At 42.2% G+C, this 136,338-nt stretch overlaps 7 protein-coding genes, 3 long non-coding RNA genes and 1 other non-coding gene across 14 annotated transcripts; 7 read left to right on the top strand and 4 right to left on the bottom strand.

The window, feature by feature from the left end:
• Nucleotides 1-3,104: 3,104 nt before the first annotated feature.
• Nucleotides 3,105-15,573, bottom strand: fndc5a (fibronectin type III domain containing 5a). 2 transcript variants are annotated; one of them, XM_061301502.1, is made up of 6 exons: nt 15,457-15,573; nt 7,777-7,892; nt 7,496-7,694; nt 6,115-6,204; nt 5,718-5,851; nt 3,105-4,855 (listed from the first exon to the last, which is right to left on the bottom strand). In XM_061301502.1, the coding sequence occupies exons 3-6, from the start codon at nt 7,677-7,679 to the stop codon at nt 4,805-4,807; spliced, it is 459 nt and encodes a 152-aa protein (XP_061157486.1). In that variant the 5' UTR covers nt 7,680-7,694; nt 7,777-7,892; nt 15,457-15,573; the 3' UTR covers nt 3,105-4,804. The 2 variants fall into 2 exon arrangements, with proteins under 2 accessions (XP_061157486.1, XP_061157484.1); XM_061301500.1 differs by lacking the exon at nt 15,457-15,573 and adding an exon at nt 14,724-15,126.
• Nucleotides 15,574-39,020: 23,447 nt separating this feature from the next.
• olig4 (oligodendrocyte transcription factor 4) lies at nt 39,021-39,764 on the top strand. Its single transcript, XM_061302131.1, has one exon. It carries the CDS (start codon nt 39,021-39,023, stop codon nt 39,762-39,764), a length of 744 nt encoding a protein of 247 aa, XP_061158115.1.
• A 3,032-nt stretch (nt 39,765-42,796) lies between these two features.
• On the top strand, nt 42,797-46,004 carry bsdc1 (BSD domain containing 1). 3 transcript variants are annotated; one of them, XM_061301778.1, is made up of 11 exons: nt 42,797-42,885; nt 43,420-43,474; nt 43,549-43,665; nt 43,765-43,932; nt 44,036-44,090; nt 44,156-44,271; nt 44,360-44,428; nt 44,582-44,666; nt 44,750-45,127; nt 45,330-45,433; nt 45,513-46,004. In XM_061301778.1, the coding sequence occupies exons 1-11, from the start codon at nt 42,875-42,877 to the stop codon at nt 45,540-45,542; spliced, it is 1,188 nt and encodes a 395-aa protein (XP_061157762.1). In that variant the 5' UTR covers nt 42,797-42,874; the 3' UTR covers nt 45,543-46,004. The 3 variants fall into 3 exon arrangements, with proteins under 3 accessions (XP_061157762.1, XP_061157761.1, XP_061157760.1); XM_061301777.1 differs by having other exon boundaries at nt 44,750-45,160; XM_061301776.1 differs by having other exon boundaries at nt 44,750-45,175.
• Nucleotides 46,005-73,104: 27,100 nt separating this feature from the next.
• LOC133169458 (uncharacterized) lies at nt 73,105-97,951 on the bottom strand. The gene is made up of 4 exons (XR_009718415.1): nt 97,850-97,951; nt 94,593-94,719; nt 91,551-91,636; nt 73,105-73,171 (listed from the first exon to the last, which is right to left on the bottom strand). It is a non-coding gene; the product is annotated as an uncharacterized LOC133169458 (long non-coding RNA).
• On the top strand, nt 97,868-100,290 carry marcksl1a (MARCKS-like 1a). The gene is made up of 2 exons (XM_061301688.1): nt 97,868-98,183; nt 98,937-100,290. The coding sequence occupies exons 1-2, from the start codon at nt 98,100-98,102 to the stop codon at nt 99,468-99,470; spliced, it is 618 nt and encodes a 205-aa protein (XP_061157672.1). The 5' UTR covers nt 97,868-98,099; the 3' UTR covers nt 99,471-100,290.
• A 1,239-nt stretch (nt 100,291-101,529) lies between these two features.
• trnas-gcu (transfer RNA serine (anticodon GCU)) lies at nt 101,530-101,611 on the top strand. The gene has a single exon. It is a non-coding gene; the product is annotated as a tRNA-Ser (tRNA).
• A 171-nt stretch (nt 101,612-101,782) lies between these two features.
• Nucleotides 101,783-103,387, top strand: adi1 (acireductone dioxygenase 1). Its single transcript, XM_061301050.1, has 4 exons — nt 101,783-101,991; nt 102,329-102,448; nt 102,514-102,693; nt 102,867-103,387. The coding sequence occupies exons 1-4, from the start codon at nt 101,869-101,871 to the stop codon at nt 102,981-102,983; spliced, it is 540 nt and encodes a 179-aa protein (XP_061157034.1). The 5' UTR covers nt 101,783-101,868; the 3' UTR covers nt 102,984-103,387.
• Nucleotides 101,814-102,280, bottom strand: LOC133169128 (uncharacterized). The gene is made up of 2 exons (XR_009718373.1): nt 102,150-102,280; nt 101,814-102,080 (listed from the first exon to the last, which is right to left on the bottom strand). It is a non-coding gene; the product is annotated as an uncharacterized LOC133169128 (long non-coding RNA).
• Nucleotides 103,161-114,804, bottom strand: trappc12 (trafficking protein particle complex subunit 12). Its single transcript, XM_061301049.1, has 12 exons — nt 114,732-114,804; nt 113,074-114,322; nt 112,797-112,913; nt 109,367-109,480; nt 109,164-109,302; nt 107,752-107,864; nt 107,476-107,548; nt 106,300-106,373; nt 105,138-105,236; nt 104,960-105,063; nt 104,275-104,362; nt 103,161-104,199 (listed from the first exon to the last, which is right to left on the bottom strand). The coding sequence occupies exons 2-12, from the start codon at nt 114,304-114,306 to the stop codon at nt 103,957-103,959; spliced, it is 2,397 nt and encodes a 798-aa protein (XP_061157033.1). The 5' UTR covers nt 114,307-114,322; nt 114,732-114,804; the 3' UTR covers nt 103,161-103,956.
• A 114-nt stretch (nt 114,805-114,918) lies between these two features.
• eipr1 (EARP complex and GARP complex interacting protein 1) lies at nt 114,919-130,257 on the top strand. Its single transcript, XM_061301052.1, has 9 exons — nt 114,919-115,079; nt 115,246-115,329; nt 118,649-118,781; nt 118,918-119,074; nt 119,776-119,875; nt 121,126-121,262; nt 126,137-126,304; nt 127,830-127,997; nt 128,745-130,257. Exons 1-9 carry the CDS (start codon nt 115,038-115,040, stop codon nt 128,917-128,919), a joined length of 1,164 nt encoding a protein of 387 aa, XP_061157036.1. The 5' UTR covers nt 114,919-115,037; the 3' UTR covers nt 128,920-130,257.
• A 2,190-nt stretch (nt 130,258-132,447) lies between these two features.
• Nucleotides 132,448-135,739, top strand: LOC133169546 (uncharacterized). The gene is made up of 3 exons (XR_009718426.1): nt 132,448-134,368; nt 135,097-135,375; nt 135,461-135,739. It is a non-coding gene; the product is annotated as an uncharacterized LOC133169546 (long non-coding RNA).
• Nucleotides 135,740-136,338: the final 599 nt, after the last annotated feature.

The raw sequence follows: 136,338 nt of genomic DNA, 5'->3' as shown, positions 1-136,338 counted from the left end.
GCGACAGTGGAAGTGATTCGTTCTGGTTTCAGTTCATATGACTTCAACCAGTAGGTGTCGGTAATGCGAATTGGAGCTGATGCCACCTCGCTGTAAAACAAAACGAAGAAGAAAATGACGTCACTTCCCGTTTACGAACGAGCCGTGAAATGCATTTCATGTGTGTTATGTTAAAACTTGTCTGGTGTTTTATTCCTTGTTTTTATATTCGCCCATTAAAACATAAAAATCAGACATTATGTTAACTGCTTGATATGACAATATGTGTAGGTACACCTCATGGACACTTCAATAGGCACACTACCCGAGGTTAAAAAATAAATAAAAATAAATAAAGGGTTAATTGCACAATAAAAGCACTTACAGGTACATTTCCACACCCGGGATCGAACCAAGTTCTTACCGAGTAAGAGGCGATCTCGTCAACCAGTCGGCTAGTTAGACCTTATGACACTGGTTTCTGTCAAGTGCCATGTTACGGCTCTTCTTGTGTAAGTTTTATGGTTTATTTTTTTGTAAGTTTAACTTTGGGTACTTTGAAAGTGTCATTTTAAATTGTACTTTGCTAGGTGTTCGTGTACACATCTGCTGTGGAGTCTTCACTGATCTTTTGCTTGTGAGCTGCTCCATAAAATCATACATGTTCCATGGGGCATGAGTGGTTAATGAATGTGGCCCGCGGGCCGTAGTTTGCCCATGTCTGCCCTAAGCCTAACATAGATGGTTTCATGGGGGAGCACACATGCAACTGTGTTGAAAATCTTTACATAATAAAATGTGTTGGGTCCTACTGGGAAATGAACACTGTGGTGAAAGTCCAGAGCATTAACCACTACACTATGGAAACCTCAGTTATATGGGTCCAAAATATTTTCATCATAAAATTACGAGTCACTACACTATGAAACCCTCGCCTGTATTGCATGGAACATATATGGTTTTATGGAGCAGTTCACAAGTGAATTTATTTTTAATTTAATTTTAACCCTAACTCTAACCCTAGCTCTAACCCTAACCCCAGCTTTAAACCTAGCACTAACCCTAAGTGGCATGTGATTAGGTACACCTCATGGACACTTCAATAGGTACATTAGAGGGGGTTAAAAACTTCCAGTTCTTAAGTGAACTGAATCTTTCGAATCGGTTCAAAATTCGTTCTTTTGAACGAATTGTTCACTCACGAGCCAACACTACTCCTTATCAAAGTTCTTATGCGCACCTCTAGCAATTGTATGTGTTGCGGCTCCAAGTCACGAATCACGACGAGGGGCAAGTTTTGGCTTTCAAGGGTATTTTTATTCCTCTTCAACTTCTCTCACACTTTTCCACATTCACGTACGTTCCTTTACTCTTTCCGAACACACTTACTGATCGCGGTGGTGCCTTTACGGCCAGTCGGAGAAATCAACGTTTACAAAACAAATACATACAACCTAGTTAAGAAATCACCAGAAAGATCACCATGACAATTGTGAACACACAGAAAGATAATAAATGGAACAAATGTTGGTGATCCCGTTGAGAGTCTCATATGGTAAGAAAAATAATATATAAAGCAAGTACGTAGATGGAGAATGGATCGTCATCCGGTGTTCTGGGGCCCTCTAGTGGTCAAAAACAAGAAATGAAAATAGTCAGACCAGAACTTGTGGAGCATTTTTTATTATTTATCAGACTGCTGCTCTGAGAAGTCTGACAGTTCTGGTGAAATATGTTTCAAATGTATTATTCAAGGAATCTTCTCGGCTTCATGCACCTTTTCTCTGCACGCCTCATGAAAAGGAAGATTGACATAAGACAATATATCTGAGTCAATTTGACTTTCCAGTAAACATTGTTACTTATTAAAGAGTTGATACGGTCATTTGGAGAAAATATTTAATATTTTATTTGACGCAAACACAAGTGCGCAGACTTCATCATTGAAGTTGTGTAACCTTGTGTATATTAGTTCATGAAACCGTGCTAGCCCTCGTTAAGCAATAACTGCTGTACAATGGATGGAATATGTTCGGATTAATAAAGCATTATTTTGTTTCTTTCTTTGTTCACAAGTAAAACAGGCTGATTTGTCTCAATGGTGACACAAATTCATCCAAAAGAAACATGAAGCATGTTGGCTGGCTGAATCCAAAGCAAGGTGCAAGAAGACGGGGCTTTATAGAGATTATTGAGTCAACACCATCATTGATTTAGGAAAATATTTACATTGATCTGTGGTCAATGGGTATGCAAATTGTTCAAGGCAATTCATCAATGTTAGCTTTACGCTCTTGTTCTTATTAGATTAAAAACAAATGTTTTTATTAACATTTCTCAACACAATGTCATCATTTATATGCTACAATATTTCGAACTAGATGGTACTTACTAACCCAACAAATAGATGTTGATTTCAACTCAACATTTTGCCATGTTAGGAGCAGTCAGTTCTTACAAAAAAAAAAACCACTACATGTTTTAACGTTGAAAGTTTTAACCTTCCAAATCTGCCTTGAGGATTAAGTCTCAACTAAATCAATACTACTGAGTTCACAATGTAAACTATTAACTTTTGGTGTTACTGTAAGAATATTTAATAGGTAGGAGAGGAAATAAAACAAACGTAACAGTAATCACTTTTGATCTACTAAATGGCCGCTATTATTTGGAATACATTGATTCAGCCAATACAGAGAAAGAGCCGAGTTTAATATAGCATGGACTTTATAGTTTAGTTCAGTGACTATGTTAGTGCAAAAACCCTGCAACTACTCTACTAGTGTTATTATTCTTTCCAACGTGAAAAAACAAGGGTATATGCTTAAAAATAAAAGAATCCCCAAACCATACGTGCAGTTGCTTTTGTCCGTAAACACAATGTAGCTCTATAAAATTAAGATTCAAGCTCCTGAACAACTTCTTCCACTCTTGATAAACACTAACAAATGACAAAATGTATCATATCAACACATACAGTAGATAAGTGCATTTATGAAACCATTATTATTAGTCAGACATGAACAGTAAACCACACAAAAAAAAAAATTATCTCACCAATAGTACCAGTAATTGAACAGAACTTTGCAAAAGTCTTGCCCCCCCCCCCCCCCCCCCCCCTCTTGACAATTTAGCATTTGTAAGTAGTAGTCGGACAGATTTGATGAATTGCATATAAAGGGAGCTGCGGGTGATCTGGTGCCATTAAATATAAAAGATTTTTTTTCAATCCATATTGTTTGCTCTGTTAATAATGACCTGAATTGATGCTTTATATAATTTGCTCATATAATTGTGGCTTTCAAGACTTTTGCACAGAACTCATAACTCATTCCAGGCTCCACTAATATGAAATGTATTTATTTACACATTAAATATTTAAGCATTACTCCATCCCATCTTGCAACTGTATTTTTCTATTTACTGTACGCACACACATATTTGACAAAAGAGTATAATAACAGAAATATGCTATTTATGTAAGATAGTGGACAAGCCATTTAATTAATAAATGAATGTTATTCTCAATAATGAAATGATTTTGAAAACTATGACTTGACTGTTTGAGTGTAACTGTCTATCGTTGAACAGGACCTTTGCCAAACTCAGAAGTTGGCTTAAAAAAAATACACATTTTAGACAACCAATGCGGAAAAACGGAAATGAAAGAAGCACAATGAGACACATCTTAATACAGCAATTATACTTTCCATCCAGTTAATCATCCAACTTATTTGTACATATGGATAAAGAGCCATTTTGATTTGAATATACTCATGAGAAGCCCTTATGACTTTTTCCAATGCCATTACAAGAAAACAAACCTCATTGTACTTAGGAGTATTTATCACAATGTGCATTTGTCTCAACATTGCATGCCCAGAGGTTACATTTGTGTCTTGTTGTTTTCTTCTCCTCCAGAATGTGACCTCATGAAGTCCTTGCCCGTCATGTGTCGGGGCTTGAAGTTGTTATTGCTTAAGGAATCTCCTCTTGTGTCTCTACAAAGGCCACTTCCCTGTGTAGACTCTTTTAAAATTCATTTTTCAGATGAGGCACACTGGGTCAAGTCTTTTTTTTTTTTTTTTTACCCAGAATGCAGGTATCCACCACCCTTGGAGATAAATAAAGACAGCTCATTCCGGATGTGGAATGTAAAGAATCACAATCTATTAAAAGCACGAAGAGGATGCCGAAAAGGAAGCGTGACTTCAGCGGTGAGCCATCCTGCTACGGCGTCGTCGCAGCTCGCTTTTGAGAAACTCCTCCAAACTCAAGACAGGTGCTGTCTGGATTCCCTGAGGGGGGGGAACAAGCTCGCCAGACGTTTATTCCCCGCAGTTCTTCTCCTTCCTCCGTGAGATGTACCGGTACTGGCAGTACATTATGTAACAAAACTACACTTACTCATAAAAAAAATTACATAATGTTAGGACAAAACAACATCGAGAGGATGGCATTAAATCACACCACAAAGGAATATAGAGACACAATGGCAAGTCTGTATGGCGACCCATTTCCAGACAGAGAAGAAAAGCTCTTGGTCCTTGGGGTTCCTTTATCAGCATTCTGTCTGTCCGCCACCAGGACCATTTGGCCCTAATCTCCGGCTCTCCCACCATACAGTGCTTGTTAAGCACGGCGGATCGGCTCAACTCTCCCTGCAGTCCGGGTTCTCATCTCAGCCTGGCCGAGTCGTTCCTAAATCCTCGGAGTCCAGCAAGCTTTGCTTCGTCGGCAGGCCCGAGGCGAGGGAAACGTAAGCGATGCATTCTGACGAGCAGATTTGCGAGAACACACAGTCTGTAGTATGCGCAGAAGACACTCACACTTCAATGATGTTGACAGATGGCATCCGATTGTTGTTCTTGGAGAACTGTGGGAGGAGAGAAGATAGATGATTGAAGATCCTGGGGGGGTTCTCAGGAATAAAACAATGAGCATGAGGATGCCTCTGTGCTGCGTTTCTATGAAGGGCTTGAGTCAGGCTTGACCTTTGCGTGGATTACAAGAGCCTGAGTGTGCTTGCGATTTGATGCAGACATGCACAAATGGAGCCATATTGAAGTCATATTTCAATTTAGCCTGAAGCTGATGTTCAGATGACACTGTGGGTGTTTATCAATGTCAAGTATACTATTCTATTCCATCGGTCCTTCAGAAGATACTTGATTTCCTCTCTTCTAGAATATATTATTGAAATCTCAATGAACACCAGTTTCATGCCTTGAGCAGAAGAACTTGCAGGAACTGTCTGATCCAAAATTGTCTTCTGGCATAGAACTTGAACGGGTTACAAAAGTACCTCGAAAGGTCCACACGGTGGGACAGATTGTCAATAAATGGAGAACATTGTTACTCCTGTCCCTCGCACGGAGCTCTTGTGGAGATGATGACTGCAAGAGCACAATTTGTCTGCCGATTGAAGCTTAACAGAAGAGCGACGGGATAAACGACAGAAGTAAATCGACAAAGGAATGACTCGAACAGCATGAGACACAGATCTTTTTTTTTTTTCTGTGATGTTCCCTTCATTAAGCGCCATTGACGGTTATGGATGTCAAAGACTTTTGTCGGAAACCTAAACATTGTTTGACGTTGAGAAACACCGTATGAGTGCATATGAATGTCGAGTGGAAAAGATCTTCGTAGCGGGCGGCACCATTCACCTGCCCGTCGCTGTTGAAGGGGGAAGGGGGAGGCACCTCGGGGGAGGAAGGGGGGTGGGTGGGTTATACCTTACTGCGCAACAGACCCCCTGTCGGGTGTTCAGGAGTGCTGCACTCTGACGAGTTTTTGGCTTTGTCCTTGTTGTTGTTGGGCTCATTGTCTTTGATGATGTCATACTGGCGACAGAAGAGAGCGATCACGCCTGCCAAGAGGAACATCAAAATCGAGCAATTTGTGTGCAAGCCAAACTTGATACATTCATATTTCAGGTCCTTTCCAGAGAACATGTGCAGCTTGGGTTGCAGAATATTTATAAAAAAAAATATTGCAATGTCACAAAGACGTGAAATTAGTTTCAGAAAGATCGGGTTTTAAATAGATACGCTATTTCTTCACCTTTCGACATTCACACGTAATTGCTGAGGGAATGTAAAAAAATTCTTTCATTCTATACGCAATCCTCACCTGCCCACATGATAAGCACCACCACAATGATGATGAGCTCCCCCGCCCTCAACTGGTTGGTCTGGCCCACTTCCTCCATTGTCACTTCGTCTGTGAGAAGTTAGAAGGCAAAATACTTGTCACATGCCATTCTACTTCATGCCAAGGACTCTGTTGTTATTATTATTTTCTGAATCCTGACAAGTGCCACGTTTCCCCTTGAGCACAAAACACCTTTTCTACCATTACCGAACAAAGTCACAGGCTTGATATAAAGTTCACCGCGCTCCCCTCGTGTCCTTTATTAAATGCACCAGGTGACATTTTGACACCCCATCGTGGCAAGCGGGCAGGCAGCCCATGCTCCAGTGGCTTTCAGAAACAAGCAATTGTGAGGATCGATTGGCCTCCGTTGCCTGCCATTAACTAATCAAAGCGAAAATGCCCAAGGGGTGCCGAGCCGAGGCTTTGGTCAAACTGGTCAGATGTAACCCATTTTTAAAAACACCACAACCAAAGGCCAAAAATGGATGGCTAGTTATCATACACAGGAGAAAGAAATGAAAATAAAGATTGACTTCCAAGGATACTATTAATGCGACAATAAATTAGCACATCAATCCAAAGCTTCTTTCTCATAATAAATATTTAAGAGAGTTTGTGATCTTATTTTAAAGGTACATTGTTATAGTCTGGATACTATATTTAGCATTAGTGTCGAGGTATCACAAAAGTCTTGTTTATTTGCTGGGGCAAAGTCATTAATGTCTAATAAATGAGTGTAAGGCAGTACAATAAATGAAGCTTGGTAGAGGGGGGAAAAAAAAAAAAACCTGTCCAGCTATTGATTTTTAAAAATGTGTTTCCCTTGCAGCAACAAGCCCTAAACAACACTTCCAGAGTTAATGCCTCAAGAGTGGAATGTTCAATGATGCCCCTCCATTTGTATTCCACCCTATCTGTGAAACAAGTTCAAATTCTTTCTGGTTCCAATTTCAGGGAGGAGTCCTGCACACGAGATGAGGATGAGGAAGAATTCTATAGATAAGACTTCAGCCAAGAGCGCATTGATTTACCGTCCCTCGCAGCTTTGCTCCGCAACTGATAAATGTTGCCCCTCCCTCCTCCCATTTTGGTTTACTGTGGAGTGGTGCTGGCTGGGTGCAAGCAAGGTGGCCTGCAGAAGCACACAATTCATGCATTCCCCTTTGGCTGTTTTGAAATTTCATTTCACGCTTTGTGTGCATATTGATTTTTATCGGCGTTCAGACAAAATCATTCGAGATATTATCAAGAGGCCGACTTTTGCCTGCATCTTACTGGCTCAAGAACAAACACACGCCAATAAAAAAATAGCGGCGTAAGCGTTTTGTATTGATTCATGTTATCAATGGCGCTTCACCTTTATTCTTAGAAGCCTGAGTGTCGGCCTCCTTGGGTGTTCGGAAGCGTAAAGGTTCGCTTTGCGGGCTCGTCCCGAACATGCTGATGGACTGGACGTGCACAATGTAGTCCGTCTCTTCCTCTAAGTCCCATAATGCGCAGGAGCGTGTGGTGGTGTTGACTTCCTGGATGAATCGGAGCATACGCACGTCTTTCTTCTGTCGGCAGACAGAATACGCAAAAGAACACAAAATGAGATCAAATCAGACATACGCTGCATTTGTACTGGCCGTCAATCACCTGCTGTGTGATGGCAAAGCCAATGACAGGGTCTCCTTCGGGGATGTCCCATGTCACCAGAGCAGAGTTAGCTTTCACTGCTTTGATGGTAACATTGACAGGGGGGGACAAGGTATCTGCAAAAAAAAGTGTTTCTTTAATACTTCTCAAGGGTAAGAAGGAAAAAAAATAAATATTAAAGGTTATTTCTTTCATTCTACAGATGCATGTGATATAAACTGTCTGGCATCTGTGACAACAAAATTCATGGTCTGTTTGTTCCATGTCGTCATGGCATGATTTAATAACACAAGCGTGTTCCCATTAACCTTGGCTGTACTTTGCAATTTAGGAATTCACGCTTGAAGCACCCAAACATCAATTGTAACACACCTTTGCTATGATATGATGTTTGACATTGTAAAAAGTACAGCGTGTTGATTTGAGTCAAGCTTTTAATGCAGATGCTAATGTGATGTGACATTTTCGAAGCAACCATCCATTTGAACCAAATGACCGCCTCCAAATAACCACATTGCAATCATCACATTGCAGCACGCTTATAAATGACGGTGGCCTTCAGGATTGATCGATATTTGGACTCAAGCTTTGAGTAAGATGAACAGGAACAAGGAGAAGTGGTCACTTGCAATAATGCCACTCAGCCGTCTTTATTAGCTTATAAACATCAGCAGCCGGCTCAATGCAGAGATGAAATATGGTGGAGTCCAGGTTCACAAATGACACAGTCGCTAATTAATGGGCGGGTTGTGGAGCTCGTGAACCAACTGACACTTGCCTGCCGGCAACTACTTGATTCAATGCTACCTGTGATAAAAGAAGATGTCAAGACTCTCATGTTTAAAGATACTTTTGCTTACTCAATCCTGGCCCCTGAAATCCCAGAGATGGGGGGGGGACTTACAAAGTGCTAAATCAAAGTCATTATTCAGCTCTTTCATTCTGTCCACATTGTGCTCTCATCTCAAAACACACACACAGCGAGTTAACCTTTGGTTTCTCTCAGGGACTGCGACTCCAACAGGGACCTTATGTAATATTAAAGGCCAACTCTGTAGATTTCGTATTGCTGCCGGCTGATTCTTTTTTTGATTCTCTACCCGCTGGTCCCTCATCCCAACTCCCAAGGAATATTGTCGCTAGAAGCTTTAATAACAATGCTGTTTGTTGCAATGTCTCAACTCAAAGTTTTGAAATGAGGTAAAGACAAAAAAAAAATCTCATACGAGCAATTTTGCTGTGACACGTAACGCAATTCCATTAACATCATTGCCATTTTTGCCGAGAGGGCATTTCAGAAAGCTTCACTTGTTGTTATTGAATGGAATTATTGAACGCAAATTGTCAGCAATGATCACTCGCTATGGATACTTGAATCATTTCCCTTCTAAATGTTTCATGTAACACATAATGTTTGCTTATAAAACAAACACACAGTCGATCATAAAGTTGGAATAGAATTTCTGGACCCTCATTTATAGCGCCAAGCAAATGTTCTGCATGAATTCACTTCACCTGGCTAATTTGGAGTTTGAAACGCAAAGTGTTATAATGAGGCTGCTTCTTCTTATCGATGAAAATGTGCACGTTGTATTTCTCCCAGATTTATTGCTACAGCTGTTCTTGTCGTAGAGGCAGAAATGTAAAGTGGATTTTCTTTCTCAACCATTCCAGTCCTCCAGGCTTTGTTCATATTTTCCGTCCCCGTGGTAACCGGCGTGAAGGATTTCTTAAAGCCCTGCCAATATCTGTGGATGCGTTCAAACGTAGTGTTTTGACATTGTCTGAACCCAACCATCGATTCCACTATTTCTTTCTCCCCATTTTCTCTCTCCCAATGTAATTTTGCTGAGCGACTTCAATATTGACATGGAAAATATAACGATCTGCCCCTAAGCCCCTGAATATATCTTTTGTCAGCATTTTCTTTTCAAATAATTGGAGGTACTTCATACTATAGACAAATCCATTGTCCATTATATACCAAGTCGTTCGGTAGCTTAAAATAAAAAACACACCCTCGCTATCCTCACATCTTAACGCTTCCACTTAATGCTTTCATCTTTTTATCCATATCAATACGTTATGTTAGGAGACAGTGAGTGTCGCCAGTGAGCATGAGCTTTAAATATCCACATGACAGTCAGCTCTAATAAAACACTAGACAGGATCTTCATAAAGTCTCCCTGGCTGGCTGCATGGCCGTGAGATATGGGATATGGGAGATATGAGCCACCACGTTGGATATCCTGGTGAGTATGTTTGTTGATGTTGGCAGCGAGCTGTCTAGTTCACGCTGAGCGGCGTCAAGGGTGACAATTCTTCCATATCCTCGTTCATTAGAGAAGTGATGGCAATAGACAGCAAAGAAGAAAGGGGGCGGGCTTTCCAAACACACCTTGGGAACATCAATACAGCTTATGATTATTTAATGAAAATCCTCCATCTCTATGCTGACCCCACGAGGGGCAGATTTATGCCTTCAAGTCGAGTCTTTGCCAGGCTTTGTTTGGGTTTAATGATTTGTTTTGGCTTTCACTTTGACAATGAATGGTTTACGTCCAAACATTGTTGCATTTTAAATACAAAATAATGAGGCAGATGAATAGCAGAATAGGATTTTCTCATTTGGAGAAATAATAAGTGCTTCGCTGCCACGAATTGTTCCGTGTTTGGATTGATGAAGCGTCTTTAACTAGGTTATTTTCAAAAGGCTGCTTCTTCTACCCTTTCCATTCCGGTTCTGCTTCAATGCCTTCCTGTACCTCACTTGGATGGTTAAACATTAATTACACACGACGAGTCTCACATCAGCCATCGTTTTGATGCATTTCTCACGTTAACTTTCATTACACTGAGCTCATATACCAAATGTCGCGGCCAGCATTATTGATTTGATGTCTGCCAATGTAAATATTCCAATGGATATTAATAATGCGTGTGAAGATTAAATGAAATTTCAAACATAATTGTGGCCTTTCCATGATGTTTGTTAATGTCTCAAACAAGAAATAATCACTGAGGTCTTTTCCTGAAAGCCATTCTTGACTACGTGCTGTGCATAGGGATCTTTTGGACTCCTTGTTTTATCCATCAGCAAAGACAGAAATTGATCAAGCAAGTGTTATTAATGTAAACAAATTGTGCTGGTGCCCCCCACTGATTACACTTCAGAGTTGACTTGATGGTCCTCAGGGGTAGAAAGTTGATTTTGTTTTAATAGCCACTCAGCGGTTGAGAGAGCGAGGGCCTCGTAAATGCTTGCGGGGCGGTTCCTCGGCTTCTATCAACCCCCCAAGAGAAGCTATTGCTGATTGTTACAGCTCCACTACCCTTGGAAAAACATTACTCAAAGTCATGGTGTGGTGTGTTGCTCCCCAGGATGCTAATGAGTAAGCCTGCGAGGAAAAGTGCCTCATAGCTGCACGTTGTTCCAAGTATCTTTAGAGGCGGACGAAAGCTTCTTGTGTTTACATTTCCCGATGGTTACTTTGTGCATCGGTGCACGCCTAACTCCTAAAAGTCAATTTCAACTCAGCATTACAGTCCACTACATGAGTTCACATCAAAATGTGCCTACGCATACATGTGGAGTTAAGCACATTGCGATCTGCTTGGTTGACAAAGAGCAGCAGATCCACGTGGCCCGGGGAGTCCAGAGAACTCTAGGAACTGTGACTCCAAACGATACCAAATTGCCATTGTCACATGGTTGACGACTGTGTTGTAATTCCCAGTTGTTAAAATAACTACCAAGTTACACGTGTCATGATGGGCCGATACCAGCATGAGAGTAAAATAATAATAATAAAAAAGAATAAATTAATAATATTATATATATTAAAAAATAAATAAAAAGGATGCTTAAATGATTAAAATAACACACATGGACTGCAGAAAAAATGGGCCTACAAGAACTGGCGTGAATGTGCACAGCTCCTTGGAAGATAGAAAATGGATCCACACAACACTATCAAGGAAACATTGAAGTCTCCTGATAATGTCTCATCATCATCCCCCCCCCCCCCCCCCCCCCCCCCCCCACTTATCCTCAATGGGGTCATTGGCAAGCTTGGAACCGGAATGTGGAATGTGAGAGGAAGCCGGAGAAAATCCCACAAGGGGAGAACATGAAAACGCCACAGAGGAAATGGAAGCCGAAATCTCTGAATTGTTAGGCAAAGCGTTCCTCCACCGCCCTGCCATCGAAATGGAGAACAGCTTCATGTGTCTTCTTCCTTTAGAGATTCATGGTTCTAAAAAAAAAAAATACTTCCAACAATTAAAATTGGAACGTTTACATTTAACTCACAGTTTCCTATTCCAAACTGTACAGTGAACAGAAGATTTAATAACCAGCAAGTGTAAATATGAAAACAGGACAAAAGCATTGTTGGGGGGGGGGGGGGGGGGGGGGGGAAGAAAAAATAAATAAAATCAACTCTATGTTATAAAAGCCTTCGGGAAATTACAAGCAATAAATTGATGACTGCAAATGTTGTCCTATGGCTGCTTTCTTCTCCCCCCTGCTAACATGTTATTGAGTGCTTGTGGGCTCTTGAGGGTTAACACACCTTCAGTGCAGAAGGCTCACCTCATCTATATTTAATGTGCCATGATAGAGCCATCAGGTTTTTATGGCCGGGCGTTCGTCTTTTCCAGACCTTGGCACATGGACTCGTCCTTGTGAGTGCATGCATGTGCACATGTACGCACATACCTGCGTGTACGTATGTGTAGGTCTTATACATATACAGACACACAAGTATGCAACCAAAAACATAACTGTGTGCTCACACAAAAGTCTCATAATGCACTGTAAAGTCATTTATAGATGGTTAAGCATCAGGTAAATCATTGGGTAAACACATTTAGATATAATTGAATAAAATATATAATTTAATATATACAAATGTAAAAAATTGAATTCAATAAATAATTGAGATATGTTTTGTAATGCAAACTGTCAAACATTTTTTTTGATATCCAATATCTCTTAATTTTTTTCTATTACTACAATCTCACCCATCCCTTTTGCTTTTCCTCTCATCTGGATTTCTGACATTTTTTTTTTTTTTTTCTTCTCACCAGGTCATTCTGCTAACAATGCGAGTCACATGCCGACAGGTTTATGAAGTGGGCGGTTGCACAGATTATAGAACGGAACAAGTGGCCACATTAACATGGTCATCAATCAATATTAACCAAATGAAGGCTCTGACTGGACTCTGTCATATAAACCGACGCTTGCCAACAGGAAGACTTTGACTTGAGTTATGAAAGGGAAAATATTTGATTGATTGTCTGGCTTAGGAATACATTTCGTTTTAAAATCAGACCTTCTCTAGCTACGAATGCAAGTTAAGACGACCATGCAGGAAAACTGACGATGAGGCCCCCAAATGTTTCTACCCAGACTGCACTCTAATTAAAAGCATTACAAAAACAAAGAGCCTTGAGTTGTTTTGTCTTTAGCAACAATTTGTTGAATGACTAATTGATTTTTTTTTCCTTTTTCTTTGGAGCAGCCCAGGGAAAATCGCTCACGAGGATTTATGGACCCAGAGAGATGAATGTGTTAGGCAGTCGATTTACATTTTAAATTCAAACATTAGCGCTCCTTTTCCTCAGGTTCAACCAGCTGTTTACGAGTCACTATAAACACAGATGCAGTAAAGACGTCAAGACGGAGTAAATATTACAGTCTCACTCTCGCCAGGCTCAGACTTGACATTGCATCAATGTGTCTGGAAGTTGACTTCTTTCCCAGCTATTTAAGGAATTCACAATAAAGCCGCATCATTTCAACTATGATTCCGATCGGATGACTGGACAATGAATGAAGTACCAGCAAATTCAAATGTTTTGAAAAGAGGTCAATAGAAATTTCAGAGGATAAGTATTCAAATGTAAGTCAATTCAATTTGATGTGCCAGAACTGTGTTGTGGTACTACATGGCTTAGTTTAGAGGCAACACAGGAGAAATCAGTTCATTGATCTCTACCAAGCAGCAAACAAAAGGATGTGATTCATCAATGTCAAGAGCCACTTCTCCAGTTCACTTAGTAGGTAGGAGATGTGATGTCATTGGTCCTTTGAGAAACTCACATAATTGGGATTATTTTCAGTACCTAAAGATTTGTGAGTTTTTTTTTCTTTTTTCTTGAATGACCCCAAGAATATGACCACTTGCACATTCTGAGGAGATTCAATATTAGAGCTGTTTCAAATCAAAGTATTGGAAACCACTCCCAGCAGATGGGCGCTTTTGAATACTGCAAAAGAGATTTTTATTTTATTTATTATATTTACATTATACATTATATTATATATTTACAATCTAGTGATGAATTGGATGCCTTTACCAAGTGGTTGTATGGCATTTAGAGGCAAATCCTTTTTGGACTATGAGGCAGCGGTGTGCAAAAGCCATAATTGATAAATGCTACATGGACTTTTTTGGGGGGGGTGGGGGTCGTTCTCAGAATGAAGTACAGTACGCTCTCTATCTTTGCAATGTAGGGAGTGCAATGGGATGAAAGTGAAAATGCATGTTCCATTTAGAACCGGTTCAGAACAAGTTCAGCAATGTACAATATTGCAGAATTTGCACCTCATGAACAAATGAAATATTTGATATCTTTTAAAAATGACGGCTCTCCGACACAAACGCGCACACGCACGCGGAATTGTGACGGGCAATACAGCAGATAGTAATTGCGATGGAGGGAAATACACGCGTGTTGTTGTCCCAAAATGTCACCCAAACGCTCTCCACAGGTTCCAAAGGCAATGCACAGCGTGCCCAGGGTGCACAGTGGATGTTCACATTCGCGCAACCGCTGATTCACCCATGCACACGCATGCCACAAACCCTGCCTGCAGTCAAAGGGCACTCGGGCACAAAAACAATCGTTTTTACAATTGCACATTTCTTCCGACTTACCCGCCGAGCCCCGCGAAACGCCCAAACAGCTGAGAACCAGCAGAAAAAAACGCTCCATCTTTCTGCCTCGGACGACGCGCGGTCCCGTTTACTCCTCCAGCCAGGGAGGCTGCATTACCCGCCCGGCTGGCATGTTCCACCGAGTGACAAGCTCGTCTGGACGGGAAAGCCGCTTCTTCATTCAAAACGCTCGATTGTGCCCGGACACTACAAGCATTACTTTCGAATGTCTTCTTCCTCGACCTGCACCTGATAATGACGGTGCGTGCTGATGCTGATGCTGGAGCTGGTGGCTGCTGCTGCAGAATGAAACGTGGTGGTGTTGTATATGAGAGCCAGTGTCTCCCTATACACCAGCTAGATACTCAAACGGCCAAGTTAGAGCATTTCCGGACAAAGCCAAGCTTTTAAACGACTCATATGAGCATGTTTTCTTTGCATGCAGCACTAACACAGTAAGCAAAACTCGATTTTATAGATAGGGACTTCCTCCAGAAGCATTTAGACTGATGCTCTCAAGCGATTTTTCTCCCTCTCTAGAATCTCTAAAACATCACTGCCCACTCACATATTAAATATGCATACAGTAGCCCACGCAGCCAGTCTCTGCAGCCCGCCTCACTCTTCCTTTTTTTACTACTTTTGCCTCCTCCAAAACACTCATGCATACAATTGCACCTGCTCCCATACTTTCAGTGGTCTCTGCTTTGTTGGAAAAGTTGACATACTGTACCTGAACTCCAGATTGATCCCTTGCAGCCAGAAAAGTGTGTGTCTATGTGTGTACGTGTGTGCGAGGAAGTGGAGGGGGAAGTCGATAGTCTGTGCCTAAGCTGTTTTTCACATGCTGCCTTGCACCTCCATCTATCGACTGCTCCCTGTGACGTGCTACAGGGGAAGACAGTTATAGTGCTGGTCTTGCTCTCCCTCAGACTGGCTGCAAACATACATGTGTGTGTGTGTCACAGAGATTTACTTCTGGCCGAGGGTCAGCTGACAGAAAGACTCCACCTTCCCATGACCCTGCACGGGCTAAGTGCTCCACTAGATGGATACAATAATTCATGCTTTAAAAATTTAATGTTTTAAATTAAAACATTAAAAATGGTTATGGTGCCCCCTATATATATATATATATATATATATAAAAAACCCTCAGCCAATTTAAATGACTTGACAACGTGATGAAATGACAACTTAATGTCAGAAAAAAACACAAAATGTGCGTAAACGTTGTCAATCCAGTTTACTTCTCCTAAAATGTCCTGTTGAGAATATTTCTTGTATTTGGTGGTTGAAATTGAAGCACCAGTTCCATTTCTGCCTCGAGATTAGGTAATGAGAGCCACGGAGTGAAGGTGAGGCCAAACATTATGCCTGTGTGTCCTTCTGTTCTCCAAAGACAATTAGCTCCATTACATTTGCACTTAATTAGAGACAATGTTTCCGCATCCAGTCATTCGTTTGTTTGACGCAGTGACAAAGTCATTCAGCGGCTCCGTCAACACCTGCTGTACATTTCGCATGGCCATTTGAAGTTCCGCTTTGTTATTCATAGCGCTTTAGCTCACAAAAGCAACCATGTGTTTTTATTCGACTTCAAGTAAAGCACCATGAAATGTTAGTTACAGAGAAACTATTTTTACGATTCACTTATTATATCTATACTTTTGTGCACTACATCAAATCAATAAATCATTTGTGATTGGCCATAAACTCATGTTTGCTTGACAAATGGAATGTGTCATTTTGCACATCTTGACACCTCACAAGGTTAAGTCAAACATTGGCCTTTATTGATTTCCCCCTCACTTGGCTGCAGAAGAAAGTTTCTGGGAGGACATATTGAGGTGAGCACCCTATCCAAGAGTGTTTATTTCCATGGAGGTTGCTTTGGAGTGGAAGTGGTGATAGCGAGTCGATGATGAAGAGGGCAGTCATCTATGTTCCTCTTTTAGTTTGATAGGAGCTAAGGCGCTGGAGATAAATCCTCACAGAGTTGTGATGGCCGCCGAAAGGCATATAAATATAAAAAAAATACAAACATTAATATAATATAAATATATAATACATATATGATATACTAGGGGTGTGCACACTTTTAATAACCACTGTGTAGTGTTTAAATCTAGGTCGTAATCGCTGCAGTCAGTATCAACTTCACACGCCTTCTAATTTGTTAAAAAAAAAAAAAAGGAAGAACAGCAGGAGGAGCAACTGTGAGGCTTACATTGCGTGGGAATTGAGCCCATGCCAACTGCAGCAAAGTCAATGGAGCAATACATTACCAATGACTCTCTCCACCTGTCCCTGGATAGTACTGTAGATATCACTTAACCTTATCACAGTAATGTGAAACATGACCAGCCAGATATGGAGGCCAGAAGTCAGTAAATCATCAGTGGCAGCGCACTTGACCTGAGCAAGGAGACCTTATCCAGGTTCCCCTGGGTCAAGGAAACAACCGTCGTCATCTTTCCCGTCCCTGCTGGTGTTTTAAATTCCGCCCCTCAAGTTCCTCTACCCGTTTGCCTAAGCTGAGGAGTTCCAGTTTGATTGATTAGTTTCCATCCTGTCCAGTCACTAAACATGGCGCCATTTTTTCTCAATTTCATTTTCCATATCTTTCTGTGTTGCTTTCTTCCCTTCCTTATCACTTTCCCTGTTTCCTTTCCCCCTCAGCCAGGATGTCTTGCAATCTTTAAAAAAAAGTGGCTGTGTGATGCGATCTTATAGTCCTGAAGCTCTTGCCTTCATGAGACAATGAGATTTAGAGCAGGTTTTCAGGTCATGGCTGCTCATCCTGTTCTTCGTAGGCAGGCAGGCGGGCAGGCGGGCAGTCCGGCCGAATAATGAGCGTCATGAATCAATGCGTGAATGAGACAGGCACTGGATTCAGCACCACGGTCAGCACTTCTGTCTTTAACTAACCTTGCTGGTGTGAGTCTCCCGGCCGGCCGGTCGGCTAAGAGGGCGATAAAAGTACGGCGTGGGCTGCTTGTGTTGAAATGAGTGCCACGGGCGCCTCGCTCTCATGTTAGCCACAGTCAAATGATTGGATTTGGTGAAATAGTTACACTTGGGCTTAGTGCAGGAGTCGATTTAATTGGCTGTGTTTTGCATCAGAGAGCACGATAGCCTCATTTTTTTTTTCTTTTTGGGGCCTTTTCTTTACTTTCTAACAATTGCTTTTTAAATAAGATCTGCCTTTCCGTAATGGGGAGAGTTAATGCTCACTTATTTGTGACCTACTTGGGTACAAGCAAATAAAAGTGTATATACACCGGCTCAGTGGCATAGTGGTAGAGTGTCCGCCCTGAGACCGGAAGGTTGTGGGTTCAAACCCTGGCCGGGTCATACCAAAGACTATAAAAATGGGACCCATTGCCTCCCTGCTTGGCACTCAGCATTAAGGGTTGGAATTGGGGGGTTAGATCACCAACTGATTCCCGAGCGCGGCACCGCTGCTGCTCACTGCTCCCCTCTCCCCCAGGGGATGGATTAAAATCACACGGGGATGGGTTAAATGCAGAGGACAAATTTCACCACACCCAGGTGTGTGTGTGACGATCATTGGGACTTTAATCTTTAATCTTTAATCTTTAATAATCCCAGGTGAGGTCCAGCATTAGTTTTAAATGCTATGTGAAATTCTTTTGGGATTAGTGAGACATCCCTTAATGGCTCATTAGGAGAGCAGAGAAGAAGCTGAGATCTGAAATGCTAAACTCATCAACAATTTGAGGTAAAACAAAAAAAAGCAATTGTCTATGCAACTCAGCTGTTTCCTGTTTTCACAATGTGGACGACATCATGTTCCACCTTCCCGGGAAATCTCTCGAACCATTCAAGACCACCGAGGCTATCGAAAAAGATATGACGCTACTGAAGTGATGAATATTCAAAGCCAAAAAGAGTGGTAAGGCTGTCAGACATAAGGAGGAGGGACAAAATGGGCGGACAAGTCTGTCGGGCAAGATGTCGAGGAACACACTGAGGAGCACCACTTGTGGGCGGGTGTCTTTTGAGGAACAAGCAAAAAAAAAAAAAAACATACTATAAAAAAAAAAAAAAAAATGCATTACTCGACATGGGCTAATATATTATTTTTATGACTTCATTAATATGTGCATTCTTTCTCATTAAATAGGATATAGAAGAAAGCCTGCCCATACCAATAGACTATCAAGTCTCAATGCTGAGGAATCCACAGATAGCAAGACTAGGAGAATCACAGGGATGGAGGCCTGAGGTGGTTACCGGGCAAAAGACAAAGCGGTAAGGTCAGAGGCAGGCATCGGGGTCACCCGATGGTAGATTGAAAATCTTGCATGAGCACGTGGAGAACAATCTGAGCATGGAAGTCAGAAATCGTGGCTTCATTGCTGATCCGGAGCAGGGCTTTGTGCTCATGTGAGCAGAGGGACTAATAAGATGGCAGCTGCCGACTTGCAGCGTCAAGTCGTGTTGTGGAAAAACACTAGGAGTGCACAAAGGTGAGCAATGGAGCACAACTATCACATGAATCATAGAAAGGGAGCAAACATAAACGTGTTACATTTGTTGACTATAAAATTTTATTGTCATCCCAAAGGGGCAACAAGACGACCTGCGCTGTCACCTATTTGTTTGACAAGCCCGAGTCAGGCAATTATATTTATAAATATTATATCATTTATCTTGATATTTTAACTCTGGACGGAGTCCCGAAAAGTTTCTTTTTACCCCCAAAAGAGGGTTAGCAGTACATTCCCAGACAAAGCCACAGATAGTGATGGATTCCCTCAGACAATGGGCGACAGTGAAAAATGAGAGGATGGAAATTGTTCCATAGGTGACATATACAGATGACTTCAGCTGCAGAAAATGGATGAAAGGAAATAAAGCGTTGCGGAGCAAGACAAAGAAAAAGTTGATGAAGCGAGGACATGTACCGTAATTTTCGGACTATAAGTCGCACCGGAGTATAAGTCGCACCGGCCATAAAATGGCCAAAAAAGTGAAAAAAAACCACATATATGTATAAGTCGCTCCTGAGTATAAGTCGCCCCCCCCACCCAAACTATGAAAAAAAACGCGACTTATAGTCCGGAAATTACGGTACATCTTAAAATGAATCCCGTAAATTGTATTTTCTTTGGAAAGCCCAAAATCATGCAAGTTTGTGTAAGCTCAAAATGTGAGACAGCAGGTAACTCACAAAAAATGTGTTGGGATTGTTCTTAAGAGAGTAAATGCCTCAGCTTCTCCACGCCCTTTTTCTTTTCTTTTTCATTAAATAACGAGTAAGCTGCTTGGATGAGACTGATAGAGAGCGGCCGAAACATTTAGCCCCCAGCTTAATAAAAAACTCATTAGCAATAAAAGAAAAACAAATAGTGCTTTCAACCATCTGCCTTTCATTTCCCTCCCGTCCAAGTCACGAGGCATTCCTAGTCGAAATATGATGTACAACTGGCAGCCAATCAATCTTTGGTGAATTTCAACCTACTCTTGGGGCCTAAAAGGCAGAGTGCTGAAATAGTGTGCCAGTCTGTCAACACTATTGTTGAAATATACTGCTCTGCATGCTGACTTTTGGATGAATGATGTGGAATGGAATGGAAAATGGAATTTGTCACTTTCCTGCCTCGAGTCCTTTTACTTTCCTGACTCTGGAGCTTAAACAGGCTGCTGTTAGCATGGCAGAGTGGCGTCGCTGCAAGAAAAACAAATCGGCGCTCGCAAAAAAAGTCCGATTAACCCATAGCAAGGGATTTAAATTTTCAAGGGTATCATCCTTGAATATCTTTCCCAAGCTTTGGCCGTAACTTGACTGAAATGAATGGAAACAATGTCAAATAAAAAGGTGAATGGCAAGTCTCAGCTCTTGCCGATCCCAGTAGGCCATCAACCCCATGTTACGATCTGGCGAGTGCGGATCAGTCGTTTCATGAACACGTAGAACCTAATGAGATGAGCGCAAGGAAAGAAGCACTAATGAAGAGACACTTTGGAATCAAAGTGCTGTTGTTGTTCAACATCTTTGCAATCATGGAATGACAACTCCAGCCATGTGCTTAAATCTCCAGCAAAACATGATTTCTCTCTTTTCTTGTCTTTGCATACCGAAATGTGTCATCCAAAAAGGATTTCGTAAACTTGATGACATCAGACTTTGTAGAATAATGAATCATTTTTTTTATTCCACTCAGATTAACCCTAATAGCGTTGTTAAATTAATAGAATTAACTGAGTTGATTCTTCAGTCTGCCAAGTGGACCTAAGGAGCATTACTTAGAGTACATTTTCAATGTTATGGTGGAGCATATTAATCATTCACGTAACCCCCCCCCCCCCCATCCATCGCCCACACATCCTGCCTCGGCTCACCTCACGCCAGATTGTAGCTCTAAATATAACCCTCCTGTTCTTTCTCTCTCCTTCATCCAACACATACACTTTGACCGTTTTGTCTCGCCGAGTTCCGATAAGTCACTCGGTTACCAAATAGCTGATACTTGGGTATGACGCTTGCTTTTAATCATCTTGATTTACAGTACTCAGCATAATTGACCATACTGGGAGGAGAAAATAAATAAATAGAAGAAATTATTGATGATGCTGGAGTTAATCCTGCACGGATGACAAGATGTGACTCCGCTGTGTGGAACAAGAGGATGAACGTGGTGAATATTAATAGCGGTACTTCCATTTCACAGATTTGGATTTTTGCTTTGCTCCAGTTCCGATTAGACTTGCTAAACGTTCTCAAACGTAACAGGCAGCTGGAATCAAAAAGACAACACACATTCTAAGCGGGCCAATGGAAGTGCCTGCCATTTTCAAGAACCCATCTGGTCTGTCAGGCTGGAAAAAAAAAAGAATGCCAAAATAACAGTCATTAAGTTGACAAATGTTTGCAATTCTTTGTATATTCTGGCAACAATTATAACAAATGCTTATCCTGAAAAGTACTTTTTTGGAATTGCTTTCCTCTTGCAGCATCTGCCAATGTCTTCTGGCAGTTCTGTACTCATTAGCAAGCAGGCTGGTGTTAAGAGTTACTCCATCTGCTATTCCAAAACGTCAACAAACTGCACTCAACAGAGCATAATTCATACAAAAGACCCTATTGTACAAACATCCACACAAACTATGCACATTCCACCAACTAACCAATAACTAACCGACATATGTCGGTGCAAATCGTTCTTTCCCCGCTGTTTATATCACTGACGCTAAATTAAAAAAATAGCAGTTTTATATTTACAAACATGACAGCAGCACTGGTTTTCTCATCACACTCCCAGCAGGAAAGAACAATTGTTTGAAGAGGACTGTTTATCTTTCTGCAAAACACCTTGCAGGGAGTCTTAAATGTTTTTACAAACTTTTGATTTTTTTCCTCTTACAAAGTGTTGATAAAATGCATGTACTATAAATATAATCATACAATAATACAAGCAATATGGCAATTGTATGTATGGAATGAAGCGGCTTAGGTCCGGTGTGCATGAAACCAAAATAAACTTGACACGAATTGGATCATGTGTCCAATCCTGCAGAACATGTATGCAGTCTTCAAGAAGATAATCACGTTAGTCCTATCATCACATAATCACATTATGTCTAATGTGAGATAGATTGGTAAGATGATCTATACATGTACTGACCCACATGATTGTTCCTTTTGCTTCCATTTATTATCATCACAACACGATAAGAAAATATGGTTGGATTTCATAAGCAGAACTAAAATGCAAGTGAAAAGAAAAACGCAGGGTGGAAAGGGTGTGCCAGAGTGGAGATATGGCTACGCTCTTCAAGCATCAGCACAATAGCAGGATTACCATCCTTATGATGGATTTCAGGGAGAGGGCGGTGCAATCTGTCTGTGGTAAAAAGGAGCCTACAACAACTAAAAGGATTTGCGTGAGTGGAACATTTATAGCACTGAAAAGATAGTAGGTGAGAGGAGCATGGTACTGCTCGAACGTTCAGACTACAAATCTGTGCTGCACTTGTTTTTGGTATACTGTAACCCGGCCGGCCGTTTTGATTGGCAGCGTCAAAGCAATCAATGTCTATACTGTCATTGTCAGCAGATGCACTTGATGTTGTATTCAGTTCAACAAAGTGTTCATTAACGTTGCTTCCTGCCCGCCCTGCATCCAATGACTGTTAATTGTAATCATAATAAAAGTTAATTACTTCCTGGTGAATTCAATGCAGCATAAAGGAGACAAATATCTTCTTATGCTTGGCTGCTTGGCACTAAAACACTGTCAGACTTAAATCAAGTCCGCGTGACATCGATCCCGACTGTCTCCATCCAAATTGCTGTAATTTCCTTATTGACCAGAACTAGTGTAATTAATGAGCTTTACTACTGCACACAAGACCTTTTTATTTTTATTTTTATTTTATATGAGATGTTTGAGTTGTCGATGCACATGTGATTATTCAAGGTCAACAAGCGAATGTCGGTGACATTTGCATTGCCAGCCTTCTAACTATTGGTGATGAACTTAAGGCTATTCTAACTGGAGGCCTGAGCATGACCTCGCATTAACATATACATAAACTAGATGGGAACAGCCAATTTGCAGTTTGGGCATGGAAACACTTCAATGCAATAATAGAGGCATCAGTTACTTTTTGACTGGTACTAATACAAGCATCAAACATTTCATGAAGTAAATAAACCCGCTCAGTAAAAGGGAATTGCCGTCTTATTTTCTTTCCAACCAACTCACATATTTGCATTTTTGTGTATATTATTGGCAGTTCTTCTTGAATTATATATTTTGGGGGATTTTTCCCCGCTGTAAAAAAGTAAATAAAATAATAATAATAATAATAAATAAAATATAAAAAAAGGTAATAATAATCATTATGTGTTGAACATGCCTCAAATGATCATCTCTCACTGAGAACTTTAATGCTCGACACCACATCGGGCTCCAAGTATGGTAACTATGGCACCAATTTCATGAACCAGTGAACTGGTGGACATTTCGATGAAATGAAGCACCCCCTGTTGCTAGACTGTATGTAGACATCGTCTGTCCTTTTCAACACGTCACTAATTCATGGCTCAACAAAGATGAGGTCACCTTTGAGAAAGAAACTTCTCGAGGAACATGAAAAAACATGCATGTTTCTGTTCCGAAGCTCTGAAACAATTGAAAACATTATTTTTTTTTTTTTTTATGTCTGAAGGGATGAGAGTGCCGTGCGGTTATACAGTATCAACTGCAAGATCTCCCTTGAGAATGCCGTTGACAGCCAAGTATGTCATGTGGACAATTGAAGACCACCTTGGATATTCTGGCTTCCCTCACATTCTAATAATGCATCTGCCTTTTAAGCTGCTCATCAGGCTTTCACAATGGAAAGCCTGATTACCCTTGAAGATTGTCAGTATTTTCACCAAACTGCCTCCGGTCTTTCTGCATTCCAGCAGATCGTAAAAACGTCACCTTCATCACGACGGAGTTGGGAGAAGAGCCAAATGTACGTGATCAAATGGAGCTGGCCCGTTTCCCGAACCTTCTGTCAGCTAATGTTTATGTTGCCTGAACATTGGCTGCACTTCAGCACCCCATTACCTCGCTGAGGCTTCTCCTCATTCATTTTCACCCAACTTGTAATCATTGGCAGCATCAGCTCAGAAGGTCCAACCAGAGCTGACAATCTGACAACAATATCACATTGAGGAACCGAGAAATCATCCGTTACAGAGTAGTCATCATATTTGTTTTACTAACTAGACACTAGTGTGAAAAAGAGGATATTGAAATTGGAACGAGGAAATGAATCCTCTCTGTGTTTCATTTCATTTCTCCCTCGAGTCGGAGTTATTAATGTCTGAGCTTTAATTGCGTTGTGAAACGTGCTGATTCAATGCGCTTATCCCGCAAAGGATTCATTTTTCGTTTTATTTATTTTGACAAGAAGCCTGTTGAAATGATGTTGATCATAATGAATGGACAGGAATAAAACCCATGAATAGCGGAGCAGCACATCCTTTTTGCACAGGCTGCTTCCATTTTCATATGCGCTTGATGGACTCCTAGTACATTTCATTTTTATGAATTCTGTTAGATTTAATCATTTAATATATATATTTAAAAAATATATAACTGTCAACACTTGATCTCATACACAGTATAGACAACACAAGAAACTTTTGAAATCAGAGACTAGTAAAACATTTGATCCTGAAAGGGGGATCCTTCCATCTGTGGTCCCTTCTCAAGGTTTCTCATTTTCCCCCTGCTAGGGGTTTTTAAGTTTTTCCTTGCCCTTTTGGGAGCTTAAGATCAGGGGATGCTTTGAGAATAATTGTCAATTTCTGTCTATGTGAAGCCCTTTGAGACTGCTTGTGATTTAGGGCTATACAAATAAACTTGACTTGACTTGACTTGATATTTTAAAATGGTTTGTTCAGCATCTGCATAAAATCTTCCTCTGGTTTGTATTCATCCTGTTTCCCTGTGAGTAGATCTTTGTTCCCATTCTGAGCTTGTGTGCATCAAAGATGGTGTGAAGATTGAAGTGAAGATTTGTGGTTGTCACTGGGACTTTTGTTCATCATAAAAACGGGGAAAATAATGCAAAGTGCCATGAATTATTTTCACATTGTGTACAGTTTATCATCGGAATGAGCCATGATACACCATTTCAAATTCTTACCGCAACATAAAAAAAAAAACCATGAATACCTGAAAGGGGAAATGAAAACTGTCTTTGGAAAAGCATCATTTTTGTCACACCGGAATAAATGAACTGTGCAGGTGCACACCTCAATGTGATTTAGAGCGCGTTATTTTTTTTTTATGGCAGCGAGTTGCACATAAATTGCTGGGTGTTGATTTTTGGGGGGAAAATCCACTTTGCATGTATCACGACTCAATCTCCATTTGACCTAATTGCAACATGCACGTGTGGAATAGCTGTCCACAGTGTACACTTCACGGCTGTCATTAGGTTATCCATTTGCTCGGGATATGTTACCCTGTGATATCTAGCACCTCACAGCAGCGTGCAGTGTGTGGGTGTCATGTGGTATTGGAATTTTTTTTATTTTCAACTGAGAGGGTCAGAGAGTCTCCACAGGGCTGCTGCTTCTGCTACAGATGGCTCATTAGACAAGTGTTTGAAAGAATCCTGTCTATAATTCTCGTTCCACTGCCATCTCACCATCCTCCTGTCACAACACTGCACCACCTGCTCGCAAGAGCCACATAAGAAATACCTTGGGTGAAAAGAGAAAAAGCAAAATTCAGGGTGTTACCCAAATGTTGACATCCTTCGAAATATGAACCGAAGTTTCTAAATGTCCCGGAAAATACCGTAATTTTCGGACTATAAGTCGCAGTTTTTTTCATAGTTTGGGTGGGGGGGGGGGGCGACTTATACTCAGGAGCGACTTAAAAACATATATATGTTCACTTTTTTTGGCATTTTATGGCTGGTGCGACTTATACTCCGGTGCGACTTATAGTCGGAAAATTACGGTATTTATTTAGTTATTTTAAATTATTTTTTATTTATTCTGACCAAATTGTAACAACATTTTTAAACCAGTATAGATTGTATCACCAATCTCACAAGGCTTCGCAAATGTTCAATTGACCTCCATACGCTGACCCTCTTTCCTTTAAAGAATAACAAATAATAATAAATAACAAACCATTAAGCCTTTTAACATATTGTCCAAGGGTTAGGGACACTAAAATACTTCATGATTGAATCCTGCCATAAATAGTTCATTAATTCAATTGAAAAGTACCGCAGATGTTTTCTGGCCAAACTATTAAATTTGGAAGTTCTGGGTTCTCCTAAATAAGAGATTCTTTGATGATCCAACTGGCTGGGGTACTTTGGAACTTTTTAATGGGTTGGCGCAATCCATTCCAGAATGGAGACAAGAACGCTTAATGACGAGGACAACGAGGTCGTTCTCTTTACCTTAAGTAGTGGCGCTGCAGCAATTTATTGATTTACTGTCATTTTATGACTTCAACGCTATATTTGTCTTTTATCTTTCCCTGTGCAATTACGGAAATGGAGGCAGTTAAAGGTGTGGGCACAGAGGTGACCTACCTGCTGCATTCATAAATCAATCGACATGACGCCTTCGTTTAACAACACTTTCCTCATTACAGTGTGTGTGACTGTGACGTTTTCTTTTTTTGGTCAGACACTCCATGCGTACCTGCTATGACTTACATACATGTGTCCGCTGTCTTGGGTCTATAAACCGGTCATGAAGTTCCCGTGGTGCTGATTTAATTACTCTGATTGAAACGGGTCCCCTGAGATGGACTTGAGGCAGCAGGGCCACGCTGCCTCATTGCTTCCATAACAATCAGCATCTTTGAAACACACTTAGATGCATCCCTGGCTGCCTCTGAGGTGGACCACTATCCGTCCACTCACCAATATTAATAATAATAATAATAATAATAATAATAATAATAATAATAATAATAATAATAATAATAATAATAATAATAATAATAATAATAATAATAATAATAATAATAATAATAATAATAATAATGCAGTGGCTGCTTGGACAAAAATTGAACTATAACATTATTGAAAAATAACCTCCAGGTTCCCGAGGGATTATGGCGGTGGCTCCATCATATCACTAATGAACCCTGACTTCAGTGACCTCTGGGCTCCACAGAGAGTTGGCGGTCGCGACACAGTGCGGCTAATTATTCTAGACCTACCATGGAGACCACACCAAAGATTAGAGGGGAGCAGTAGCATAGTAACTGATGAGTAAGATGCTATTGTGGTGAGTTGGCGGGTTCAAGGGCGAAAATAGAAATCAAAATGCAGCTAGTTATGCAGTCCAACTTGTTTCCAATATGATGTGTTATGCACTGACAGTTTGCACTACTGCTGTAAAAATAGATTAGTTTGAACAAACAGTATGAAAGGAACAACTGCAGTGAATTCAACAGAATTTGCATTTTAGAAAATGTTGACAATCATGAGACACTGTTTGGTTCTCCACCTGTGGGTTTTCAAATCTCTGGGTGGAGACTCCTTCTCCTCCTCCACAAGCTTCTCTGGGGGGGCCATCACACCCACAGTTACCTCAGCTCACTCGCTCTCTCGCTCGCTCATCAGCGTAGAAAGCCATCAAAGAGTTCCCAGCAGGCATTGATCGCTAACACGATTCAGCCATTAACACGCTATTATCACCTCCTGTAATGGAGTCATTTAGCTTCTTCACATTTCTTTGAATGCTAATTAGCTTCTGCACTGATGAAGTTGAATAACCAACATGTTCAGGACTAAAGCTCTTCATCTGAAGAGGATCTTTTACAGCAAGAAAAACAGTTCCTCAATTTTATTTGATGATAGACTTAAAAAAAAAATACAATGCAGAAATGAATCTTTGTGATTTTTCTGTTATCTTAAACTAACCTGATCTTACAGCAACTTTGGGAACAAAGTGAAGGATCTGGGTCACATTATTAGCAATTTGGAGAAGACATCCTTTGAGGGACACCATAGAGCTCCTTATGGGAGATCTCGTCTAGCCTGCTGCAAATTAGTCTCAGTAAGCCAAAAAGGCCACGTCACGTGGAATTCTATATTTATCATAATATTCTTCTTCTAATTTCTCAACAAAGATCTAAAAAAAACGATAAATATACGGATTTCTGTCAACCTTGCCAAGCTTTTGAAATGATCGCTTCAGGAACATTTCTTGGAAATCACAATGTCCCATCACTGCTGAGCACCTTTGTACCTTCAAACAAGGGACTATCAAGACTGTATGAGAAATTCCTCAGATTCAAGCCATTCCACTAATGTATCCATGGTGTAAACAATTTGTATTTTATAGCAGAATTGATCATCTATGAGGAGATCAACAGCACCCTCTATCCAGCATCTGAAGGACCTACCACAAGTGGGCCACCTAATTGTACTTGGGTTTTATGACACCTTTGCAGCACTCTATATGTTAATTAGAGATGAATTCATGCCAACATGGCAGTAAAAACATACTGGATGAAATTACTCACGGGAAGTTAATCTTCGTTCACCTCAATCTCCCAACTCACATATCTCCCTGGAGGTCAGTAAAACAGTTTGGCTGTAAAAATAGAAAGTTGTGATGTGGGGAAAGGGTTAACAAAGCTTTTATCCCCCCTCGCCCAAATGAATGAGGGAAATATGAATTTGGCTACATCCTTTTTGTTGATTAGTTATCTAGATCGTCTACGTGAAAGTTGACGTTCATATAACTGGAGTCAAATTGCAAGGAGGCATCCCGAGAGAAATCAAGTTGCCTCTCGGGTGTTCTTTATGTAATCCGAAATGCAAGAGAGAAGACCAACGGAAAATCTACTGTGTGCTTGTTAGAGTGAAGACAGGAAGTGCCTTCCTTTAGGGCCTTATCAGCATTTTTGCACGTTGTATGCCAGTGCTCATCCCTTTGTAGTGCTGATGATTCATATTTTTTCTTTCGGGCCATGCAATAATACATGTTCGATCTGCATGAATGTTTTGGCTGATAACGGCATGTGGAAGGAAAACATTTGCTGCAAAGTTTCTCTTACGAATTCCAATGCAAATGAAGAATATTAAAATGGGCATTTCCCCGAGTAGCGCTAAAGCGTTTATCGTCCGAGTGACCTGTGGTTCAACCCTGTTAATAACATCTAACCCTAGGGTATATTTTAAGCACCAGAATCATTTTCCAATAGGCGCGCTTTAAAGGGCTCCATCATTCTCATGCATGAGCATCCCCAAGGTGATGAACTTCAAAGGCTGGTCAAACATCATCAGCCGCAGTGCTGGAGTGTAACTCAATGTGTCAGCCTTTCATCGTGACAAGCAAATGTGCCTCATCATCTGTCTTCACTGCATTATTCATCGGAGGAGTTGAAATGAGAGACTCAGACATAGTCCATCTCTGTTCAGTGAGAGCCCGTGCAGCCTTTAGCAGAGAGTACAGGGTACAAAAAGGGATTAAAAAGGTGATTTAAAAAAAAAAAAAAAACGGTATACGTGCACGATGCTGATTTTTAAAAATATATGTGTCCATGAAAATATGTCCTCAGTGAACCCACTCACAAATCAACCTTGAAGATGTGCATATTGACTCATCCATCCATCTACCTGTCCTCATTTGGGTCGTAGCTGGAGCTCTTCCCAGCTGACTCTGGGCAAGCGGCCATCGACACACACTAGACTGATGGCCGCTCAATAAAAGGTCCACATTCACACCTATGGACAATTTCGATCGTTTTTGAATAGTGGGAGTAGGCTGGAAGACCTGGCGACAATCCATATGCAAACCTCACCCAGAGCTGAGAACCTCAGAACCATCAGGCAGATGTGCTAACCACTTTTCACTATACTGCTCACATGGGCTGCTGATACCATCAATTCATCAAGTAACAAATAAACTTTTTTTTAACAAATGATGACTCAATATACGATATATTGTATTTTGTATATATATATATATATATATATATATATATATATATACAAATAATAACTCAATATATGCTATAAGATAGAATGTGTATAGTTCTGTGGCTTGAACTGATCACCTCAAAACCAGACTGTCCACAAGAGGGCACTTATTCCTACCAATGTACCCAGAAAGGCACCTAATTATGAAAATACATAAGATATGGATATGGTGGTGGTGTTTTTTTTTTTTTTTTTGGCAAATCACTTTTGCAGTTTTAAATATTTTTAGCTCGATGTCACTGTCTGCATTTTGTAATCTATCTTCCAAACTCTCCAAGCGGATACACTGTAAGGATGTTCATCTCCCTCGGAATATTAATGACTCAGTCGCAGGCCAACAATAAAATGGTTAGTTGACCATTTTATTGGGTGTGTAAGAGTCTCCATAATAATCTGCTGTTACACTACAGCTGTAAATTGCACCTAAATACAAACTACAACGAGCGAGAACATTTATATGTTCCCCTGCATGCCGTTAGAAGTGATTAGGATCTGAATTTTATTAGCAATCAAAAACCTGAATAAATACTGCAGCAATGACTAGGGTGATTTTCTAAAGCATTATAAAACACAAATCGCAGTTATGCAAATGAGGGTGTTATGGATGTCCTGTGGCTCACATGCTGGATTTGTATGGAGCCATATGCTTCAATGCAAACCATAACTGTGCAGTGTGTGCAAGCACAGTGACTTCCCGAACCAATGGCTTCCATCACGTCACACCCCATTTAACCCCATTTTCCGTGTGCTGAATCTTTATGAGTGATTTGGGGAGAATTTTCAAGGTTTAAATATTATTATTTTTCCCAGTGCATTTAGCAGGTGTCAATTTTTTTGTAAATTCTGCCTTTTATTGGACCGAGTCACATGTGATCACCCTGGAAAATTTTAAATAAAAATCCAACTTGTTGAGACAGATTGGCCCATCCTCTGATCGGATCGGCGATGCTTTTCATATTTTGATATTCTGATAAATTGCCGTCAGCAACCCATTTCGATTGTCATTCAGCTTGCTTTATTCCTTCTGAGATGAACTTCAACTTGTCCAACCTATTCAAGTTCGACTTATGCGCCAGCTGCTTCAACAGTTACTGAGAAAGTGAGATGATGCGTCTCTCTTAATCCTCGCTCCCCATGCTCCTCTCATGTAACCTTTCCCCTGGCCCCGCCCAAATCCACGTACATTTTCTTTGGGGACAAAAGGCCCGTCCATGAATCCTGCTGACTGCGTGGCAGTGGTCCGGTCGCAGGGTTGCGCCACACTGAGCTCCCTTGGGGCCCACGTCCCGAAGGCTTCAGTATCAAAGAGCTGCTGGGTCAAGGGGCCGAGCAGAACCTGATTTAACCCTCCCGTAGCCTTTGCATCACAATGTGTGGCTATGTTCCCGCTCTTTAGCCCTGATGATATGCAGATGCCCCCACCACTCCCTAACAACCTCATTTGTCCCTCCCACTGCCGCCTGACATACAAGTCACATTCCAAATTCGGCCGTGCTTCAAAATGTGACCTTGACAGATAAAAGGTCATACGGCAATTGGATGTTTAAAACGAAATACAAACTTCAGCAAGCAAAGACGATCTGTAGAATAAAATCACGGAACTAGATGCTAATGTGAGCAGATGACGCCTCGGAATACTTTGAGTGGTGTAATACATTTAAATAGAAGTTAAAAGCTTGTTCATCCTTACCGTATATGTGTTTGTGTTACTATTATTTGTTAAAATGCGTGTCACATTTCTTTTACATCCATCATTTCTTATTTTATTATTTTTATATTTATTATATATATATATATATATATATATATTTATTTATATTTTTATTTATTTTATATTTATTATTTCTATGATTATTTATTATTTCCTTTTTTTTTATTTTACTTCAGGTTGTGTGTAAAAAGTTCAACTCTAACAAAATAGTATTCTATTTTTATATTGATCGTTTTTGCTAGACGGGAGAGCACGGTATGATGCATGCACTTCAACACCGCCGCAAACTTTTACTCGGAGGCTTTTTCTCGAGCCCGAGCATCGTTTGAAGTGCCGAATTTATAATACGGCTCTCAAACGGAATCTTGTAAAGAACACTAGACAGCCTTCAACATTGTTCAGGCCCAAGCGTTTTCACGAGTTCCGCTCGCCGTGGAAGAGCAGAAGGCAATTGTCTCAAGAGGAGGTTGGACTTGGCAAACTCAAATGGGAGGTGGGGGGGACGCAGAGGTCAAAGGGCACAATCTTACATGAGTTTCCTCTTTCACTGATTCCCAATAAAGTTGTGAAAGGAAAAGAAAATGAATGGCAGGGATGGGGTCACTGGGAGAGACACAATTGAGCCTGAGAAGGGAGGAAATCTAATCAGTTTGGAGATGCTAATTTTATGGAACACCAATTAAGGAGAGCTTTTATGACACATTTCGGGGAGAAAGCCAAACACGCCAGTCGTCCCCCTGTTGCTTGCCCATCTATTGTCAACGCTGCCCCCCCCCCTCCTCTTCTTCCACACACTTATCCTCAAGCTCAGCAGCATTGAGCCCAGCCTCTAATGGGATGGCACCTCCTTTCTGCCTGTCCTCACCCACATTGGGGAAATGAGGCTGTGTCTGTTTGTTGTTCGGCATGGCTGTGTGCACCGTTTATCACTGTCACGGCACAGAAAGAGGAGGGGGGGGGGGGGGGGGGGTGCTGTCCAATCTGGCCTGCTTGGGGGCTTTATGACCACAGGCCTCACGTACCCTAGACCCATACATCTCCATCGCTGCCTTTCGGGCACGACGACCTTTTGTACGGGCTCGCTCCGGCTGCCAAGATATGTGTCTGCGCCACTAATGAGGAGCAGTGTAGCCCTACTAACTAGACAATGACAGGAGATGGCCAATGTTTAACCAGCGAGCGGCCCACTCATGCCCTCGCCCGGCCCGGCCGGCCCCCCCCCTGTGCTTTTGCAGGCTCAGGGTTAATCTTTTAAAGGCCGGAGCTTGGAACGTTTCCCCTCCTACCTACTGCAGCTAAAATATACTACCACACAGTCAGTAGAGTTGTACTTTTATTGCACCTTCTGTTTAAGTGCCGTGTACAGCCCAAAGCGCTGATGACTCGACCAACCCTAAATCCCCTTTAGGAATTGGTGAACAGAAATTAGCGAGTGTCTGATGGCCTGTATTTCTGATTCCTTGACATGGATGTTGCTTATCTGTTTGCTCTCGCCTTCCATCTGTGCCTCACTTTGATGCACGCGAGAGAAATGCGAAGCTGGAATCTTTCTTTCATTGCTTCTCGTCCGCATCAAGTATTTACGGGCCCCGTAAACATGTATTGATATTTAATGCTGCACTCAGCAGGACGGGGTGTGTGTTTCTCCAAAAGTCACACAAAGAATAGCAATGACAAAGGTGCGAGAAGAAACTAAATGGCCCAGAGAGGCCACACAGCTGTATGCTTTTTGGCCCAGTGTTGCATCTGTAGAACAAACTGTGAGCTTTGACTCCATCCGACCTGGAGACGAGACATCAATTTGCCAGATCCTAGGTTAAATTGACCATCTAATCGAATGCGGTCAAATACGAGAACTGTATCGTAATTACAACTTAATCACTGTCTGAACTATTTTGCAAGTAGTTTATTTGTTGTACTGGGTTTCGTCAATCCATTTCATCATATTGATTTATTTGATTTGATTTCAAGGATGGCCATGCATGACATTGAATCAATGCAAAAACAAAATGACAATACAATCTCAAAATATTTATGTATAAAATATAAAATATATAATAAAAGAGCATAGCAAGTGGTAATCCAGATTTTTACGGGCATTTGACGACCATCTTGATTTTCTATCGTGTGCTGCAACTGGGTGATACCGTGTCGCGCTTTTTCTCATCAGCATTCAGATCCACCCATATGCGATTTAAGATTTAACGTATGCCAGTAATGAGCCACCCGAGTCCACATTTTACTTGTGGAGTAAATGTAAATGCATTAAAAAGAGGCAAAACCATAAAAACACTTTCAGACGCGATTGGTTTAAAATCATCTCAAATGTGACGCTGCAAATTAAAGTCTATTGTTCAAGGCAACGCAGCCGAATAAAAGTTTCGGAATGTTCTTAAGGACAAGCCATATTCCAAATTAAGTTATTTCTTTGAGTCGTGAAGAACTACAAGACATGTTTTGTGTGTCTCTAACTACCCTCATGCATCCTCAAAGAAAACATACACTTGATTCAGTGGGCTGTGCAGAACCCAAACGCGGGGCGCCCACACGCACACCAACGGACCATTGATCGCCTCGTCAATCAAGAGCCAATGAGGATGGCCAGTGGCCACCAACACTCAGGTTATTGTGTGCGTTGACCCCGGGGTCAGCAGTAAGTAGCTGAAGACTAAGGAACACACAAAAGGACAGCATCATGTACTTTCCACATACAGTTGCGTTGCCGCCGGCACCGTTCTGAATGGACACATGGCAGGCCTATCCACAGATGGGGCAGAGACACGGAGGGCTGGGTGGGGGGGGGGGGCCACCTGCGTTTCTTGTGTGTTCGTTGCCATGGTGAGGCCGCGCAAGCGGAGGTAACAGACTGAAACAATGGTGCTGATGAAAGCAACAGTCGTGCCTGGGCTTCGGGGATGAAGATTATTGGGTGTGCAAGTCGCCGATTCTATCAGACGGGATAACACAGAGAGAAGGAGGGGTGCACGGAGGGGACATGGGCGGGGTGGCAGAAGTTTGCAGACTGCCGACACAATGCCACTCACATGCCTCAGTGAGTGGCCAACTGTTCAAAAGTGTGACATGCACGCTGCCAAAGCGACACAATGTGGCTGTGTGCGTGCGTGCATGCGTGCGTGTCTGCTGGTTTGTTTGTTTTGCATTGATCAAGATTAGGGACATGCTAATGAGGGGGGGGGGGGGGGGGGGATCTATCCTTGCATGCATTCATACTCTTTAATTAGATGATCAGACAATTTAGCATCGCTGACCTTTGAAATAATCTAAAACCAGAATTATGGGAGAGATAATCCAGAGCATCAACTCTACACACAATATATATTTGCATATTTTATATAATAGATAACATTATTTACACATCAGGGTTTTATTTGCAATTTATTTGATTTTTAAAAAGCAATAAAAAAAAATCATTGGTCAATGAATTCTTTTTACATATATATCATTTTTTACAGGCGTATTTGTCAGCTAAGGGGACGCTTATGGTTTGCATTTGGGACTTTTAAGAGGCTAAACAAATGTGCGGTGACAGTCTCAGGAAGAAAGCATCATTAGCATCTGTACAAACTGAAGGGCAACATCTGGATCAGGGCCCTACACCTCCTGACGAGGATCTGCACAGCAACCCGTTCCGCACTTTCACAATGTCGCCCTCAGGCTAGTCTTTTCCACCCTGGGGTAATTTATGAAGTTCTATCAGCATGGCCTAGCCAATGTATGGGGCAGCCTGCTGACTGAGCCCATTCAAGGCAAGAAGACAAGGCACGGATTCCTTTTATCCGGCTGATAATCGGCACTTCTCCGTATCCTTCTCGTGGTTCCCCTCGCCCTGCAGCCCTTCCTCAGCATGTGATCTTGCTTTAAGATGAAGGGGAAAGTTATTGGGCTCTTAAGTCACCCATAAACATCCGAGAGGATTGTCATCGCATTGTGTTTTTTTTTGTCATCGCTGAAATGATGGCGTTGTCGCTGGCAGTGTAAACGAATAAATCACGGGACAGAAATAACAAAGAGCAGCAGCACTTCGCATCCCGTTTGGACACGATACTATTTTTCGATACATCCCGGTCAACGTGGGAGATATTAAAATTTAAATCCAATCCTGCTCAGGGGGCCTTAAGATATGAAAGGAGAAACTTGACTATCTTAGATATTCAAGTGCTGGACAAAAAAAAATGGAGCTAAACAAAAGCAGCTGGATTCTCCAAGGGGGGAACGCTCTCAACCAACATGCCCAGATTAAAGCCCATGTGTGCGTGCGTGTACAGAAGATGTAGCCCACTGATCCAGTTGAACAATAGCCAGCAGAGAGTGAAGGAAGCCTTTGGGTCCACACCCCAGGTTTGTCTTTCAGCTTAACACTTCATTGAGCCATGATAGGCCTTAATCTAGCCTGATCCTCAATCGCTACAAGCATATGCCCTCATTTTCTGGTCACCTGAGCACTTTCATTGGCGTGCACACCAAGGGGGTCTCTAAACCTTAAGAACGTCTGTCCGTCCCCCCCCAATTGGATGTAAGGTCCCGAAAGGTGGCGAACAGAGAAGAAAGTCAAACAGCCAAACGCAGGGTTAAAAATTGGAGGATTATGTGGAAACATGGAGGGTGGCTACGCATTCATTTGGAAAAACCCAAAAGCTCAAAGACGCTTGTGTCTCTCTGTGTGGCCCGTTGCCTCTGCAAACACATGAATAAAAATACCAGCCATTTCTTTAACTCATGCATACATCTGTGGTCCAAGCGAGAGATTAAGATGAGGTTTCCTTTATTCCGCTTGAGCCCCTAAATCATCTCCAGATACGTGGATGGCAACTGTTCATTTACAAACACACAGTTGCTCCGTCTTACATCTCAATGTATGAATGAGTAGCATGCTCCAAAATCTGATCTCACTTCGACTGAATTGGACCTTTAAACAGGCGTTGACTTTACACGCAGCCATTAAAATGTCTGAAAAGGCCGCAGAAGAATGAAATCGGGTGCCATTGAGTCCGGCATCGTTAATTAGGATCTGACCCAATTAGCCAAGGGGAATCCAGAAGCCATGTTGGCGCCGAGCCTAACGATGGGAAAATCCATATGCTCCAAATAAACGGCCCATGTTGCCGCTCGAGGTTCTCCAATTATAATATCACTACACGCTGGCAGGGCCAAAGCAGCCCGTGGGGCCCCCTGATGCCGCTCTAGCGGGGGGTCCTCGGGGCCCCCTTCATTCCCATTCGGTGTTTGAGAAGCACACACTGGAAAGTCTATCTTACACTCCATCAGTGGAGACTATACACTGTGCATGTAAATAAAGGCACACCATGATTGACTGAACGTTTGTCGTCAGTCGGAACCAGCAGAATGTGTTGTGTCAGGTCAAGAAAAAAGATGACGAGATGAAAAAAGGCGTGAATTCTGAAGCTTTTCTAAATTTGGAATAGAAGCTAATAATATTTGGCACATCCAAAGTCCTCAACAATATTTGACTTGGTAACATAAGACAAGTGTGATAATATATTTGGATTAATGCAATATGAAATAAAAAATGTGACCTATTTATATAATAATGAAATCTATATGACCTGCTAAAGAATGGGCTTGTTCCAGCATCTAAAAAAAATGATCTAAAGCTCGATATAGCTATCGGAAATATAAATTTTAGGTGGGAAATATGCTATCGGCTGATTTCCACTTAAAATGGAAGCAGCATCGTGTCCACGGGAGAGTGCAAGTGTCTTTATGGTTGAATTAGGGGAAGACAATGCAGCGCCCACTCTTTAGTATCTTTTTAACTACCTCCTCCCCGCTCGCAGGGCCCCCTTCCAGTGATAGTGATGCAATTTCGCAGACTGTTTAGAGAGCCAAGTCAAATTTATCTGACCTCTTTTGTTTTGGCCTCTGCTTGAATTGTATCTAGTGTGCCATTAACACTCCTCTTTACATGTTCAAGCAGCTCATACGGTGCTTCATGCCTCTCCTATAGCGTCGCATAGATACCGTATGTAAATAAGGCCTCGGAGGCATCGTATATCCGCTGCTATGGCGCAGGGCCTCGGGGAGAGAGCATGCTCTGCCACACTCTCACTTTTACTTCACTTTCATTCAATGTGACAAACGTGCAAAAATAATCATATAAAACAACGATGGTAAATGCGGGCTGTAAGAAATCATCTCTGTAAAGTAGCAACCCTATTATTAAACTAAAATTCAGAAAATGATCCCAATATATAAATATAATTATAAAACAATTCACATTTTCTAGACCATCTTTGTGTAAAGTATAATATGAGCACAATGGCACGTGTTATTAATACATCATCATTATTATTTGAATATTTGATTTGATTTAAAATATGACTTTCCAGTTAAAGGATTCGCTTGATGAACCACAGCCATTTAGTAAGGTGTAATGACAATAAAATTAATCATTAAATATAATGAAAGAATGATTTAATTGTGATGCTTCCATATTCCAAATGCAATTACAATGATTAAAATATTTGAAAAGGTTACAAAACAACAGATTTTCTTCCATATTTTCTCTATGGATTTACTTCTGAAAGTGTTCCATGTATGTAGAGCACTGTGTGATAAGTTCAATAAAAATGCAATTTCATAATCACAACAATCTTATCTGGAATGAAGTTTTAACTCTCTTAGTTAACTAACTCTTTATGCTACTTAACACCGGGTTAACGTGTTGTGGTTCATCGGGGATGTTGGGGGAGATGCTTGCTCGCTGGGTGAAGAGGGGATAAATGTGTGTGTGTGTGTAGGAAGGTGCAATGGGACCGCAGGACAACACGTTTGTGTGTGTGTGCGCGCCAGTTGAGGCTGAACATGTGGCCCTTCTGCAATTGGCTGTAGCTCTAAGTGTCTCATTATGCGCCTTATTGTTCCTTTGTTATGGTGGCTGTATAAATAGACCCCAATGGGGCCAGAGAATGACAGTTTAAGCAGACTGGTCATCAGACTCAAAAAGCAAAGCCAGACCACGAGGAACACGCACACATTGAGAAAAACTGCAAAACATCTGATTTTTTTTTTTTCCTTTTGGTGCCAGTCTTGCTTCAACCAAGATGGATTCTGACGCAGGTTCCACCTACAGCCGCTCCTCATCCCCCGACCTGGTTGTGGATGACTCAGCTGGGAGCTTCTTCTCGAACAAGATGTTTCAGACCTACTGCCACGAAAACCGCTCCGACAGAGAGGCCGACCAGAGCGGCGGCGGTAAAGCCAAAACCAGATCGCAGCTCAGCAAGGATGAGGTGCAAGACCTGAGACTGAAAGTCAACAGTCGGGAGAGGAAGCGGATGCACGATTTGAATCAGGCCATGGATGGCTTGAGAGAGGTCATGCCCTACGCTCACGGCCCGTCGGTCCGCAAGCTTTCAAAAATCTCCACCTTGCTCCTTGCCCGAAACTACATCCTCATGCTGTCCAGCTCATTGGAGGAGATGAAGAAGCTGGTGGGGGACGTCTACGGAGCCAACCAGAGTCGCGCCGGCCACCCGTCCATCAACCCTGCTGCATCTGCACCTGCCCATCTCCCCCTGCATCCTCTGGCCCAGACTCTCCACTCTCTGGTGGGCAGCGCCCAGCACCATTCATCCACCCCGGGCACAACAGCAGTTCCATCTCCACACTCGCCTCCGTCGAGCAGCTTCCTTAGCTTCCACGCTCCGGTCCAGAGCCTTCTGAAGGACCCGCTCCACCTGACCGGCTCCTACAGGCATTTCCCCGGGATGCCCTGCCCATGCTCACTGTGCCAAACTTTGCCCACACCGACCTCTTCGTTGCACAGCTTGGCAATGAACAAGTGACAGCTGGCGTTTCCATCAAGACGTGAAGACCAACAAAGTGCGGACTTGATGACCGGCGCTGCAATTTGTACATAATGTCGATACATTTTCCGCCATGCAAACTGCTGCTATTTTTTACGACCGGTCTCTTCTGTATTGCTTTAAGAGGAATATTCAAAATGGGATTTTATCAAGAATAGCAAATATTGTAATTTATCTGATGAAGAAACATTGTCAAAACGTTGATTTGGTATGTCTTTTTGTAGAGGGTTTTTATTTTCATAAATTAAATTTCTTATGATCATAACCTTCTGTGTGCTGACATTATTATATTTCCACTCAAGACCTTTTAAAGTGATATACCATCTACCAAGTATTTTACAAGTTATGTTTTTCAGTCGAGTTATAAGGACAAGGACAAAAGCAGTGCAAAAAAAAGGAGATTTAGGCTATCATTAGTTGCTAACCAGCTTTGGAGGCACCCATCGACCTCTCAAAGAGCAAAAGAGGGACAGAAGGCCGACACAAAGCGACACCGCACAAGCTGAATGTGGTGTTTTCGGAGCTGGGGGACCATCCATCTTTACCTCAACAGGGTGTAGGAGATGAAAGGACAACACAGGCGCCAGGAAGCCTCGTCACTTTTGTCCTGCGCAGGCGAGGGACGTAGCTATGTCCTTAAGATCTGGGACATCTATTTGTCACTGTCTCATCATGACTTGCTCATCTGCACACAAAGGGCAACTATGTGGCCAGTCTATTTGAAGCCTTTTTTTGATAACATAATTCATTTACTCTTGGTGTGAAATGTATTTGCACGTAGACTTGATAAAAAGATGAATGGGCTAAAGTGCAAACACACTGATTACCATGAAGATGATTTAGGCAAACAACACCACAATGACTTGCCTTCACTTAGCAACAAATCAAGCGTGTAAAATACATGCTTATCCTCCCACGGCTGACAGATGATCTGCAGATCAGGGGAGAAATGAAGAGATGTAACTCATTCTCAACCACCTTCCTCTTTGGGCCTCCTGCCTCTCCCGAGAGCCCTGAATGGGCTGGAACAATAGCCGTGCGTGGGACACAAAGGCCGGGGGTGTCCGAGCTCTCGTGCCTGAGACACCCCCCCTCCATTCAATCTACATTTCATCATGGTAACAAGCGCTGTCAGGCCAAAAAGCCTGACACCCTCACTCAGCACAAAGGCGGTTAGCTCTAATATATGAGGCTATTGACAGTGTAAGGAGCCCCTGTCAGTGCTGGGGAATTGTCAGCTGTGGGATGTCTCAGTGGGGGGAGGCAGCTGCCAGGCAAAGCAAGCGCTGAAGCTTCTGGCGTGCATGGGGACCGACCGCCGTGGCTGCATCACCTGGTGCCTGTCCCCTGACACACAGACCAGAGGTCCTCCCTCCTTTTATCAGGGCACAGGTGGGAATGGGAAGCAGAACACATTGCGGAGATTAGTGGAAAGCGGCCTCCCTTTGGTCAAGGTAGATAATTAGAGACATTGACTTGTGCAAAGCTGGTGTTTCCTGATGGGCACCAGATGGCGTTAACCCACGGTGCGGCATCGGCAGTCTGGTGCGAACGTGTCTGTCTGTGGGTGTGAGTGCGCTGTGTCATGGATACCCTTCTTAAATCATACAATATGGACAGGTCCTCTGTGGACCATTATGGGCTGTCATCAAGGCAATGTTAAGCAGCCTCAGCAGCTTTTGGTTGCAATGATGGATGAGGAGCAATGTTGCAGAAAAAGAATTCAATATGTGTTAGATGTTTTTAAGATTGTTATTGAGTTGCTAACTTTATCTCATTTAGTATACTAATATTTTTGCACTACACTATAGTATTTCTATGTTAAACTGGTATTTTCCAATGTCAATGGAGTATAGTTCACTGTAAATTGTGTAACCTGGTAGAACCAATTAATGACTTGATATTGTTGACAGATGGATATGGATTCAGATTGGGATCAATAGAGAAGCAGTCGTCTGTCTTGGCTCATTCAATGTGCATTGACAGAGTTAATTGGCAGACTGAAAAAGCCAATTAAGGCAAAAGAGACACTGGACAGAGGATACATATTGCAGGACATATGCACACATGGTGGAGCGTCTGGATGAAGGCTATCGTCAATTAAGTGACAACACACTTACAGAGCTTTGTTGTCTGTTTTTTTTTTTTTCCATTTGAGTTTAGTAAAGCCAACAGACGACCCCCCCTAGCCCCCAAACACGGAATACATACTAATGAGTAGAAAGCACAGCTGCTGAGGGGTCAGGACACACATGCGACGCACAAACGCACGCACACACACACAGCCTGTCTAGAAGTCGTTCATCACGGCAGGGGTTGAACAACTAATAATTTTGGGGAGTTAATATTGTATAACATCATATTATGTGTTCAGTGTTGCACACTCAGCATCCATTGGAGCCTGGTCATCCAGAAAGGATGATTCCTCCATCTGTGGTCCCTTCTCCAGTGTTCTTTTTCCCCCTAATGGGGTTTTGGGTTTTTCCTTGCTTGGTTTGAAGGGGATCGGGGGGGATCATTAATATTTGTCAAATGTGGCCTGGTGTAGCCAATATGACATATAATTACATTTTTGCATGTAATATTTTGCAGCTCAATGGTACAATGAGGATTTAAAAAATGGTCAATTGTAAGATTAAAATATGTTGCTGTGCATTGACAGACATTTGGCATAATTTTATGGTAAATGCCTGTGCCATTTTATTCCAGTTCTGGATAGATCCAGCAACATTATTGGAGTTATGTAAACAATTGATTTGCAACTGCAAGATATTTACACCTTATAATATTGTATGGCAAATGCTGAGCTGAAATATAAAAACACAAAAACAACTAAAACGCGTAGTCTTTTAGAATTGGTCTTCTTAGACCTCCGTAGATAGTATAACGTGACGACAACAAAATAAACACGACATATAAAGTAAAAACTAAAGGTGATCAAAGAATATTATTAGAGTGATATGTTTTTACGTATATGTCAATAAATGATGATGAAGAGGCAGGTATAAACAGTTTTCGTCACGTGTGTATCACTTTGACGTCACTGGGGTTAGAGTTCAGAATCCTGGTGATGATGTCATCTCTAAAAGATGGCTGAAGGGTGAGTGTGAAGTCGCGCATATTAGTTTTACTTTTAAAAGTTGCTTTTGTTGTCCGTAAATGAATTTGCAACTCATAACCTTGCGTTGTTATAATCTTTTTTTTTTAAACTACAGCGCACGAACTGCAATTTCTTTTCTTTTTTTAATGCTCAGGATCGTTAGGGGAAGTGCGTTTGTTTACAAAACATAGCATGGCTACCGTTAGCTTAGCTTGAATGTAATTGCTCTCGACGACGTTATCGCCACTTATCGAACGATGAAATCGAATAGTGCAATATATCCACGCTTGACGCGTATATTTAACTTGTCAAAAATGATTTACTAAGCATCGATAGAGAACAGCGAAGCGTTTATTTTGCCAGACCGTTAGCCTCCAACTGTCACAACCGTTAGCCAATTCGTTGCAAATTGGATCAGAGTCATTGAACGTTATACGCAATCTACGATGACTTTACAGCAATAAAGTGATTCTACGTGCATGCACATTTTTCAAGTTGATGTGTATCTAGCTAATATGAATCTTACGATGACAGAGAAAGCTGGTGGGGAGGCTGGCTTCATCAAAGCTACCAGGCCGTCAAAGACAAGGTAGTCATTTCTTTCCACATCCTATTTTGGCCCGAGTGTTTGCTCCAATTGTAATATCATTATTTTCCTTGCAGTCATCAGAGGCCTTAGAGTTTATTAAGCGAGACTTGACAGAGTTCTCCACGGTAGTGCAGCATGACACAGCCTGTTCAATTGTGGCCACAGCCACTGCGGTCAAAAATAAGCTAGCGGTAAGTTGTTGCTGTCTATTTTGTCATTGCATTTCTGGCTCTTATATAACAAACAATGTTATGTTTTGTCATATATTTGAATTTGCCCATTCTCTCTAGGTTGAAGGCTCATCAGAGGCCACAGAGAAGGTGAAGAAGAGTCTCTCTAGTTTTTTGGGAGTCATAACAGACACACTCGCACCACCCCCTGATAAAACCATCGACTGTGATGTTATCACTTTGGTGGCAACACCGGCCGGAACAACAGAAGTCTACGACAGCTCAAAGGTGGACTTTTATGGCAGTTTAATCCAAATGTTACATTGTTTTAAGACTTTTCTGTCAATATGCAAAAGTAACATTTGTACAAACTAAACCAATGACTCTACAGGCACGTCTCTACAGTCTGCAGGCTGATCCTGCCACATACTGCAATGAGCCTGATGGTAAGACATTCACTCAGTTATCTGAAGAACTTTTAATTATTATATAATTGTGGTATTTTTTTCAGGCCCCCCAGAGCAATTCGACAACTGGCTATCCAACTTCAGTATGGAGGATAAGAAAAGCGAGATCTCTGAGCTGTTGGTTGGCAGTCCCTCAATACGAGCGCTTTACACAAAAATGGTACGTGTACTTCAGTCATGCTACCGTGAGTTGCTTTGAACAAAAACAGAAAATGTTCATTTTTTGGGGGGGGATGTTTTAATCAAAGGTTCCGGCAGCAGTTGCCCATTCGGAATTCTGGCAAAGGTACTTCTACAAAGTATTCCAGCTGGACCAGGTAAGTGCATCCTTCAGTACATGGTGCATATATTCTTAAAATGAAGCGTATGAAACTCGTTTCATAGGCTTTGACGCCCCCTGCTGCCTCGTTCAAATATGAGAAATGTGAATGATAACTTCTCGAAAACGTTTATGATTTCTGCATTGTTAGGAGGAGGCACGGCGCCTGGTGCTGAAGCAGAGGGCAGAACAGACTTCCCAAACAGAGACCCTTGGCTGGGAGGAAGAGGAGGAGGGTATGCATGCAAGCAACTTACCGACTCCCACTTTTCAACCTGACTCACTCACACTACCTCGATGGGCTTTCTGTTTCTGTTAGACGACTTTCTTGGTACCGTGTCCTCATCACAGCTCAACTTTACACCCCCATTGGACATGAGGTCAACGCAAGCGCCTACCCCTTCGATGACAACCACGCAGCTGTCTCCCGCTGACGAACGCGACGCCACCCTCTCAGTTAGCAGCGACAGCGTCAGTCTGCCAACGCAGCTGGAGGTGGTCAACACCCAGTTGGCAAACAAGCTGACCGAGGTCACTGTGGACGACAAGATGCCAAAAGTGCAGAAGCCTGAGCAGACCCAAACGGAAACTGGAAGCCAGCAAGATGTAGCGACATCACGCATGACAGCAAAAGTAGAGGCCGGAAAGGAAGAAGGACCACATGACCTTAGAGTGTTTGAGCTGAACTCTGACAGTGGCAAGTCTTCGCCGTCTAACAATGGCAAAAAGGGTACATTCATCCGAGGTTACTTTTTGTTCTTTTTATTTGATTGTAGTCAGACATTTACTGCTCAGCATCAGGTCAACAATAATGCATGTCCAACTAAAATCTGTTTGAAATGATATTGCAGCCAAGTCGACAGAGAATTGAAGGCTGTTAATTCGCTTACGTCCACCAGGTTCTAGTACCGACGTGAGTGAGGACTGGGAGAAAGACTTTGATCTGGACATGACAGAAGAAGAAGTGCAAATGGCGCTCTCTAAAATTGAAGCGTCTGGAGAGGTTTGTGTTGGACGTCATTTTTGGTCGCTCATGAATCGGTGGCATACTTATGAGTGCTTTTGTTCTTGCTTCAAACTAGCTGGAAGAAGACTGGGAGAACTGGGAATGAGAGCCTCCGCTGCATCAACCATGTCCCTGCCATCCAAGCTAGTTCTCTGCAGATGAACCATGCGTTGTTAAATCTTTGTCCACACTGTCACCTTGTCATAATTGTCAGTTGGAGATCTTCCAGACGGGGTTTGGACCAGTTTTGGTAAACCTGTCGTAAAGGGGAGACAAGATTTAGGTCGGCCTCTAAGCCAGACAACGTGACGTGACGGGCCCTGACTATTTCTTGGAGCTACCCCGGAATGCAGAGCAAATGACACCAGTAAATAGATGGAGTTTGTAATCAAGAAGATGTGTTCCCACAACGATGGAGGAACTCTGTTTTTTTTTTTTCTTCATGTACGTTTTGCTGGCTTAACTGTAGGTTAAAATGGCATAAGTGCTGCTTGTTACCATTGGGAGATAATAAATACTACAGCAGTCATTTTTGATTATTATTATTAAAGAGCAATGATTAAGCCTACCCTTGCCTGCCTTTTTTTTTTTTTTTGCTTTTTATGCCAATATTTACAGTCTTAGCAGAAGTATTAACACCCTTAGATTTCCATTTTTACATGACAAGCTCCAAATGATTTATTTGAAGTTTTAATTCAAACCTGCCAAGTTTGACAGTCACTCGCAAACCAATATTTTTTGTTTTCCTCGATTCATGGCTATCTCTCAAAGTCATTTCACAAAAAGTGCTGCTGTCTGCACTTTAATACGATGCAAATCATTGGAGTTATCTGATTGCGCAATGTCTTGCATGTCTGTTATTGAGTGTCTGTGAGACTTAGACTCAAAAGTTCTTAAAACCTGTGACATCAATTTCCCATTGAGTTGCTTTCAGTATGAATTCTCGATTGTTCGTGCTATTAAAGGTATTATGAGATATTACTAAGTTTCATTTTTCTTGCACCATGAAATTATATTGATGCTGTTACACTTTTATTTGTATTTTTTTTTTAATACAAATATATACTGTCCTTGCAATTAACAGGAGGTTCATTTGCATATCATTTTTATTTTACATTATGAGTACCCTGAAATCATAATGATTCCAGAACAAATGAATGTAAAATATGACAGCTGCCACAGAAATGAGCCGGTCTGTATAAAACCGGTTGTAAGATCCCAAATGAAACACACGGAGTCAGTGTTGTTCCGTTCTTTTCAAACTCTGCCACTCCTTTCTTTTCTCATGGCAGCCGTCACACACACAGACGTGGATTAACCACATTACCATTGTTGACCATCTGCGCCTTTATTGATGCAAATTGTTTTCACACCCAATCCCTAAAGTGGGATGAATTCAAGCAGATTTTCTATGCATCTTTTCTAATTGCACTATTGTAGTTAATATGGGTCATTGCATAAAGGACTCAATCTCTGCTTTTCCCCCATTTTTATTTAGATTAGTGGAGCGTGATTGTTGGCTGGATTATTGAATCATAAATGGGTTGATCACTTAGTACAAATGCAGCAGTTTTTTTTTTTTGGTCACATCACCATTAACACTGATTGGATGTTTCAGAATCTTGATTTGTAATCTCCTGCATGTAAACATTCCCGCATCTCATAATAACAATTAAACATTCGGCAAATTCCCCCCAGCAGTCTTGCGAAATACTAATTGCTCATTTTGATGGAATTATTTGATGGCTCCTTCACAACCGAGCGGTAATGGATTGTGCATATGTTGCCCTAACCGGACCCCAAATTACACAGACACCATATACGTTACATTCTTTCTTCCTCCCTCACTTCTCACTTACTCAGCAGAAAGGCTATAAAGGAATTTCCTGTTGAAGGCCACCACCCAAGCTTCTCTTTACGCATGTGTGTTTACACTCCACCACTAACGCTCCACTAGCAATTGCCAATATCATGCTTGGATCATTTGACCAAACAAAAACAGTGGAGAGAGGTCTACGCTCCTCCAGAGGAGCATTCCTCATCATCCATTGTTGACACAACACCTCCCGTATCCCATCTAGCATGCATGCCATCAACAAGTAGCTACATCTGTCCCACATGCTAAGCACAAAAGATGAGCTCATTGTCTTCTTATTCTCCAGACCCTGAAGGGAGCAACCCTGTAACGGTCTCTCCCGCCCCCCCTTTTGCCTTTCAATAAGCACAAAAGACTTGCTCTGAGGGACAAGGCAGACACCATTGGAATGTGTTGCCAGGGTTTCTATAACTAGCGGCCTCTGAATTCACACTCATTTCATCAGCGCCTCTTTTATGGATCCCAAACACGCTTCACATATTCACTTTAAAATGTGTGAGTGAAGATCAAATTCGAGTTTCCGCTTTGTCGGAAGTTAGAATAGAACATTTATGTTTAATGCATAGGAAGTGTCAAATAAAATGAACCCAAGGACTCTTAAGACGGTCCTTTTTTTTTTTTTCCCGTGACAAGGATTTTTTCTAATGGTGGGAACTGGCCACTTTGTTTGGATGAAGCCGTGTCTGGGAGGAATGTGGGCTTTAGTTGAGGAGGGGATGCAGGGGGGGGGGGGGGGGGGGGAGGAAGTATGATAACTCCCACCCTATTCAGATTTACGGTCAAAAGCAGAGGCTCCTCTGGGTGCACGTTCGGGGACGAACAGACTACTCTGCAGCGGCCAAAGCAAATGTTTAGTCACTCAACCTTTCGCCATTCTTTACGTCTGCTTTTCTCCTCAGCGAGCCCTTCTGGCTGTCTTTATGCTCGACATCTTCTCGTTCTTTGACCGGTGCGTGAAGAGCAGCTGTACAATGAAGAAGGAGATTTCTTCTTGAAACTTCTTCTCAATGGCCAGTTCATAAAACGGAAAAGTCTGCACAGGTCACATGGTAGCCCGTGTCCGGTTTTCTCCTCTCTTTTATGCATTGACTATTTGAATTATATGCATGACACCACACACAGATCCACAACAAAAGATACACAGTGCATCTTTTCAATAACAAATCAAACCTCAGTAGCTTCCTTCCTTCCTTCCGTTCCTTTCCATCCTCTTTTCATTACTGTCCCTCCCATGCAGTCATTCATTAAGTCTCCGTCTGCTCCGGGATACCATTCAACTGTCCCTCAGCACTGTCTGCCTTTCCCTCATCCATTAAGAAGACCACACACATTCCCTCACATCATCTGGTAATTGGAGATAACAACGTATTGAGTGTTTGGGGGGGGGGCAACTGGAGTGTGACTGCAAATTCAAATGTCCAAATATTGCAGTGATCTCCTGTGAATTTAGAAATGAAAGGTAGACTGATGAAAAAAAACTAATCTTCCTTGCGTAAAGGGAACTTGAAGAAAAGTCCCGAGAGATGAGCTAAAAGGTCTGATGAGGACGAGTGTTGAGCTCAAGTGTGATTGTTTTAAAATAGAGCGCCTGTCAACACACTCGCTGCCAGTGTGTGATGTAAGACTTCTGCCTGCTTTCACATCTTTTATTCATTCCAATCTGCTGCTTGCTTTCCTCACTTTGAAATATTCAAGTAACTATTCAATGTACTGCTTAGGAAACGTTGACATATTGTTTTGTGTATACCTCATTTGACCTTTTCCTGAATTTGGGGGAAAAAATGAATAACTAGTTTGGAAATCAGAGACTAGTAAGAAGACCAATGGGAATATAAATTGCTAGAAACAGCTTTATTTTTAAAAGTAAAGAATTTGCAATATTAGTATTGACACACAATCCATGCAGAACTGGTCTTCGTGGGCCACAGTTTAACAATCTTTTTAACCCAAGTTCTCATTTTCAAGCAGCCAACCTCAATATTTCGAGACCTGGAAAATAAAAAATGCTAGCATGACCTTCTTCCTCAACTCTGCTGATGCCGCATCTCACCAGCCAAACCTGCTGATCCTGGCACAGCGGCCCTCGGAGGACACCATCCCAATCCAGGGGATCCGATTGACTCTGTGACGGGGCCATCTGCCCCTCGACAAGATTACACACACAGCACTGGGCCAAGATATCCTCAGGCGGAGCAGATTAAATATGAAATATAGGGCAGGAATAGTTGTGTCACTGCATGTCGAGATTTAGTGCTGCCATATCGGCCTGCTTGTCACTCGGGCCTTTTTCCAGGGGGTGCATCTGGATTTGGAATGTTTTCTTTTCCTCTATGTCTATCTTTCCTTCCCTCTCTCCTCTTTAAATGTGTTCAAATGTTTCTTTCCTTTGGGCTGCTTGTTTTCTAAACTTGTCGGAGGTTTATTTGGACCCAAAATAGCAAACGGTGAGTGAGACAACAAAGAAGGAATAATGGTCGCTATGGAAACTGTGTCCTTTTTTTCTCCGAGGTCCAATTGGATGGGATTTTTTTTTTGGAGTAGCTCTAAATGAGTCATTTCCACTCCAGAGTCTCGCGCTATAACCATCAAGTGATATCTTTTTTAAAATAGCATTTGGAATATTATTTGGAGGCTCTGGCATAAAAAACTCTCATGATGCCCAAATTGTGCATTTGAATGGAATTCCATGAACCATTACGTCCTTCTTCTCAATCTTGTATGAATGAAACTTCTCATCAGACTCTTGAATGTGCGTGTAGGAGGATTTTTCATGGGGTGGGGGTGGTCTCATCTCTTTTCATCCTGAAGCAATCCAGATCGCCACACATCGAATCCTCAGTTGCATCGTGTGTCTATTGTGGTTGGATCTTCGGCGCTAAAGCGTTACGCACGTGAAAACAATGCCAAATCTGCCAGACTTGTTTTGCGCTTTCCACTTCCTGGCTGCACTCTTCTTGACTCATCTGGTTTTTCACTTCTTTCTAAACCCTTGTTCACATTCTTTTCCCATCCAGCTAACTGCGCATCAATCTTTCAGCTCATCCTCCCGGGTCCACCATTGGGGTCTCTTTCTGTGCCGGACTCGCCTCCGCTGGCTCATTAGGCCCGGATTCCAAGCTGTTTGCACCGAGCGCCCATTTGTGGATTACTCACCGAGAAATCACGTTGCACAATTGAGTTACTAGCGGTTACAGAGGCCTCACTTAGTGCTGAGGCATGTGGAAAATGCTCCTTTTTAAAACGCCATTCCCAGCCAAAATGTCCGTGAGCCTAGCATACAAAGAGAGCCTTCACTTGCCCTTGTTCCCCCTCAGGCGCAAGTGCTAATGCTGCCTTTTGTCCGCTGATGTGCTTCCCAGACAAGAGACACATAGGAAAACACTTCTACTCGGATCCCGCATAAATACCTTCAGATTATCTTTCTTTTTATTCACTTTCAGGATGCAATACTGCCTATTTAAATTTTTCTGAATTGGTCACGCTATCTAGGCTGATTATTTCTTTTATTATTGTAATAACTGACTTCCATACATGGCATTTAAGGAATTTAATTTCATCCAACTTCTTTGTAACTCACAAATACAAATTGGTATTCATAGCGCTGCTCTTAAAATAAATAGCAAGTTATTTAAAGGTTAATTAAAAACTTGGTTTTATCTTCCTGCCGTCGCCAACACTGGCTGCCATGGCAACGCGCCCATCATTGATTGATGCTGGAGATAATTAAGAGCAGCAATGAGTGTCTGTGTCTGAGCTCACAGGTGTGAACCCAGACACACACACCTGCACATTTGCACCTTCTCACAGCCACAAAAACTCAAGCAGTTGTGCAAGCCCAGTAGATGTCCTTCATTCCGACTGACAACTTAAGCGCTTAGTGCGGAACAATTGTCGCTCATTAACACACACGCACATACATCTGTTGCCTGCCAAGCATCGCTTCCCGCCTCCTCTTTTTGTCAGCCGGAAAGGCGGGACCGCTCCGTTTTTCTTCCTCTTCATCACCAGGCTATCTGAAGCCCTTTCCAGCTCGCTAATCCCGATTGGACGCTCCTTTCACCTCCAGGGTCCCAGTGAGAGTGTGAAACTAATCCAAGCAAAATGCTTTCACCCATGGGAATGGAAAGGTAACTATACCTCTGTCTTCTTTCAGCCCTTTCTTCCTGCAGTGTTTGGAATGGTTTCAGGTTCCCAATGAGCAAGGGTGGGGTCTCGGTTTAATAAGTGCCTCTTTTTTTTTTTTAACAATAGCCCAAATGCTTTCAGCGCGTGCGTGTGCACACAAACAGCTTTGGAGGCACGGCACGGCACGGCACGGCGGTACGGCTGAAGATGCATCAACCTTCCACTTGACAAGCATATCAAGGCTCCTCAGTTCCCAAAGGCTTTTCTGCAGGGTCACTTAATGGGCTGAAATTCCACACACGCAGGCATTTCGGTGTAAGACAGGTGACATCACCAGATGGATGATGGGGGCCACGGCAAGGCCGAAGGCTCTTATTTCATCAGGCCGGTTTATCTTAAAACTCATGAGAATGACGCACACTTCTCGGACACTCCCTCCCACCCACTACGCACGCTTGACAACACGCAAAGTCTGCATCTGGAAAAATGATGAAAAGCTTTTATTGGCATTTGCCTGTCAATCTATTCGCCCTGCCTTATACAGCAATGCTGATTGGATGGAAATGAGACTTCAGAAATCAATGTTCATTGTTTTAACTAAGCTTATTTATTTTGCAACACAAAGAGAAAATATTGTTAAGCCACATTTGGCTTTAAAAGTGAAGACAATTTGTAATTTCAGTATTGACACATGAAGTCGTTCCACAATTTGCGGGCCACATAAAATGATGCGATGGGCCGGATCGGGCTCCCGGGCCTTATGTTTGACACCTATGCTCTAAGCACGACATACCAAAGCAGACATGTGTCCTCCCACATGGTCACACAAACAAACACAGCAGACACCGAGCTGTAAATCAATGATTTCCTGATTTTCAAGTCTTGGAGGAGAGAAACAGAAGCGGCAACATCTTCACATCCATGGAACAAAAAGGCACTAGTGAAGAAAGCCGAGACATGCTTATCAGTCAGATTAATAAGAAGCAGGACCACTTGAATTGATTCAAAACAAAGCAGGAAGCAAGAGTCTTAATCAGCAGTCTGCAACAGCGGCTGTTCCCGAAAGCACTCTTGACATCGTCAAGATTATTCTGGAGCTGTGCAGTTTAATTTCACTCAATTACACCCGTGGAAATAAAACAGCAACACTCAAACATCTGGGGAAAAAAAACTTTCTTCCGCCTATTTTGCTTTGGAATATTGTGCATGAAATCCAACATCTGGAATGGGCACAGCTGTTTCGGTATGCCGAGTCTGTCTGTTTTTTTCAAGTGACAAATCTAGAACTTGCGTACGGAGATTTTGCCGGGTCAACAAGTGTCTCTGGGTTTCGAGGACAAAAACATGCCAGAGATTGAAATCTTCCACCGAGAAGATCCAGAAAGAGGAAGAGACGTGGTTAGATCAAACTGCATTTTTCTTCCTTAGCTTTGACTTCACCCTATCGGTGTCACATTACAAGACAAACACAAAACATCCAAGCAACTTTCTATACAGGCAAACATGTGAATGATATCTGCAGTATCCAAGTGCATTTTTTTTTTCTCCAGGGTTGACAATCCGTAATCCTGCACGGCATCTAACTATCCTAACTACCTAACACACAATACTAAAAGAGGGAGTGTTGGAGCGCCAACGATTATCACAATAAACATGGCCACGCAGGACTTTGGTTCGGTGCCAAGCCTCAGAGATTTCACTTTTTGCCGACAAGCCACTTTTCTTTCCAGCATTTCCCCTTCATTGGTTTCTCCCTCTTTTGGCTTTGGAAACCATCCATCCTCATGTGTATAGCGCTGCATGCATAATGAAGAATCCCAGATGTTTTGCTCAAGATCCCGTCTTTAGAGGATTGGGATTATTTATTAGTTCGACATATGGAAAGGTTTACTTGAAAATAACTTTTAGGTATTTAAGGCCACATTCTTTGCTACATTTCCGTCGCCTGAAATGATGTGCTCGTAAATGGTACGCCCCCCCCCCGGCTGACCTTTTCACTTGACTTGCATGTGTTCTGCATTACGGTTCATCCTAATTTCTTTCTTTGTTTTCATTCGCATTGCTCGCCACCTGGTTATGCTCTCATCCGTGAACGCTGCGATAACAACCTTGTACAGATGTATATCAGCAACTGACTTTGTTTTGTCACCTTATCTAGTTTGCCTTTTTACGCCCCCTCTTTTTGTGCAGCCTTTCACCATATCCCTGAACAAAAAAATGATACGTATAGGCAGTTTGAAGAACTCATAGCTTATAGCGCTGCAGGAATGCAAACTAGCTCTCCCACGATGCGAGTTGAACCTGTGTCCATTTGGTTATACATGGAGTGCGCTACGTTTGAAATTGCTGATTCCACAAATGTGTTTCATAATGAACTGAACTGTTTTATAATTTAATTATAATGTTGGAGAGGACGACAAAAAAAAAAAGAAAAAAAAAGTTTGCTTTTCTCCAAACTCAACAGTTTGCTGTGTAATACAATAAGTACAGCAATGACAAAAACATGCATGCAAAGGGAACCAGGTCCAGTGACTCCAAAACCTTCTGGATTCACACAGTCCCGATCATGAACATGAAGCTTTTACGATTTTCGCTGCAGCTGTTTACTGGCTAGTTTAGAAAGAATGCGTCAGGCAGAAGACGTATTGTTATTGTATTGTCCTCCGGAGACTCACCCCACCCTCAATGTCGGTCAACATATGGAATGAAGCTGAGAGGGTCCATGGAGAGTGCAAAAGGTGGATTTTAAATAAAAACATTTTCCATCGAAATAAATGTGGCAGACAGAGATTCATCTGACCATTTTTTTTTTGTTAATCCAGAAACCTCATGCAAACAAACTACATGATCATTTCTACGATCTTTGCCCATGAGGTTTCTTGTCTAGGCTGTTGTGTAAAAAAAGCAACAGGAAGATTTTTCGGGGGAAATGTCATGGTGTCAATTTATAAAAAGCAAACATTAATTGCAGGTCAGTGACATGGTGGTTGTTAGCCACAAGCTTGCAAAGCCATTTGTGACCTCTACTTCCTGACTTTCCATGGTTCCAAAGCTATTTTGTCATATCCGCAGCGTTTCCCTGACCATCACTTTCAAAGATCACATTATCATTAAGATGACATCATCGGATATTTCCATTTTTAGCTTAAATGTAGGCCTATCAAAAAAAAAAAGAAATCCAATTTAACTAACCTAAATGCTACTTTTTTTTCAATCCCTATGTCATGGAACCTCCAAGATGTCTTTTAATTTGAAAGACCATATCAAATGAATTGGAAAGACCATATAAAACCATCTGAGGCATGTTAGCCAAAGCTGTAGTCACTTTTATATGATTTTGTGAGTCTTGGCTAAGTCGTGAGATTTATTGAAAAGACATCTGACACTTGACCCGCATCAACCAACTTCTCAATTTCTTCATTCTGAGCCAAACACATGCTGCAAAACTTTGCTGTTAAAGTAATTATGTGATTAGTCAATCTATGACAGGAATGAATATGAATTAGCCGTTTGGATCCCATCTACCTTGCGTTTTTTTCTGATGTGATTTATTTCACAGCAGCAGCAGCAGCACTCTAATCCATCTGCGTTATAAATATGAATATTTTGAAATGCGGGCCAACGAGCCGAGTTGAATCTCCCGATGTTAATACGAAATTGCAGATGGTACCTGGTGTCTGAGTAAGATGGAGTGAATGGTTACAGGCTTTTAAACAATACAATTTGAATGATCTCCTCAGTCGTCTCTCTTGACAAGCTGGCGGCATCAGGATGGAAATGTATCATGCATCAGTCACTTTAATAATGTCTCATCCCTTTGTCAAAGAAGCCGCCGTATTTCCACATAACACACTGTCATGATATCTCAGTGTATTTGTATTTACGTCGAACAATGCATCCCTTTCTCTCAGTTCATGACAATTAATAGCGTTCCATATTTCCCCACCAACTCATTAAGACATCTTGCAGCGATAACGTCATCTCCTTTGTGCACGCGAAGCTCATTTATCCCATTCGCCTTTGCAAGCAATCTAAAGCGCTCCTCTGAGATGCTGGCTTTGCTGTAATTCCAGCGTAGATGAGAAGATATGCTATGCGGCAGTATGAGGGAGGCAGCATTGAACTGACAACTGAGGGAGAAGACCGAAACGAGAAGGACAAGAAAAGGATTGTTCGGGAGTAAGCCAAACTTTTATGAGACATCTGTCATCCTGCCCTCCGAGCCAAAAAACTCAGTCATCAAACTGTCAAACTCTGCTTGAGTTAAAACACAATGAGAGTAACACATAAACAGTCTCATGAGCTACTCAATGTATTATTTATTTAATCATTAAAAACTTTATTTGTATATTTAATTATTTGATTTACTTATTCATTAAAAAGAAAACCATGAGACAGTCATGGACAGTAACTTGGGTAAAATAGTAAATAAATGGTGCTTAGGGTCAAAGGTTGCGGTCAAGTGTTTCTCATCGAAAAAGCCCTGAAACGGAAAGCTAATGTGGATGCAGCTTTTTTGCTAGTGATGGATGGCAACATAATTACCTGGCAATGCGCAATGTTTCTGGGTGTGTTGGGACACGGAATCTCCTGACAGTGACAGATGGCAAACACGGCCCAGTTAGACAATCACTGGTCCACCGTGTCTCTGCTTGGCACCATAGATGGTTTGCATCGATCACAAAGCTGTCAGTGGCATCGGTGCTCTGGCAGCTGTCATCATGACGACATCTCACCCTGACCATGCGGTAGGCAGACTATTCCACCAAGTTAAATGACCGAAATAAATTCATGGTATATATATTAAGAAAAAAAGCATCCTGGTGGTTGCGCCAATCACCAAAACAATTACCACAAGATAACAGCCTAGTCCAACAGGTGGCGCCCCCTCTCCCTCACTCCTTCCAGTTTCTGCTGCTGCTGTCCACCATAGGAGGTTCTCACACCCCCAGTAACAGATTTGATTGGAAAGCATCTAGCCCCTGGCAACCAATCCCCTAGCAGACGCAAACCCGGACATGGTTACCATGGCAACGGTGGAGTAAGGGGTAGTCGAAATGATTTGGTCTATGAAGCGAGCCGGACTATGGTCATGAGGGGGACAAGGTCTCCACCAAGAAGTGGAAAGTGGGTGGGGGTTGAAACACTAGTCCATGGGAAGAGCAGAAAGAAAAATGCACCTTGAGGGCAAAGCTATTGAGATACAAGGTCGTTACACCTGCACAAAACGGAAGAACATTTTGGACCAAAACAGCTTTCGCTCTTGTGAAAAAGATTTTGCTCAAGGTCAACTGAACACTGTCACACATGTACAATATTATTAACAACAATCGTGACGTTAAGTACGTTTCGGCATGCTTGAATCAAATCAGGGCGGAAATGGGAGTGTGTTTTTCAAAATCTAATTTGAAATTCATCCTCACAGGGCCAAATCACTAGCCTGCAATGATGTCAGCATTTTTTCCACCCTCTGATCAAGTCAAAAGTTGTTAGAGCAAACTTTGAGAAGCAAAACACAACAGCGCACATGAATATAAAACATGAAAAATTAGATTCTCTTGTGGTTTCACGAGTGATGTTGGTGTCACGTTATTGACCCATTCATGGATCTTCATTCTCGCAATCGAGCGTAGACATATTTGTTAAAATACTCTAGTCCTGTTAATTCTTCAATGAAGAAGCGCATCACATTTTTCTGCTGTTACTTTGCTGCTCTCAATTTTTTTTTTTTTTAGCTGCTAGCTTTAGCCTCTCATCTGTGCTGCTCTACTTGGAGCGGGATATCAAACAAATTCCCCAAACTGGGTTTTTCAGAGATTACTGATGCTGAACCAATTCTCTCTGGTTACTGGAATGGGATTAAGAGCTGCGCGTGTGCATGTGGGCCGTCATGTTGATGCGTCCATGCGCATATGTCCGCTGAGGAGAATGAGTTCAAGACACATTGTGTGCTTTCCCAGCATCCATTGTTTGTTTGTTGTGATAAGCGCGTCTTGTTTAATCTCCCCGCCATTTTGTTGCCTGATGAGGCTCCTCTCTATCCTGCCTCTCATGGCAGTCACAGACTTAACTTCCCAGAATGGTTACCATAGCAACACAGACAGAGGTTTATCTGTGACCATGGTGACGGCTGATGCTGGAAGATGTGCCTAGCCAAGGTTTGGGGATGGAGAGCATTAGCAGAGATGCTGGCAGGGCTTGGACTGTTAAGGTATTTATTTTTGGGAGAGAATAAATACTACAAATTTGATTTATTTTATTGTCGCAGTGTGTCTGTCTGTCAGCCCATTAACCTTGCCTTTTGTTTCTGGAAAGTACTTTAGGTTTTTATGAAGAGTGCTCTATAAATGAAGCTTGATTGATTGATGATGCTGAGGAGGAAGTTTGTGTGTGCTTGGTCCTACACGTCAATGTTCTCAAATCAATTCCTCGGCCACGTTGAATGGCTTTGATTTTCTCTCCCCTCTGCAGAGGAGTAGTCATTTAAAAAGTGTAAATACAGCTATTGTTGGAGGCATCATCAAACATTCATGAGAGTGGGATCCGGGGAGAAGCAGAGAATCTAGGTCACGGAAGCGTTGGTTGGCAAGACGGCACTACATGCTTCTCTTTCTAAACCTCTCTTCTTTGTCTTCTTCTCGGCTATCTATATTTCCACCCTCACACGTTCCTCTCATCTTGCTTCTTTTATCTCGTCTTCTACTCCCTCTCCTTCATCTCTTTTAAACCCACCTCTCATTTGTATTCCTCTTCTTTCCTCATCTCCCACTGCTTCCTTCACATGGTTGTCTTTTCATGCTCTTCAGTAAAACCTAATGAATGAGTGTCAACATCAAGCCCAACATATATGTACATTGAGGCAACACCTGCGAACGGCTGATACGCTCACTTGTGCTAATCATCATCATTCAAGGAGAAGGTCAGGGCATTAACAATCATCTCCAAGCAAACTGAGCAGCAGTGGCTGACCTTGACTGTGAAAGACAAGCCAGAAATTAAAAATGCAAAAACAATTCAACTAAAGGCGCTGTTGCTATACAAATAAAAATCTTGCACGAGGCACCGTCTAGATCTCCATGAAGGCGGGTTAGATTAACTTTTGGTATTTTTGCAGATAGGCGTAGCTACAAAATGTACTTTTGTGGTCATGAACAAAGCTAACTTGTTTCGTAGCCAATGCAAACGACTTCTCTCGATCCTGTAAAAATCAGCAACTAAGAAACGCGATACTCGACATGGCAGCGGAAACTGATTTTCCAGGAAGCGTGTGGAAGATGGAAGCACCTAAAGTGCATTTATGAGGAACTGCTTACAGACCTGGATGATGTAAGGTTGGCCAGAGCGAACAGCCTTGATCAAAAGCCACAAGGAAAGATGCAAGTTGCATGAAGATGACCGCAGTCACGTTGCCGTGCAATCAAATCTTGATAATCCAACCCAAGATTAGAACCTTAGCATGGATCTGTAAGCACCCACAAATATTTACTCTTTAGAAGGGACATTTGCTTAACTGTCTGTGTCACACCATTTCAGGCACTCAGCTGAGGCTCCCGGATGACTAATAAAACCAGATTGGCCAACCTAACATGATAATTACTTCAAGAGAAGCCGTTATTTAATAGTTTGCTGCTCCAGGAATGGGGAAAGTTGGACTTGAAAGCTTGGAGTTGAAATAAAGCAAAAAAAAACAACAAGCAAATATAGGTCAGATGTTAGTCTTTTGAAAGTAGATTGTGCCCAGAGGAAATAAATAATCATGGTCATGGTTGAAAGAGCCGACCAGACTGCCGGACCGCTGCTCCTCTTGGCTATGGAGGATTAGCCAACTGGCAGACAGAATGACTCATATGCAGTCACTCTGTCCATCTTGGCTCAAGTAAGAGCGAATGAAAAAACAAACAGAAGGGAGTGCATGTTCTGCAGAGTCAGCACTTAATATTAAGTTCCCTAATATGAATTAAAGGCACCATCATGCACAATGTGATCAATATTTTCACTTCCTTAAAGAGTCAAGTAATTAAGGGTTGATCCTCATTCTTTCTCACTTTCCATTTGGCCATTTGAAGGGCCATCATATTATATTATATTATATATTATATATTATATATTATATATTATATATTATATTATATATATTATATTATATATATTATATTATATATATTATATATATTATATTATATATATTATATATATTATATTATATATATTATATTATATATTATATATTATATATTATATATTATATATTATATATTATATATTATATATTATATATTATATATTATATATTATATATTATATATTATATATTATATATTATATATTATATTATATTATATTATATTATATTATATTATATTATATTATATTATATTATATTATATTATATTATATTATATTATATTATATTATATTATATTATATTATATTATATTATATTATATTATATTATATTATATTATATTATATTATATTATATATACAGTGTAAGTATTGACACATGAAGTGCATGGGCAATTTGTCTTTGCGGGCCACATCAAATGATGTGACGGGCCGGATCTGGCCCCCGGGCCTGCAGTTTGACACCAACGCTGAAGACCTTCCGTCGAACCCAAACGTTCCCTCTTTGCATTTCTCCTCAGCTTCCCACAACCTGATGAAGAGTTGGCCTGACAGGCTCATCAATAACGCAAAGAAACTTCAAGCAACTTCCAGCATCAGCCAAAAGCTTTTCATATTTAAGATGCCGATTGCTCCATTTTTAGCTTCTTCCATGTGATTTCAATCTCTTGTCATCTTTTCCTCCCTTGCGTGGATTTTTAACATCTGACACTAGTCCTGCTGTGCTACTTTTTTTTTTTTTTGCTTTTATCATTTCTGTCTCCTCCTCAGCCACTAAATAGGACAAGAAGGATGGACTGCCTCATCGTATTCTCTTTACACGTATGTCCTCTCTTCCCCCTCCATTTGCTCTCCAATCACCTTCTCTTCCATCAAGGAACCTGAACTTCAAAAAAATGCCTCATCAACTGAAGAAGCATCTGTGGATCAGTGAGATGCAAAGGGGAAAGAAAAGAAAGAGCTGAGATTGCAGATCATGTCCCCCAAGTCACATACTGAGCAACAAAAGGACAATTCTTCTTGGATGATGCACATTTTTATCAACTTCCATTTTAAAATAAATGCTAACGAGTTCCAATTGTGCGTGAAACACATTGTGCTTTCTGATGAATAATGTGCAAGTAAAAATAAAATTGTCATGTGACATAATCTGACATTGATTGGTTTGTCAGCATGTTGCTTTGTACTTATTTTAGAATGCAGGCATGTACAGTCTGCATGTTGCAACATTTGCCAACAGCTGACTCTGGGTTACAGCCAACTTCCTCTGCCCCCCCCCCCCCCCCCTTCCAAGAATAAATGAATAAATAAATACAAAATAAAAAGACATGTTGACATCACGGTTGAGTGCAACTGTATTGAGTTCACTCCACTGAGCAGGGGAAAGGTTTTCATGTTTAGCTTTATTTCAAAGTGTTCTTTTAGAAAGAACTCATGCATGGATAATATTTGGTCCTCTGAGCACAGCTCCATTGACCATCGCTGGCCCGTATATAAATAAATGCCACCAGGGAATCAAAACTACCGACAGCTCGGCTTTTCTTTTTTTTTGCCAGCTTAGCTTTAAGTGGGTGACTTTGCCGAAGTGACTCAAGACGTACGTGCTAGTTAGAAAAACGATTACATCAGGTGGTTTCACAAGCACTTGGAATTTTGAAGGCGAGTGGATGAAAATTTGTTTCCGTCCGATTAGATCAACCCAACGTGACCCGAGACTGGGAGGAGAAAAAAAAGAATAGCTGTCAGAATGTATTAGATGGAAAGGTGTAGCACATGCGCCAGAGCGAGGTGCTTTGCTGAAGTTGGCGCAAAGTGGCACAGCCATCCATCCATCCATCCATCCATCCATCCATCCATCCATCCATCCATCCATCCATCCATCCATCCATCCATCCATCCATCACACCCTGCCATGCCCGAAATAGGCATCATTCAATTTTAAACTGTGTGTGTAGAATTTTGGCCTTAGATAATCTCAGTAAAATATAAAACATATTTATTGCACTTGCGATGTGATTATAACTATAATTTAGTCCAAAAATATATTTCAAAATATTCTTCTCAGCGACAACCTTTGCGGGCCGCGCCACGCGGCGGCAGACTCGAGACAGCTAGTAACGGCTACCCGGTGAGAGCCGCGTGACCTCTGGCGATATCGATGCAATTAGATGAACACTGGGCTAATGACAATCCACAATCCAGATAATCTGTATGTAGCGGACCTAATGCTTTCAATTCTATGATTATGTGTAAGAGTCCTCATGTATGCTTACGACCACTCGACCACCTTGAAAGGAAATACTTTTACGGGCATCATGTGTCAAATGATGACATTAGCGCCTCTAATGGACACTGGCAGCGCCCGGCCCAGGTCCACTGAGCCAAGTGTGTTAGTCAAATCAAACTTGACATCCACGTCATGGATCTGCTATTCTAACTAACGCACCTCGCACATTTATTGTAATTGCAACGTGTGCCTCGGCCATCACCCCTTCGTAGCACATGTACAAAAGCATCGCCCGCTGCAGCAAAAGTAGGTAAGCAGGGTGCTTAGCTGAACCAACAGCCGGGGTAGAGAAAACAAACACAGGGGCCACCAGTAAATCACATCCATCCGCAGCAGCGCCCCAGGGATCGGATGGCACTGGGAGGCCCGAAGAGAAAACCTCACGGGTGGGTAATGCTGCCGGGGAGATGAGGAGCACCACAAGTCTCTCATTTTTTTGGGGTCCTTATTTGGGATATTTGAGGGCGGGGAGAGCGAGGAAGAGGTCGGCATCTTTAAAGGACCTCCTCCAGTGGCGTCAGCCAGAAAGCAGGAAGTGAACCGTTTGCCCTTTGACCAAACAGGAATTTTCTCCTCCTCCATCTTTAACAAAAGTGAACTTGCCCTGCCTCTGACGATTGGAGCTCTTCAGGACTTTCCACAACCTCTATGTTTGCAGTTATTAAATGGATAATAGCCTACTTCAAACTATAAGTACTGATGGTGACCATTTCTCCGTTGTTGTAAAACTATCCATCCCTGATCAAGCTCTCAGGCACTTTTAGGACGCCTCAGCTTGCTCTTATCATTTATTCGATCCAGATGAGACCTGAGCCTCTCCTTGAGACAGTCTCAAAATGTTGGCAATTAAAAGCAGATGGCTGATACAAGCCTTCCAAAGTTAATGCTGAGTGGGCCACCACATGATACTGTCGCTAAAAGCTCTCTTGCATTAAAGAGAATGTCAATAAAAAAAGCGAAGAACGTTCTGGTAGGAAGAAGTTTCAAAATAGAGTCATTCAGATGTTGACAGTCATCATGGCCCTCCAAAAGAAATTGAGTATATGTAAAATGTATGTGCTCACTTGATCTATCATTGCTCTTATTTGAGGGCAAAATCAAGGTCATCTAATGAAGCCATTCTTCCTGGAGGTCCCGTTTGGTTCTGTTGCCGTTTGACTGAGGTTCTTTTGCCCGTCTAATTCTGTTTATGCACCGCCTGTTGAGAGCATTCAACCCACACTGAACGGGACTTCCTCCCTGACCTTTGCTGAATGGATGATCTTTGACCTTGTGATTCCATAAATGCATTCACACTCGTACATTAGCAAGCCATCGCGCATTTCCGGAAGCAGCTGCACTCACAATCAAAGGCAGATAGTGAGCGATTCAAGATTGTGCAATAGACTTGTTGTCTAGTTTTATTGCTGATGTGGTTATCATTCTGCTTGTCTCTCCTTTTTATCAGTTTGCCCTCCAACATACCCTAAAGCCATTCTTAATGAAGTCGAGGTCCCAAATGGGAGCACCGTTGACGTTTGTTGCTGTACTTGACATGAGAAGGTCGATGAGGATGGAAATACTTTATGGTAAATATTTTATAGCAAGAGGAGAAATTTGAGGATAAAAATATGGCTATATTAGCAAGGTAACGATGGAACAGAAAATAGGTCATCAATGTATAGTTTAAAAAAAGTCTCACCAGCACCAGTTCGATTTGGGTGTTTAATTTAATCATAAATAATTTTTGGGGGGAAATCCATAGACTAACCTACGGCGCCAGCCGTGCTAAATCAAATGAACTACACCAACATGACATTTCTGCAGTGTAAATGACAAATACAACATTCTCATCATCAATTATGAATATATTTGAAATATTCAAACTTGCGTGTGTCATTTTGGTCAGAAGAATTGCTTCTTATGTAAAGCAAAGTGTTTCTCTTCCAACAATTAGAGTCAACGTCGGAAATGAGGTTGCTAAGGGCTTCAGGGTCCCTTCGCTTTAAAGTGGAGACATTTCCACCAAAAGGCCTGCCGGAATTGTCGAAACACTGCTTTACTACTGCCGAAAAAGCCCGCCATGAACTGGGTCGCGGCATGTTCTATGTCTCATACTCGTGAACGCCTCGATTCATATGTACTGCCTATTGATCGTAGCACGAGCTGAGTGGCGGGAGCCCATGCTGTAATGAATGATTCCGCAGAACGCCGTCTGAACCCGGTGACCTAAGCCGCTTGACTGACAGAGCATTGAGAGGATCAGAGAGGAGATAAAGGTTGCATACCATACATCTAAAGAGCATATCAGGGCATCCAGACCACAGACACCAATTTCATTTGGTTGTTTTCAAAGGTTCCAGCACCTCGCTACTTGGCCTGAAGGTTTCGAGAGATAAGAAAGAGAAAGACTGATTGTGATCCTACTGGTGGATTGGGCTAGATAAAATATTGCTTGGTGAAAGAAAGCATGGTGACATTTTTGCTTTTGTGAATATGTCACCCCAAAAAAAGACATTCTGTCATAGTGATATGCATTTTATGGCCAGCGGTACTCTGACAAATGTCTTCATTGTTCTCTCTTATCATGCTCTCACTTGGGAAATATTTTCCTTACTCCAGGTTTAAAATTAGGATGACACTTAATCCTCGACCATATTTATTGTACGTCCTCCAATTTGGTAGATAGTTGCGGTTCTTGTTTATATCGCCTTACATTTGGATTGCTTGGCAAGGAGTTAGATGGTGGAGCCGAGAACCGTACCTTCCCTTCCCTGTCCAGTCATTCGTTGACATCTAGTTCCCTTTTCTTATTATTTGGCAATGTTCCTGTAAAATGTCAAAAAGTCAAGACGCAAAGAATGCATTTCGAGAACCAGCCACAATACCTTTTTGAGCCACTTTCCATCCCAGTGTGACCATTTAACAGCCCGCTTTGTATACGTTTGGCTAACATCATGCAACAGAGACTCTGAATCAAACTGCAGTCATGGTTCTGCTCCGATTCTTTGGCTGATTTACAATTCCCCAACAGATGTGACGACTGTGATTACGTTTGGGTTGAACCACTCGCCGAGCAATTGCCGTATTTCAAGGGAGATGACGTCCGACCGTGGCGCTGGAGATTCCCCAACGTCGACACGCACGCACGTCAGGAAGTGAAGGTAAATGCCAGATGTGACAGTCAAGGGAATGTTTTACACGGTGGAATCACTGAAACGCCAATTTTACTGAACATCTGCAATAAATCTAATCTTGTAGAGGTTGTCCATCTTTTTTTTTTTCTTTACTACATAGGTAGAATGTTTTCCCGCCTCTGTGGACCATTAAAATGCTGCGTCTCGAACCACCAAGTCAACTGACTTTTCCATCCAAATTCCACTGGTGTAGTCAGTCTTGGAGGAAATGAGAGAACCACATTTCAGTATGCTGAGTTGGCTTTTTTTTTAATGGTTCCAGAAAGTAAAAGCAGTGATTCTGGAGAAGGGGGAAGTGATGATAGCAGCCTTGCTCCACAATATACTGTTTGTATCTCGTGCTTTCTGGTCTACACTGTGGCTCAAGGTCAATCGGACGACTCATCAATGTGCTTCTTCTGCTCCTATGAAAAGCCAAATGAAAGGAGGAGGAGTAAAGGAAAGACACAGCCTCTTGTTTCCTCTCCACCAGTACAGGAAATACTCCTTGAGCAGGGGTGTGGGAAAGCCAAAGCCGGCAGCTAGAAGGGCTCAGCAGGGTGCAGAAGGCCTCCTTGGCAGGATGCAAGCAAAAGGGGATTGTGGGAAATTACATGGGATTAGAGCAGGCGTCTAATGCTCTCCATCCAGCGGGGACATTTTCATCAAGAAACGGGGATGTCGGACAGCCACAAAGAGAGGGGGTGTGTGTGTGGGGGGGGGACCTTCGCCAAGCAATTTTTATTCAGCTCTCTGGGATTAGACTGTAGAAACCCGCTTTCGTCTCAATTGTGCTGAAAGGAGAGGGTGGTACAATGAAAAGAGTAAGGAGGGAAATAAATGTTGATGGCTGGAAACCCTGCTGATGGCCAAAATTTCCCGTCAATCCTCACGACAAATCTTGCATAGAACCATCATGTCATAAATAGGACGTCGCACTTCATTAAAAAACAATCCGATTCATTTTGCCAAAACGATTCACATAAAATAGCAATAAAACTAAAATATATCCCATAAAAGCATCATCTCTCACTAATAAAGGTGACAAATGTTTCATCGGGCATCAGTGTGCCAGGATCTATAAGGCGTTAGTTGCCATGATCTCAAAATGTCCCACAAGACTAAGAAAGAGCAGAAACGTGACACAAAACGTTCAGTGCCTGCTCGTTTTAAGGGCAACATTGTAAAAATCGCAGATTTTACAGCCACTTTGCTCATACGAGTGGTCGGGGACATTTAAAAATGACATACATTGTCATGGTTGGAAGCAGCAGAAAGATGCTGTCTTTGAAATAAATGCTATTTTAATATTTGGGTTGCCAGGTGCCAACCACCCCCTCTCAATGTCACCATCACTCATGATGTAGTGGTTTACAAGTAAATTAAACAGTCGTGTATGGACATAAAGGCTTTGTCTAATTAGTACCGTAATTTTCGGACTATAAGTCGCGTTTGTTTTCATAGTTTGGGTGGGGAGGGCGACTTATACTCAGGCGCGACTTATATACATATATATGGTTTTTTTTTTCACTTTTTTAGGCATTTTATGGCTAGTGCGACTTATACTCCGGTGCGACTTATAGTCCGAAAATTACGGTAGCGAAGAGACGATCGCAGGGTCACCGAGTTTAACAAAAAAAAAAAAATCAGAGTTCAATCGGAAGCTGTATCGTATCAAAGTTGTGGAGGATAGCATTATCGTTTAATCTTCTCTGTGCATCATTTTAATTTCTTCACCAACTTGGAGTGACATCAGAAGCAGCATATGTTGTTTGATGTGGGCTCCACAGCAGAATAGATGTGGCAACTCCAGCTCCAGATGACTACAAAGTCTAATTGAGATGCAATACAGCTTTTGACAAATGCATTCCATTTCTCAACCAACCATTTCCCTATTCTCCTCACTCTTGCCTTCGATATTTCACTCTGAGCATTAAAATGACATTTATAACAGGACGGCGGGAACTACATTTCTTACTGTATATGAATAATACGCAAAAGCATCTAATGTTAGACTTTCTTCACAGCAAAGTTACATTACTGTGGTTTACATAAAAACTCCCCCAAAAATAAGATTGCATTCAGTGGCAGTTTTAAAAATAGACAATCTCCAATGTTTACTTGTCATAAAACACAGCAGTGTCCTTTCCCAAAATAACTTGTATGGCAAAATCGTACGGGCTCAGCATCATCAAGGGCGCTAACAATGTTTAATTAGAGTTGGAGAAAAGCAAGCCACTACAGTGGCACGACACTTTTATGAACAGTAAACTGAAACCACGCTTTCACCAGCCGTGTCCAATGTGAGTTTATAGCCTCGATAGAAGCACACATGGCTCACAGGATGTGAATTCCACACACATGTGTGCGTTGAGATACGTAATTAAAAACATTCTGGCTTCTAGAAGAAGAGCAGAGTCTGCAAAAATCTGTACTATGTCATCTTCAGGTCATCTGTTGACTTGAAGAAATTTGAAGTACACAAACTCATTTCCATTAAGGAATGGCTTGGGTGCCTTCAGTGTAGAAGAACTTTGAAAAACTCCGACATTAAGCCCTTCCAACATTTGTTTTGTATTGTTTTTTTTCCTCCCTCGCTGCCCTCCATTTGGTCGTCCGCTAAACCAGTTTGTTTGGCCCAATATAATCCACACAAGGTATCGGGTGAAAAGAGACATGAAATAAATCGTGTCATCTGAGAAGCGCTTCATCCCGCCAATGTTCACATTGCCTGTAACATAATATCAAGAGTTGTTGAACATATTTAGAGCAAGATTTTTGACGTCAACCGTACCACTTAAACATTCTAAGCCACACTACACTGAGCACTACTAGAGGAAGCTGGTGTAACAGAGATGGGGGGGGGGGGGGAGTCTTTATTATTATTAGTGAACATCAGATTTGCCAAAGTGTAAAAAAGGAGAGGGAGAGTCACCTATGCATTTTCATTGTTTTTTTGAATGAAACAGTCAAACATACAAGCATCTAATAAAAAAAAAAAAACATGCAGAAGATCAACACTGGAGCAATTTCCTGAGAAAAGAAATCATTGGAGACTTTGAGCTTAATCTTTAAGTTTTTTTTATATTTTTCACCTCCGAGGATTAGTCCTGCTTCAATTACGTCACATTTAAAAAAAATCAGAACGTACTGCTTAACGTACTACCGAAACACAATCGGAGCTCCCGTTACTTTTCATTCCAATTATGAAAAACAAGACAGTGCTAAAATATTGTCTTTTAACGCTCGGCAAATAGTTGCCCATTTAGGAGCGGCCGGCCATGGCAAATGTTGGCACAGCAACTTCACACCCAGTCAGCAGTGAGTGCACTAAATATACAGCTTGTCCAGTGAAAAATCAACACGGTCCCAGCTGGCAAGCTGTTTGTGCTGCCCGGACAACAGCCCGACTCTATAAACACTACTGTAGCGTGGCTACTGGCCCACCACACACACACACACACGCTACACACACCTGCACACAACATCGGCCAGCTTGTTTGCATTCCTGCTACATGACATCAGTGGCCGGGGTCAAACCCAATAAGCTGACTGGTTGGCTGTGGCACAATTGCTGATCACGTCCAAAGATCACAAAGTGGTGCCAAGAGGTGACATCAGCATGTGGAGCTCTTTGGCAGAATCCGAAAGGTGCTTCCTATTCACTGACGCACACGCTTACAGTCTGACTCACAAAGATTTTTTTCCATTCAGCTGATAATGTGCGGTAAAGTCAATGTGGAGCATCTGACAATAATTTGTGTTGTAATTACAGAAAAAAATGTGCTTAGCTGGAGATTTATTTCAGTATCTGTTTCTTATTATTTTGGAATTCCTTTTGATATGACTGTATGCTAGTACAGAGGAGGGCTAATCGAAAATTTTAAATTTACCGGTTATACGGTATACCTGTGCATTATGATATCTTTTGAAAGGCACAAGATTTAATACAGCTAATCTTATGTATTATTGAATATCTTTTGATGACAAGGTCTGTCAATTGACACTATGTTGGTGATTCTCTGTTATTGTGAATGACAATAAGAAGGCTGCTTCGCAGAAAGGAACCATTTGCTCCACGTGAGGCATTTCTTGTGAAATATTTTTTTTTCTTTATCAAAGAGGCTCTGTTTCCCTATTTGATTTTTTCATCGAGAGAAGAAATATGGTGGATTATTTGTCTTTGAGATGGCGGGTAGCAAACTGAGTGACTCCTGGAGTGCTTCCCACAAAAACTTCCAGGGAGCACAACAGGAGGCCGCAGTTGCCCCACTGGCCGCTGTAGGACCCCACAAAGACATTAAGCCTTCTCTAAACTTGATTCTCTGCGGAACAAAAGACATGGATGCTATTTTACTGACTCTTGGCAATCAACAACAAAGCTTCTTTAGTCTCTATAATCTACTGTCTACTATATTAAGCTGCAGAATGAATAAAAAAAAAAAAGCCTCATTTTTTTCCATACCCAAGAATGCATTCTTATTTGAAATCATGACATCCGTGACCTTAGAGTGAAGAAATCTGTAAGTCTCGCTAAACCAGGGCACCACTTTGCGGTGGTATTTAAAGTGGCACTTTTGGGCTTTTCTTTTTAAGCTGCTGTGTGCTTTTTGACCCGCAGCTGTCCTTTCCTTTGACACAACAAGGAAAGATTAAAATGTCGGCCGGCCTCTGATCGTTGGGCGACTTTGTACTTTTCGTTGGGCTGGATGCAAATCAAAGTATTCGTCATAGCTGGGAAAACAGGGGATTTTTCTTGCACGCTCGTCTCGCATCATCTAAATTGCCACGATTGGGCTACAAAAACACAACTTCCCCCTTTTACCGTAATTTTCGGACTATAAATTGCACCGGAGTAGCCATAAAATGCCCAAACAAGTGAAAAAAAACATAAATATGTATATAAGTCGCTCCTGAGTATAAGTCGCCCCCCCACCCAAACTATGAAAAAAAACGCGACTTATAGTCCGAAAATGACGGTACTTCGTTTTCTTTTTGCACTGCCGGAGATAGTGGGCGTGTAAAAAGTAACAAACTAACACAAGCCTTGAACAGAAAGCAACTTTGCTCATTAGCCAGTGAGACATTTTGCCCCTCCATTGCACAAGAGCTGCCATTGTTGAGGGCTGAGGGAAGCACAGTGTGTGGCAAGTCATGGATGGGTGAATGACAGACAGGGCTTAAGAGTAGGCTTCTGTGAGTCATTGTGCATTACCGTTAACACATCTGACTGCCTGCCACCCATTCCACTGTACGAGCGGGTGCGTGAAATCCCATCAGACGGTTACAATCATGTCTCACATAGACGCACAGTGTCATAGTGACATAGCGGGCCTTCCCCTTCCCCGGCCGGCCACGCTGGACTGGCCTGCCTGCTGATAAATGATTTGGTTGGCATTAACGTGGCGGGGAAGGGAGGGAGGGAGGGCTCGGCGTGGCCCCTTGTCTGCTCTGCATGGTCAATTGGCCCTGACTCAGCTTTCTGGCACTGAACTTGTCAGCGGCTGCAGAGTTGGGTCCGATTAAAAGAAGCACAACGCAAATCAATACGACGGAGGCAAGTCCACAGCAGCTGGTGGTGTTCACAAAGCGCTTGAGTGGAGGTCAATAAGGTTTACACTTGATTTGCACGACCAAGTCGTTACGGTTTGTCATTCGCAGGAAACTACATCATGATGTTGTGAAATGTAAAACAGCTGGAAATAACAATCCGTTCTATTCCCTATTGATTGCTCTCTCAAATCACAGCAATTGATATTGTTTTCAATAAATGCTTCATCTCTATCTCTGCCAAAACAAACGCGTTCCTTGTGAAACTATTTCATAGTGTCAATTAAAAAAAAAAAAAAACTCGATAAAGACGGCAAGTTGAATGCAAATGCTTGAAATGTTCTCTTGAAGGAATGTCAAGGTGATTTCCAGTACGTAGCTCCTCCTCCCACCCCCTACCATCCAAATGTGGAAACGCTCTCAGACAAGGTCAGACAGGACCATGCATTTTAAATGATCAGCTAGCAGAAAATACAATAGGCAATAATATACAAATAAATAAAAAATATCCATATTTAAATATAAAATAATATATAATAATGGAAACTTTGGATTCGTTTTTGCAGTCCAAACATGACTGCTGGCATTCAATCTCAGCTACATTACACCGGATTGTGTTTTCCGCTGGACTTTGATATTGAGAAGGCAGTGGAGTGTTTTGACAGCTTACGGACTGTGATGGAGGAGAAAAAAATGGGGCGCGATGGGACCAGAGAGGATGAATAGGGGGGGAGGGGGGGTTATGGGTGTGGCCGAGCTGGAATTCAGGGCTGCTCAATGTCATTCTAGGGAGGACTGCTCAGAGAACAAAAGGGGGGGGGGGGTCGATAGAAGTACAAGTTTATCAGGGTTTGTTAAGATAAAGGCGATCTGGTGGAAGCACAACAGGATGGAGAAGTAATGCAGACACGTACGTATAACATCCACTATTCAAGGACATGGATAAGAAGGAAAAAAAAAAAAGCCTTTCTTCACTTCTCTCCAGCATGCTCACATTATGTTGAGTAACACAGCAGAATGAATTGATATTTAATGAAACACCCCCACGCATCCTCCACCAAATCTGCTCACAAGTAATCGAGTCCAATGGAGGAGGGAGAGGGAGGGGGGAAAGAAAAAAAAAAAAAAAAAGTAGGGCACGTCTGCAGATTTAATGAGGCAAAAAAGCGCTCTATGACAAGCTTATGTTTTCGACTCCAAGCAGCAGAGCAATGCAGCAAAAGACACACTTGATTTTCCTCACTGTTGTATAAACTGCATGTCAACGCAATCACATTTGATCGTTTTTGGAATGTAATCCTATTGAGTAGGCTTAGCGTGCATTAAATCTCAAGCCCCTTTTTCATCTCTGATATGTTTTTTGCTTTGGTCATTGGGCTACATTGTGGGACATGAGCTAGTCAAATATTCTCTTGATGGAGCTCACAATCCATTTGTTTCCATTTCAACACAGTTTTCCAAATAGGAAATACTGATCATGGAGTCAATGTCCTCCAGGTCAGACGACCACAATGATAGACTCTTAACATACCTTTTGCATTCTTAACCACCGCAAAAGTCTACTTATTATTTTTTTCAACCCGCTCCTAATTCTACAGTGGGTTCTTGGTTTTCAGTGGTTCCGACATATGACATTCCGTTACATGCAGTACTTACAGTGTTCAAGGAACAGGAGAAGAGAGAAGCAAAGAATTGTTCCTTTTTTTTCTTATTCATCCGCTTGTTTTGTATTTGTAGCCTAATTAATATTTGGATATTTAAAAAAATATTTTTTTATTCTTTTTTTTTACCATAATAAGACCCTTTGCAAAGGTTAGTATTGTGAAATGATGTGTAAAATTACTTGATATGTCAAACACAATTCCATACACTTTAATCATTCATCTTGGACCTATTCCTAAAATAGCTCACTAATTAATTGGACATTGTGATTTTCAGTGTTGAGGGGGGGAAAAAAAAGTGTTAAACAAAAACAACAACAAAAATAGCTTCACAAAGTTAACCACTGGTGAAATGTCAAATGGTAAAAATCAGACACTAAAGTGGTCACGGACATGAAATATAAATAGACAGCACATCATCACAGAATTGTCATAGTGAATGTGGCATGAGCTTTAATTGGAGCAGACCTAAACAATTTGCAAAGCTCAAGCATGTGCTAAAACAGCTTGATGCTCAGTAATGTGATCATTTTGTAAAAGCAAATGAAATAAAAACTCTTTACCTGACACAGTGAATTATTTGTCTCAAAGTTTTATTCCTTGGTCCAACTAGCAAAGCCAAATTGGACTAATCCAACACCTTTTATGGCAAAGGTGAGCAGAGTTGTACCATGTTTGGTCAAGGCAGAGGGGTGTTTTGCTTAACTGCTCATGAAATCTCTTTTTATAGGGTACAAACATCAACATTTATGTTGGGATGATATCATCCTGCTTTAATATACCGCTAAATTTTTGTAACTCGTTTGAATGTCACATTCCATTTGCTGCTTGGAGAGCCATTTTAACCATCTAACCAATTTTAAAAACTTTAATTGAGAGTGTGAAGGATTGCTTGTACCTGTGTGCCCTGCGATTGGCCGGCGACCAGTTCAGTCACGCGCCGTCACTCCTGCAACCCTTGTGAGGATAAACATTTTGGATATCAATAAATAGCTCATGCACAAGGATGGAAAATAAAAAAAATCAATTCATTCAAGCTATAATGATTTGGATTGAGGGCAAACGATTGGCTCAGGAAGTTCTCTGAAACATCTGCAAATGTCAAAAAGATACTTTTTTTACGCTTATTCCATTTGCTAAAATAAGCACCTTCTCCATGGTATCCCTTCATGTTCAGTCTTTCAACAATGTCACTGTGAACTGAGGCAGCTTTTAACAACTCGATCCACTTGTTTGTTCAATAGGTGTCACTGAGGCCGACTTTTCCAGCGTGCCTGCCTATCAATTTGTTTGTCGACATTCTTGGCGCAGTGCAATCACAGTGCGACATTGTGGTTTGTCACCGTGCTGGTTGGAAAACAACAGAAACAATGCCACAATCATGAGCACCATCGGTTTCAGTCCTGCTTTAGATTCTTCTAAAGCAGATTCTCGGTTTTAACATTTGTTGGTCTGTGATCAAAAAAATGCCTCGTCTAGCAGTGTGCTTTTTTCCCCCCTGCACGTTCTAAAATGAAATGCATCTCAGCACGGCAAACTTTAAAGTGCCTGTCGCTTTCGCAATGGGAGATGAGGAGATGGAGGCAGAGTAGGAAGGAAAAGTGGAAGTTGTTGGGATTGCATTTGATTGCTGTCTGATTACTCACAGTGGGACTGACTGCACTACAAAAATCATATGACTGGGCAGGCGTTAACATGATCTGAACAATAAAAGGAAAGTGTATTCTTACAATATGATTTTTCTTTTTTTAACTAAAAAATTGGTTTATATCCAAAACGCTGATCATGTTGACAGAACGTAACCTTTTGCTTCATTTCTCAATTTTAATGGATAAAAAATAAATATATATATATTCAAAACGCAAGGTAGTACTTTTATTTGCACAAAAATGATAAATTCACACAGACATGTCTAATGTATTCATTATCTGGGGCTGTATGAGTAAGCCGTGACTTTATTTGATGAGTTTTTTTTTTTTATTACCTCCCGAATGCGGCATGTCTTCAAGGAAATGAGCAACTCGAGAGAATGTCAAGTGTGCTTTGGAAAATGTCTCTCAAACACAGGTACCCATTAAATGCTGTTTCGAAGCGGAAAGTCTGCAGTACGACTGTTTACGACTGTCTCTCGTGAAGTTAAAAGAAAAGAGGCGCCAACCAAGCACAAATCACTTATCACTCGAACGAAATGGTACTGTGACAACATGGCTAATGCTCGCCTGTTTATATACGTGCTCATTTGCTCTTAGCTAAATACACTAAATATAGACGCACAGTATCCCGGCGTTTGCTTTTATGTCTTGGTGTTTGAAACTCCTGCACAGCTAATAAACCACAACTTTGTCGCATAAACACAAAATGATTATGATCATCAATTGTATTATATTAATTATTGTCAACCCATCCTTTTTTTATACAGATGACATGCCATGTTTTGTTATGCATCAATTCCCATTGGTGCGACTAATTGATATGAATTATGTAATCATAAGAATCATTTTTAATATATTGCCCATGCCCTTTGTATGTAAATATGTACCCTTAGGTACCCTTAATTACAGATTAGCCCATAAAAGGTACAAATATACGTATACCCATGAGGATTCAGCCCCAGTGACAGGCAATTGGACCCTTAAAGGCACCATTTTTTTCTGAGCGTGTAGGTAGGTCGTACAAAACTAAAAAATGGCAGGTTTACGTGACAGGCAGCACACGAGATGGAATGGCCCGGAAGAATGAGAGCGTGAAAAAAAAAAGTGGCAAGAGGGAAAGCCAGGGGGCTAATGGGCTCGTGGCTAATCAATCCTGAGTGATGGCCACTTTGGAGTGGGCAAGGCTGACAGATGGAGACCATCCCTCTGCTTTAACTCTCCCCCGACCGACTCCCCTGGCTCGTAACTCCCTTCGGCAGGCACTGAAATGATGTACCCCTCCCCACGAAAGGGCATCCAACATCTCGCCCATTCCCCAAAACATATGGAGCCTAACACGGCCCAGCCGGTGTTTGGCTGAGCTCTCAATCTATTTATCATGTGCCAAACGACCATATCGTGGGTCAATACTGTTCTTCCCGACATGGATGGCTTTAAATGAGCGCAGCGTCAGTTGTAGATTGATACTCCACGAGGATTGATTGAACTAAATGAGCAGTGGGATCGATTTCTGGAGGAAGGGGGAGGTGAACGGTGCTGGAGTTACTACGCAGGCAACCGCATGCTTCTCTTGGACGCTTACACTCGCAATGAAAATGTTCGCTTCATACAAGGTCATAAATCAAAGATTTGCCACTGTTGCAGGGAAAAAAAAAAAGACCATTTTTCCACATCACCGTACAAACTGGGACGGAGGCCCGGTGGCCGAACAATTAGTGGAAAAAAGAAGTCAGAACGTTTTTGCCATTTAAAGCATCGTAACGCACCGCGGTTATCCAAACAAGGAGTGTGGAGGAATTTGGAACATCTCGTAGAACTAAGAACGGATTAATTCGATTTCATATGCAGCATCGCAAGGATTGCCTTGAGAGCTTTTTTATGGGGCTTGTAACCAAGTTGGAATCTAAAAGAGGGTCAGTGAAGAAAGCAGTGTCGTAAATTGCTCTCTAATGGCCTCCTCAAAAAGATTCAATGAGAGACAGAGAGAGAGATGACACGAGTGCAACTCAATGACAACAAGGCAGAAGTTGGAGAAGAAATCGGTTTCATGCCTTGGGTCGTTAGGAGTCATGCTGCCTGCCACCGCTTGAATTGTACAACAGCTGCAAAGCTCCACTTGCTACCGTGCTTTCTGTATGTGCATCTGTGCACACATGCAAGTGCCCCATGGTCATGAAATCATACAATCCTGCATTGTGTGTGTTCAGTCTGAGCTGTGCCAGTCTTCCTTCCCCTGATGTTTTCCTGCCACAGCTGTCGTGTCAACAGTCACGTCAGTCAGTCAGACTGCAATACGATTCTTCCCCTAGAGTTTGCTCAAGCTTAGATCCAGCATTTCCCTTACTGCGGAAAAAAAGGGTCAAAGCGCAAGACACAGATGGTAGAATGTTGACGGAGTTTTGAAGAAATCCGATGGATGGATGGATGGGTGGATGGATGGGTGGATGGATGGGTGGATGGGTGGATGGATGGATGGATGGATGGATTGGGTGGTTGGTTGGTTGGATGGATGGATGGATGGATGGATGGATGGATGGATGGATGGATGGATGGATGGATGGATGGATGGATGGATGGATGGATGGATGGATGGGCGGTTGGTTGGTTGGTTGGTTGGTTGGTTGGTTGGTTGGTTGGTTGGTTGGTTGGATGGATGGATGGATGGATGGATGGATGGATGGATGGATGGATGGATTGAGCGATTGGTTGGTTGGTTGGTTGGATGGATGGATGGATGGATGGATGGATGGATGGATGGATGGATGAATGGATGAATGGATGAATGGGTGGGTGGATGGATGGATGAATGGATGAATGGATGAATGGATGGATGGGTGGGTGGATGGGTGGATGGATGGATGGGTGGATGGATGGATGGATGGATGGATGGATGGATGGATGGATGGATGGATGGATGGATGGATGGATGGGGCTGAGGCGGTTGGTAGAGTTTTGCAAGGTCGAAAAGGCAGAGAGGAGGGGGAAAAAAGAAGAAATAGATCTGGCTTGAAATGAGGGAGGAAAGTGAGCTGGAGACGGGGGCCGTTTGTTTCCACAAGCCAGCACACCCTGGAAGCAATCCACTGAAATCACGCCAGAACGTGTTTCGCTCTAAAATTCACGCGCTATCTGTATATATCACTCAAAGTTCTAAATTCCACAGTTTCATTTCAAAAGTGTTGATTTAGCCTAGATGTATGTCAGTAGGACCTCCTGGGCTAATCCATATCCTTCTTAATAGTGGACTGCGAAAAGCGACCACTGATCCCCTGACGTTATGAAAAGTAAAGTCTAGCCTCTTTGAAATGAGAGAAAGCCACCTGCTGGCTTGTGGAATTAAATGAAGCTGTTATAATATTATCTCACTTCACCTCCAAAAGAAGCTAACGTGCTGTAATTAAATCCATGCTGACTAATTTCGGCGACATCAAATGTACAATTAAGGCTGCAACATTATACTGCCTTTGAGAAAATGTCAACGTATAAATAAAATAAAACATTCTACTAGTATGCATTTCTCAACATATATATTTTTTTATCATTTTAGCTTTGGACTCTGTCTGTTTTTGAACGGAGGATGCATTTTTACTTTTAACGTAATTAAAGGTGCCCGAACTTTTCCACGCTCAGACCAAAGAATACTTTCTGAGAGTAAACCATTGAGGGCTAATAATCAGATAAGTGCTAATGCCTTGCGCTTTGATGCATGGAGCGGCCATTGAAAGGCCACGCTGGGCAGCAGAAGGCGCTGAGATGAACAGGTGACAACACGCACCACGGCTCGCCCGGCCGCCCGGCTCAGTTTACTGTAGAAAGTCACACAGCAGATGGTGCCCAAGGAAGTCAATGAGCACCAGATGGGGGTAGAAAAGGAGACAAAGAAACCAACGGGGATGGGGTAACACAATGACGCAAAAGCGGAGTGTGTGTTTGTGTGTGTGGCGGGCTGAGGTGGTGCATTCATTGTTTGCTTGTGTCTGCGTTTTGGTTTTGCCAAGTTCATTGCCTCCTAATTTCAGTGCCGGTCATTTCTTGACTTCCAGTGCTCTGACATTTAATATGTGTACGAGGTGAGAAACAGGCTCTCTGTTAAATGGCCACTGGAATGTTAACAGGGGAGGCTGGGGGGGTCAAAATGATTTAAATGCCACACAGATGTGTCGCCCACCAGTGATGCAATGTAACGCAATGGTAGTACCGTAATTTTCGGAGTATAAGTCGCACCGGAGTATAAGTCGCACCAGCCATAAAATGCCCAAAAAAGTGTAGTCCGAAAATTACGGTACTTGGAAATACAACTTGGATGCGTTGAATAAACACATTAGGTTGTAACACGAAAGTTTCAAGGAAGTTTTGTGCTAACCTTACACTATATAGACAATGTTGCACATGTTATCTTGTTTTTCAATCTTTCCCTTAAGCCACACCCCCTTCATGGCCCATCTGGCCATGATTATCGGCCTGAGCCATGTGTCTCCTCTGACACAATAGGGAGTCTTGGATCCATGTTGACTTTCTTTTGCTTTTCCCAAATTCATCTCTTTCATCTTTGGTTTCATTTTGTCTCCATTTTAACGATGATAACTCGCAGTTGCTGGATTTGTCACCGAGCCATGAGCGGCGGTGTGGCGCTCTGCCAATGCTGACAGCTGGCAGGGAAGAAGAGCGAGGAAAATAAACAGCGAGAAGGCAAAGTGAAAGTGATGTGGAAGGCGGGAAGGAAGGTACGCGAGACATAATAATCAGGACAGGTTCAAAATTCGAATATCACCTTTTGGATGGACGGGAGTGTGATGCAGGCGGACAACAAAGTAGGAGAGAAAGTCAAGGCAAGGGCACTCTCTGCACTTTATCAAATTTGTATTCATCGATATTAGTCGTCAAGGTCACCTTTGCATTGAAAACATCACTCCCTTAAATATACAGCACTGAGTTAAATTGATGGCGCAATATTTTAGCTCACTGGGTCTGCCCTCTGAAACTAGTAAACTAAAGATGTATTGATAGGCCACACCTTACATCAATAAGAGCATTCATTCATTAAAAAAAAAACATCTTTGGGATTCCCTTTGTCACTCGACAATCTGCTGGAAGACAGACAGCAGGCCGCTGTGCTACCGGGGTGGCCAAATGTGGACATATTTTGTCTTCCAAGATAATAAACACGCAGCTTTTTGCTAACAATGCTGAGCTCTCATCCACTGTGGAGAATGAGAACATCTGATAATAATAAGATGTAATAATCCTTATTGGGACGTAAAGGAGTATAATGAGTGACCCTTTCTTTTATATTAATATCTGCTTGGTGTTTATTTGGCAGCATCACAGTATTCTTCCTCTCCCTTGCCTGCAGAGTAGAAACAACATGAGCCAATATATACAGTCCACGCTGATGTATGAGCACTCCCGTGGAAAAACATTTTGCTATTTTGCAGCTTGGAATGCCAAACATCACCAGGGTTCAGCATCACTTGGGTTGAGGAGGGTAACAAAATTGCAGCATTCCACCAGCCACTAAAATGTCACAAACACATTTCAAAGAAGCATGCCACTGCTAAGAAAGGGATTGAAGAAAAAACGGGGCACCAAAAAGGAACGATTATTCGCCGTGTGCAAACAGGCTAAAAGTCTCGCTCGCACTTGAGACGAGATGGTCGAAAAGGTCGGATTAAGAAAAGGGGGGGATGGGGCTTGAGAAAGGAGACGGAGCAAAGAGAAGCAAACCTCCACTTTTTTTTTTTTCATCCACTCAATGTATGTCAGTGGGCTGAGCTATCTGCCTGGCCCACATCTGAGTTCCTCAGCCTTTGCCAGCAATTCAAAGCACTTAAGTACAGTAGTCTGCTGCCAAAGGAGCCAATTCATATTCCGAGTGCGTACGCTGCACGAAGCCCAGCACACTACACTCTCCCATTGACTGGCTAATGGACAGCGTGAAGAGGTCGAAGCAGGCCAGCAGATACACTTCATTAAATCCTCAATGGCACTGCCGCAACTTCTTTTTTTTTTTTTCATTAAATACCAGTGCGCATTTTAAATATTCACATATGATACACGCCATTATTCCCTTTACATCACTAATGCAAACATTGTGATTTTTTAATATGAAGTCCAGAATATGATAGCAATGGACACCTTAATGGATGACTGGGCATAAACACATCATTTTGCGGTGGAAGAATACCTGCTGATTGAAGAAACATAACCCTGCTATTATAAAGCCTTTAGAGTAGACCGATCATCTGTGGTTGCCATGGCAACGGCTGTTTCGCAATAGACTTGAAATACAATGTACGGACAGTACGTGTTTTCTGTAGTGTGCCGTTTGCTAGCTAATAATGACTACACAACGAAAAATGCACTTTGGGTACCACAATTTACACAACTTATTATTGAAATAAAATAATAATTAAAAAAATGTCAAAAAAAATAACCTAAAATCATCTACCTACAGCTATACAGTAAAGGATGACGTCAAAAATGTTTTCCGCTGCATTAAAAAAAAAAAAAAAATCCCAGCAGCTGAGAATGACAGCAAATGTGGCAGAAATGTCAGAAGGGCAACTTCTCTGCCCGGGCTTGCCCTTCACATGGCCCATAGTCTTCAGTAATGAATGGGCCAGTGTGCGTGTGCGTGTCAGCATGTAACACTACATGACTACATGTGAGCAAAGGATGAATCACATCTGCCCAGGGCGCTAATGCTAACTTTCAAGGAACTTTCTTGTCAGTGTGAAGAAATATGACAGGAAATACGAACAACTGTACATTAACATGGTGACAATGTTAACAGGATGACTTTTATTGGACAGTATGTCTAAGCTGACGTTTTATTAGCAGTTGTGTCTTAGGAGGGCTGTTTTATGGACTCCGCAATTGATGTTTACAATACTGAATCTGCTTGTACAATTTGGAATACGTAGAGATGTTTTTATAAACTTGGCTAACCGATGGTAAACTTTAAGAGAGAAATTGGAGCAAAAACAGGATCCACATGCGGAAATTAAACGGAAAAGGCAACAGGTTTGAAGGAACGCTCGTGGAAGATCTGGCACGTGATACATACTTGTTATGCTGTTTGGAATGTTCTGTGCATTTGAGGCATCATAAAAAGAAAATACCAAGATATCTTTATATTGCCTTTTCACAACAGCTGTCATCGTACAAAGGCTCTTTACGGAACAGATCAAATCGTAACACAAAAGAACCCCGAGCAAATACGACAAACTGGACCATGTGACAGAGTTGCAGCATGCATCACATCACGGGGGATTAAAAAGCTTCAAAGCAGGCTGAACCCTGTACAATGTCCTTCACTTTTTAAAGGCGCTGAAAATTTAAAGTTCAACCAAAAGCAACATGGACAAAGAGCTCGATAAAATTGTTGGAGTGGAAATGGAAACACTTCCATGTGAAATTCCTAAAAAAAAATGAACACAAGTTCTGCATCTGTAGTCCGCTCCCTCGTTTCAGGGTCACTGTCCTTTTGGTCCACTTAGCCAAGCCCTTTGTGACCCCTCCAGCCCAGGAGGCTCATCCTGTTTCCTACAGTTTCCTCTTCCCCACGGGCAGGAAATTTCTGGAGGCCACGGATACACGCAAACATACAAGCACGCACGCACACATCAGGGGAAGAGGCAGGAAGTGAGCTCACTGTAGCACCTGCAACCAGGAAATAGACCAGACCCAGCAGGGAGGCGGATGAACAAACTTCTTTGTATGTCTCTTTGTTTTCCTCTTACTGTCTGTCCCTCAAACTCATGTATATAAACAAGTTCAGAAGATGCTGCACCAATTGAATGTCTTGGATTTTGTGTAGACCCCTTGGAAAATGTACGCCAAGCCTTTTTAAGACAAAGTAAAATTGGAGTCAAAGTTATTTCTTTCCAGTGCCGCATCACCCGGCAGTCCATTTCCACAGACACACCACCTCGGTTAGAAAATTGAAATTCTGCATCTGGTTTACCGTCTGGATTGCGAACGGGGCAAGAAAACGTTAACAAGAAAATAAAACCTCCAAACTTGCAAGCCGCTTCAATTACCGTAATTTTCGAACTATAAATCGCGGTTTTTTTTCATAGTTTTGGGGGGGGGAGGGGGCGACTTATACTCAGGAGCGACTTATATACATATATATGTTTTTTTTCACTTTTTTGGGCATTTTATGGCTGGTGCGACTTATACTCCGGTGCGACTTATAGTCCGAAAATGACGGTAAATGGAGGATAATTCTTGTTTTAATTTTCTATCCTGGGATCGATGCTGCGGGAGGGAGACTCATCCCGGGCCGGGCCTGCCAACTCCACTTCAGTCCTCGTCTATGTTTGTATGTGCGAGATTTATGAATGAACCAGTCAGCCAAGTTGGCACGGCTTACCGACTGGGTCGGTGTGTGTGTGTGGATGGAACTTCCTGTCAAAAGATGTGCGATTTCCTGCGCTCGCTCTCACAGCTGCTGGCTGAAGCACTCCGGGGGAAACACCCTTTTGTTATTTTTTGGATTGTTTGGACAAAACGTTACGAGCTGAGAATCTTGCGTATATATTAGCGTCTGACTTTGATTAAGAGCAAAAATGTTGCACTTGGGGAATTTCGCTCGCCACTTGTGTCAACATTTCATTCTTTACAAATGTGGCGCTCCTCCCTTTGTTTTTCCACATTTTGAGTAAAGGAACGGAGATACGCGGGGAGCCATTTAAACTCCGTCAGCTAACATTCTTCACGATGCACATCATTCGTCTATGGAGCATGTCAGGAATGTAAAGCAAGCTTGGATGAATCCCCATGTGTGTTTTCCAAATGTTTCAGGGCTCTTTACTCTTTCTCCATTTCCATGACCTCGACATTCATAGCTTCATAAAAAGCAAACTTCTGGAAACCAGCATCACGCTGTTCGTTTTTTAAGGAAATACTCCTTTCATGTCTATGTAAACATGGTGAAAGGATGCGTGCTAAGTATTGGGTGTGACCAGAGGACATGAAAACAACAATGGCATCTGCAGTAAAGTTCTACTTATTGGTGTCCCTCAAGGCACAAGCTGCACATCTCTGGCTTGGGAAGATAGATGCCCTGCTCAAAGGAACCTTAACAATAACCAGCTAGCCCAATACAAATGTATTTATTTATTCACATTTTTGTGGAACTGGGGGAATAACAAGTCAGTGCATAGTTTATTTACCAAATACTGATTCCGTTTACATGAAGAATTCCTAATATGTTTCCGTTGCAAATTGGGTTTTGGTGAAGCGTGTCCATCACTTTCTGTTTCTGAGCAAATGCAAAAGGAAATGAAACAAGCATTGCAACGTAAAACTACATTTGAATGCAAGTAGTTTTAACGACGGTGAAGATTTGTATGAGGGAAAAAAAGTCATAAATAAGAAGGGCCGCAGATGAATGAACTATTTGAGTGTGCCGCAACACAAACTAGTCCATTGTTTGCCATTTGTGACCTTGAAATCGGGATTGTTGTAAACAAAGGCGCACCTACTTTTAGAAAAGCGCTCATGGGAAAACGTTGAAGTTCAAAGTATCGCAATTTAACGACTTTCAATGATTCATTGCCGACGATGACGCATACCTGGCTGAAAAACGCACTTTGTGTTATCACTGGTAGTAAAACTATAACCCAGAAGTGTCATAAATTAGGGGGAGGTATGAGACAAAGCATCCAAAGATTGATCAAATTCATCTTGATTGGGAATGGTAGGACTGAGTCATAATATTCTTGTGTGTTTGTAAATATTTCCACAACATCAACTCATGGAAAGAGAATTCAAATCCTCTGAAGTTTCATGATGACTTCAATTTACATTTGAACTGCAAACACCCACTCCTTGTTATTTATGGGCTCCTAATTGGTGGATGGCTACCTTCAGGGGCCAGCCACGATGGGGCCACGTCAAGAGATGTTCTTCTTTGAACTCTCCTGGGGGTGCGTTAATGGGCTGGCTTTGGGCAAATAGATCCACTGGTCACTCCGTTAGCCTCAAGGACTAGTGTTATGCATCAAGAGCCATTAACACCTTTGCAAAAATGCTCCTTTTATATTAGGTGTCAAAAAAAGACTGGTCCTTACAGCCTGCTGTTTAATACCACAGGGAGTTAAATATGTAAATCTGGAAGTGGTCGAGTTGAGTGCAGTTTTTTTTTTTTTTGAAGCAGAATTGGAAAAGTGTACATTTCATTTCATAACATTAATTTTGAAATCTATTTTTTAAATCTTAAATTTAAATAACATTCATTTTTAAAACGTTCTCTAACCTTTTAGTAACTTCACACTGATCCAAATTTTGAATTTAATGGTTGAATTTCTGAAGTCAATCACTCCATATCTTTTTTAAAGCTCTGCTTTCTGCCACACTCTTTTTTTTAGTGACTCCATCTATCAGGTCTGCTGCCCCCCTTAAATTGTCTAGTGTCACATGTTTTGTCTGTCGCCCTCTTAGTTATTACTCAACCTCAGCATAAACTCTTTCAGCCATGATCCCCTCATGCTTCTATCTCCCGGAGATGTTGTAAATTCTTTGAGCGTTTATCCGCCTGACTCACCGAGCGTGTCTCACTGTATCTTGATGGCAATCCTTCCAATGTGTCATCCCTCCCTATCTCTTGAGAAAACATTTCAGGTTGTTTCCTGTTCCTCTGGGATGAGCGACCCTGTATCCTATCCTGCATGTATTCAGCTGCCCAATGGGGCACAGCTACTTCCTGTATGACCTCGGGGGCAGTCGGAGAGGAAGTGGGGAGTGGGAAATGGAATCATGTACGACTGAGAGCTAAAAGCATGATACAGTGCAAAAAGCTTTTGGTGCAGTCTGGCTGAATCCAGCTATTACTCTTCGTTATGACATGGTGAGAGAGAGAGAGAGAGAGATCCCCAGAGAGGGTGAGATTGATGAGCGTGGTGACTCTACTTTCACACACACATGCAGATCATTAGTAGGCTTTCCTTCTATCCCAATTTATAGATGTTCTTGGACTGTTTGAGGGAAGTGGCAACGTTTAGGGAAAATGCAAATGTTGTCAAAGTGTTGCTCTTCACACAGAGCTGAACACTTCATTGAAAGTGCTGTGTACTATAGTAAACATGGCTGCCAGTACTTTTGTTTATTTAAAAAAAACAATTTGCATTTATAGGGGTTTAAAGTTATGTACAGTGTGTGGTCAAATCAGCCATGCAAAGAGAAAATACACTTTGCTGTAGAAGCGAAAATATTTCAACTTCTTTTCTTGCACTGTAGTTTGTTTGTAACATAGTCCCTCGAGTCTACACTACTAGAGACCCCCAAATCATAATAAGCAGTAGTGGGTAATTATATTTCCGCTTTGGAATGAGAATTTAATAACAGCTAGCAGTTTGTGTTTTCCGGGGGTTACATCCATTCCCATGCGTGACAAGAATCTTCTGCTTTCTTCTTAAATTACACTCTTAAATGAACGGTGGAGACATTCAGGCAGTCAATGTCCTCTGAGGAAGTGTGCAAATCCTATTTGGTGAAAACTCCCCCCCCCCCTCTCTTATTTTCAGCATGTCTGAGATTTTAGCGACAAAAATTTGCCACCCATCAAGCGCAGTTTTTTTCATCACGAAGCTGAAGCAATATTATCTTTTTGGGGTGTCAGGCTTTCAAACTTGTAATACTTAATATTAAAAATTGGATGAAAGACCGCAAACCGTTAGCACACGCGTCCCTTTATGCAGATCATGTGAAAAAAAATAAAAACGTTCCAAAGAGGCAGTTGTTTGACAAGAATGCACAACCATATGTGTGGAGAATAAAAAAAGGCACAACCTCAACCCAACTATGTCTTGTATGGTGGAGTGAGGAATCTCATGGTTTGGGGCTTTCTTTTTTTTTGCTTTCGACATATTCCTATCACCAACAGTAAAAAATATTCCCTAAGTGTCGAAAAAAATACGATAACGTACAATAATTTGCAATACCTAAAGTGCTGTTTTGATGAGTTCACTCGAGCTACGCGGCCTCCAAAACCAAAACGAAGAAAAAAATGTCCGTGAGTATTCACCGCTTTGTTTTTATCTTCTTTGCGAAAGGAATTCCCCACAAAGTCACTCAAGATTACCGTTGTCCATTCCGAGCGCGGAAGTGCCACAAAAATGACACTTGGCCTGACACCAACATGAAAAAGAATGCAGTCAGGCATGCACATGCCCGGCTGTGAAAATTGTAACCTTTCCACTCGCCGATTGTGTTTGCCCTGCATTGTTATCAGCGTGTATGCGTCTCACTGTGTTTGCAGAGCGTGTAAACAGTACCAAAGTGGTCATGGCTGACGTTCAGAACTTGGATTCTGTTTACAAACACAGCAGAGATTCCCCTTGTTTGTCTTTGCCCCCTCTTGAGCCAATGTTGCTGTCTCGATAATGGAGACCTTCACCGGGAGTTGATGCCAATGACCAAGGAAGGCACATTCTCGTTTCTTCTCTTCCACCCCCATCCCGGAATCTCTTCCCATTGTTTATAGCTTTTTCAACCGGCTTCTTCGACTATCCACAAAGGAGCTTAATAGTATTTGAGCTAGCACTCAGGGGACTCTGATAAAACACACAATGAGGGGGAAAAAAATCCACGAAAAGTCATGCGCATTTATGTACACAGTCCAAAATATACAAGAAGATTAAACAAAAGAAACATGGTAGCCTCTCGGATTCTGGTTTTTGCCTTCCCAACATGGGTTGAAGCTATAAGACAATACAGACATCATAAAATGATGAGAAAATATTTACATTGAGTGGAAATGGCATGAAAGCGCAATTCCATGCTACTTCACTTGTCATCTGACTTGAATCCTAGCACATTGCATCCACTTTCAGAAGTTTGGGAGAACATTCCATCCAAGACAGGAAGTTGTCCCGTGACACATGGAAGAGGCTCAGGAATGTGCTGAGACGGGAATATGGTGGAATGATGATCAGATGCACGCACGCAAGGACCCCCACCTCACACACTGGTTCAACTAAAAGGTTCACCTCCATACACCAGACATTTTCCATCCAAGCAAAAAGCACAATTTGCAAACCTGATGAATCATTTTGGAACTAAAGTTGAGTTTAAGCCAGGCTCAAGGTGCCAATCCGCCCTCGGCCATTCCAGTTTCCATTCAAAACATAACCGAAAGCTTTTCTTTCCCTTTGAGTTTTTGTTGACGCAGTAGCAAACGGCTAAAGAACAACGGACGAAATAAAAGCTGAAAGCAGCAATAACAGAAGATGATTTAAATGCTCTCCTTTTTCATCTTTGTAACTCATCCTCAACATTAAATCTTATTTTAGTGTTGCTATTAACCCACTGACGATTATAGATGTCAAAGCTATTAAGTGAGTTGGCAGTCTGGATTTTTTTTCCATGAGTATTGTGTCAGGGGTTATTAAGAGGATCGCATTTCTTTCGGAATACTCCGAAGGGGGTTGTGACAACTTCCTGTGGCCATGCCGCAAGCACCCAACCCTTTCAAAGATAAGCCCAAACAGATGGAACACACAGAGGTGGAGAATGGACTTTTTTTCCACATGATTATTTTCAGTTTGCTTTTCCTGTTTACGCCGTCACATATGTGGTTAGGCTTTATTCTTGACTGACGAGGCTGATTTGTTTCTGCACTCCCACGCATTACTATTTTTCCTGTCCTCCCTCACTCGCTATATATATATTTCTCCTTGGATCTCGCACCTCATTTACTTTGAACGTGCTCCAAAGTCTAAATCATACATGCCTCGACTCTCAGCTCCTACAAGCAGCCTTACATCTTTTGGACTAACCAAGGTATGGGACAGAGGCGTCAGATCTCGCAGACTATGACCATCTGGAGAGCGTTAATGAAATCAAGGCAAATCACGACTCCTCGAGCAGGAGCTCAGGGCTCAGGCGGGGAGATGGAATGGAAAGAAAAAAAAAAAAGGAGCCAGGGCAATACCAGAGACGCTTTGCTGCTTTGTGTCCTTCAAATGAAAACAAATGCATGCTCTCCCAAGTACAAGTTTCATTTTGTCCGTAGCATTAACGTGCCATTTGCAATGGTAACCTTTGACCTTCAGGTTCAAGGATGTCACAACTACGTTTCCTCCCCTTCTCATGCGTGTACACAAGGGAAATGGGACGCATTTCCTGATTCCGAGACCCCCTTGGTCTCAGTGTAGTGACTTAGTGGGAAAATAGTGGAGCAATGAGGTCAAGTGGCCTAGGGACACCCTCTCTCACTTGCTCTCAGCTTAGGCTGACCCAGATTCCATGAAAAGGCCAGAGGAGATCCTGGTCCAGCCCGTACAACCCAAATGGTTCACAACGCAGCCATCTGGACCTGAATCCGAGCCACACATTTCCATTTCTACCTTATAACATCTCAAGTTGAGAAGGCGAGGTAAAGAAATATAAAAACATCAGTTTATATCCGACAAAAGGGCAGCCAAGGAGGCGGACTAACAAGTCTGCATCCAGCTGAGAGCAGAAGCTATAAAGCCAGGTGGCTCTGGCAGACAGAATGCAATCAAAAGTAAAAATGCAAAACGAGAGCTTGGAATTTATAGCTGAAGTAGCTTTTATGATCTGAACCAAAGCCAGACATCATCTAAGAGATATTAGTCGCAAAGGTCAGGTAAAGGCTGTCTCGCACGCTCGGGAGGGACAAGGTGATCGTTAATATGAGGAGCGGCTTATTTTGAATGGAGGCCAATAAAAGGCTGCCTAAAGTGAATGCCGCCATTTATTCAAAATGAATGTCAATCATTAATAATGGATTTGCTTCTGAAACGCGGACTATGGACAAAAAAAAATACTGCTTTTACAAATGTGTATTCATCTGTATGGACATGCTGCCCACGGGGTGGAGAAGGTCATACCTTTCTCCCTTTAAATTCTCCCACAGCTGTCACCTCCATCCCAAAGAATTATTGTCAAAAGGCCCCAGCTACATACCACACACTCTGTTAGATTTTATTGTCACAATGGATTACGCCTCAGCGCTGCTATCCTACTTCCATTAAGCCAAGAAAAAGTTAGGTGCCGACTAGCAACCCAAGAGGCTGGATTTAACGGCGGCTCCCTACTTTTATCCGAGCAATGTCAGGACTGTTTTCACAGATGAAGACAAGGTGCGGCTTGACTGATGAGTGGAGGCCAATTGCAATGACCCAAACACTTAGCGCAGGGCACCATAATCAGCTCAGAAGTTAACGGTAGCCCTTGAGATTTAAATGTCACGCCTCGTGGTGGAAACCACGATGCATTATGAAATAAAGAGCTCAAGGCGGCACCCTAACGGAGTAACGAAATTGACTTATCCAATAAGTGGCTCAAGCAAATCCGCCTGCTGCACTTTGCTTAATGTACAACAGCTGCCGGCAGCTGCTGGCAGCCCTGTGGCAACCCCATGGCCGCCATGATAGATGTGATGTCACATGTCCCGTCTAACTTCACCTCCTAAAATTCCTCATCTGTTGCCGTATACATCTTTTGTCATATGCCCAGCATATGGACTATATAGTGGATGGAAACGCTTTGGTGAGGTTTCCTTAAGCAGAACCAGATTTGTCACGTATGGGAGTCGTGTTTTTGCAATTATATTTCTTTGCACGATTTACAGAAAAATGGATTTCCTCCAGAAAAATAAAGAATAAAAAAACAATTTTCCATCACTAAGGTACTGAGAGCACTTTGCTCATTCACCTACTGGTGACAGCATCAGGAGCTACTGAGGGTTCAGTATCTTGCTCAAGGATACTTGACTGTCACAAGGGCTCAGGATCAAAAGGAGCATGCGAGGTGGAGAAAAATCAGCCATTGCCATTACATTACGCCCGAGATACGATTGTTGGAAATACATCCACTTCCTCATCCTCCACATGAGCACATGAGATTTTCCTGGCCCAAACTCCTCCATTCACAAAACGCCACGCCGAATGAATTCCGTTAGTGTTGTCGAGGCATCGCCATGGCAACCACTTCAATCTCTGTCACTGATGTCAGTGATGAGTCAACAGAGCAACTGTGAGAGCAGGCAAAAAGCAATATAAGAGGATGAAGAGGACGTGAAAAGGGATGTCTTGTGATTGAGGGTAAATATTACCGCTAAAATGTTGCAGGCGACCGAGGGAGGCTCGGCAAAAGAAGGCAAGGGGGGGAAGTCAAAAAAGATTGTTGTTTTAAAAGAGGCACACTGATTGCAATGGTCCTCTTCCTCTCTTTTCTGCGGGGATACAAGCAAAAAGATGGGATGCACAGCAGGTACATGCTTTATTAATGACCATGACTATTCTGGGACTCTGTGTGAAGCACGACTGCGTGAGGGTGCAAAAGGGGGGGTGGGGGGTTATCACATACAGTATTTCAGCTTCACATGGCTGCAGGAATAGAATAATTGTATATTCCTGGCTATAACGTGACAGAAACATAAACCCATGAGGGCTTTTCACTTTTGAAATAAATGGCCACATTATTGGGAAAGCTTGTCAACACCAAAGCATTATATTAGGTTGAAGTAAGCCTAGAATTGAATACCGTAATTTCCGGCTATAAGTCGCACCGGAGTATAAGTCGCACCAGCCATAAAATGCCCCAAAAAGTGAAAAAAAAAAAATATATATATATATATATATATATATAAGTCGCTCCTGAGTATGAGTCGCCCCCCCCCCCAAACTATGAAAAAAAACCGCGACTTATAGTCCGAAAATTACGGTACATGAAACATGTTATCGGTTTGGCTTCTTCATTAGCAACACAAATGAGTGACGTCGCCTCTGGTCAATTGGAATGATAAATATGTATGAACAGCTTTATCAAATGACTGAAATACTTTGTGGTTTGTGCGTTATCAATTGTATGCACAGCTGCTGCCAGCGTCACAATGATCATGCAGATACTTTCTGATGTCATACAAGCTACCTTGCTAACCAAGATATTAGAAATACTTGTCAAAAGCTGCGTGTTGCAGTTATAAACAACTACAGATGAAAAAGGAAATGCACAAAAAAAAAAAGCTGGATATTTTTATGAAAGCAGTTTTGCTGTTGTTAGAAAAACAATTCAATTCATAAGACCATAGCTGACTACAACCCAAAGCCTTTGCGGAATCCTTTGACACCTAAACTGGGTTTCATCAGCTCCCTCATTACTGGCATCACTTGCTGTGAGATTCCTCCAAAGACCTTGGGCCTAAACAACATGATTTGTGTGCAACACATTCATCCTATCCGTTTGGCACAGCCTGCAATTGATTTTCTCCAAGAACTTGGTAAATCATTGTTTTTATTTTTGCATTTCTCATATAGGCAGATATTTAGAATCATCTCTTCCTGGTTGGAAGAGCGGAACCATACATCAAGCTCAACAGAAACTGCTTGAAGCAACAAACTCCTTATTAGGTGACTGCTAAAGGGAGCATGATGCCACCTAAGTTTAAACATTGACTGCAGGCTTTGACAAAACTTCAAGTTTGTGTGCATGTAAAAGAACCATCAGAGGATTTGCCTTTTGGGATTTTCTATGATGGAGAACCAGAAACTTAATTTTGCAAAGTAGTACAGATATGTTTGAGATTAGCGGTACCGTGAGATACGAGTTTAATTTGTTCTCTGACCCTGCTTGGAAAATTAGAATGTACTAAAACAATTGCAAAAAAAACACACACAGTAAAATAAAGCTCGGGATCAATGAAGGATTACCTTAAAATTTGAATCCATCTCATATCCATTGTTGTGAAACTGTTTTTCTGCCAGGGAAACACTCCTACTATACCCAAGACCAAAACCTATAGAGGGAAAAAAAAAACAGGCCACAACAGTCAATGATGACATTGTTTTCACTCCATCATTTTCATCATTTTGCAATGACACTATGAACTATGAAATAAAACGCGATATATAGTCCGAAAATTATGGTAAATGATTCTCAATGGTTCAAGCCGATTATCTTCTGCACTGCCTATATGGCATTAACAGCCGCTCATATGCTGGCTGAATGCATGCGTGCTCTCAGCAGTGACCTTTAACCCTCATCATTTGCAAAATTTATTTGTGATATTCAAGCTATTGTTGGCAAAATATTCGAGCAATTCTAAGCAGACAAACAAATGAAGTCATGCTACGACTTCCTTTTCCTCCCATGCAGGAGCAGGTGTCTCATGTTGTACCTTGTGGTGGAAGATATCCATTCCATTTGGTTTTAATGGATCCATCCTTCAGGGTCATGACAAGGAGCGAATGCACGACAAAATAATACGAATAAATCTTTGGTGCACCTGACGAGCCGCAAACATAAATAACTTCCCTCGCCGAGGCACGACCGACCCCCACCTTCTCCGAGCCATCTTTCAACTAATCAATCCCTGCTCAATCAATTGCAGTCACAGTGGCGTGGTAGCAAGTGCGTCATCGCCAAACTGGCTCCGAGGAAGCTAAAAGGAGGTTCGTGCACAAACAACTGGACAGGTGGGTCCGGTTGTTGTTAATCGGGGGCCGTCTCGGCTCTGCGCTAACCCAACATACATTTTAGAAATTTAGCAGATCTTTTATTTGACGAAACCTTACCTCATTAACTCTTGAGGAAAATATTGATGGAGCACATTTTTATGAAAGCACTTCACAAAGAAATGTCACATGTTAACAAGTTCAACATAAACCTCTCAGAGATTTCCAAACGCTGCTAGTTCAAATTGGAAGAGGCAAGTGAGAGAATTGGGACAAGCAATAGAGAGGGTTGGTTGGTGGGTGGGTGGGGGTGGAGAGACACATAAATAGGTCACTAGCTAAAAAAACTACAACACACTGCATTGATGCTCCATGACAACACAGCTGCAATGGCAGATGGACAAAATAGAAAACTGGAGCAGAAACCGTGGCCAAATAATGAATGAAACTGCTTAACTTTTTTTTTTGTTTCTACGAGCTGAGCTGAGTATTATATTGCAAAGTGAGTGGGGAAACCATCTGTTAGCTGCAAAACTTTTTTTTTCCATAAATACCAACCTCTATCTCACTTACTGTGTATGTTACTCAACAAATTACTTGATGAGGAAAACGAACGCAAATATTTTCGGTGATCTTGGCCAATTGTTGAAATATAAACTGAAGTGAATGGGCTTAAAAGCAAGCAAGGTACGAAATCAATCAATCTGAACATGACTCAAATTGCACAATGGCCGACTATCGTTGGAACGGTGGAAGATGTTCTCCAATGATTCACAGTGCCTCGGCAAATTCATACATGAAATAAGAGATTGGCACATAGAGCAGACAGGCTGCTGTTGTCTGACCTGTGTCTCATTCCAAAACAAAAGTTATCTTTGTTTTCTAACGGAAACCAATAGGCTGTCATATCTGACTAATCCAGACATGTTAAGTATGTGAGATGTGGCTGATATACACACACTACTGTCTTTTTCAGAAGTCTGCTATTAATAAACTCATGGAGAAGCCTGGTGACACCATCAGATCATCCTTTATACTTTTCAGCATTCACAATTCACCACTGAGCCTTCGGGACCAGTTCTTGGGTTCTTCTGCCCTAAATCTAAAGGTGTGCTGTGTAAGACCATCGGTTTCAAACTCAAGGTCCGGGGCCAGATACGGCCTGCCACATCATTTTATATGGCCCGCAAAGACAAATTTGCATCACCTTTGTGTCATCACAAATTGTCTTCACTTTTTAATTAGATGAGATGAATTCGATTTGACTACCGTAATTTTCGGACTATAAGTCGCACCGGAGTATAAATCGCACCAGCCATAAAATGCCCAAAAAAGTGAAAAAAAACATATATATGTATATAAGTCGCTCCTGAGTATAAGTCGCCCCCCCCCCCCACCCAAACTATGAAAGAAAACGTGATTTATAGTCCGAAAATTACGGTAGTCTGATTTCAGAAATTCATCAATTTGTTGTGTAGCCTATACTGTACGTATTTAGAATGACACTCCAAGGGAAATTATGACTGCAGCGCGGCCCAGCCCAAAAATGAGTTTGACACCCCTGCCTGCCCTAGACATAAGAACTAGACATCCCCCGCAGACAATCAGACTATTTATACACATGTTTGCACACATGGACAGTATCATACCAGCCAGACAGATGGTGATGGCTTTTTGTTTTGCAACGGATTAATCCAACATGATTGTTCATTTTCGTAGACAAAGTTTCATGTGTGCGCTATGTTGCAGTCATAGGTTGTATATTCTGATCGATCTGCAGAAGAAACGAAGACGTGCAATGGCTGAGTCATGCATACAGGCTGAATGTGGAGGGGATAACCTTAGAAGAGTTGATTTTTCTCTGTCTTTGCCCACCCTCCCCTTCCCCTTCCCCCTTCCAGCTCACGCCAGACTGCCTGCTGAGGAACAGCAGGGCTGCCAGGCAGGCCATACTTAACACCAAGCACAGCCTCTTCACCGTCCTTCTAGTTCCACCCCCCTCTTCACCCATCCCCCATTTGATCCTTCAATCTGCATTACAATGAAGGGGTGGGCTTTTCAGAAAACAGGAAAGAAAAAAGCCATGGGAGCAAGAGAGAGAGTAATGGAGAAAAAATGTTCATGGGGGATCAGCGAGCAGCTTAACTGACCAAATATGTGTCTGCTATGTCATAAATTGTGCTAAGAAACATTGGATGCACTATACATTGACAAAGTGGCAGTTTATTGGATGATTAATATTTGTTTTATATTTTTATTATATATTTATATATTATATTTTATAATATTTTAGCTTACTTTGGATGTCTTTTCTTGCTAACCAGTCTTGGGTATACGTCTTAGCTTGATGAGCAGTTATCGTTATTTGGAGAGATGGATGGATGGATGGATGGCGGACGAGCTTTTGGCAGATTTGATTTTGGAACTGCAAAAAAAGAAACAAGATCGGAGTGTGATATGAAAAAAGAGCAGGCAGGGATATTGATGAATGAGATGATGGCACACTGACCTACTATTTCTGCAACTCCATTGCCAGTGGGAATGAGCTGGCCCACAACTGTACCCCCCCCCCCCCTCCTCCGTCTGACTTACACATATTAGCATCTCTTTCTACTTCATTCATCCTTTTACTTGGATTTATTTTCTCACCTGGATCGATTGAGGTGAAAAAACATGAGCCGTCTCCGAAAAACTACTTGTGATTATTACGACAAAGTGAGGCTCATCTCAAATAAACAAACCAGACAGGATTAGAGCAGGAACATCATTTTGCCCTTGACTGTCTTTCCACCAAATCATGTTTACCCTTAAAACCAGTCGGGGGGGATAGAAGCAGTAGTTGCCATGGCAACTGGCTCGATGGCATGTCTGTACTGATGCAGAAATTGTGGGAGGGGTATGCAGCATCAAGTGTGTGTCTACCACCAAAGGCGAGTGAAAGGTGGGGGGTTGCCCGTGAGCTCGCTCGCTCGATGGGGGATGTGAATCAACACAACACACACATCAGAACAATTACTGTTCACTTTGCAGGCATCTTTACAATTTCTTTCTGGTGACCAATTAATCCATCACAACCAAAACATCAAAATTGGCCAAGCATCTAAAGTGCCAGAAAGCTGCAAATACATCAAGCCTGCCAAGATGGACGCCGTGTGTAGCTTTGTGCTTGCCTTCTGGTGAGGACCCCTTGCAGTCAATAAGTCAGTTGATGGAATCAATTAGCATCACAAAGATCTTTCTTCCAAGTGGACACGCCCCTTTTCATGCCCGTGAAGGTTATAATTGTTATAATTAGGGGCCGGAAAAAAAAGAAAAGAAAAAAAAGGATACTAAACTGATAATTAAAAAGACTTTGCAATTACAGATACCTGAAATGTAAGGTAACTGAGTAGTTTTACTTTCTTACTTGACCCCTGTGTACAGAAGTAACCCCTAAGTCCCCTCCTCCACCATTTCTACTCATCCATTGAGGGTTAATCACACAATGGGGGCCTTTTATCACATTTTAACGCTTATCCTGAGTCAGGCTATGAAAAATGAGCAACCGCACAAACAAGGCTATTGAGCCGCTCCGGCGCTGGAAGAGTCGAAGCATGGATGAAACGCGACAAAAATAAGTCTGCAGACGAGGCCGCAGGAAGTCCGCCAGCCGCAGATGCATTTTTTCTCAAGGAAATTAGGCCTTTTCATCGAAACAAAATGTCGACTACAAGACGCTCAGTGTCATTTCTCGAAGTACCCGCCGTGCTTCTTAACTCTTGTCACTCTCTGACCCCAATTTTCCCACAACCCACTTTTAATGAAGTCGAGTTACAATTTATCATATTGTGAACATAAAAAAACTGCAGTCAAGTCATAATTACAGTTAACATCGTTTTTGAAACACAAATAAATAACTGAAAAGCACTGAGTCATCGTTTATTTTTCCTACCTGTCCGCAAAACACTCATCCCTGACCCACTTTTGGGGCCCCCGACCCACCCGTTGAGAATCCCTATTTTTCCTGCTTTAAAGTCACTCACTGCTATAAAGTGGCTAATTAAAGCTTCATTGCTATTGAGGGGCTAACGCTTTGCACCGTATTATATAAACGAATCAAAGGAATGACGATAATGTGCATTTATTACAACAAAAGTGATTCCAAAAGCCATTTCCCTCGGAAATATTTGTCTGATTGATGGTCAATAAAATTGCCCACAGCTTTTTATGCTGACATTTGCCAACTCAGTAAAATCAGAACAGGGACTCATTTTGGGTAATGACCCAAAGTTTGGAAAAGACAGCTATAAACTAAACGTTGGCACAGACACTGTGCTGTATTTTCCCCTTTCCTCCCATTTCTACAGAACTAAGAAGACGGACTTCTTTTTCTTTCAATTGAACATGGATCCATCCTATTTCTATTTCACGTTATTTTACGGGTGAGCTGGAGCTAATCCCAAATGACTTTAGACAAGAGCCAGGGTACACTGCTCGCCAGCTAAGTGCAAAACAAACTTTCTTCTGGATTCACAGCTTTCGACAAATGAAAGTCTTAAACAAGTGGGAACGTAAGCGTTCTCATCTGGTTCTCTCAGGAGCACGACTTCACTGTCCAAAACACAACAACACTTTTTTTTTATGGGCCTCACAGGTGCCAAGAAGTGAAGACATTCCAGTTTTGTGATCATCAAACCAAGAATGAACCCTTTGAAATTCAACATCCTCCTAGTAGAGAGTCGTTTTAGATGGCCACATCAGAAAAATTCCAAGGATATGATTAAACGCACACTGGATGGCGGGATGGCCTTTGAATTGTGTTGTTGTCCTTCTTGACTCATTTTGGGGGAATGTATAGTGGGATGGAGGATGGTAAGAAAAGGGGGGTGGTTCGCAGATTTAAAAGCCCTCGGGGTGTATTCCATTCTGGGAGGAGGTTCAGCCCAGTGAAAGGATGGAGATCATTCTTTGGGTGGCGTATGCATACCTCGCATTCCACGCTTGCGACATGGTTGTGTGAGGGAACGTACAAGTGGAGGGGGGGGGGGGGGGGGGAGCCTTGAGCTTTTTGGGATTCTTGGAATGTCAGACAGAGATGCTTCAGATAATACCAAAGAAATCCTAAATTAATTTAATAAAGCCAAAGACTACAACGAGATTACTGTCGTTCCGAGAAAATTCCTTGTGAGCTTCTTATTCGATTTTTCACAAGTCTTGGTGTTCAGTACAATTACACAAGACCCTAGATATGCCATATCGTGTGTTACTATGACAATGAAATTGGTAAAACTTTTCTCTTTTGGCCTGATTTTCACAATATAGGCATAAGGGAATTGATTAAACTTAAAAAGGGTTCATTGGTGTAAATAAACTACTGTCTCCCCGAGTGTATAATTTTAAGATGAAATCATATTTAAGAAAGTGCATGAACGCCCCAGTGGCATAGTGGACTGTTGTAGGGGTGGACTTGGCCCATGCCGTGCCCATGCCCAGGCATCACATTGGATACGGCCCTGCTGACACGCCCATGGGAGGAGACTCCGGTGGATTTTTTGAGGCGCGGTTGAAATACTCACAGTTGTGTCTCCGACATCCTTTCATTTGCGCTCAGCCGCATACACAGTCACAGAGGGAGGACGGACGGACGGACAGACGGTCTCGGTGTCTATGTAGTCAGGGCAAAGGAAGGATTCTTCATTTTTTGGCACGATTTCTCTCATCCAAGAACTGGATTTTTTAATCTAAAAAAAACAAAACATTTTGAGATTTTTCAATTTCATTTTTGTGTTTAGAATATCTCACGGTAATAATAATAATAAAAAAAAAATGGGAGCCCACATGTCCAAGGGAGATGTAGCTGTGGAGGGGAATGTCGTCGCAGACCCTGCTGCTGCAAAAGCCAACGGCCAGGTGAGTAAAGCAATCAGATGGTGAGCACCGGTACCGAGTCACATGGCACCCAACGCCCACCACCAACGTGCTTGGAGCGGCTGTTGCTCAGCGACGTTGCAAACCTCGGAAATCACAATTTTATTCAAATAAATATTCGGGAAAAAAAATGGTCAGTGGCAAATTGCAAGCACCGAGCTGCCGGTTCCAAATCATGACAAAACCATGTCCAAAGTGACAAAATACATTTGTAGAATTAGGAACCACTTTTTATCTCATTGTTTGGCTTCAATCACAGGTCATAGTTGCACTAGGGCCAAATAAAAGATGCGCAGTGGAAAGGATGACAAATGGGCTCTGCTGGAGGCACATTTTGCAGAGTTGCAAACAAAAGCGCCGATATGCGCCTCCTCGATAAGCCACGAGAGATTTTACATTTGAATAAAATGAGGGTCAAATCTCTATCTAAAACCTGGAACCGCAGATCCATGAAATTAATTAATCGTGCCGCAAATTTGACTACCGCAAATGGGCTATTTAAAATGAGAATTAAAGCCCAAATGGATGATGGCGAGAGCAGTTGAGACGAGGGAATTCCTTTGTTCTCCCAAGCTTAGCAGCAGACGCAGCACTACTGCCGCCTTGCGGCCGATTCAAGTAATGCAAGCAGCTGCAAGTGTGCCTCCTCCAGCTCAAACTAAGAGCAACAGCAAAGTTGAGTTCATTTCATGAGTTCCTCTGTCAGATCTCCTAACAAGACTTGTTGCTCTGTAGGAAAACGGTCACGTCAAGACCAACGGTGACGTATCCGCCAAGCCTGACGGAGATGCGGCCGCTGCAGACGGCAACGGCACGGCCGAACCGGCTAAGGAGGGAGAGGCCGGCGCCGGGGATGCCATCGAACCCGCCCCTGCGGGAGACGGCGAAGCGGCCAAGACGGAGGCCGAGGCCCCTAAAGATGGAAAGAAGAAGAAGAAGTTCTCCCTGAAGAACTCCTTTAAGTTCAAGGGCATCTCGCTGAAGAAAAGCAAGAAGGGCAGCGAGGAGGCCAAGGAGGAGGCCACCTCCCCCGCGGGCGAAGAGAAGCCCGAGGAGAACGGCCACGCGGCCAAGGAAGCCAAAGATGAGACGCCAGCCACCGAGGCCAAGGAGGGCGAGGCGGCCGCCGCTCCAGAGGGGGACGCCAAGGACGCCGAGGAGGCGGCTCCTGCCACGGAGGCGGCTCCGACCGAGGAGGCCGCCCCCGCCGCCGCCCCCGCTGAGGAAACGACACCCGCTGCCCCCGAGGGCGACGCCAGTGCGGAGTGATTGCACCTCCACGACTGAACTAATTTTTCCAAGATTAAAGTATATAAATATATATGAGAGACTCATGCCACGTTCTTAAAGTTATACAACAAAACTACAAAGAAGACAAAGGATATATCACATTGGACGATTCAACCACCAGTTCACTTGCCTTTTTTTTCCTCCTTTTTTTAAATTTTTTTAAATCAGTCCTCGACAAACGGAATCTCACCGGGCCCTCAAATTGATGCGAGTGTCTCCCCCTCGAGGTACACACAGGGAGCGGCATGTGGAGAAGGTAATGAACTGGATATGGAGCCAATCCGGGATATAGTACACAAGTCCCAATTAATGATGGAGAGGTACCCTTCAGCGTGGCAGCCCTATAACCTATTTTTTTTTTGGTCTCATTTTTGGGATTTAACGATTGCCAAGCAAGGCATAGCATCTCTATTCGAAATGACTTACATGGATGCATAAAAGCTTTCAAATTGTGTTAATTTTGCGAAGTATACATTCCTATGTTTTGCCCACAAATTTCAAGTATTTTGACATGTGCTAGGAAAAACAATGGGGGGGATGGGAGAAAATCAGTCTTTGTGCATTTGGATTGTTTCCGGGCTAAAGCTTCTTGAGTATTTGCAGTGTTCACATTTCAGAGTTTATGAGGCAGGGCTTGGGATTGTGTACAAAATGTGAGCTTTTTATCTGCAAAACCTTTCAATGTAAATATGTTTCGGCCAATGTTTTTGGTTCTCTTTATTTTGCTATCGTTTGAAGATGTCGATGGTTTTATTGTAACTTTTACTAAGGGTAAAATAAATGTTTGATTCCCCTCTTACTGCCTTCCGTCTTGTTATTTGCATTTACTGTCTATGTCGTTAGGATGAAATGAAAAATGAACTGGGTTGACAAATTTGACATGGTCAGGACAAAGCTTTGCTTGCTCAAATTTATAATACCCGAAACTCCAATTTTGAATGTGTCAGAAAAGGGCCATGAAAGACAAATCAAAGTTTTCCCGTTCAATGGAGTCTACTGCACCTTCAACATCTCCTGAATCTCGCTGGATCTAATGCAGCTTCGACCAGTGTGATGTCATCCACGTCTTGGCCCCTTGATGACCTCTGGACTTGGGAAAGTGGGCTAAATGACACACGGCCAGGTCGGTGAGTAGGAAGCTAACGTCAGCCAGGCTGGTGAAGTGGTCCTGCCAACAGCTGTTTGCTCTTCTCACAGACGGAAAGAAATCTTGTCATTTGCATTTGAAATGATAGGCTAGCTTTTGTGAGGGCAGTCTTGGCATTTTTCTGACACACCTCTATCCAAAGAAATGATAGTCAAATATAATTCTTACAATTAAATATAAATCTGCAGAATGTGAGCGTTTAACTTTCCAAGTTGCTCTTCTTGCATCATTCTGATAATTAAGGTTCTTTTTACACAATATTGTTTTTGTTTCTTTAGTCACTTGTGCGCTTCTTCTGCCACAGTCTTGTTTTGAATCAAAACAAGACATTTGACTTACTTTGGAAAAGGATAACTGCACCACTAACTGAATTAGTTGGGTGAGTATGACATAAATGACTGCCCCCTGGGTATTTATAACAAATAATATATCTTTGCTCATCCATCTATTAAATCGATTTAGAAAGACAGAACAAATCAATCTATTATTTCATCTATTATCTATTGTATCTATTATTAGATCGTAGAAAGTACAGAATTAATATGTGTATCCACTTTTTGTGGCATGTTTGTTTTGCGGTGCGGCTTGAGATTTTTCATAAAAGGTGTGCTTTGGACTCATTGTTGCAAAGGACCACTGACATGAGGTTATGGCAATGTCAGATCAGCCAACTAAGCATGCGTTGATGTTTGCCGCCCCCTCGTGGACAGAATGGGTCATTTATCATTCCCACAGCCGGCAAATATTAATATCCCGATTTTAACCCCTAGAATGACAACAAATCAAACTTAAAAAAACATTTGACCGTTTATCGTTTCCTTTTACCGTAATTACTTTATCGGACCAAGGTCGTTAATATTTGTGATGACGCTTTCTACTCACGGTGCATCTGACGAGGTGGCCGAGTGGTTAAGGCGATGGACTGCTAATCCATTGTGCTCTGCACGCGTGGGTTCGAATCCCATCCTCGTCGGAAAAGACTTTTTGTTTGCTATGTGCAAAATGCAATTGTTATTGTTTTATCAGAGGAATTGTGTGAATTAACATCGGCGTGTGGAAATAATTCTTCTAAAAAAATAATTATTCATTCATTCGAGAGTATTTGACATCTTACGGTCTTTGTAAAACGGAGGGTACGTGAACGCACCACACGACGCCATTGTGGCTCATATTCGTGCAAACTTGACGTGTTGTTATTGGGTGTGTCAAGACGGTTACAGATTTGTAAACATGGCGATAGAAGCCTGGTACATGGACAACTCTGACGAAGACCAGAGAAAGCCGCACAAGCTCGATCCGAATCGACCCGTATCGTTGGAGGACTTACAACAACTTGGCGTTTTCCACTGGAAGGTAACTCTCGTGCAGCCATCACGTGCTTTTTCCCATTCTTGCAAACTTTCAAGGAGTTGTGTGCATGGCTGGGATGATCCCTCGGGTTTCTGCAGAACCATTGCACGAATGAATACTTGACTGTAGACAAGACTTTATTATCATGGAGAGAAACTCACCACTGCATTTGAAACAAAGTCTGGGTGGAAAGTCAGGATGCACTGCAGAGGAGAATTTATTAGGTTCACAAAATGTCACCAGTATTTCTATTTTAATGTGAGCAAGGTGTTTGTAGACAGCACTGGTCAGATGTGACCCAGAAGCTCCAAAACGTCACAGATTTGTGTTGTGGTTGCAGCTGAATGCTGACATCTATGAAACAGACCCAGAACTGCAGCGTATCAGGAACGAGCGAGGTTACTCCTTCATGGACATCATCACCATTGAGAAGAACACACTGCCAAACTATGAGGAGAAGGTAACCTGAGAGCTTAATCCCATAAAGCCAACTGTCTGCTATTAATAACTTTTGTCTTTTATCAGTTAAAGATGTTCTTTGAGGAACATTTGCATTTGGATGATGAGATCCGCTACATCCTTGATGGCCAGGCTTACTTTGACATCAGGGACAAAGAGGAGCGCTGGATAAGAATTGCCATGGGGAAGGGTGACCTCATTACCCTGCCAGCGGGCATCTACCACCGCTTCACCTTGGACGAGTTGGTAAATCTGATAGCTGGAATAAAATTAACTTTTTGACCAGCGATGAGGGATTATTTGGGTGCCATTAAGGTGTTTATTTCATTGGCATGAACATCAATTTGAAGAAAGACACAATGGTCGCTCAAGATTGAAAACACTACATCACTGAATGTTTTTTTTTTCTGTCTCCATAGAATTATACTAAGGCCATGAGGCTGTTTATTGGGGAGCCAGTGTGGAAAGCCTACAACAGGCCAGCGGATGACTACGAGATACGAAAGAAATATATGGCTTCGTTGCAGAACTCCTGAACAAAAACATTTTTGTTTTTAATTGGCTGTCCTCATCAGCACCATTTTTCTTCATGACATGTTTTGAAAAAGACAAAACTGGGAGATATTTTCCCTCAACTTGGTGTCACTTAAGAATGATGTTTTGTCCAAAGCTGTCATGAGTGTGAGCTATGCTAGCCCAAAAGTCAAACACACTTTTAAGATTGTAATTGTAAATCATTTAATTCAATGAATGACAACCATTTTCCACCTTGACATCCATTTACGCATTTATATACACACATATAAAGTCTACACACCCCTCTGTTCAAATGCCCTTATTTTTTTTGTTATATAAAAAAAAAAAAGGCAAATCATTTCAAAATTTCCTAGGTAACATTGTTATTTCTTGATACTTTTATTAAATCATTTTTAATGATCTATTCTGATGTCATTTTTATTCATGTTGAGTCATCACAAAAACCCAAATCGGGCTTTGAGACTTTCAATATCCACTATATGTACGAGTGCACAAATGGACACGCACACAGTGGGGCCCTTTGTTGCTTTCAGGGGAAATAATGCAATTGCAGTGGTTGATGTCTGAGTTAATAAACTCCTTTAAAAAGCTTCATTCAAGTATCATAAGACACAGTTCAACCAGTACAGTATTCTTTCAGGGAGAAGTTTCAAAAGGAATCGTACAGTGCAAGCTTGCTCGACTTTTCAAGCATTGCGAGTCTCAGCTTAATGCCCTTGTCAAGTCTCACAATGCGTATTAGATAGAAGGTAATATCAATTGAATGTTTACCAAATGAGAGGCAGGTGTCTTAGCATCAAGGTTGTGGACTTGCATGGCGCTGTCACTCTGTCTGACCTGTAAAACATACAAGCCATCCATACAAGCCCCCTATCGAACTTTTGAAAAATGACAAGAAAGCTAATTCATCATCTAAAATAATCAGGAGCATTCTCTATAACCCGGGATGACGGTACTTGTCGGCTTTTGCTCTCAAACTAGTTTGAGGCACTGAGTGTTGAAGCTGTCCCCTTCCCGACAGGACACGGCCTCCAACAGCGCTTGCTTCTTCTGGGTGCTGCGTGAAGATTCCAGTTCGTACATAGTGGTCAGGTTGAAGAGGACGCTCTCGTGGAGGTAGAGGGCTGGATCCTGCTGCACCAGGCCTTCCAGTTTGCCCAGGGACTCCTTGAGCCGGCCCAGGTAGAGCAGGCAAACTGCTGCGTTGTTGTTGGCCTTGTTAGGAATCGACACGGACGAGGAAAAGGTTAAGGAAACGGCAAGGGAATTGGCAGGAGGGCCGAGACTTACAACAGGGTTTTTGGGATCCGTCTTTAAAACGTCCATGAAGGACGAATGTGCTTCAGCATAGTTGTTCTGACTGAGGTGGACAAATGCCCTGGAATTGAAAATACGTGTCAGTTTTTTTTAAAGTGATGTTTTGACTATACCTAAGTCTTACAAACACTAATTGGGCACTAGATATAGTATCAGACAAGATCAGAGAGCTATTTCAAATATGCAGCGCTCTTATGTAAATATCGTAATTTTCGGACTATAAGTCGCACCAGCCATAAAATGCCCAAAAAAGTGAAAAAAAACATATATATGTATATAAGTCGCTCCTGAGTATAAGTCGCCCCCCCCACCCAAACTATGAAAAGAAAACGCGACTTATAGTCCGAAAATTACGGTATGTCCTTCACTACTCTAGTGGGCTTTCTCTACTCCATTCCCCAAGTACACAGATTTTTTTTTTTTTGTTGAATAATATAATCATCTGAATCCAGATACATTTTAAAGTAGGCACACAAAATATAGCCAGATGATTTTATTTTTGTGCAACCAATTGATGAAATAAAACGGAGTGAATTCAACACACCGCTTAGGGACGCTACGATGACTTAAGTGCCAAAACCAGATTTTCGGCGTTGCATTCAAATGCAATACAGGCGCACTTAGTTTTAGCAAGGATGCTAAACGTAAACACGCATACCTGTTCATCAGCACGCATGTTGTGAGGCCGGGCTCACTGTCTATCCTCTGGCATGTTTTCTCCACATCGCAAAAATACATCTCAGCTGTTTGAATATCTCCAATCTGAGGAAAAGAAAAATACATATACGGTTATATGATTAGTCTGCCTATGTCATGCTATGTGTTGATGTATCAACCTGCAAGAAGATGCGTCCTATTCCACTGAGCAGCTGCGCTCTCTGCTGGGGTTCATACTGGATGATGGCGTGATAGATCTCCACCGCCAGAACATAGTCCTGCAGTGAGACACGGATAACGCTTGATGAGTGGGGGTCGGCCGAAAAGAGAAAGTGAGAGAAAAAAAAAAAAGGATCAAGCTGGAGAAAGAACGAAAAGTCACTAGAATTAGAGACAAATGAGCTAAAGGTGAGGGACGCGGCAGGAGGCGGAGACAGGTGGAGGGCAAGCCGAGAGAGAGAGGGCATTAATCAAACATATGGAGTAATAGCAGGGCGAGGTGACCCGACTTCCACCTCCGCATTGCTCCTGCCGTGGTGTGTCGACTACTGAGTAGGACCAGAGAGGAGGTCCAACCAAGAATTGTCGTACAAATGCCAAATGCTGATCATCAGCTTTAATTAACACAACACCACAATCATTTTTTGATTCCTCAGAGCTCCGCTGCCATTTTTACGTCCCCCCCCCAACGGTTGTTTATCCCTCGGATAGGTTCATCTTAAAAGGCGCAATCTCCAGTTAATAACCGGCTATTAAAAATGTATGAATAAACCCTAAAGCTTTATTTCAGTGCAGTGTTATTTGTGAGTCTTTACGGCATCATATTTTTTTCCGGCCCCCGTTGTGCAAACTCCTACCCGTTAAAAAATGGTGCACAACGACGATACCGTCGATAATAAGAAGCGCTTATATTTGCATGGAGCTTATTTGCGACGCCTTATTTTCTGTTGACATACAGAAGCAGAGTCTCCGCCCTTTAGGGACCGCTCCCCTTCGTACCCGAGCAATCAAAAAGAGTCCCAATACTATCAGTCAAGAATTTCCACCATGTCTGGGAATGCAAATGAGTAAAACAGGGCTTGAATCTGGACACTAGATGGCACTGTGGCTCTCTTTACATTCCGAAAGGCATCGCCGCCCTTCCCTTTCTTCTCTCTCTCTGACCAAGAATCCAATTAGTGGTCAGTCTGGGGGGATTTCACTGTGAATCCTCCACCCGCCTGGCATCACAGCACACACACCCCTTTTCTCACACACACACACACACACACACACACACACACAACTCCCCCCTCCTCGCACACAGGCAGACACTTGTATAAGGACATTAAACATACGTACCTTCATCACCAGCAGACAGTTGGCCATGGAATAGAGGACTCGACTGAGACGAGCTTTCCACAGCTTTACCGATTCTAAAATCAAGAAAGGATACAGGGCAGATTGATTGCTTGACGTCGACTTCCTGTTTTCATCACACCCTTTTTCGGAGCTCTCCGCTCCGAGATCCGTCACTCCCGCACCTCCTGCTTTTATTTTGAATTCCCTTGCTTTACTCCTCCACACAGAGGTTTATTTAAAGGGGGGGGGGGGGGGGGGATAGGGAAGACACTGCGGCACTTTTCTTCTGTTCCTCAGACAGTACCCCCCGTGGTAGAGCTTCTGTACAGGCCTATTCTTATTCATGGCAGCACACCTGTGAGTGTGCGCGAGCGAATGTGTGTGTCGGGGAGGGGAGCTAATCACTCAGTAGGGGTCTGATGTGCGAAGGCATGCCCCTGTGTTATTGACTTGACTGTCGGCTGTCTGTGTGGGCAGCGAGAGGAGAGACAGAGGGCAGAGCTATTATACAAACTGGCAGCACTGGTGCACCCACACAGATATACATTCGCCATCCTGACAGTTTTGTTTTTTTCTCCCCCGATTAAATGCAAGTGGTATATTTAGCTCCCATTTGGCGAGCGGCATCTTGTTTTTCATGGCTCGAAACGAACCTTACTTAATCGCATCTTGAGCGTTAAAAAAAAAAGGAAAGCAGACTGACAGGAGCCGGCAAAGAAGATTTATTGCTCGGTTGAGCGATTCTGAAGGACGCGAGTTGTGCGTAGGGGTAATATTAGCGAGGAAAAGCGCTGATTACATTTCTATAGTGGCCGTCTAATTCCCCACCACATGTGCAGATGCGAGTAGCTTGGATAAGACTGATGCGTATTGATCTGTTCTGCCGGCTGCTGGCTGGAGAAGCCGGCCGTCTTGATATTCAGCGCGAGTACCAAAGCAGTGAGGTGCTCAACACTTTTAAGAGCACATATCGATGTGTTTGCGCGCCGGACAATATGTGTGTGTGTCGTGCAGGCAAGGCACGCTGCGGTGGCGCGCCAGGTGTGCTTGTTTGCGAGTATGTGCATTTCCCAGCGGGGTCTGTGACCTCACTTTTCCTCCAACCTGTGATGCAGTCTGGGCCCGCCGCCAGGTCTGCAGCCTAAAGTCTGCTTGAGTGTTCATGTGTGTGCTTACCTTGCCTATTCTCCTCCGTTAGGCTGATCGCGCCGCCATCTTCACCCAAGCCTTTCTCCAAGTTGTCCAGGATCTGTTTAAGAAATGCTATCACTGCTAGCACAGCACTGTACAATGGTATACTGGCATCAGCATCTTCGAATGACTCTAAAACCTGACCACATTTCCCTATTCATCAGGGTAATGTACTTTTTTATGTGGATGTGCAATCTTGAAGCTAAGTGTGACTATCTTTATGTTCATCTGGAGGCTGTGCTTGTTTGTTTGAGTACTAACGGTGAGGCAGACACTTTTGAGAATGTGCAGGCGATCCAGAGCCTCCTGAGGCTTCGCCAGGTGCTGGGGAAGCTCGGCGTGCAGCAAGCGCATGGAGAACGGCACCATGGAGCCTGTTAGGAAGGGAGATGGACAGGGTAGTATCATAAATGGGGTGGGATGAGGACATTGCAGTAGGTACGAGATGAAAATCAAACACCCACCCGCCCGCACTTCGACAGCCCGAGAGGCAAGAACCTACAGATGGCATTGAGCTACCTATGGCGGATTATTAAAGCCTCACATGGTTCCCTGTGCACAGCGCTATCACTCATCTCCGCGCTTCATCCCTTTCCGTCTCGACATCTTTCACGCACTATAGCAGGAGAACCTACTGAGTCTCTGAGGTCTTGCGTGATCATACGTGATCTTACAAACACCAAAGCAAGCAGACACACGGTGTGCGTGTTCAGACATTGTACCTGGGATTAAATTATTGCAGTAAATTGATGCATCCCAAAATTGATGAAGTAAACAAGCAATAAAAAAAAAAAAACTTCTGTTCTGGTCCAATCATATCCGAATCCTTTCGAGCGCAAGTAGCACACGGGCAGCCAACTCTGAGCATTTAACGAGTTGAATCATGACAATGCGTGGTCAATACGAGCACTGGGCTGGAGAAATGCTTTACAAATGCTGCCAAAAATCCAAAACTTGTGCCAGTTCATTTGCAAGCACAAGGTATTTATTATTGAGTAACGGAAAGTCAAGCCATGCGGTCTTTTTAAAGGATGTGTCTCTGTGGAGTTGTACCTATCACTTTTTTTTTCCTTGTGGTTGCTTGAGGGGCAAAGTAGATACTAAGTAATCACAATACATTAGAGAGCAACTCATGCATATAAAAAAAAAAAAGACCAATAAAAGTAAAGACTTGTTGTAGACAAGTGGAGTTGTTTGAGTATCTGAAGGATTTTGAGAACCAAAGAAAGAAAGTTCCCTTGTGGAACTTTCACAAATATTGGTCCAGTTTATATTTCAGATAAAATGTTACAAAGCCTCCTGGTGCGTACAAATAAATTGGATTAAAATGATCATATATTTTATTTATGAGTCATTCCTTCGACCACCTCGACTGTCAAATTAAAAGCTCTAACCATTTCAGTGTAAATCTTTTGCAGCGCTGAGTTTCCATAGCACCCGCCGGCGGTATTGGTTTTTGAAAAAATCTATAGCCAAAAAAAAAAAAAAAAAAAGTCGAGGGAGACATTACATCTGCTTCAAAATGTTAACGAGGCTGCGTCTGGGGAAAGCTTGGCTGCCGAGTCCGCAGCAGTCTTGGTGAAGAGAAACAACGTCGCGTCACTGTAAAAATCAGGACTTCAAACTTGGGAGTCTCTAACCTGTGTGTGTGTGTGTTTTGAATGTGTGTGTACCTCTTCTCCCAGGATATACAGTGGGGTAGAACTCATAAAAGAGGTCCGGTTGATCCAGATCACCAAAAGGCTCAAATTCCAGCTCAGCATTTTGGAAAAGGTTCAGCTTAACGAGGAGGGCCAAACGTACAAACCAAAGCTGTAAAATAAAAACGCAGAAATACGTCATCGCGGTGAAGGCCAAGACGTTGTTTGCGTCCTACCTGTAGCGAGTTAGCCGTGTGGGAAGTGGGCTGTCCGGCTTTTCCGTATCCTTGGCCGTGAGCGGTCAAAAGACGACCTGTCAGATCGACTGCTGCGCGCCAGTTCTTACTGCTCTGCAGAGGGGAACAAAATAGAAGTCTCTTGAGTGATTGCAATCACATCTCAACTCGTATTCAATTCTACATCTGAGTGACATGATCCATTTGCATCCAGCGGCTTTTTATAATTTTCCTCAAGTTAAATGAGACAGATCTATCATAGTCTCCTTAACCCCTGACTCTTTGCTTTTCCATTTGCTGCTCTTTTTCTTCTCCTTATATATCTAAGCTTTTATATTACTGCTGCATTACTGGAGGTCCTCTCTTGCAGCCAACCTTTGTTTCTGCCTAGTCTGCCGGCTGCTAGGCTGCCTCTGAATCTTCATTAGGCTGAGAAATGAAGCTGAAAACAAGAAGGCAGCCTGAATGGTCCAAGCAGATGTAGCCCCTCTAAAATACAAAATACACGGCTCCTAGTATGCTGGAAGAAGCACACCTTTGCTTTGCTGCAAAATATAAATGAGTTGGTGCGTATGTTTTTTTGGGGTGCTGGTGTAAAATGGACAGATAAGGGAAATGAGAACATCTAGCATGTTCCGTACTTGGCATACGACAGCACGCAAAGCGACAGACGAGGGTGCAGAAATCAACACGGGGTAAAAAAATTAAAATAAATAAAAGAGCAAATAGCATTTGCCAAAAAAAGTGATGGAAGCAAGAAGCAGTGGGTGGCAAAGCGAAACGAAGACGAGAGCCGGAGGAGCTGCGAGGGAAGCATCAGGCGATGCCAAAGGGAGCTAAAAAGTTCAGGGCAGGGACTTGAGGACTTCCCAAAGCAGTCTAGACCAAAGCAATTCAAATTAATTGTCAACATAAGAGCCAAGTGGAAAAAGGAGGCAACAGTACAAGTGTCGTGTCAAATCATCACTGGCTGCTGTTGACTAGTTTTAACTACCACAGTTGCGGCAAGTCCATCTCAATGTAATCAAATTTTTTTTTTTTAGTGTGGACACTTTTGAGATTTATCTCTGTAGGTGTTGAATTAACATTGTTGATTTTTACAATTATCAATACTTGCTGCATGATTAAAAAGCATGAGGTATCTTATTTCCGCAGAAACTCGCATTGTGCTTTTTTTAACTTTGATGAGGTAAAAAAAAAAAAAAAGGAAAAAGGAAGCCCGGCATTACAATGCTTTATGAACAAAAGAACGCCCACATATGGTCCCACCAGACCCAAAGCCTGCAGGCAAGGCAAACTTAAAAAGACTTCCTCAACTCGGCTTTGGTTAATGCAGAGCTCTCATGCAATTTCAATAAAGATCCAGAATTACACAGAGGGGGGGAAAACATTAGCAGTATATGACATACTTAAAGTCCAGCCATTGCAAGCGAGGCCATTTTCGCTTTGAAGCTGATATACTTGCTGTTCAGACACTTGAACCGGGGGGACGCAACACTGCCCTCAAGCTGGGGAGGGAGGGAGATGGTTCCCTACTTTACTGATATGAACTTCACACATCAGCCATCATTCGTCCCACCGGCAATGGCTGGACTTTTCCAACAGCACCACAGAGAGAGGCTGAAACACAAAAGGGCTCTAATATATTATGAAAAGTAGCTTGTGGCTTTTTACGAGAACTCGGCGTAACACTCCCAAAGATGGTTGAGCGCAGAGTCCAAGTTGTAAGCGACACGCCTCTGGGTAATATGAACGGCTGATTGACTAGTGGGCTGTTTTAATGGTGTGCTTGTCAACAATAACAGCTTGGCCCACTTTTTTTTTTTTTTGCCTCAGAGACACGATGAGAGTGCTACTAAAGTTTGTCTTAAAGGAAAGCCACTAGTCATCATCCACATTCTGCCACTCCCCAAAAAAAGGGGTACCATGAAAGCTTCTTTGTAGTTAAAGCTTTTTTTTGTCCCTGTGTTATTTTGTGATTATTGTCAAAACAAAAAGAAGAATGAACAAACAAAACGAAAAAAAATAAAGATCATTCTGTTTACTTTAAATATTATTGGCGTGAACAAAGTTTAGCACAACTTGAATTTGGACTTATTATTGCTACATTTGACAATATTTGCAACCCCCCCCCCCAAACAAAGACACACAAGTACACAGTTTGTTCCATTCCTTGTCACTTCTTGACATTTCAGCTGCAGGCCATTGCTATCTTTTCATTATTTCGCCCTGGGTTCGCAGGAGCCACCTACACCCGTTGCAGACAGTGACGACTGGCACCCATACAAACATAGTGACGGTATGTATAGCGTATTGTTTGTGGGCGCACGTTGGTATGTGTGTGCATGCGCGTGTGATAGCGGAGTCCAGAATGCCTGTAAAATATGCACAGCAGCCCTATGCATAATACATGGATACAGCATGAGAAAGGAACTCGTGAGCCGAGTGGGTTTCCACCTCTCCCTTTCTCTCCTACGCCCGCCCGTTCCTTCTTCTACTGCGCTTACTGCTTTCGCTATTATTTGTTCGTTGCCGTTGAGCATTAAATAAGACCCGTCTCGCAAGGATATTTACTAGTTACAGTATGATACGATGATAAAACATGTGCAACTATTTTATTTTTAATAATATATTTTCAATGCATATGTGAAAACCCCACCACATTTTTTTTCCAGGGCCTTGCATTGACATTATCATTCAAGCACAGCACAAAACTACTAAACAGCAAACCAAATTTTGAATATTTTTTTCATCTCATTCAAAATTGTATTACTGAGCTCCAGTGTAAGCGCAACAAAGAAATGTCTGCCATCTTGTGGTAACTGCAGGTATTACAACTTAAAATTGCAACCCACCAATTTTGCTTTGTGTTTTCAGTACTCGTCCCTATTTTGTAAACAAAAATATATATTTAAAAAACAAAAAAGTGAATGGGATAGCCGTGAAGTCTTATGAGCCTTACTTTTATTCTCTACAGGAAGTGGCAGTCTTCCTGAAAGAACAGACATGATTTAACTTTTGCACTGAATGTAGTTGCCAGCGTACTATCCTCCGCCATAATGAGTTGGAGCGACTGCCCACACAAACAGTGGCTAAACAGGATCACGAGGAATCCATGGTGCAGCTGCGCTGCATGGAAGCTGCAGTGGAGCAGAAGGATCGGTCTTAACTCCAGCCCATCCTTGACAATGCCACTCATCCTTGCACAGCAGATGAGCGCTTCCAGTAGTTGACTACAAAAATTGACAACTCCCCAAAAATATTTGTAGGAGACAGCTGACATGTTAGAAAAGGACACGTCATTAACGCAGCTTGGGTTTGCCTGTCTTCTCTTTCTATCTCCTGCCGTGCCCATCCGTGGAAAGCATCCCAACTGACTTTCTTCAGAAGTATTCCACTTGGAATGCATCAATAAACTTAACAAACTCACAATAAGCTGTTTGAGACCCGAGAAGGACTGCTCCACAGAGGTGGCGGTGAGAACTTGTCGCTTCATGGCCGCCTGCTCCCCCAAGAATCGAAGCATTAAATCTTTGACGGCATCGCCCTGTGACAAAAAATATGCAATGCGTCAACAAACTATTATAGTTTATGGCCTATTGTTGTAATCCAAATCAAACTTAAAATCAAAAAATGGTGCAGTACTTATTTAACAAAGAGGTGAATTGAAATAAAAAAACTGCTTCCTTGTAAATTCTTTGCCTTACCTGAAGGTTGTCAAACTTGAGACCCGGCATGGTGAGTCTGTTTGTCTCCGAGCCATACTGCTGCGTGGCCATGGAGACCAAGGACTTCCTCGTCTCCTCAGATGGCAGCCATGCGTCATGGCGTCTGTCCACCTCGCTCAGGATTAGCGCCGTTGCAAATGCGTCGTCACTTCCGGAGAACACGGCCTGGAGCTGGTTGAAAGGCTGAGCCACTGGAGCTGAGGCTGGGGGGTGACTTGCAGATGGACCGAGCTGAGACTTGACTGCGAACTCAGGAGGCGCTGACGTATGTCCTGAACGAGGAGCGGGAGTGACAGGGCTGGCGCAGGAAGAAGTCGAAGAGCGCTGGTTGGTGACTTTCGGTGATGCGCTTGGGTCTGGCGGGATCTCCGCATTGGGGTTGGACACTGAGATGAAGGAGGAGGGGGCCATGAAGGAATCAAAAAAGTCGGAAGCCGGATTGGCCTGTCCGTTGTCAGTGAAGAATTTGCTGAGGCTTGGGCTGGGCTGGCATACGAGTGGAATCGTCAACTTGCTAGGGGTTACGGCGTCATCGCTCGCCCCGCCACTCCCCATGGTAAAACTGGGCGACTTGATGAGGGTGGGCTGGAAGCCGTCAGGTAACAGTGAATTCGGCTGCTTATTCTGGCTGAATATCGTGCACACTGGCACAGGCTCATCTTTGAGATGCCTCCCTTTTTCTGGTTCTTCACTTCTAAGACTAGATGGACTCTTTGTTTCAGTGTGAGATGGACGGGCATGCTCTTGTGTGTTTGTCCTATCCTTTGTCTCCTCCGAATATTCTTCCTCCTGCACATCTGAAACTTCAGTCTCAGTTACAATCTGTATGCAGTCGGTTTGTTCCTCAGTGTCACATGATGTGTATTTTTCATCGCCCTCATCAACGCCACCATCGAGGAATGAATCAATCGGAGCAACATCATCTTCCTCACTGTTATTAGGTGAATCAGAGATAATGACACTCTCCATCATTTGCTCATTGAGCTTGTCCATTAGGCTTTCTGATGGTGTAGCAATGCTGTCTCCCTGGGGTGTTGCAAAGTCTCCCCCAAGGTCGATGCTCTCTCCCTGCTGCAGGATATTATTCTCTCTGGCAGGAGTCTGACTGCTGGTTGACTCTGGAGGGTCTGGGGGCGGAGTCTCCTCAGTGACATCTTCTACCGTGATGTCCAAAGTGACTGGCCGCTGGGCTGTAGCCTCCTCACTATCCATTTATTGCTTTTCAAATCTTAAACCACATTGAAAGAAAAATCATTATAACAAATAGGGGTAAACTGGATTGAATGAAAAAGAGACAAATTGCAGCACATACATTCAAATTCCACTGGCTTAACAATGCAGATGAGTGATGACAGTAGGCATTTTGAATGATTATATTTTCAAATTAAAACAAAATATTGTATTTAAGGTGTAAAGTTCACATGCACAGCACTTCTCGTGCAACTTGTAAGTAACGTGAATGCATGGATGTCATTAGCTATTTTGCTAACGCTTCCTCTGCCGCTAAGCCCTTCCCATGCAGTCCATTACATGCTTCAGGAATAGTCACGAGTGATTTTAAACGCATATAATAGTCACGAATAACTCGTGCAGAATCGTAATAAATAAACAACAGATACAAATATAAACATTCTCACCTTCCCCGGCTCAACCATACGACGTAAATGCGCATGCGCGGTTCCCGTTGCGAAAGAGTTGTGTACGGCAAATCGAAGTTGCCAAATCTCATATAAATGGCGTGCGAACTATTCTTGAAAACATTTACGTACGCTTTAGAAAGTACTCAACGGTGAATACTCATGGTTACGCATTCCGTCTACGGACTTGCAACGCAAGCCTTTTTACAATCGCGGAAGTATCGGTTCCATTCTAAACTGCTCTGTTTACGAGTCTATCGTGTTGTTTATATATTTTAATCTTACTCATTCGACAGTACATGCAAAATGGAAGATGATGCACCTGTCATTTATGGTCTTGAATTCCAGGTATGGATCTTGCTGTTATATTATTGTAGAATTTGACTTTACCTTGCTAAAAGATGATCGCACGTTTTCATGTTGCTTTTATTTGCACACTTTTTGTCATGCGTTTTAATGTGATGCATTGAGCTGTATCTAAAGTGTTGCTCGTGCATGCTTCATCTGATTGCAGGCTCGATCACTCACTGCACAGACAGCTGAAACGGATGCTATTCGTTTCCTTGTGGGTACACAGTCGTTAAAGTTTGACAACCAGGTGAGACAACAAATTGATCCAAGTTAAACTGTAATTTACGGGGAAATGCAAATTATCCATTATATTAATAATGTTGATTTTTGGTTCATACTGTCAGATGTTCCATTTGGTAAAATGGTACATGGCATTATATTGAGGTAATGTTTTTCCCCATCATGAAGGAACTAAAACTAATCAATGAAAAAAAAAAAATAAAGTAAAATTGTTATCTATCTTTGTGAAGAAAAGTGTATATACCCCTATAAAGTGTAATTTAAATAGCCCTGTACTAAGTATAGCAACAAATGCACTGATAAACTTGGGCAATAACCTCACAATATCCACTGAGACATTAAACATTTGGTTGATTTCGTCATAATTTCAAGACTAATGTCTGATATAACTATGCATTAAAAATACAGTTATCTAATAAGACTAATAAGTTAGTAAGGTACATTTGCGGAATGTGAATTTTAACTCTGTTTTGAGTTTTATGCGGCTGCTGCACTGGGGTGGGGGGCTTTGACAGAGAGCATGTCTGCTACAATTACACGCCATGGTGATCGCCTTGAATTTTAATCTGCAGTGCTCCTGCATTAGTGCCATCTTCCCACGTCGTCAAACAAATGGCTTAGCTTCTTCCTCCGACTTCCTGAGCGTATGTGACGTAAGCACGATGTGCCCGCTTGCAGTTTTGCTTTTCTATGTGCTTACGTGAGGTGCCAATAAAAAATGTTCACGTGTTCTTTTGTTTGTACTGCTTCTTATGTGTAAATGAGAAGAAAGCAGAGTTTGTATTGAATGCATCTCTGCATCCATATCTTGCATAGGTCATTTCAGAGACAGATGAGAGAAACAGTTGGTGCTAACCGGGTGGAGAAATAATTAGCTCTCTGGGAAACCGAGAGGGATGACGGTGAGAGCGAAAAATGTCTGCCTGGAGAAAAATGAGCCTGTTTTCTGGCAGACTTGAATGTGAAAATGGTCTGGCACAAAACGTGAAGCGAGCTCTTTCCAAGTCTTGGATAGAAACAGTCCAAAATGGGGAACTGTGACAAGGAGCACTTGATCTATGTTCATTCTAATCACACAATGTCAATAACTCAATATATTATTCCCGACACTTCCTTTACTGAAGCATTCACCTTCCCCCCATAAAAGCCTCCCAAAAACTGTTTTAGTTTATTTTCTTTTCATGCAAGATAAATCTGCCGACAAGGTCTTCATCATCAGGCAGCAGCGTAACCTTTGGAAATCAGTTTCTAACCCTTTCCTGCTCTGCTCGCCTGCCCGCGGTCACGACACAGCCGGGACGTGTTGTCGTCCTCCGGGGATAACGCTATTGTCCGTTTCCAGCAATGGTGGCAGTCCTTTAGCCAAACAAAAAAACAGAGAGAAGCGAGTCACGCTGCAGAGGTGGCTTTATTTATCCTCCCGATGCTCATTAAAGTCGACTCAAGCTGCTTTGCTCTCAACGGCACCTCTTTGCACACACACCTTTGCACTTCTCTGCCAGGCAGCCCACGTCTTCCTCACGCATGGAAATAGTGGAGTTTTCCAAGATGTCAGGATCCGCTGGTCAACATGCACGAATGACTTGGAGCTTTTACAGCATCGTTGTGGTTTCAGAACTATGTTTTTGTACTTTCCACTTTTTGCATGTTTACTAAGTCCTAACAGTAAGAAAAATGTTTTTTGGATTTGGCATTTCATCCGGGAGAGCTCCTTCTGTATCCATAAGCCTTCTGGCCTCTCCACCTCCCATTAAGCATAATGCAGGGTGGAAATGTCTCTCTTAACTCGCACTGCACCTCTCAAATCCCTGGGAGACCAATAGCTCCAATGACAGATCGGAATGTGTGTGTCGGCATGGCATTTAAGGCCGCTAATGAGATAAAGTGCCCAAGCTTGGCACCTCTCACCCGCATTCTACTCCTCCGTAGCGCTTACTGTCATCTGTGCGGCTAAAGAGCTTTAGAACACAGGCCCCTGAAGTGGGGTCCACAAGCCAGCTTGGCTTTATCCCTCCCTTACTTACCTCCCCCCCCTCCCAGCTCTACCTCTCCCTGCTTCCCTTCCAGCACATAATTAAAAGCGCTGGGCCGGGTGCCCAAGTGGTTCAAAGTTATGAGTCACTCCCCAGGCTTGGAAGAGCCAGGCATAAATCACCTAGGGGGGGTGGGCCGCTTGGAGGTTCTCTTTCCCCTCACCTGGGTTTATTCGGCAGGACCCGATTACTAAGGCCCTCCAATTACCCCGTCCCCGTCGGTGTGAATTTATTTGTACCGCTCCCCCAGCACCATTAAATTATAACTTTGCTTAATTTTTTTTTTTCTTGCTTGATGCAGTCCAAGCCAAGGTTAATAGCCGCCTTGGTGACTTTGAGGTGGTCGAGGGACTCTGACGCCACGATGCTTGCTCTTCCCCTCCTTTTCCGTTAAGCCTGTATATGGCAAACAGGCACAATGAGTGGGAGTTACTGTCCGGGGGCATCCCCATTTACAGTCCTGGGTGACATTGTAAGTGGAATCCGCCATTGCCTTTAGTTGTCTGATGAACCCGAGAGAACGTCACTTTTTACAGCACGGCAAGCCCTGAACTGAATTCAACCGAAGGCCCCCGTCCGTGTTGAATAGATTCCTACGTAATGAAAGTCCCTCAGTAAAACGTGAAGGTTATGAAATAAAAGTTTACCTTGTTGGACTTTTAGATAGCTGTTGATTGTTTTTAACATCAGCCAAGGCCTAAGTAATATCACGGGTCAAGAACCTGCCTTCTCAGATGCACCCGGTATTAATAATATAGTTGAAGGGTTGCATCCCTTGTAAATCTTTACTGGCCGGATTTAACTGCAGTGATGTACAAGTGTGCTCACGGGCCCAACTATATAACGGCAGTACTGACAAGCTGGCTGACGTGTTGCTGGCGCCAACCTTGGCGAACTCATCATCGTACGGAGCGAAATGAATGATAAATATACTGTATTAAACAGGAGTGCATTTCTGAAGCACCTTTTGGCATTTTCAACATCATTTTCAACATCATTTTAATGCTTACCGTAATTTTCGGACTATAAGTCGCACCGGAGTATAAGTCGCACCAGCCATAAAATGCCCAAAAAAGTGAAGAAAAAAAAAACATATATATGTATATAAGTCGCTCCTGAGTATAAGTCGCCCCCCCCCCACCCAAACTATGAAAAAAACCGCGACTTATAGTCCGAAAATTACGGTAGTTATGTCATACTTTATTTTCAAGTCTTTTATTGATGAATTAATGAATGGGATTTAAATGGCGATGCTAGCAACCTCGTCACTGTTTCTGTTGTCTTTCCTTCAAGATCCACATCATTGACTTTGATGACGAGAATAACATCATTAATAAGAACGTCCTTCTCCACCAAGCTGGAGAGATCTGGAACATCGATGCCAGTCCTGCAGACAAAGACGTACTGAGCACCTGCTACAACAAAAGTACGTCCCCCTCCATTGATGCATTTTGTTTTCCTTCACCAAACATTCAAGTATGTGTTGCTTGTAAGACTTTGGTAGGCTCTACTTATTTGATTTGACTCTCTATGAATAATTCAATTTGTCCAATCTTCTGCAGCCAGCGACAGCCGTGTGGTGTCCTGTGCAGCAGTATGGCGGATGCCCCCCACTTGGGAAACAGGAAGCCAAGAGTCACCTGATGACTCCGCTCACAATCCCCAAAACTTGGAACTGCTTTGTCACCTAGACGACGGTGCCCACGGCAACGCAGCCTGGTAAACGTTAAAGCACTATTTGATTGGTATTGATCATATTTTATCTATCAATCTATCAGCCGGCTGATGTTGCCTCTCTTTCTTTATCTCGCTAATCCATCTACAGTATCTTTCTTGTCTATTCTTATTTTTTTTCAGGGTTATTTATTTATTTATTTTTCTACGTCCCTGACATTTGAATATTGTTTGACTTTGTGGCACTCAGACTATCGACCGGCCCACTTCTCCAGTTTTCGTCACAGGCCGAGTCTTTTGTACGGCACAATGCCTCCCGAAAACTCAGCGGCTATGAGAAAGGAAATCAATGCTCATTTTTCATTTCAGTCCAGCGTTCATCACTATCTCTCGATTGCTATCATTTTTAGAGATGCCAATCAGTAAAAGTGATGCATACTGTAACCGCGCGAGGAAGCGATAAAGATGGAGGGTGGCGTATCGCAAACGTGGCTTGCTTAAAAACAACCCATTTTGTGTTTGGAATTGGGTCGACCCAGGAAGTTGGGTCAGTTTGACAAAGCTGGCTATTTTCTGGAACAGAATAGCTTTGGTCTGCATCGCCTTACCGTATATATAGTTCAGTAGATGATGCCATCATATTTTGCATCTTATGAGATTGTACAGATAGTTTTCAGCGATTACACTCGTTGATGTGTTTAAAAAGAAAAAAAAAAATCGTGTGTGTCTTTTGAATCAATCCACAGCGTACTGTGGGAGCCAATGGGAGATGGCAAGCGTGTGATTTCATTGGCTGATAACCATATTCTTCTCTGGGATCTGCAAGAGAGCTCCACGCAGGCCACAGTAAGACACACAAACGATTACACACACGGTGCACTGTTAACTGCATAACAAACACACTGCATATCTCACAATAGTATCCTCATTATTTGATAAACACCATATTGTCTGGATGTTATCAGGTGAACAATTCCTGTGACACTAGCTGGGTCCGCTAATCGTCGTTGCTCTGCTACTCGGCTCAGAATAACGCCACCCCCGTCCGTCTTCTACATACATTACCTGAAGTTGCAAAATTTGATTGTAAATAGTTGGGTTTTTTTTTTCAATACCATACGAGCTCAGCTTTCATTATTTTGCAAACACTTTGGGAAGACCTTTGACAAGATTTTTCATCTAGAGAACCACTTGTTCATTAATCAGGAATGAGTTGGTCCGGCTTGTCAAGATTTTATCCAAATTTACAAATGTTTGTCGATCATTTTTTTCCAATTTACTTGTGTAGAGAAGTAATGGACATCATTTCTAAATGTTTTACTTGGCCAACTGCTTTCAGATTGCGTGCGCTCTGGTAAGTAGTGACCTCAATGTGAGGTCAAGTACAAGCACAGGGCCACCACGTGAGGTCTTAATCCTATCTTTTGACACCAACACTGGACAGCAGAGGTATTAAAGCCCATATCAAGGGAGAAGAGGAGAGTTGGAAAGTAATCGTGGGAGGCTGTATAATGAGAAAAGGAAGATGGAGGGAGCAATGGACGGCCAAGCTTGATTGGAAAGATGTAGGCTGGGAGGCAGAGCAGGACGTATGGATGTGGGAAGAGAGTGCGCTTGATTAGGAGAGCGGGAATGAAAAAGAAGGGAAAAAAAAAGCTTGGCAGTCAAGACAAATTCCTCTGGTACTGATGAGAATGCTAATACCTCTCTCTCTTCCTGCCACCCTTCTCATCCCGGTTTTCCTGTCTCCCTAACCCTCTATCTTTATGTGTTCATTTCAAACCCTCGGCCTGGATTATCATTTCATCAATGTGTTTTTTGGCATAACCGTATATGCATATGAAAGAGGCTCATCCGCATACAGCGGATATTTAAAGTCTACACACCCCTGCTCAAATGCCTTTTTTTTTGTGGCGTAAATAAAGGACACATTTTTTCAAAGCCACATCTAACCTGAACAGATCAATTAAAAAAATATCTATAGAAGAGAAGTAAAAAATAAGCAAGAGGGGGTGGGACACTGGCTGAGCTATGTGGCTACAATTCTAAATGGCTGCTTGGAGGTGTTAATGAGGTTGCTTTTTGATTCTTTGCAGGTCTCCAGTACTGCTATGCTTGAGGGAAAGGGGCAACTTAAGTTCACTTCAGGCAAATGGAGCCCTCACCATAACTGCAGCCAACTTGCCACTGCAAGTGACACGGCCATAAGAGGCTGGGACCTCCGTACCATGGGGTGAGTTTTGGTTCAGGAATTTTCTCATTCATCATTCAACTCTCTCGTGACTTAAAAAAATGGGCGTGACTCTAATCACAAACCATGTTTATGCAAATGTTGCAGGTTGTTAGTAGATTTGCGTATGTTGTGCTTGTTTGTGATCTATACGATGATGATGTGTTAGGTCAGCACATGTCCGTGAGGGGGGGGGCTGTACTCGAGGAATAATAATCACCTTGCCATCGATCACCATGATAACAGCAAAGTGCAGAGGAGATTGAGAGGGGCGCTCGGTGAAGGAGATAGACAAGAAGAGAATGTATTTACAAGATGTGTATCGCAAGCCCTGATAGAATGGATGAAACTCCGCTATCACTCCGCCTTGTAACAAACTTCCTCCGCACTTTATTTTGGCTAGCCACAAAAACATTGTCTCATCTTTAAAGATCACAACGCTTGATTTTGATGGATTGGAACTTTCGGAAGACTTTCCAGTTCATTTGTATTTTTAACGTGCCTTGAGATAGAAGCCCAATTAGTTCCGTGCTCTTAACTCAAAGCACTGGTCCATTTCAGTAGACAACTACGCGAAAAAACTCAACAGTTTTTAAATCTACTTTTACATATGTTAGAGTTGATTTCCGAGTGACCTTTGGAACCTTGCAGCAGTCAAATCAGTTCTAGCTAACCTTTTCATAGATTTCCAGCCACCGTGACTCTATTGGACGGATATTTAGAGACTTGTATTCGTGACCTTAGGCAGACGGCAGAATAAAAATGAACAATGAGTTTAGCGTTATTGAAGACATTGCTAGTGGAGTGGATCAATTTCTACATAATGTATTGTTCACATTAGCCCTGCAGACTAATGCGGAGTTTAATCTTCCCTTCTTTTGCATGAGCAATTCCGGTTTAACATCGCCGCGAAAAAATATTCTACTCAATCTAAAAAAAATCGTTGTTTTTTTTTTGCTTCAATGTATTTGTTTACATTTTCTTTGTGTTTTAACCCAAAATATCCCATTTCTGCAATTTTTATCATACTTGGTGATTCTGAACGTTGCAATGAGGACAAAAGAACGAGACCACTTTGTTTGAACATTAAGATGAACTGCCCAAAACTGTGCATGCCCGTAAAAGGCAGTTTGACACGAATTCTCAATGGATGTCACTTTCAAAATATTAATTTAAAAAAAGCGACAACGACAATGAATTATTCACCACGTCTCTCCGTTTGTGTACCTGTTTATCTTTCTTCGTTATTATTTCTCCCCATCTGATGTACCTCCCTCCAAACCTGCCATCCTGTCATCCTTGTCTGCCAGCCCAATCTCAAAGCCAGGCTTTAATTTCGAACAGCAACGAAATGATTGCTCTCCTCGTTCGATTTTTCTTTTCCTTCTCCCCATCCTTTCACACAGCAGTTGTCATAGAAACAGAGGCTGTGTGTGTGTGTCTGTGTGTGTGTGTCTGTGTGACTATGACCGTCTGTTCCAGTCGATTCCCTCAGCAGAGAGATTTATCGGCTAGACTAAGCCAGTAGGAGGTTTTGTGTACCAGGTTTTCCTCTGGAATTTGTGTATCCAGTCACATTGTGAGAATCAATGTTCCTTCTAATTTTCCACGGGCCTGAGTATTCACACCAACTCTCTGATGGTCAACAGAAATCATGCCACTGTTGGTTTGGATAAATGAATTCAATGTTAAACAGAGTGTACCATTTAGAGGAGTGAAAAAAAAAACGAGCTCATGAAGCAAATCTGAAGCTTCATTTGCTCATCACTATCCGTGTGACAAAAATGTCCACAATTTCACTATTTTGTGTCTTTTTTTTTGCCAAGTACCGTAATTTTCGGACTATAAGTCACACCGGAGTATAAGTCGCACCAGCCATAAAATGCCCAAAAAAGTGAAAAAAACAAACATATATATGTATATAAGTCGCTCCTGAGTATAAGTCGCCCCCCCCACCCAAACTATGAAAAATAAACGCGACTTATAGTCCAAAAATTACGGTAATCTTTTAGATTTCTTTGTATGAGACAAATATAAAAAATGCAACATTCCAATGCAGCTCAAGTTTGGATTTTTGGGGTGTGCACCGTGTGAGAGGGTGGGAAGAGTGTTTAATCACAGAGAGACTGAAAAGTCACAAATTCTTAGCACTCGAGAGACTTTTTAACACAAGTTTCGGTGCTTGAAGTAAGGATTTGTGAATAACTTATGAATCCCAGTCCAATGTTTTCTGATTTTGATGGAAACATTTATGTGATTGTTTGCTGCTCTACTTTTTTTTTTTGCATTTTCCGCATTTAGACACAAGAGTATTTGTGAGTATTTTTTTTTTTTTTATCTGCTAGTGCCTAACAGTGTGTGTAATAGGTCCCCTGTTCCCCCATCAACCCCCATCACACACTCTCAGCCTTGCTGGCTGAATGACAGTAGATTGAGTGTGTTTGGTGGCTTAGGCAGAACACGACGATAATCCCCCACAATCATACAAACACACACTTGGTGCACATGGAAAAAAAAAAGTCCCAGGTCTCTCCACTATTAGCTGGAGCCGAGGGAGTGGATGTGTGAGCGTGTTGCTTTGTGTTCATGTGTGTGTAGCGGGGATTGCTTAGTGACACCGGAGAGGGAAAAGGCGAAACAAACCCAATTTCCTGCTCCATTTCCTTTTCACATGGCAGGCACGTCCCATTCCACGCTGGAACGGGTTAAACACTAGCCACCCCTGAGCCCGGGGTCACAGCTTTTACACAGGAGACCAGAGCCCCGTGAATAAATCATGTGCCTCGGCTTCAAAATTAAACATGAAATTGTTACTTGAAGTAAAAGTGACGTTTGGACTCGGCTCAAACGTGCCGTTTTGTGCCTGATGCGGATTCCACCACTCACCTGACACGGAATGGGATTATGACGTTTGAATACGAAGAACGGGGAGAGATTTCAATACAATGTGGTGCAAGCGAAAAGAAAACGTTGACAAATACTTTTGATTACAAGATTCAACAACTAGTATTTCGAAATAAACCCTAATGCTTTGGAAGCTGGTCTCTTGTTGATGTTTACAGAGATGACAATCTGACAGCAGTCTTCACGGAGCACATGAAATAGTGACACATGTGACGTGACAGCCCAAAAAAGAAGCTTTGAAAGTAATTTCTCTTAAAAATCAATATTCAGGTTGATCGTTGTTGCTCTACAATTGAATCGTGATTTGTTATCCTTTTGTTTTTATGGCCTCGCCGAGAAAGAAATGTCAACATAATCACTTTAAAAATGTTTGATTTTTCAATTAACATTTGTAAATGGAAAGATGGGTAAAGGTGATTTGCTGCCACTGGAGCTACTCAAATATCAAATACCGTATTTTCTGCCCTATAAGGCGCACCTAAAAACCTAAAATTTTCTCAAAAACCAACAGTGCGCCTTATAGCCCGGTGCGCCTTATATATGGACCAAATTCCTCAATTTAAACTGGCCCAAAGCATTGTGTCATGAAATCAATCATAAGTGGCCCGCTGAAGACTATGAATCATGACTCAAAAAGACTATGGATCATTATTTTATGATTATAAAGTAATTTGTTTCCGTCTGAAGTTGAAATAAAAAAGATAAAATGGAGAATGATTTGATTTGGATTAAAAATCTGACATGATGCATTAATGGTGCGCCTTATAGTCCGGTGCGCCTTATATAAGGATAAAGTTTTAAAATGGGCCATTCATTGAAGGTGCGCCTTATAGTCCGGTGCGCCTTATAGGCCGGAAAATACGGTACTTCCTTTTGTTCCACGGATACATAACAGACATTGATGAAAGCATCAATTCCAAATCAGCTGTTTTTATTATGACAAATGCATTAGATATTGAAAATATCCCATAGAAATTGGAAGAATTTGAACACAACTCATAAAAGCTATAAAGGTTAAAGGTGAGCTTTTTAACAGGATCACTTTTTATGTATACGCTTGATTCACACATGATGATGTATAGTCACTCGACTTGTTATTATACATTGTGTCGCACAAAAGCTTCTAGCTGTCTTGACCTAATTGAAGCCCAGCAGTTTGCCCCAGGTCATTCTCTTATACCTCCCTTATTTTAATGAGATTTTTAATTAGCATGTTAATTGCCTAATGTGATCAGAGGGGTGACGAGCTAGCTAGCTATCTGCTGTTGGCATCCAGCTGGGCCATAACACTTGAGGCTTTCCACTCTGCTGAACATAACCCAACCAAGCTGAGCTTTATTAGGCGAGTCTGGAGAGGAAATGGTTTTTGAAGATAGAAACTTTTTCTCGTCTTTTGTTTTCTTTCATTTATCCACGCTTAAGGGAGAAGTCGAGCCACCGTGGTGAGAATCTCTAATTAGCAAACTGTTATTTAATATACCACGACAAAAAGAAGTATATATATATATATATAAATACACTGAATGGCTGTTTGTTTATAAATAATGATAGTATATTATTTCTATTATACTGTATTTCAAATGTTACATTTCAGTCACGCAGTAAATGTGAAAGTCTTTGGAGGTGTCGAATTTGACCAAATAGATGGACGCAGACTTCTCTGTTCCACCGCCATGCCATGATATGAACTTGGACTAGCAGGAACCCGGAGCTGTGTGGTTTTTGCCTTTATGATAAACCAACATCGGGTGTCAGCTTCTTTATTGAGCTTGGCTTTGGCTGACAGACTCACACTTGGGAATGTCTGGACAGCGTGAATCTCTCTCTCTCACTTTTTATTGTTCTTTTAAATCAACTTCTTTCCTTACTCCTTTCCCGTATCTTTTTCTAATTGCTATTCCCTATTATCCTTTAATCTTCGCCCAACTTTTTGAAAAACCTTCCCCTCATCTCTGTCTCTCTTTCCTCCTCAGTCAGATTTACTGTATCGAGAACGCCCATGGGCAGCTGGTACGTGACCTTGACTTCAACCCAAACAAGCAGTATTATTTGGCCAGCTGCGGAGACGACTGCAAAGTTAAGTTCTGGGATGTGCGTAACGTCCAGGAGCCCGTCAAAACCCTGGAGGAACACTCTCATTGGTGGGTAGACTGTGTTTTTGCATACCCCAAAAAAAGCTCCTGATATTCAAGTCTTCCTATTAAAGAGGAAGGACTGATGGCGAAAGGGAGCGATTTATAAAAATCTGATTAATACTGCATCATGTCTTGACGATGGATGGAAATGCGTCTGTCCTTTTTTTCCCCTTGTTTATTTCTGGAGAAAGCAGAAACCCTGAAAACTCCTCTGCACCACTGTTGATTGGTGTCTTATTTTATTAATGGCTTTATCTCCTAAATAATTGAATGGCCTAAGTACTTCTGGTGCAATAAAATGCAGTTATACGCTAATTACATTTTAAATAGGCAGTTACTCCTTCTGACAGCAAAAGTTTAACCGGCGTCGGCCCGACGTGCCTGGCTCGGTTCTTCTCCCCTGCTCTGTGAAGCTGCAGGCACTGCCAAGAGCTGAACACCGTGTACTGCAGCAGTGTGGAAATGTGTGTGTGTTTGTGACGGAGACAGAAGAATTATTTCAATATTTTTCTCTTACTGTTTGATCCACAGATTTGATCAATCATGCCACATTTTAATATATTAAGGGCCTAATTTACCGTAAATTCCGGACTATTAGCCGCACCGGATTATAAACCGCACCAGCTAAAATTGGGGGATATTTTAGTTTTTTTCTTATATAAGCCGCACCGGACTAAAAGCCGCAGGGTTCAAAACTTTGGAAAAATGTCGCGGCTTATAGTCCGGAATTTACGGTACTCAAGTTTGTGTGTGCAAAAATGGGGTACAAACTAGATGGGCAACTCAAACAAAAGCTGATCGACCAACTGGGCACTCCTAGGAAATGCCTAAAATTGCCGTGCAGTTTATTTTCCCTGCTCTGGGAGGAGTGTATGCAAATTGTTGTTTATCAAACCAGAGATGAATTGCCATAGTTGAGTTTGTCACGGTTTTCCCCTCAACTACTCTTTTTGGGTGGTAGGGTGTGGAGCGTCCGCTATAACCACAGCCACGACCAGCTGGTGTTGACGGCCAGCAGCGACAGCCGCCTCATCCTCTCCAACATGGTGTCCATCTCCTCGGAGCCATTTGGCCATTTTTCTCTTACTGTTTGATCCACAGATTTGATCAATCATGCCACATTTTAATATATTAAGGGCCTAATTTACCGTAAATTCCGGACTATTAGCCGCACCGGATTATAAACCGCACCAGCTAAAATTGGGGGATATTTTAGTTTTTTTCTTATATAAGCCGCACCGGACTAAAAGCCGCAGGGTTCAAAACTTTGGAAAAATGTCGCGGCTTATAGTCCGGAATTTACGGTACTCAAGTTTGTGTGTGCAAAAATGGGGTACAAACTAGATGGGCAACTCAAACAAAAGCTGATCGACCAACTGGGCACTCCTAGGAAATGCCTAAAATTGCCGTGCAGTTTATTTTCCCTGCTCTGGGAGGAGTGTATGCAAATTGTTGTTTATCAAACCAGAGATGAATTGCCATAGTTGAGTTTGTCACGGTTTTCCCCTCAACTACTCTTTTTGGGTGGTAGGGTGTGGAGCGTCCGCTATAACCACAGCCACGACCAGCTGGTGTTGACGGCCAGCAGCGACAGCCGCCTCATCCTCTCCAACATGGTGTCCATCTCCTCGGAGCCATTTGGCCATTTGGTGGATGATGAGGATCTCAGCGAGGGGGAGGACAACCACCAAGATGATAAGTAAGAGCAACAAAATGTTACATGAGAAATTGAAGCATCAGGGTCAGACAGAAATGGGCATTATTAAGAATTGTCGTGCAGGGTTGAATGGCCAAGAGTAAAAAAAAAAAAAAAAAGTTGAGTCCAGTCCTCCTTTGAATCATCCATCGTGCTTACCCAACTGCAGCTTTCCTGCTTACCAAACTGAAATATTGCTTCATACTGTAAATAGCCCATTTTCAAGACTAATTGAGGCTTCTCTAAAAATGATTTTGTATTAAATATATTGCAAATTATGATCGCAGAAGACTTTAATAGCATTTCCAACAATAACATGCTCGACGCTTAAGATATAACAAAGTAAACAATCTACAGTCTTTTTTTTTTTTTTTTAATTCACTTGTACAGACTACAGATCACATGAATTGTGGGAAAAACTGGAAAAAAGTTTTATAAATCACATAAACCAAGCCTTTGAACATTTTATATCCAGTCTAACTCCTCCAACTGTGGAGTTTTATCCTGACTGCTGAATCACTGAAGCAGGAACACCAGCAAAGGACCGTCCTTGATGGAATTAATTATCCATTTAATTGTTAGCGATATTATAGGAACGTGATTGTGAAGCCTCACAACAAATGGAACGGGGTTGCGCTAACATGGTTCATACGTAATATTATTAACAGTACAAGATATAAACATCTCGTCTCATTTTTTTTTCCCCTATCTTGCAGCTTTTTTCATATGTTCTGCATGCTTGTGTTGCAGGGGCAAGGAGCCTCTGAAAGACAGCGTGGTGTCCACCTACGAGGAGCACGAAGACAGCGTATATGCAGCTGAGTGGTCATCGGCCGATCCGTGGCTCTTCGCCTCGCTCAGCTACGACGGCCGCTTAGTCATCAACAGGGTCCCCCGTACTCTCAAATACCAGATCCTGTTGTGAGCGGACGGACGTATGGTGGATTTCCCAAAACTGTAATTCATGTAAATACAATCCACCCACAATCAGTGACTTAATTAAACGTTCCCGTTAAGAGTTCAGTGAGATGTTCAGTGTCACCGGAAAAACTTGGGAATTAGGAATTTCTCATGAATTTAGTAGGAAGTTAATAATTTTGATGAAATGAAATTCAAAATAATTCAATTATTTATTCCTAAATGCAACATGGATCCATTGCTTGTGAGGCTTCAGCTTTCCGCTGATAATTACAACCTCACCTCAGTGTATCTGACTCATTTGCATGGAGGATAGTTTTTTTTTTTTGCCTGCTTGAAATGAAGCTCACGCTTTAACATGATTCTCTGCACTGTGGGTGGAGAGCGGACAGAGCAAGAGAAGAGAATTACTGACAGCCATAGAAGGGGAGTTAAGAGGTCCGCAGCCAGCACCCATGGGAGGTGACGAGAGCGGCGTGATCTGTACGCGTGAAGTGGAGGAAGGAAGCCCAGTCCCCTCCAGGGTTGATAGTGGGCTTCATGAAATCCACAACCATGCACATCTTGTCCCTATATCATATTCTTATTTTAAATCTTACTTTATTTTTCGAAACTCTTCGACCCCTGACTTAGTTTGGTCTTGCTCGGGCAGGAAGTTGTCGACATGAGCCTGAAGACTTTTTTTCCACCCACTGCATTGATTGACAATAACAACAGGAGTCAATTTGGAAGAAAATATTCGTAGCACTTGTAAATGTTACTTTCTTACTTTCTCGTGAGCGGCAGTGTTTTCTGCTCCACAATCTCCGCAGCAGCATCTATACTGTAAAACATCAACTCATCGCTTTTGATATTAGCTGAAAGTACCCTGTAGTCGCCCAAAGCTCCAGATTGCCCTAAGCTACTTATTTATAATTTCATCATTTCTGCAGAAGATAAACAGCTCGTGGAAGGGACTTTGAATTTTTGTGTCTGCATTAAGTCATTTAGTAAGAAAATATGTCTTCTTGAAAGTGCTATTTTTACATACAGTACAATATTTCAACACATTTGCTTGATTAAACACACAAAGATAATTAAATTCCAATAAGACAAATATCTCTAAAAATGTAATACATAGAATAAAAGGAGAAATGGGGAAATGCTAAAATCTCATCTCTGATATATTATAATTGTAACGTACTGTACATTAAAATACTCCAGCCGATTCTTATTCAGAAACAGCCTAGATAGATCAAAATAGAAACCAACCATGTTGAAAGCATCACGCTGTACAGAGCTCTCTATATAATGTTAATAAATCAATGAATCATTCCTACTCAACTAAATGCTTCCATCCCTTTGACGACTTAAAGGTCTTATTTCATTCATCAATTACATTTACAAAGGCACCACTGACGTAGATTACGGACTGACCTTTTATTGGTCGGGGTCAAAGAGACCACAATAGAGGTGCTAATATCATCCAGCTCCTTCATCCAAAGCCATTGTCCCTTAATGAATGAACAAGCACAGCATTATTTATGACCCTCGCCACTAACCAACGCATATGTAGCTTTCAAAAGCTCTAATTGCGCTCATTTCTCATGTGGAATGTTGACATTTACTCTCTAATGGCGGCTATATGAAGTCACAGATGTTCACATGACACCGTCATTCAATTTGCAGGCCAATTTTTTCGTGTGAGCTGTATTAATAACTAATAATGGAGCTATTTTGTTCATTGAATTTCTCTTTTTACAATCAAGTCGCCAGGTAATTAATTACTCAGGGGCCACTTAACCCGTGATATTTGTACTCGGCCGACAACGAATGAAAACTTCACAGTTGTGACTCCAGCTCCCGTGTGTGAGCTTTACCGATTAATAATTAAAGTGGCCAGCGAGTCCGTCGATGAAGTCCCGGCGACACCGAGTGACCGTCTGTATGCGTTTGATCGATGGTGCGTGGAACAAACCCGCAAACATTTTTGTCAATCAAACGACACATGGACCATTCCCCGTGAAATCCATTAAAAGCAATTTGGCCGCAAAGTGGCAAAGTTCACAACTCCGTGACCGCTCAGTATTTTTAAAAACTTCATTAAAGTGTGGCTCTTCGAGTCATGCAAGAATATTCTTGGTTTAACCCATAAATAGCGATCTGATGCAATTGGGCTTTCCTTCAGAACTGTTAATGGCACCGGTTCGTTTGTCCGCCTCGCTGTTTCGAGGTGCAGGGTTCGATTCCGTAGACTTTCTGTGTTCCCTCCCACATTGGCAAACAAAAACATGCACGGTAAGCCGATCGACGACTCCAAATTGATTTCAGTGAGAATATAAATTCTGCTGTGTGATGTCATTGACCGTTTGTATGCTAGTTTGAGCCTGACTGCATTTCTGCACTAATTCAAGCGGAGTGTGCGTTTGTGTGTGTTCGTGCTATGTGCATGAGTGTGAGCTCATGCGATGATGTCGTCCTCCTGTGACCCTTGCCTGTTCCACTGTCTGGCTGCATGCTCACGCTTTCTTTCTTTCTCTCGCTCCCTCTGCTTCTTGCTCTCTCGCTCTCGCTCTCTCGCTCGCTCACATCAGACATGTCATCTGCCGCCGAGCGCGCTGACACTCTCGTGGGAGCTGCCTGACCCAGATCTGTCTTCTCCTCTTCTAGCTTGACCACACACACACACACACACACACACTTGAACACAGATGCACTTGACATTTGGGTCAGTGACAAGACATCAGGTGAGGACAGAGGAACCCAGGTGACACGGAGAACCAGTGAACCTTTGCTTTGATATTGGCCCTGTGAGCTCAACAATACACACACACACACGTCACAGTTTTAACCGTCAAACTGGGATAGTCTCTCATTTGCTGCTCTGGTCTGGAAAAAAAAAAAAAAGCAAAGGCCTTGCTATTGAAAAAGATGCAGTGCTTCACTCAAGGTGTGTTCTTTTCTCACTTCACTCCAATTCACGTGGTTCCAGTCCCAGCCAATAGGATAGTCGGAACAATAATAAAGGTGATTTGACTGCTTTTGATGGTGAAATACATTTAAAAATGACCTTGCACAAGCGACACTGGAAGCCATGGAAGTTCTTTTTCTTTTTGTGCCTTGAGATGTTGAAGAGGGTTCCAGCCAGTGTGTTAAAGAAATACATTGTAAGCAAAATATGGAAGCTAACTAGACAATTGAAGCCAAAGAAGGAAAAAAAAACCAGGTTTGAAGTGAAAAGCATCTTATCCGACTCCATCTCTTTTTTTCCAACCGAAGCCGGAAGGTTTGCGTTTGCATTGGTGATATTTGAAACTGTTGATAATTCTCTCCGCCTTGACAACAGATCCAGCAAAAAAAAAAAAAAAACAGCCCCAAAGCAGGATTCTGCCACCACCATGCTTTATTGTAAGTATTCAGTTTCAAACACCGGCTTTGCCCCTAACATTTGTTCAAAGATTTCATTGGATCTTGACACGTTTGGGAAACGTCAAATTTGTAAACTGTAACCAAGCTTGGATTTTTTTTTTCTTTTCAGATAAGCGTTCCAGTTTGCTCCACGACTTCATAGCCCAGACAACTGAAGTCAATGAAGTCAAAGTATGTGACAGAAATTCCTGCAACTTGTCGTATTCTTGGCAGTCTCCACGAGGTGAGTTTTCATCTTGTACAATATACCAACAGTCCATTTTACAGACCCTTAACCCTTTTCACACACTCCGAATGAGCATTGTTCACTTTTGACAGGAACATTAGCCAAATAATAATCAAACGTCACAAGTAATAATTTGGAAAAAAAAAAAGTCTAATTGTCATATTCTCCAGTGTGCATTTACCCAAAGCGCCTTCCTCTATTGTCTCCCCATAATTATGAATACTTAACCCTTATTATATGTGATGAATATTGCATGGAATCTATGAATCTATAAATGCCCATCTATTTTTGGTCCCCTTTGATTGGTTGGACTTCATTTAAATCTTCCACCCTTGGCGTTCCCTGTGAAAGGCCCACTTAATGTGACTAGCCACATTTTTTTCAATTCATAATAAAACCGTACATCAGGTGTGTCCCAATTATTATTACCCTCATACTGTCCCAACAGTTTCAGCATTTAATTACAAGTAAGTGCAAGACACTCATTCATAGCGATGACAGTCATGTCTCTGAGGTGGACACACCTTTATCTACCGGGACCTCAATGGCGGGCGGTCGGTGTGTGTCTGCGATTGTGCTATAATAAGCTCTCTGTCTCCATCTTTCTCTCCTTCCTGCCTTCCAGTTCCACTTTCAGTGTGATGTGGGTGGAGAAGGAAGTGACCTATATAGGCTATGCAGCTCTGCTCTGCTACAGCTTCCTGCATGTGCAATAAGTGTGTGTATATGGCGGGCGTGTGTGTGTGTGTGTGTGTGTGTGTGTGTGTGTGTGTGTGCATGAGAGCAGATATAAATAATTCAGAGGATGCCTCAACACAACCGCCTTCAATAAAACCATCCGCCTTAATGAGTCTTAATGACAGCGACGGTGTGGAGACAACCGAAGTGTATGTGTGTGTGTTACCCTAGGCAAGTGATTGTGTGAATGCTAATGCATGTGCACGCTTTGCAGCGATCGTCTTAGCCGCCGCCGCCGCCACACGGCTGAGTGTTTGCACAGGTGCCGAAGCCAACGGCTGCCTTTGCCCCAGGCTCTGTCAAGGTTGCCCGGGGTAATATTACCTGAGACTTTGAAAAGAACATGAAAGCTGACTTCTCGGCAGGGGGGGTGAGAGGAGAAGCTGGATGGGGTGGAGCGAGAAGAAGCCGCAGCATCCTTTCCCTCCCATCAGCTTGTTTCTCAGCTTGAACTCCAAAACGACTTCCTTCCTTCCTACTTTTGTTTTTAGGTTTGCTGCATTTCATCCCTTTTTCGATTTACGCCTTGTTTGTATTCAGTCTAACGGATAATTTGACAATATATTAAAAGAGCAATTCAACTAAAATTGCTTTAAATGTCATTCTTAAGCAATTTCTTAATGGTTTACTTTGTGAATATTTCGTAATTGTAATGATGGCTAAGAAAGAGCCCTTCTTGATTTTCAAGGGATGATGTAATTGGACTTGGCAGTCGGATGAAAACATATCCGGTGTCTGTGCTATTTTAAAATAGCAAAAAAAAAGGCCTTTTTCACACTTTCAATTCACATTTGAAGTCCTTCATGTCAGCATTAACCCATCGCACCCTTTAATTTGACTTCAGTCACTACAAAGTCATAGCGCACATAAAGACCCTCACCGCAACATTAAGTCGAATTTCGCAATCGAATGAGATCAGAGAGCTGCATAAGAATTTTCCCGTCATGAATAGCATCAGTCAGGCAGTAAATAGTGCTCGTATTATAATGGGGCCCGTCTATTCATGTTCTGTACTGTTTTTCATGTTCTATGCTGGTCCTGATTCGGCTCACGGGTGAGCTGGAGCCTATGAGAAGAATCCTGGGTAGGTGGTGAGGAGTCAGCATTATTATTATTATTATTATTTTTATTTTTATATTTGTTTTTGTTTTTGTTTTTGCTTTTGCTTTTGCTTTTGCTTTTGCTTTTGCTTTTGCTTTTGCTTTTGCTTTTGCTTTTGCTTTTGCTTTTGCTTTTGTTTTTGTTTTTGTTTTTGTTTTTGTTTTTGTTATTGTTATTGTTATTGTTATTGTTATTGTTATTGTTATTGTTATTGTTATTGTTATTGTTATTGTTATTGTTATTGTTATTGTTATTGTTTTTGTTTTTGTTTTTGTTTTTGTTTTTGTTTTTGTTTTTGTTTTTGTTTTTGTTTTTGTTTTTGTTTTTGTTTTTGTTTTTGTTTTTGTTTTTGTTTTTGTTTTTGTTTTTGTTTTTGTTTTTGTTTTTGTTTTTGTTTTTGTTTTTGTTTTTGTTTTTGTTTTTGTTTTTGTTTTTGTTATTGTTATTGTTATTGTTATTGTTATTGTTATTGTTATTGTTATTGTTATTGTTATTGTTATTGTTATTGTTATTGTTATTGTTATTGTTATTGTTATTGTTATTGTTATTGTTATTGTTATTGTTATTGTTATTGTTATTGTTATTGTTATTGTTATTGTTATTGTTATTATTATTATAGCAGTCACTAAGCTACACAAACCACACATGTTTTTTTTTTTTTTTTAAATATTGACAAATTCTAAATATTTCAAATGTTCCATACTTTTGCAGAGACCCCCCACAAAGCCCATTTTGGATGTGAGCCAGTACCAAAGTGATCAGATGAAAGACCAAGTGAATATCAGACAAAAGTTGTTGAGCTGGCCGGTCCGGGGCAACTTGGCCAAAGTCATCCATCATTGTGAGCCACCTTTAGTGTCACAGCTGTTTGGGCCGGGCCACCAGCGGCCGGCTACATCTGCTGCTGGCTTGGTGTCGTCGGGGTCATCTGTGACTGCGTAAAACACAGCAGCCACTGCAACAGATGGACTGAGATACACAACGCTCCAGGTCAGAGGGCTCCAAGACATATTTTGGGTGGAAATGAGTTTGAGATTGAAAGTGATTTTATATCTATCCTCTGCTCTACCTACAGAGAAGGAAAGAGAAAATGAAACCCTTCTGACTGATTCTTTGGCAAGTTAGTGGGAAAATGAACAAATACATTTTCAGAGCTCAGAAGTCTGGGTTTCCTAAAATGATGGCAGCAAAATAAGAACACAGTGGCCCTTGCTAATTCCATCATGAAAGACGTGACAACCTGAATCCTTTCAAATGATTTATTGCAGAACGTGTATACAGAAGAGATATTGATCTCTGTGGCACTCTCAAAAGCCTTTTATGGGGACAATAAACACTTATAAATGTCACCTGACCAAACACACAAGACGTTAACGTTTAATGATTTAGTGGATCTTATTTATGGCTCTCTCTTTTGCTTATTAAAAGGCAGCCGTAAATTATCCGTCCGTCCGTCCGTCCGGTAGGCGTTCAAACCCAAGTACGCGCTGAGCTTTCGAAATTCAGACGGCGGTTATTTTAGCAGATCTGAAACGTTGCTGAAGGTTTGCACTTTCTGTCATGCCCATGTTTATCCAAACACACACACACACACACGCTAATGATGTGTTATGTTTGGATGATACGCGAATGGTCTCGTTCCATGATGACCAACCGCATGGTTGGAGCGCAGAAGCTTAATGGGCCAAACACCTTGGTGTCCATTAAAGAGGCTATGTCGGAACTGGCCGCAGTTGGTCCAATAGTGATGACCTATAGACATGACCACCGCTCTCTTGTTCCACTCTGTAATTGGAGTCCTGACAAGCAAACAGGCACATTAATGGTCATGAACTCCTCACACACACAGCAGTAGTAGATTCAGCCGAAGACACTCTTATTGGACGTCGCTCTGACAACGGTGGTTGGCACTTTGGCCTCAGCATCCGCAGCGTATTCTTTAACACTAGTATC

This window comes from Syngnathus typhle, linkage group LG16 (assembly GCF_033458585.1).
Source record: "Syngnathus typhle isolate RoL2023-S1 ecotype Sweden linkage group LG16, RoL_Styp_1.0, whole genome shotgun sequence".
Taxonomy (NCBI): Eukaryota; Metazoa; Chordata; class Actinopteri; order Syngnathiformes; family Syngnathidae; genus Syngnathus; species Syngnathus typhle.
Note: the sequence above shows the minus strand (reverse complement) of the source record. Positions and strands in the feature narration are given on the sequence as shown.

What these genes read in the sequence shown, in the direction of transcription:
- fndc5a (XM_061301500.1), bottom strand. Translation starts at nt 14,781, where the DNA reads ATGGAGCGTTTTTTTCTGCTGGTTCTCAGCTGTTTGGGCGTTTCGCGG. An exon ending in TCAGGCTTCTAAGAATAAAG is followed by an intron (nt 6,205 to 7,495) that starts GTGAAGCGCCAT and finishes AACTTCTCACAG; the next exon opens with ACGAAGTGACAATGGAGGAA. An exon ending in GGTGCTTATCATGTGGGCAG is followed by an intron (nt 5,852 to 6,114) that starts GTGAGGATTGCG and finishes TCCTCTTGGCAG; the next exon opens with GCGTGATCGCTCTCTTCTGT.
- olig4 (XM_061302131.1), top strand. Translation starts at nt 39,021, where the DNA reads ATGGATTCTGACGCAGGTTCCACCTACAGCCGCTCCTCATCCCCCGAC.
- bsdc1 (XM_061301776.1), top strand. An exon ending in ATACTGCAATGAGCCTGATG is followed by an intron (nt 44,091 to 44,155) that starts GTAAGACATTCA and finishes TATTTTTTTCAG; the next exon opens with GCCCCCCAGAGCAATTCGAC. An exon ending in GAGCGCTTTACACAAAAATG is followed by an intron (nt 44,272 to 44,359) that starts GTACGTGTACTT and finishes TTTTAATCAAAG; the next exon opens with GTTCCGGCAGCAGTTGCCCA.
- marcksl1a (XM_061301688.1), top strand. Translation starts at nt 98,100, where the DNA reads ATGGGAGCCCACATGTCCAAGGGAGATGTAGCTGTGGAGGGGAATGTC. An exon ending in CTGCAAAAGCCAACGGCCAG is followed by an intron (nt 98,184 to 98,936) that starts GTGAGTAAAGCA and finishes GTTGCTCTGTAG; the next exon opens with GAAAACGGTCACGTCAAGAC.
- adi1 (XM_061301050.1), top strand. Translation starts at nt 101,869, where the DNA reads ATGGCGATAGAAGCCTGGTACATGGACAACTCTGACGAAGACCAGAGA. An exon ending in TTGGCGTTTTCCACTGGAAG is followed by an intron (nt 101,992 to 102,328) that starts GTAACTCTCGTG and finishes TTGTGGTTGCAG; the next exon opens with CTGAATGCTGACATCTATGA. An exon ending in GCTTCACCTTGGACGAGTTG is followed by an intron (nt 102,694 to 102,866) that starts GTAAATCTGATA and finishes CTGTCTCCATAG; the next exon opens with AATTATACTAAGGCCATGAG.
- trappc12 (XM_061301049.1), bottom strand. Translation starts at nt 114,306, where the DNA reads ATGGATAGTGAGGAGGCTACAGCCCAGCGGCCAGTCACTTTGGACATC. An exon ending in TGTATATCCTGGGAGAAGAG is followed by an intron (nt 107,865 to 109,163) that starts GTACACACACAT and finishes CCTTCCTAACAG; the next exon opens with GCTCCATGGTGCCGTTCTCC. An exon ending in TCAAAAGTGTCTGCCTCACC is followed by an intron (nt 107,549 to 107,751) that starts GTTAGTACTCAA and finishes TTTCTTAAACAG; the next exon opens with ATCCTGGACAACTTGGAGAA.
- eipr1 (XM_061301052.1), top strand. Translation starts at nt 115,038, where the DNA reads ATGGAAGATGATGCACCTGTCATTTATGGTCTTGAATTCCAG. An exon ending in AGAGCTCCACGCAGGCCACA is followed by an intron (nt 119,876 to 121,125) that starts GTAAGACACACA and finishes GATTCTTTGCAG; the next exon opens with GTCTCCAGTACTGCTATGCT. An exon ending in TGGGACCTCCGTACCATGGG is followed by an intron (nt 121,263 to 126,136) that starts GTGAGTTTTGGT and finishes TTTCCTCCTCAG; the next exon opens with TCAGATTTACTGTATCGAGA.